Source organism: Alosa sapidissima, chromosome 8, assembly GCF_018492685.1.
Source record: "Alosa sapidissima isolate fAloSap1 chromosome 8, fAloSap1.pri, whole genome shotgun sequence".
NCBI lineage: Eukaryota > Metazoa > Chordata > Actinopteri > Clupeiformes > Clupeidae > Alosa > Alosa sapidissima.
The window spans coordinates 11668435-11809889 of record NC_055964.1 but is presented as its reverse complement, the minus strand read 5'-3'; the positions used below and the strand labels follow the sequence as shown (position 1 = coordinate 11809889).

Below are 141455 nucleotides of genomic sequence, written 5' to 3'. Positions count from 1 at the left end.
CTGTATTCTATCATAATAATTACCCTGGATTTGGGTCTGGAATCTCCAGGCTACATAATAATATCAATATAATGACTTATTTCTTACAGCCAGTAGCGTTTTTTGGCACGGGCGAAGCGGGCCCAGGGTGGCATCTTGCCGAGGACGCCATGAGCGCTCACAAAAAAAAAAATCCATTGGATCTTTTTCTGATTCTAGAGGTAGCTAATATTGAAAATACACTTTCTCTACCCAAGATGATACCATGGAAACTCCTGTTCTATAACATGGTGCTATCTCAGAGTACTTTTATGTTTATTTTTTTCATATTATATGTGGGATGTGTGTTCCTCTCCAATGCCTGTTTGGTGACATGTTGTTTAACATGTTTATTAAGATATCTATACTGAAAGTGGAGATCATTTATACCATGTTGAACTGATACATCTTAATTACTATTTTGTTGTAAATATAAAGAAGGAAATAAAACTTTAAAAAAAGATCCATAAATGTGTCTGTTATACTGACAGGGTATACTCAAGGTTTTAGCTTATCAGAAGTGACTTGGTTTTTTAATCCCCACACTACTAAATGTAAATATATCTGCTAATAATGATCTACAGTAAACCACAAGACCCCAAAACCAGAGACAAGCATGTTGCCCCACAGAGAGAAAATATATACAGTGAGAAAGAATAACACAAATACATCAGTATTTCTGTCATATATTTGTCCAAATTAGATTAGATTAGACTCAACTTCATTGCCATTGTGCAGAGTACAAGTACAAAGACAATGAAATGCAGTTTGTGTCAAACCAGAAGGGCAAAAAAGCAGAAAAGTGCAATGTGATATACAAAGTATAGACAGGAAAAGAAATATAGTGCAGTGTAGACATTAGTATACAGTTGGTTTACAGAAGGTGGTTTAGAGTAGCATAAATGAAATATAAATATGTGTAGTGTATTAGCAGTTACCTTATAAGAGCAGAATAAATATGGCTATGTAATATGAACAATGTATGAACAAAATGTACAGATATGTGCAATGTAGTGGCAGTACCATTATAGTAGTAGTAAGAACAATATAAATAGTTGGTTAGATGTCACCGGGATGCAGAGCTAGAGTTCAGTTGGGTGACAGCCGCAGGAAAGAAGCTTCCTCTGAACCTGCTGATACCTACCTGTAATGTGCGGGGTGAACAGTCTGTGGTTGGGATGAGAACAGTCTTTGATAATGCTGTGCACCTTACGCAAGTATTGCTTGCCCTGGATGGCCTTGATGGAGGGGAGTGAGGAACCGGTGATCCGTTGAGCAGTTTTCACCAGTGCTTTCCGGTCGTGGGCAAAGCAGTTGCCATACCAAACTGTGACACAGTTGGCGAGGATGCTCTTGAGTATAAGTATATATACTTTTTTGATCCCGTGAGGGAAATTTGGTCTCTGCATTTAACCCAATCGGTGAATTAGTGAAACACACTCAGCACACAGTGAACACAGTGAGGTGAAGCACACACTAATCCCGGCGCAGTGAGCTGCCTGCTTCAACGGCGGCGCTCGGGGAGCAGTGAGGGGTTAGGTGCCTTGCTCCACCTTAATCTCTGAATGAGGATGTGTGTGCTAGCTCTTGAATTTCCCCTTGGGGATCAATAAAGTATCAATCTATCTATCTATATATCTATCTATCTATCTATCTATCTTTCTTTCTTTAGACTTCCTGAAGTCCACAATGAGCTCTTTGGTCTTCTTGGTGTTGAGAGCCAGGTTGCTGTCAGTGCACCAGGATGTTAGGTGCTGCACCTCCTCCCGGTAGGCCGTCTCATTGTTGTTGCTGATGAGACCAATCACTGTAGTGTCATCTACAAACTTGACAATATACAGGTGTGCAGTCGTATAGGTGAAGAGGGAGTAGAGGAGAGGGCTCAGCACACATCCCTGTGGTACGCTGGTGTTCAGGTTGATGGTTGAGGCGGTGTGGTTATCTAACCTAACAGACTGAAGTCTGTTGGTTAGGAAGTTCAGAATCCAGTTATAGAGGGAGGTATTTATGCCCAGTTCACTGAGTTTGGATATCAGTTTGGAGGGGATGATGGTGTTGAATGCAGATCTGAAGTCAATGAACAGCATTCAAATGATAGTCTATATTGGATTCTGTGGAGATGTAGAGATTAAACTTCTAAAATGTTGTAGCTATAATGAGATATTAAGTGGTTACCGCTGAATGCTCTCTTTTGTAGTCTCGCTCAAAAAGCAGCAATATCATAAATTAAACTCATTAATATAATGGTAACACTTTACTTGACAGTATCGACAAAAGAGTGACATGACACTGTCGTGAACACATGACACTGTCATGACACATGAAACCTTTAGAACACCTAAACCTAACCTCTAACCCTAATCCTAACCCCAACCCTGACTCTAACCCTAGCCCTAATCCTAAACCTAACCTAACCTAATTTTGTATGTAATGACGCAAGCAATGAAATGAAGACTATTAGTTTTATTGGGAACGACTATTCAGCATTCATAAGTATAGTTTATTTTGACTGGCATGACATAAGCAAATGATAATGTTAAAAAACAGCAGAGAATTGTATGAAAGCAACTGATACATGTCCAAAAGTATTTGCAATTTGTTCAGAGGAAGGAGAAATTGTATGATGTGTACAAATGACTAAATGTTGTGGAGGTTGAACTAATAGTTATGAGAATTTTCATTCTGATCTGAAAAAAGCACCAAAGCGACTGAGAAAAACTGTATTACAAAATCCGAATGTCACTCAATAACATAAGCGTTATGTCATAAATGTTTATGACTTGTTTTTGACACGTTCATGACAGTGTCATGTCACTTTTATGTCGACACTGTCAAGTAAAGTGTAACCATAATTTCTTCTAATTTCTAAGAAAAGGCTTATCCCTCTTTATTTTTTTCTCACATTTGTAGAAATTTGTTTTAATGTTAGTCTTCTTTGCCAAGGTAATCCATCCATCTCATAGGTGTGACATGAAAAGATGATGATTATAAAACCTGATTATTGCACAGATGGGACTGGTCACAGTAAGAAAAAAGCCACCCTGAAATGTACTTTATCTTGAAGAAAGACCTTTGTAAGGCACTGAACTAGTTTCTCATATGGCAGTATGGGAACAGCCTCCTTTACCACATGAAATTTCCTCCGTCAACATCAGTCTTTAAAACTGCCCTTGTTGACTCACTGTTGTTGAGTTAATGTATTTTGTATTACTATATTTTGCAGTCACTCAAGTGCCATTGCAATCCTGCCAGTTTTGAAAAAGGAGACAGAATGTGGAGCGATCACTGGAGACATTAATAAGCAGCGGTATGTTTTGTTTTGTCAGTCAAGTCAGGGCAAGCCGCTTTTGAAAAAAAAAAAAAAAAGGTCAACTGTTTGATAGGTATGCAGGGTGAGGGCACAAACTGCATTCGTGGGATGCTGAAATATTCCCCAATGGAAGATGGAAGATAGATAGATAGATAGATCTATTTCGACCTCTCTCTGACCGTCACCACGGTCTTCCTGCGAATGATGCCATCCTGGCACCTGTCTCGAGACCTGAATATCAACAAAAAGTCACATGACTGACCGGAGGCAGGTCCACAGCATATAGTGCATCCGGTAACCTGCCTCATCCTCTTGCCTTTCTCGCCTCGTTCTTTGAGACCGCTGAAAGTATAACGTTACTTCTTTTTGGAAAACTTAATCCGACACGTTGACGTGCAGGTGCCTAGTGCCCCTGAGGATTGGTACGTGTTTTCCTAATTTATCAATGTTGCCGGCGGATACGCGTCTTTACGTGTATACCGACTGTGTTTTCTAACTGGGTCTGTTTGACTACAGGTAGGCTACGGTCTGAACTTTCCGTAGCCTGATCGCTGCATTATTTCCGTTCAAAATACCGAATAAGAGAACACCGCACATACGGTAAGATAAGTGTCTCTTTTTTTTTCTCTCGCCATCTGCAAGGGCAGGTTGGCTTTATTCCCCCACACGCTCGCGTGTGGGGATGGTAATTTCAGTTCTTTATTAAGTTTGATTTGGACTTTTGTGCAAGCAGCGAGGCTGCATTTCTGTTCTTATTCTGGTAATATGTTATTTATCATTAGGCTGCTTGTGTCTGTAATTTGCTAGCCTGAATACAAGTACACAGACGTTTATACCGACTAACACCTGTGCGCAGGACAGTTGCGGTTCATTGTGTTGCCGACAGAGAGTAACCTACCAACGCGGGTAACGTTACAAAGACCTGTTAATGTTTGTTTGGCGTGTGCTAGCTACATTGATTATTGTATTTAACCCAGACAGTTTTGTAGGATTGCCTGCACAGTGGTATTGGGTTAATAGTGTCTGCCTGTTCAGTGCATCTATAAGTTTGTTCAGCAGATAGTCCTGTTGTAGGCTATTGGTTGGGCTAGTTTGTTTTGCTAACGTTACCTATATAGGTAGGCTACAATAGCTTTTCTGCAATAGCTTCTCTGTGTGATACTTTCACAACCCCTGTTCGCAGGTGATGTTGTCATAAGTTCACTACATGTTCACAGCTTGTGTTTACAAGTTTGGTGCATTTCGTTTATTATTCTGAAAATAAATTGCTACATATTTCCTTTGTCTGTTGGACAGGTTGGCAGTTGCCTATTGAATTTGATCTGCCCATTTTACTGCCGTTCGCGGTAGCTGGGATTGTTGTGAACTATCCTCATAGCCCACTCCTGCAGGCCTCAGTACAGCAGGTTAGGGTCAAATTGATTCGGGTGTCACTTGGCGTTCGCGCTTGAAGTTGTTCTCACCCTTGTCATGGCTTCACACTCCCTATGTGTATTCTGTGGGAGTAGCATGGACCCTTGTGATGGTCATCGGGAGTGTCCAGCATGTTTGGGCATGGCTCATCTCCGGAATGATATTGATAATCCATGTCCGGCTGCAGTGGGTTTGCCTTTAGAAGAGAGGGCTCGGAGAGCAGGCAGGCCAGGAGCTACTCAACCAGCAAAGGGGGCCTCACGTGCTCACACTAGCAAGCATGCTAAGAGCCCTGATGAACACACTCTCAAGCGTAAGCATAAAAACCCGCATAAGTCTAGTAAGGAAAGGACTTCAGGGGACACTCGTTCTCAAAAACACGGGTCTGATGACGATCTTCAGTTGAAACTTTTGACTGCCATTCGTGGCCTGTCAGATACACTAATGGACTGGGATGCTCCTGTCGAGCCAGCCTCAGCCTCACATGCCACCCTTGGTGATGCAGGGTCTGCTACTTCCCCTATAACAGAGTGTTCGAAAGAGACCTCTCCTGAACATCTGCCGTCGTATCAGGGGACGGGGAGTCTGCTTGCTGATGTAATTTCGTTGCATGCGCAGGACTCTCTTCTAGGAGGGGACCAAGAGGGCTCACACAGTGTTCTTTCTTCTGGTCAGGCTGAGGGTTCAGCTTCAGTAGATGATGGTGAGGAAGTCGGTGGCAAGGACTTGGTGTCCACGGTGTTGTCTGCTGCTAAGATTGTGGGTCTCAGAATTCCCACTGATGCCCCAATCACCTCTGAGGGAGTTGGGGCTGGCATTTCTCAGCCAAGGCCAACAACCTCACTGCCCGCCACTGAGGATTATTGCCAGATGCTGAGGAGGGCTTGGAATGCTCCGAGCAGGACCCCTCAGTATAATGCAGGGTGTAGGAAGCTGGCCAAGGCAGCGTACCCACTGGAGACTGGATTGGGTGATGTGCCACCAGTTGAGAGGGACATGGCAGCCCTGACCTCTCTGTGCCCAACCACGGTAACTACTGACCCTCACTGCCCTAACAAGGAATGTGACCAGTCAGATCGCTTAGTGTGTAGAACCTATAATTCTGCTGCTCGTGCTGCGCGCTCGGGAAATGCGTTGGCCGTTCTTTTAGCGGCAATGAGGAAGACTTCCTTTGCGGAATGCCAAGATACCAGAGATCTGGTGGATGCTGCTCTTTCTGCTCATGCACAGCTCACCCGTGATATCGGTGCAACCATGTCTTCAGCTATCCTCACTCGGAGACAGATCTGGCTTGCCCAGACCAGTCTCCCGGATGGTATCAAAAGAGAGCTCACAAACATGCCGGTAGAACCGGGGAGAGTCTTTCATGGGGAGTCAGGCCTTCCTGGAGAGGGCTCAGCACTCAGTTCGGGCACGGGAGAATGTGAACAGGACATTGACGCCCTGTATCTAGACCAGGACGCCAACAGCAGGCATATCCTACTCTGCCAGGGCGTAGAGTTGTCTGGCAAGGAGGTGCAGACCAGAGGACCAACATTCAGACCTTTGACAGACCTGCCACAAGTTCATGGCGTGGGCAGCCTAGGTCATCGATGAGGCGCTATGGTCAAGGCCGCCCTCCCCCCAGGGGTCCAAGGACCCAGGGGGATCGGGCATAGGATTTCGGGGGAGACTGCCGAGGTCTACTCCCAGCTACGCCTGGACAGCTGCGAGCGGGAAACCTCAGACCCCTGGGTACTGGACACAGTTGCCAGGGGATACAGGCTCCAGTTGCGGCAGCGCCCTGCTCCCTTTACCCGCGTCCGAATGACGACGGTCAAAGATCCAGTCCAGGCAGACTGCCTTGCAGAGGAAATAAGTACTCTGCTAGAGAAGAGAGCCATTGCCAAGGTAAGTTTGAACGAACAGCAGGCTGGGTTTTATTCAACATATTTTCTTATCCTGAAGAAAGATGGCGGGTTGCGCCCCATCTTAGATCTCCGTCTTCTAAATACCTACATGAAGGTCCTGTCATTCAAGATGTTACATACAAAACACATTTTGGAGGTGATCGAACCAGGCGAGTGGTTCGCCACTCTCGATTTAAAAGATGCCTACTTCCACGTCCCAATTTGCAAGGACCACTGGAAGTCCTCCCCTTCGGTCTTTCCCTATCTCCCAGGGTCTTTACTCGGGTTGTGGCAGCCGCCCTGGCGCCGCTACAACGAAGGGGCCTGAAGATATTGCCCTACCTAGACGACTGGCTGATCGGTGGTTCATCCCGCCAGCAGATTGTGCGGGACACGCAAGTTGTCTTAGCCCATGTGCAGGCCCTGGGCTTCAGAGTGAATTTGAAGAAGAGCGACTTGAATCCACGACAGATAGCGGCTTTCTTAGGTATCCGCCTGAATTCTTGTACAATGAGGGCATGCCTCACAGTAGACAGGGTCTCCAAGATTCAGAGAACCCTTCGTTCCTTTCGCAGAGGCAAGCGCTTGACGCTGCTGTGCTATCAGAAGCTTCTGGGGTTGATTTCTGCTGCCAGCATGCTTGTTCCTTTGGGCCTCCTCAGAGCTCGCCCTCTCCAGCGGTGGCTGAATTCGTTCAGACTTCACCCAAGAAGAGACAGGTACAAAAACCTCAAGGTCACTCGATCATGTTTGAAGGAGTTCCGCTGGGCTGGATACCATCCAGACGGACACTAGTGTCAACAGATGCCTCCCAGACAGGCTGGGGAGCAGTCTGGGAGGGCAGAATGGTCAGAGGTCTGTGGCAGCCTCCATGGGACACAGAACACATAAATGTTCTAGTACTTCGAGCAGTGTATCTTGGCCTCAGGGCTCTGCGGCCCTTTATTCAGGGCAAGCATGTCCTTGTGTGAACCGACAGTACAGTCGCTGTCTGCTACATCAATCATCAAGGAGGGACGAGGTCTCTCCGCTGCCTCAAGATGGCCCAGAGGCTACTCTTTTGGGCACTTCCGCGCATCGCCTCACTCAAAGCCATTTACGTTCCCGGGGTTCTGAACCAGGCGGCAGATCTTCTCTCCAGGTCGGGCCCTCACCCAGGAGAGTGGAGGTTACACCCAGCAGTGGTAGCTGGCTTATGGGCACACTTCGGTGTAGCCCAGACAGATCTCTTTGCTTCGCGGGAGACCACCCATTGCATGAGGTGGTTTTCTCTGAATCATCCCAAGGGTCCACTGGGTCTGGATGCACTCTCTCATGAGTGGCCGGAGGGGCTACTGTATGCCTTTCCCCCGCTGCCCCTAATTCCCCATGTACTGGACAGAGTAGCACGGGGGTGCTACAAGGTCCTGTTGATTGCTCCTCGATGGCCAGGGAGACCCTGGTTTCCGGCTCTCCTGAGGCTTGTCCACGGCCAACCGTTGCCTCTACCTCTCAGAACAGATCTCCTCTCTCAGGTGGAGGGCCGAATCTGGCACCCCAATCCAGCTGTGCTGCAGCTGTGGGCTTGGCCACTGCTCAGTCCTTGCCTCATGCGCTAGATCAGGCTGTCCTAGACACCCTTGAGAATCCCAGGGCTCCTTCAACACGGTTGAACTACCAACAGAGATGGAAGGTGTTTACTGCATGGTGCCATGATCGGAAAGTAGAACCTGCAAAGTGTTGTGGAGGTTATCCTTTCTTTTCTCCAATCTCTTCTGGATACAGGGAGGGCTGCCAGCACCTTGAGAGGTTATGTCGCAGCCATCTCCTGTTTTCATGACATGGTAGGAGGCCTTTCGTTTGGGAAACAACCAGTGGTGTCCCAGTTTCTGAAGGGTGCAAAGCGCCTTCGCCCTGGTAGGTGTTTGAGAGCCCCGTCTTGGGATCTACCCTTGGTGCTGAGGTCTCTAACCAAGGCCCCATATGAGCCGCTGCAGCAGTCCAGCCTCAAGCTCCTCACACATAAGACTGTGTTCCTCATGGCCATGTGCTCTACTAAACGGGTAAGTGAATTGCAGGCGCTTTCTGTAAGCCCTGACTGCATGAGGTGGAAACCAGAGAATGCAGGGGTCGTACTATGGCCCAATCCATTTTTTCTTCCCAAAGTGTTAACCTCGGCTATTGACCTGCAGGTTTTTCAGCCAGAGCCTTCCTGTTCAACAGAAGTGGATCTTTGGGACTCTCTGTCCAGTAAGGGCATTAAAGGAATATGTAACCCGTACACAAGAACTGTGTCAAGCTCACACACAACTATTTGTGTGCTATGGGCCTCCCAGTGTCCAAACAAAGACTGTCTCACTGGTTGGTGGACTCCATCTCTCAGGCATATTCAGATCAGGGGTTTCCAATCCCAGATGGCCTGGTGGCTCATTCTACACGCAGCATGGCCACGTCGTGGGCTGCATTGAAAGGGGTTGCCCTTGGAGATATCTGTGCAGCAGCATCGTGGAGTACTCCATGTACATTTGCCAGGTTCTACAGAGTTAATGTGGCCTCTGACTCTGTCAGTTCTACGGTGCTTATGTCTGCTGCCTTGCGGGCTGGGGAAGGTTCCTCTGTTCCTCGCAACGCTTTTGGTACTGGTCATCCGCAGTAAGACCGTGGTGACGGTCAGAGAGAGGTCAAAATAGATCGTAAGTTATGTTAATAACTATGGATCTATGAGACCGAACGATGACCGTCACCATCTCTTGTCGCTCGGAACGGACCACGGCGTTCCAGGCAAGAGGATGAGGCAGGTTACCGGATGCACTATATGCTGTGGACCTGCCTCCGGTCAGTCATGTGACTTTTTGTTGATATTCAGGTCTCGAGACAGGTGCCAGGATGGCATCATTCGCAGTAAGACCGTGGTGACGGTCATCGTTCGGTCTTATAGATCCATAGTTATTAACATAACTTACGATAGATAGATAGATAGATAGATAGATAGAGAGATAGATAGATAGATAGATACTTTATTGATCCCCAAGGGGAAATTCAAGGTCTCAGTAGCATATACAGACATCACACACAACATGCACTTACAGCAGAAAGGGTAAATATAAGTATATACATATAACAAAACTCCACTGTACAATAGAGACAGTAGAAGATAAGAAAAACTAACAAAACTAAATACTAAATATACTATATAAATTAAATCAAAAAAGTCCAGTGTGCTTGAGGATGATCAAGCATGAGACGCTTGCAGTGACAGGGCCGGGACTGGCCTGTAATTCTGTGTGCATGGTAAGGTGCTCAAGAGAGTGAGTGTCATGGTGAAGGTGCAAAAAGTTGTCCAACAGTAGTCCAACAGTGCAAGAATAAGGTCTAGAGATCAGCATAAATAATATGGACAAATAAGATATTAATGTATAGACAAGGTCATGTAAAAACTATGTCAGTGCAAGAATAGGTTGAGGTAAGGGACTGTACGATATTTACCGGGGGGGGGGAGGGCCGGTCGTCAGGGGGGGGAGGGCCTAAGAGAATTTTTTAAGCCTTAGGGGAAGGCCCAGGATAATTTTTTTGGCCTGGGGGGAGGGCCGAGGAAAATTATTTTTTCCTGATCCATGATATTTTTTCCCCCTGATCAATGATCCGTTTTCGATATTTTAAAAGGTTTGTAGGCCAAAACATGATTCACGTCTCTTTGATAGAGTGGGCGAGTCCAAAAAGTCGCAACCCTACCTGAATCTCCCACAACTCCCCTCGTAAGCTTGCAGGTCACCCGCGGTTATGAGTCATAAACCAAATATTTTAATGATATTCGGGTCATTTGCGGGCGGGTCAGTTAAAATTAATTAAATATATATTTTCTACAAATAGGCCTACTTAAAATATCACGAGAAGGCTAGCATCAATACAGTAAAGCATCAATACAGTAAGTCAACAGTAAAGAAGCTGAAGACGCGAGTTAAAATAATAAAGACACCCCTTCAGGAAAAGCTATGGGAAATATTGGGAAAAGTTCTTAAAGAAGATGACAGTAGTACAAGTTATGGTCTATGTAGGCCTACTTCTTGCGAAGCCATTTAAAAGTATGACAGCCGAAACGGGCAGCCTGCAGGAATAAATCTTATGGCACAGACTACACAGCAATATCTACCGGGTTCGCGCATGCATAAAAATTACCTTAGTTCGTTGTGTTTGTTACTTTAAACAGTGGATGTGCTTTAGTAAAGCTTTGTGCTTCATTCAGCATTTTAAACCAGTTCTTATGCTAACGTTTTGACCAGCAATGTATCTCTCTTGCCTACTTTGCCTCCCCATTTCTATTTTCGAAAGAAGTATGTCATGGCCAAATCTTATCCTAGTGTTCTAATCCTTGGTGGTTGCGTGCGTGCTTGCGCTCTTATTCTCATTCTCTCTCCTGCGCAAACATTATGTCCTGCATGCCTGCGTGTAGTTCTACTGCATAAAGTTTCGCAAATAAATTAGTTTGTTTTACAGAAATGGACTACTGCATGCAGGCTATAACCAAAAGCACACATTTTGTAAATAAGCGGGTCGGATCGCGGGTCGGGTATAATTTTGTCCTATTTAATATTCGCGGTCCGAGTTGCGGTCGGGTTGATTAAAATATCGGGCGACCGCGGGCCGCTTGTGACCAAACCCGCGCAACACTGGTTTGTAGCCCCGTGTGTGTGTATGTGCTTATGACATTTGCTGGCCGTTTTAACCTTGTAAACGTCATTTTTCGACCAGTTTTATTTGATTCACGTAGGGGGGAGGGCCTAGGAGAATTTTTTTGAGCTGGGGGGAGGCCCCTGGAAAAAAAAATTTGACCGGGGGGAGGGCCAGGCAGAACATTTTTAACCCGATCGTCTGGCGACCGGCCCTCCCCCCGCTAAATACCGTACAGTCCCTAATAGGGTTACAGCCATTCAGTATTGTAGCAGAAGCCATTGGTCATGTGTGCTAATATAGCATGAAAAACAGTGTAGCAGTAAAACAGTAGTAAAAACATTAGGCTGTGGACAGTAGTAAAACAGTAGTAAAACAGTAGTGGGCAGTTAGTACTCAAACATGGAGAGGGTGGAGAGGCAGACAGACTATGCAGAGAAGTCTATCTCTCCTCTTCCCTTTAGTGAAGCATTGAACAGTTCAATGGCCCTGGGGAAAAATGACTTCCTCAGCCTTTCAGTTGTGCATGGCAGTGAGCGAAGTCTCCAGCTGATCAAGCTCTTTTGCTTTATAATAGTGCTGTGAAGTGGATGACATTCATTGTCCAAGATGTTGATCAGTTTGCTCAGGGTCCTTTTATCTGATATTGAAGTGATGCACTCCAGTTCGGCTCCCACGACAGAGCCAGCTCTGGAAAACATTCCTTCTCCAAGCACTTTGGTTCGACACGGAATGTTTACTGAAACTCGATGTAGATAGTGATGTAAAATAAAGATAATGGGGGACTGTCAGTGCTGACATGTGCTGAATATTTAAATTCCCTATTAATTCCCTGCACATTCTCAATGTTCAGTGTTTAAATTATATTATGATACAGGATCACATAATAAAAAATGATGCAAGTAAGTTTTATCAATATCGTTAGTTTTATAGTTTTACTCAGAGCCATATAAAGGTAGAGTTGCGACAATGGGTGTTCAAAATTCGTTAAGGTCACGTGGTTCATGTAAACTTCAAATAGTTCCCGGAAGTGATTGACAATGGATTAGAATGCATTAAATAGGCCATGTTCAATGATAGACAGAGCCACGATTTTGGTTAATTGACAGTCAATAAATGCATTGATATACAATATTTATAACACAGTGTAATTATTGTGTAAACTATGTAGTTATCCTACCATTACAACAATATTAAATTAAATTCCAGACCTTATATCTTAGCCTGCTATATAAGGTGACGTTTTTTTCCGCCCTTTTACGTATGTGTCACTTAATATTAATTTCTGTACAAAAGAAGAGATTCTTTAGAAAACGCTATTGCACCCACCCCATAAGTGTATCTAAATTATCGCTATATAAAATAAATGACCTCGTACAGTGACTCGAAAAGCTGTAAACAGTGTTTTTGAGACTGCGTGTAGCCTACAAAAGCGCATGGAGCTCCTGTGAAATTTTGATTGCAACGAGAAACTGTAACACAGCTAGTCTAACATTACTTGTTTGAGCTTTCTACCCTGCGTTTCCTCTGGTAGTCACTGATCTGAGCTAATGAGCGAATTACCTAGCCAAGCCTAGCCTATCGTCGCGGCAGAATAAAACAAGTTTAAAAGTTTTTTAACATCTCCAGTGTAATGGTGGGCATTCTAAGTTAACCGTAGCATTAGACCTACCTATTTAGTAACCCCATGGTAATGCGAGTGATCATAATAAAATATAAAACGTGACATGTAAGTCCTTCGATAAATAACCAGGATATGAACTCATAAACATGAACAGCATTTTGTCATCGTTTGTCATTCACCGTGCTGTGAACAGCAGATGCTAGGCTAAAGAGCTTGAGATTCAGACAGGTGAGCACCTGGAAATGGTGTGCATTGTGTCAGAAAATAGCAATTTGATCATCATGCATCATCAGCTGGTTTGAAACTTTCTGGGGATGGGTATTTTACACGATCCTTCATCACTGGGCTAGCCATCACTGGGCTAGTGTGCCCTGCTGTGTTAATATGACCTGCAGATGCTAACAGCTGCAGCTCCCTCAAATCTAGGTTCTCTCATGCATAGGCTAGCTTTTGCCACTGAAAATGAATGCAAAATAAAAAAAACAGTCCTGCTCCTAACTGAAGAAACGTGTACGTTACCAACAATGTTAACAACAAACTCAGTTTCACTGCTGCAAGTAGGCCTACAAAGTTGGCTGTAAATATGCTTCGCCATATTTAACAAACCAACTAGCTTTGTGATAACAAAATCTTACCTTTTATGTGTTTAGTCCACTGAAAGTTATCCACATAACGATTAAATCCACAGTTATGGAGGAATTGTTTTGGGGAAGCAGTTGCACTTTATCCCACTTTTGCTGCCCTTTTTAAAATTAAACCACTTAAATCCATAGCCTAGATGAGCATTGTGCATAACGTTACAACTATGTTGACATGATGGTAGCAGCTAAAGCTAAATTCCCAAGACACATCACGTCATAAAAGTTGTAGGCTACAAACGCAAAAACTTAATGACAGCTCGTTCGTGGTGTTGCCTAGTGCTGCCTAATTGAAATGGTATAGGCAAGGTTTATCTTATATTAGGTTATTATGTGTGGCACATTTATTGGGCTTTAGCCTCTTTTAATTTATTTGATAAGGAACTGATAAAAACTGAGCAGCAGAAAAGCTGTCAAAGTCGATACATAAATAGTTTATTATTATAATAAGGTTATTAATACTATTACTTTACTACTATTACTATTGTTATTGTTATTATTATTATTCGGATGAGCCAATAATGTAAATCTGAGTCTGAAATGTTGGCTAGAAACAGTCTGTAACTGCACTGCTGCTATTATAAATTGTTAACCTTCGGGAACTATTTGAGGCTTCCATTAGCCGCCATTGTTGAAAAAAAATGGAACATTAGCGTCAATGGAGTTGTCGCAACTCTACCTTTATATGGCTCTGGTTTTACTTATAGTATAGTATTTTCTTATTTTCTATAACAGACTATAACTTTGGTCCTTTGGCAGGCTTACTGATATGATCAACTGATACCACATACCTGTACCACTTGTCTGCCACAATTTCATCATGTGTGAACAGCTGAGTGAAACCTTTCTGTGACTGTGCATGAGCTCAGCGCGTGCACCATGACAACTTTCACTTTGACATGCTGAAGGGAGAATTATGTTTTTTGTTTGTTTTTTTGTGCAAATGCAACTGGAAGATCTAGGAGAATCTCAGGTTTCTGCACCCTGATATAGCCTACTCAAATAATGCCTTTGAAATACAAGACTTACCACAAAACATGACATCTTAAAATACCGTATTCTATCACTGCTGTATTACTGTCTTATTACCCTCTTTCCTTGATTTTTACCACTCAGTTGACTTGATCTTACTGGCACTAGGCCTACCTCAAATATCCTAGAGGGAAATGTATTCTTTAAATATCATAATATTGTAAGAAATTCTCCCATCTAGTGGTTAGGAGTTATATAGCAACCAACCTCTCAAGCGCTGCCTCGTTTAGAACTACGGGAGCCGTCACACATCAAAACTGACACTAGTTCTGGAGTCCTAGCACGTTGAAGCATAAACTTCTCTCTGAAAGCGTAACTCTCGCCAAAATGCACCCTAGGGTGTTTTGTGAATGTACACGAGTCAAACTTTCGTTTAAAAGCATAATTATGTCTGAAGCGCCACTTTCAAGCTTGTCCGTGTTGTGGAGTTTTGAATGGGAACTATTTTTTTGATACATGATCACGTCAAAATCGCTATTTTTAAAACACTAAGAAGGCTCGACACAGCATGAAACTTCGATCGAAGTATCATCAGTGTCTCTACACATGAACTCGAGCATTGAGAACATTGTTCGTGTACACAGTGTTCACTAAAAGAAAGGTTTTGAACAACTCACTTGGGTTTTGTGCTCGCTGCCATCAGTCAAGGAGTGACTTTTTTTTTTGTAAACTATGTGTACACTAACAATGTTCTCAATGCTCAAGTTCATGTGTAGAGACACTGATGATACTTCGATTAAAGTTTCACGTTGTGTTGAGCCTTGTTAGTGTTTTAAAATAGCGATTTTGACACATCAAAATAGTAGGCTATACGACTCCACGAAAGTTTGACTCGGGTACATTGACAAAAACACCCTAGGATGCATTTTGGCGAGAGTTACGCTTGAATAAGCAATAACAACATATTCATAACATTTTGTGTACTATTTTATTGCCATTGCTTGTGTGCAATGCCAATGCAACTCTTTCGGACCGAGCTAGCTAGCTATCGTTAGCACAGTAAACGGAAAGTGAATGGGAACGGCTAGGTAGTAGGCTACTGCAGCTAAGGACTTTGGTTAAACTTTATTGTTGCAAACTAAACTGAAATAACACGTTCAGCAACTTTGTGGTCTATTAGTCCTAGCATAACTATGTTAGGTTAGGTTGTCAACTGTCTCTGGGTCTAGAAACTAGAGATCAAGTGAGTTGGTGACAGATCATGAACAAAGTTATTTCTCTTTGTATTTTCCAACGAAATAAATCATGTCAATGTCGGACTGTTAGGAAGATATGACTTGTAGAAAATGGGCTTGTAACTTACATTGCTAAATGTAGGGAAATTCTGCAGATGAATCCAAGCTAATGTTTTTCTATGCATCCAGACGCCAAAGACTGAGCTGTATTCGCATGTTATGTCCCTTGCTGGCCACCGGTATTTTAACATGGCGCATGTACATGGCTAGTCGCCCCTGTGCTATGTAGATTTAAATGAGGATTTCTAAGCCAATAGGTATGCTTCGAATTGGTGGTGGTCATAATTAAACATGAATGAGGCCACATTTATGAATGGTAAATGTTGATTTAGTTAACAAACAACTGAAAACGTTACACAGGGAGAAATAAGGAGCAATACAAATACAAAACATTTTGGTGAAAAAACAGCATTTTCACATCTTCAGTTGCACTTATGCTTAACAAGGGAAGGACTTTTTTTCTAGAGATTAAAGGGGTGGTTCAGGATTTTGGACATACAGTAGGACCTCATTTCCAAGTTAGCAAGTGTGATATTTATCAGTGGTGACCGTTTTCAACACGTTTCATCCAGTCCTTCTAGTTGAAGAGTTCGCAGGTGCTAGGCTAGCCACTAAAAACAGTCTTACCCACTCAGTACACCCAAGGCAAATAAATTATAATGCCAGACTATCGATGTAAATGTTACCGTTAAAGAACCGTTGAAGAACTCTGCAATCTCACGGAGCAACAAACTGTTTCTGTCAAAAGTCTATCCAGTCGGGGGCGCTGTGGCGCAGCAGGCTACAGCACCCGTACCATATACGGGTCCGAGTGCCCAAGGGGACCCAGGTTCGAATCCGACCTGCGGTCATTTCCCAATCCCACCCCATCTCTCTCTCCCACTTGCTTCCTGTCACCCTCCACTGTCCTGTCCAAATAAAGGCAAAAAAGCTCAAAGATATACTTTAAAAAAAAGTCCACCGAGTTGCTGATCTGCAAGACCCCCCACGACTTCAGACTGTTATGCTTCCAGTGATCTCCAGATTGCAGCCTGCAAGGCCTAACATTAACGCTAAATCCTCTGGGTTGGTCTGAAGACTGCGCCATTATCATTGCCATTGGACTAAGTTAACACAGACCTTTCTTTTTTATTTCTTTTTTTTTTTTGTCTGTCTTGTATGTGTCTCGGGTACACTGGTGATTACGACGCTCCGTCCGGCATCGTTTGTCTTGTGTGTCATTTGTTATGTTGTAAATTTGTTTGTTTATGTCTCGGTGTCGCGGATGCGCTGGCGACTACGCTGCTCCGCCCAGCATCTCTTGTCTTACGGGTCAATGTCTTCTGTGTGGAGCGCTTTGGGTTGCACTGTGTGCATGTGCACAAATAAAACTGACTTGACTTGACTATCAAGCTCAATTATTTCTATGAGAAAAAGATGCTCCTTTCCCTTGGGGATATCGGATATCTATACAAGCACTGCTGACTAATGTGCTCACAAAACAAATAAAGGAGATTCTGCTTTCATGTTCGGAGAAGCAGGAAGCTAAGAAACAGAAATGTGATTCTTGGCAAATGTGTCTACATTCATGGTCATGGAAAAGCTAATCAAGCACAAAGGTCTGCATGTTGATTTCCTGTGTTGCAATCTTCAGTTCTGAATGTAGGCGGGAAATGGGGACAAAGGGCCGTTACTCTGCAAATGTCAGACTCAGGACACAGAGTAAAATCCACATACGTATGTGTTTCATGAAAGTTCTTATCAAGCAAACAAATGTCAAAACAGTATCAGAGTATCAGTAACAGTATCACAGGAGCTCACAAAAGAGAGTGGTAGCAAAGGCAGCTTAAAAAATACAGGAAGACGAGAACTCATGAGATTTCTATAAACAGTTCAATAAACTAAGGAATACAAAAGCCCAGAAGATAAACTTAACTGGAGAAAAACACTGGACAAATTGAAATGCAGGCGCAACAATACTGAGAGTATCCTATGCGTCTGCATGTTGTGTAAATGTTCTAAGGACTAGGGACTAGTGAAGAGGCCTTCGAAGGAGCGTTAACAAGATTGAAACTAGAACCAGGTGAGGAGAGCTAATAGGCTGGGGGATTGTGAGCAATGATGTTGAATGCATGGAGAATGAAGAGGGGGCGTGGTAAGGGAGAGCCCAGTGCCTCCGAAGGTACAGCAACAACAAACTTCAATCTCTACAGTGTTTTACAAACAAGATAACATTTTCCTCTCATTTCTTGGCACACAATGAAACTGTATTTACCTTATGAAATCTTACTGTTAAGGGGTTTGCAACCATCAGAGTGGAGGAGAAATTTCATAAATCAATTGTTAGGATACTTAAAGGAGAATTCCGGTGTGATATTGACCTAAAGTGTGTTGAAACATGATACCGAGTGTGAACGTATGTCTCATAGCCCATCTCGGCTTGTCCCCTGCACTCCAAAATCTGGCGCTAGTTAGCCGATGCTACCAACAGCTTTTTCAATGGTGGTGCTTCGGCATCGGGCTAGCCATGCAAATAAATCCTTGTTTTACACCATTTACGAGGCTCAATGTATCTCCACACTTCATTGGTAGACTTCCGAGGGCCCTGACATTTAAAACGAGACATTGAGAACTTTGAAAAAGCACTGGTAGTTTACTTACAAGACGATTTATACAGACAGTATCTTCATGAAGTTTAGCGTTTGCAGCCATCTTGAATTTGTGAATAGTGACTGCAACTGTACTGATGCTCTATTACTATACAATACATCAGATAACCTGTTGAGTCTGTCAGTTGCCTTTACAGACTGGTTATAAAAGTGTTCTTAAACATTGTTCCATTCACCCATTTTTATTAACACTTAACTATTGTTTCTGTGTGAGCTTTCCCCACCCAACGATGATTGTTTCCTTGAACACTTTGTGTAAAGCACCACCTGCTGGTCTTATTGTAACTGTGCATAATACATAGCATAATTTTTGCTATCATCAGAACATATTGTCAAGTAAACTAAACTGAAAATAATGATTAAATATTAAAGGTCTCATCTCATCGTTTTTTCATTAATTTTGCCATGGTCTCTAGTATTAATGAATGCCCTGTGAGCCGGTTTTGGTGAAAAAAATGCTCTCCTGCGTCTATTTCATGCTGTTCTAGTTTGGTGGGGAAGGTGGGAGGGGAGGAACAACAGGATTTGCCTCTTGCTCATGAATATTCATGACATGTTAATGACCTCGCCTCTGATTGGCTAACAGTACTGTGACGCTCCCTCCAGTGCGTCCTCATCCGATTCTGCCTGTGCTATGCTCCATATTCAACTTTACAGTGCTAAAACCTGCCTAAAACTCGAGTCAAAACTGTTGCACAAAATGTCTTCGGAGATACAACTTCATGTGTTTGATCATAGTATCCGAGTAGGAAGAAGAACCGCTTCCTGATCGTTTGTCGGTGAACGTTGGTTTAATAGAATGGTAACAATTGCATGTCAGCTTAAGATTTCTCCTAAAAGAGGTAAACGTTTGTGGCAATCGTCATCTTGCATTCAAGTAATAAACAGTTGGAAACGTTTTAAAATAAAGACCTATTTCTTTACACAGTCAAAAGTCTTTGCAATCTTCTGGTTATACAGTAAGCACCCTAAATGCAGTTCAGCCACTGACCTAGCCTGCTAATTGTATGCTATCGGAATAGATAGTTATGGTTTGAAATCCATGATACTATCATTGAAAGACCACTTGGTTATAGCTCAATATATATATAGATCTAAATGCAAACACACTTACCTACTCCGTCCTAGCTATATTTCGCTGGAATTGCACCAGAATGCCTACAGAAGCAGAGAACGTGTGCTGGAAGACTTCTGCAGTAATGAGTATAAACTATGGCTTTAATAGCCTACATTGGCAGAGGTTAGCCTACTCAAGTTGTTTTCTGTCACGTATGACCCTTAGGAAAAAGTACTATAGGAATCTTATAGTATAAGACTACTATAGAAAAACTATAGCAGTTATAGGATATTATAGAGTTATTAGTAGTACTTCTACAGTATGTCCCAAAATACGTATTCCTATAAGATTACTATAATATTTTGTCCCAAAATACTATAAGATTCCTATACTACTTTTTCATAAGGGTATTGCTCATGTGGTTAGAAAAATGGGCAACACCAGTACCCCTGTTGTCTGTATGACCCTGTACCCAGGATTAGAACCAGTCTGCCTTAACATAATGTACTCCCTTCAAAATGCACTAAACATTCGACTATGACTACTATGGCCCCCTGTGAGACAGAAGATATGAAAGGTAAGATAAACCTTTAGCCTAAAAGGGACAAAAACTGATGCAACTCCTAAAACTAATATACAAAACAGGTACATTTTCAATAAATAGCTTTATTATATTTACATACAGCAGTGGTACTCAAAGTGTGGTCTGCAAGCTCTCTCAAGTGTTCCACAAGTAGATGTGGTAAAATATAATAGAGGAGTTGTTTGCAATATTGAGCCAACTTGTATGTACAGTAAATCCAAACAGTTCTGCAACACTCATGTAACCTACAGTATGCCAGTTTAAATCATATGAATCCTCTGAAAGCATAAGCATGGTGCAAAGACAATAAGCAAGGTGGTTTAGTGAGAAGGCCTATTGTGTAATAGACTGTTGAAGTAGGTCTACTGTTTTTTTTTTTTTTTTTTTTTTTTGCTAGGTGGTCAGTGATCTTTTTTTTGTTTAAATTATTATTGTTTAAGTGGTCCTTGGTCTGAAAAAGTTTGAGAAACACTGACAAATAGTAATATTGCAGTCTATTAAAATAATGCAAACACAAAACAAGACCATCCAAACTATGCACAGAATTAACAATGTCCTCTTTTTGCCAGACGATGCAGACATCTGGCCTACAGATCCTTTGTAAGATGGTGCTGGGATTATTTAGGGAAAAAGGTCTGAGTTGTTGTTTCGGCTTGTGTTGTCCTGGGTATCCGAAGGGACAACACACAAAACACATTCGTTGGCTGTGATGATTCTATTACATTGCTCATTGATTGCGCTGGGCCATAGGTGGAGCCATCAGGTGTTATTGTGGAGATGTCACTTTCATCCTCCTCCTCCTCTTGATCAACCCGAGGTTTTCTAGCTGGCCTTGGATGAACAGACTTGATGGGAGTAGAGGTAGCAGGCCCCCATGTCCATGGTGTATCCGAAGTGCTTGTATAAATACTCAATACTGTAACAAGATACTAATAGTACACAGGACATTCACTCTCTCACACAAAACTGTACTGGCACAATGGAAACAAAAAATATTTTAGTGACTGTGGTAAGGTGTATGATTTACTAAGTAGCACACCCACAAGAAGACATTCAGTAATATCAATTATATCTGTTATGCAATTCATGGGTTTCATCAGGTCCATTTACACAGGTGTATTAATCAAGCACCATGCAGTCTGCATTCATAATCAAGGTGCTTGATTTTATACACCTGTGGAAAGTGACCTGAAGAAACCCATGAATTGACTTTCCAAAACATTGACGAGCACATAAGAACCTGTATTAGCCTACTAGAAAAAGACTTCTAGAAACTAACTAGCACAACAATAAAAGTTAGATCACAAACCTTTGCTTCTAACGTGATGACCTAATGTAGGCTAGAAAGCTGTGTAGCCCAACATGAGGATGTGCTCTGGAAGACATACAAAACACTAAGTAAACAGCAAGTAATCAAACAAAACATCATTGTAGGCCTACAAAGGCCAATGTAATAATGGCAAGAAGACATAAATTAGACTGAAGTGTAAATACCTGGGCTCTAGTGATAGCGACTTCGCCTAATAGTGCACGGGTATTGTGTTTTTGATTTTCCCTGTTTAGACTAGAACAATACCAGTCCTTAGTTGAGCATAAGATATTGTTGCCAATATTATTATTTGTGGTTTAACGCTTCGGTTAGAAGATTATAGGTTCAACAAGCTAAATCTCTGGGTAGTGTGGTCATACAGTTTCTTATGAGTGTAGCTACACCAGGCACGTAACTGAAGCATTCCGTTCGCGTTGAGTCTTCTGCAACAATTAGCTTCCAATAGGTCTAATCAATGGAAGTAGCTACACCTGGCGCGTGGCCTGTAGGCTACGTTCAAAAAAATAGACCATTCCTCTAATGGATTTTACCAGAGCCCTTCCTATTAGACATTCTCTGATTTTACACGTCGCGAACAGAACACTTCAGTTACGTACCTGGTGTAGCTTCCTGTAATATAGGCTAGCCTAAGCCTAAGCCTAGCTTGTGCCCTTTTCATGCATGCTAACGAAGAATATAAACATGCTATTTTGTAACAGTCGTTAGGTGGAAAAGTTTGTTTGTACTTACAGCCTGTGAGCTGGTGGTCGATCGTTGTGACATACAGGTCCAGGTTTTCAGAACATCGATGCAAAACCCCTTTCTAACTGTAGGCAGGCACAGTGAGTGTGGTCGAAATTATTGGAACACAGAACTAATGTTGCACTATACTTCGGTGGTGGTGTTCCAACGATAAATTCCAACCATTTCTTCCTCAACTCTTCTTTCTAAGGCAAGACATGCAACATTGATGTGTTATTGCCACAAATAACACAGGCACGAATTTGCTCCGCCATGTTAACAACTTGCTGTTAGCTCCTACTAGCTGCAGAGAGACAATCTCCTGGCCAAAATCTTCCTGTCTTCCTGTGGGCGGTCACAAGCCAAGGTGGGCGAGGCCATGAATAGTCAGTTTCCCTTCGGCGTCATTGGGAAGGGCTCTTTCTGATTCGCTTGTTTTTCAGTGTATTTTCTTTCATTGGCTAATGCGGGCAATGGGGGTAGAAGATCATTTTCACGTGCAGCATGCATATGCAACTTGGAGTGAGCTATAGTATTTCGAAAGTAACAAGTATTAAACGGTTTCTCAGTGAATGTGACCTTTAAGTAATGAAGCAATTTTTCAAGCTTTGGTGTCATTGTCCTCATATTGATGGTTTCATGCAACAGGCTATATATATCTGTTGTAGTCACACACTCTCTGACTGGTCCAGTCTTTGTGTGTGTGTGTGTGTGTGTGTCCATCTACTGTGTGGCTCCTCTTGCTCGATTGCAGACTTACTCCCCCACATTTATCCACTAGGTGGCGCCATTATATACAGTAACAAGTCAAGTAACAATTCCTGAAGATAAGGACTGACATGTCATCAGTAGGCCCTTTCACACTGGCGAAATTGCCGCAATTTTATGTACCAGAATCGCGGAACGACTGTCCCTTTCACATAGACCAAGGCGGAACGGCGGGACAAAGTGTCTCGCCAAATTTACTACCAAGCCCCCTAGACATTTTGCCGAGTTTTTTCGTTCCGGCACCAGTGTGAATGGGTCAAGGCGGAAAGGGGAATCTGGGCGGGCATTTCGATGCTATGTCCAGCCCACCACAGGAGATTGCAAATAAATCTAACTGATCAAAAGCAGCAATAGCATAGACAGCACATTATGTCAATCTATAAATTCACAAAGTCTGCAATCAGCTGCCATAATAGGCTATCCTAAAATCCAGCGAAAAAACAAAGCATGAACTCATGAGCGTCTGTCTGCCCTATATGTATATCCTCTGATTGTAATGCTTACAGATATCTAGGCGATATTTGTAACATTTGTTTTGTATTTGGCCTGTTATAAAATCATGTAGACCCATTGAACAATTTAAACACGTTAGGAACCGCAAAGTTGGAGACATGCATAAAGACATTGCTTCAAATTTAAAACCGGATTACTCTGGAATGGCTAAATGTACATCATTCATTATTGTAATATTGAATGATTTCATTAATAAATTGTACGCACAGTGCGTACAGGATTACGGCTGGCGGCGCCACTGACCAAGGCCACAGTAGCCTGTGAACCTCTGATTTTCAAAGGGGAATCACGGCGAACGCAAGGGCAACTCTTCTCTTCAATTTCCCTTCCAAATTACTTTTTATTGTCTGAAGACATCTATCGCAAGAATCTAACATTCTAACAGCAACAGCAAAGCAAATGCAAGCTAACCAAAGTGCAGTCGGTTCTCCCGCCATGGTTTTTGAAATCACACACCTGCTGTATCTGAAGCCCCACGCACGCATAATAAGGCCTACGACTATCACTCTACACGCCCCCTGTTGCACGTCACAATTTAATTTACTATAGCTGATCCTGCCTCCTGGCTCCCCAAAATGCCGCATCATGTGAACAGATCAGCAGGCCGGCAAATTTTCACCTCGCTTTCAGACACAAAAAGACGGCAAAAAGACGTCTCCTCTTCCCGCAAATTTAGCGGGATCTCTGTGTGAAAAGGCCTAGTAACTCTCAACAACAGCTTTAACTCTAACTACAGTGTAGCCCATGTAGAACAGCTGATTTCTTTACCTTTAAATGTCAGGCCTTATTGTATATCAGTTATTTGGTGAATGTACTACCTTTCATTTTGATTTGTGAAAATCAATTACATGTAGCTCCCTATATCTCATTGCTGCTTCTCTGTCATTTTCCTCCCAGATATTCCAACAATTTGACATGCTAATCCTGTGCCATTGCAATCCTGCAAGTTTTGATGATTTACTCTGCCTGAAGAAGGTCTGCCGACCGAAAGCTTGCGCAGATTTCAGTAAAAAAAACTTTTTTTGCACCGACTGGAGTGTGTGGATTTTTCTTACAGTATATCTTTTATTAAGTTACAGTACTTACCAATCCTGCAACTCGACAGATGAGCGGTGATCTTGGACTTTATAATCCTGCAAGTTTTGAAAAAGGAGACAGAATGTGAAGCGATCACAGGAGACATTAATAAGCACTAATAGTAATTGGATGTGCTGAGCTCTGTGGATTATTTTCTGCTGCCATCTCCATTCACTAATCCTGCTGGTGTCTTCATTCTTTAATCCAACACAAAAGGGTCATTGCAGGCCATGTTTCAGAACACACCCCATATCAGGCTCTCCTATTCATTGTTCCATTTCTTCTCTCTATAATCATTTCACCTCACCACATGAACCAAGCAACAGGCTGGTCTTCAAATCGCCCTGATAGGACCAGCAAGTCAGGGCAAGCTGGTTTTTAATTAAAAAAAGTGGGGTTAGGTCAACTGATTGAATGATATGCAGGCTGATGGCACAAACTGAATTCCTGGGAGGCTGTAATATTCACCAAAGGAACATGGAACATGGGGAACATGTTCCTTCTCCAGACACTTTGGTTGGTATAGTGAAGTAAAATAAATATAACGAGGGACTCTGTCAGTGCCAAATCTCTGTGTGAAAGGGTCATTGACATGTGCTGCATCTGAGTGAGAGAGAGAGAGAGTGAGAGAGAGAGAGAGAGAGAGAGTGAGAGACCTACACCAGTTACATGGATTTATTTGAAGGGGCGGCTATGTGTTTACTTTGGGTTTTCCCCTGTCTCTCCTAAATCCTGCTTTGTATTGGCACATGGTCCAAGTGTCCCATTGTCACTAAGCCATGTGATTTCTTGTAATCCAAGGGAAGTGAATACATGAAGTCTCTCACTGTCTGATATAATTCATTGTAGCAAATCTGCTGACTGCTTTCCATTAAAGATACAGACACAGTGACTGAGAAGGGAGTGCCAATATTTATTGAGGCGCACAAAATCATACCAAAACAAATTCATAATAAATAAAATGTTCAATTAAAAATATTTGGTCACATAAATGTAAACAATATATAATATATAAATACTCTGTTTGTAACCATCTTACCCCCTCCTCCCAAACCCCATGTTTTATTATATTAAATAAAAAGTTGTTCACAAAAAGATTAATAAAACATGTTGACCTAGTTAGATAGATGGCATCACATATACAGCCAGCGCAATGCCACAAATCACTACTCTACACACACATTAACATTACATCCGTACACACAGAAGTTGTCCGAGTGTTTCATTCAGTGATGCTACAGAGATGCACGACTGGATGAAGAATTCTCCTGCCGTATATCCGTGCTTGTTTCCAGACCAGCGAGCTGTGTCTGTGTGCTGGTAGGAGACGTGTCTTCAGTCTTGGGTTGAGGAAGTGCGTGGGGTCGTGTGCAATGATGTGTGATCTGCTTGAGTGATGTGATTCTAACATCAGCTTGCACATTGCACATTCTTCCACTGGTTGGGGGACGGGTTTGAAGACAGGACCTTCTTGCCCATTCTTGATGCAGGATTCAGGCATATAGGTCCGCCTCCCTTCTTCAGCTTCACACTGGTAGAAGAAAAAACAACAACAAAAAAAACAAAGTCAATATTTGGTTTTGTAGCCACATTTCAGAGTTTGTTCACTAATAACTTACGGCGCCATTTCTTGTTATTTTCTTCTGAGTAAAGGATGCATGTGTATTTCCACATGGGTAACTTACACAATCTCAAGGTTGTCACAGGATGCACTGGGTGGGAACAGACCCACGGCAGAAATGTTGCTACACCTCACAACATTCACAGGCTTCCCCCTGCAGGAACAACGCTGACTCCTGTTCATCGGGACTCCTGGAAAAACACAGAATTAGCAGAGTTCACTTGGTGGGTACGTCTGGTGCCCTTGATCTGTGTGTTATTTGCACCACTGTTTGGATAGGCTTACAGGTTACTGTAGCCGTGTGGCCTTACAGAACATACAGATAAACAATTACAACAAGTAAAATAGATACTATCGCAAAGGGAGAAGACAGAGACCCCACCCAGCTTTGAACCCGGGTCTAAAGGTGTTGGTTACATCAGAATCAGATTTTGTACTCTGGTGTGATGAATTGTAAACGTTCATCAAACTAACTTTAATACAGTACAGTAGGAAAAACTCCTCTAAGAAGGCATTATAATTCTAAGATCAAAACGCAAGGTATTGCACATTTCTGTATGTGTATCATGCTTTCATGAATCACACTTCCGGTTTGTATAAACACGTACCATTCCAATCCTTACAATGAAACTCCACAAAAGGTATCTGAAACTGAGGAGGCATGAATTAGCATTCAACAAGTCTTACCATTGATGATCACTGCGGAAATCAAAAGAAGAAGCAGTGTTACTGTAGTGGCCTTCATCTTGGGATGTCAGTAACTTTTGCACAAAACTTACTGAGCTGTCTTCAGTAGAATAATGCCTATAGTGCTGATGCCCTTCTTATAAGGGTATCAGCAAGGGGGCTGGAGTACTGCTGCATGAAGGCATAGGAAATCCCCAGCACTTAAAAGTCGATGTTCCACATTCTCATGCAGTGGACTCAGAGCTGTGATGTGTTGAAATGGATGTGCACCGTGAAAGTGGGTGTGGAAAGTGAAAGTGAAAGTGCACTTCCCTAGCCTGGGAATACCCATACGAATGTTGAGATTTGCTCTGCAGGTCTGTCTGGCCAAAAGGCCATTGAAGCCCATTTCCAATTCATATTTTTTTCTGAATTATTGCACAAAATACCACTCCACCCTAACTTAACATGCTTATATATAAGTATAAGTATATATATACTCTTTTGATCCCGTGAGGGAAATTTGGTCTCTGCATTTATCCCAATCTGTAAATTAGTGAAACACACACAGCACACAGTGAACACACAGTGAGGTGAAGCACACACTAACCCGGAGCAGTGAGCTGCCTGCTACAGCGGCACTTGGCGAGCAGTGAGGGGTTAGGTACCTTGCTCAAGGACACTTCAGCCGTGGATGTAGGCATGGGAGAGCAGTGCTCAACCACTTTCCCTGCCCACAATTTTTATACAGGTCAGCAATCGTACCAGCACCCCTTCGGTTACAAGCCCCAAAGCCCTAACCAGTAGGCCACGGCTGCCCCCAGTCAGATCCAAACTGAACAATGTGCTCTATATTAGAGTGCAATTTCCACTGCTATTTGTTTGATTGTAGACTTTGTCTGTGGGAAGGTGCATCTAAATACAACCATATTCATCCTGTAATCTCTGCTATCTGAGAGGAAGAATTTAAGCAGATTTGTTTGTATGACATACAGGCAGCTATATCTGAATTAGATGACAAATGTGGGTTTATTGATGAAAAAAAGGGCTGGTCAGTTAACAGGAGATGTTAAATACTGAACATCAAACAGACCAAAACAGACACTTAAGTGAATCATCAAACATCAAAGCTGAATCCAGTTCTTTGATATCACCAGGAAATCCGGAAGACGAAAAGGTAATTGCAGACGCTCAAGGCTTCTTAACCAGACATGGCTCAATCTCACACAGCAGAAAGAATATCACACAAAGACAACCGAAAAGTCCAGGGCTTAAATACAAACACAATGAGCACAATGGATGCAGGCGAGTGCTAGGCCTATGGTGGGAAACCCCATAAGGGGGAAATACTAAACGCTGAAGTCTACACTTTTATTACAAGCAAGCTTGATTATTGTAATGCTCTTTTTACTGTCCTGTCAAAGACAAATGTTAATAAGTTGCAGGTCATTCAGAATACAGCAGCGCGTGTTCTGACCAAGCACACAGTACCCCTATTTTAAAATCTCTTCACTGGCTGCCTGTTAATTTTAGAATTGATTTTGGTTTTTAAATCACTTAATGGACTTGCGCCTGTTTATCTAAAGACATACTCTCACCTTAACTACCATCACGACCACACAGATCCTAGGGTGAGGACCAAGACCCACAGGGAGGCAGCTTTCTGTCACTATAGTCCTTTCCTGTGGAACAGCTTGCCACATGAGCTGAGGATGGCCCAGTCAACTGGCCTGTTTAAGAAACATCTTAAGACATATCCCTTTAGCCTTGCCTTCTCTCAATCCCTGAATCTTTTTAATGTTTATGAACTTATATGATTGTTTTGTATATATAAACATTTATATTATGGAGAGTATGCTTCATCCTTTACTGTATAATGGACTTGCCACTTGGTACTTGTCCTTATTCTATGATTTTAGCACTTTGATATTGATTTTGTATTGATTTTTTTATTATTATTATTATTATTATTATTATTATATTTATTTATTGATTTTTTTCCCCAAGTGCTTTTGTTAAGCACCTTGTATTGCTGTTTGCATGAAAGGCACTATATAAATAAAACTTTCAAAGATGAAAACAGAAGACTGACAAGTTAGCGCTCATACCATATACGGGTTCAAGTGCCTACGGGGACCCAGGTTCGAATCCAATGGTCCCACCCCATCTCTCTCTCCCACTTACTTCCTGTCTCTCTCTTCACTGTCCTATACAATTAAAGGCAAAAAGCCCCAAAAAATATACTTAAAAAAAAAGATTTTGCACTTTTCCCATCATTCAAATCATAGTGCTAAACGTTTTGAGTTAAAATCAACACAAAGTCAACACTGGAATATGCAGATTAAACATGTTCTCTTTTATTTATATATTCACATTTACACACTGCACAATTTATATACTGTATAACATAATCTCACTTACAGATATGACACAAACACAACAATATGCAAAATACATAGGCTGTACAATGTCTAGCATTTTTGTATTTACAGTATATGAACAACTCTAGTGAAATTAACAACATAGAATTAACAACATAGATTTGACAAATAACATTAATTTAAATACGTGAATAAAATAATATGCTAAATGTTGTCGTTTATCTAATGTTAGCAACATGCTACATCTTGTCTTGTCTTGTTCTGAAGCAGTCTGAAACTGACTTTTATACTGACTTTTATAGCTCCCTTTTGCAGGTCATACTGCATTATAGAGCTGGTAGTCTGGTGAGGTCCTGACTCAGGATAGTGGAGTCCACCATCTCAGGCACGGATCTCTGCACTCCTAAAACAAACATGACGAAAAGAATGGTTATCACAACATACAAAATATCACTGTAGGCTATGGTTAGCTTATTCAACAATAACAACTTATAGGCATCTTACATGTGCTGTGAATGTAAAACTGTGCTGTAGCCTACCTCTTTTTGATGGCTCTCTTGACGTAATTCTTGGAAAAAGAGCTGTTTGGATTCAGACACTTTTGTCCTCCATTATCCTTGAGAGTGACACTGAGGACACAGATGTAAACATCAGATACAGACCACCACTAAACTCCATAAAGTATGCAGCTATAGCACATGACATTGTGACATGCTTACATGATTTCCAGATTGGGGCATGAAGGGGAAGGAGGTAACACCTCTAGCCTCTCAATGCGGTTTGGGCGGACGGCTCTGACCCCTGCATCCTGGCACTTGCATCTTCCCAGAGAAAGTTGCCCTGGAAATCAAAATGATCATCACTGTTTAAGGACTTGAGCAAAAATGAAATCTGTACTACTGATGCTTTAAGTGAATAAGGAAGATGGTCAATGTCCATAGAAAAGTCCACTCAAATAAAGTTATTTGTTTGAGATAAACAGAACAAGATCACAATCAATGGATGACAAATATAATCACTGGTGCCCTTACCTCTCACGTCTCCAAAGAGGAGGACGGCCAGAAGAGCGAGGAGAGCTGCTGACTTCATTATTGTAAATGGGTGATGATCTGCTTGCTGTACCAGCTGCCGAGAGGTGTCAAACGGGCCAGTATTTATTCTGCAGCCGCGGGGTTTCCCTTTGGCTTATTCCTACCCTCTGCTTCACCCCAGCGTCCAAGAGGAGAGTCGTCACTTCTTTCACTTGTACTTTTTGCTTTTTCTCATTAAGTAGCTTTCACATTTCTTGGAAACGTTCTCACGGACTGCCAGTGTTATGCAATGTAATGTTATGAGTTTGGTGAGTGTGGCTGTGTGTGTGTGTTTGTATTTTTATCCTCGTGGCAAAACGGGAAACGATCTGGTTTTAATTGCTGTATTATATATAGCTTATACTGTATGTTGTGGTATATTAATTAATCATCAGTAAATGTATTTCTATGGCACCTTAGCACTGGAGCAGGAGTATGCTGATTCCAAGGTACACAAAAAAGCATGTGAGATGCTAATGTGTAGATCCCGTTAATATTCGGATTAATGTTAATGGTCCAACATCCATGTGTGTTATTCGGTGCTTCACCAACATGAGAATGCAGTTCCAATGTGGGCCTATCTGCTTAGAAAATGCACTGCTTATACAAAATACATCAGTCACAACATGTACTGTAAATAAAAACTAAAATCTAAATGATCGCTTTTGGGAACTATAAGCTACTGGTGTAGCCCACTTACAGTGAATTATGCTAAGCTTGACTAATGATGGGGGTATCAGACTGGTTTAATGCACGCACAGAGTGGCAAGACATGTGGTCTTACTGCCCAGAAAGACTTACATATGTATTGCATATTGTGTGCTTTATCCCAACAAAGTGGAGCTAAATGAGAGGGATAACAGGATGTTTTTTTTCCACAAAGCGTGCATGCACACACACACACACACACACATGAACAGATGCATGCACACACACACACACACACACACACACACACACACATGAACAGATGCATGCACACACACACACACACACACACACACACACACACACAAATAAACACACACACACACACACACACACACAGATACACGCACACACACAATAGTACTTATGGAAAACACAGCCCTGGTGAATGAGGACCACATGTCTGGGTATGGGGGGCAATAATCTCAAACAACAAAAGTAAAATTATGATTTAAAGTCCATGTAAAAAGTGTTGCAAGCTATTTCACCAGAACCAGAAGTGTTAATGAAAGTAAAACTGTAGGGAGGAAGCTACTCAGGAAATCAGTTTCATATCCTACCTTTAAATCCCCAGCTGCTTATTCAACATACAGAACTTTATGGCACTTCTCTAAAACGTTCTCAAGAAATTAATCGAGATTGATTGGCATGCCATCCTTGAGGGGAAATCTTCCCGAAAATTGGTAAAGCAAGCGTGGTCTATTTGCCATGGTTTATAGTAGGCCTATCCGAAGAAAGAACAGGTACTGTAGAATCACAGGCAGATGTGACCACCATGAAGACTGCAATGATGAACCTCATGAATGCAAGTGCAGCACTCGAGGCAGAGCTGGCCAAGCTGAAGGCCAGAGGGGGAAGCAGAGAAAGAGGAGCATGGAGTGCGCTGAATTAAAATTGATCCTCAGCATAATTAAGCAATAAGCCCCGAGAGGCCGTAAGTTACACTGATGCTAAACCAGTTGTTAGGCACAACGCACTACCGGCGTGCCTAAAACCCCCCTTAGAGACCGTTCGTTATTTATAAACGGGGTCATCGGAGGGATTTAGAGTGCTCCAATCAAAAGTTGCATGAACCTCCCCTACCTGCAAGAAAATTTTCAACGACCTTCCAGTAATGTTTTCAAAAAAGACATGACCCTCCCCGGCCAATTGTCGAAACCTTCCGCCCACGCTATAAAGCACTATGAAAACACATCGACACAAGTTATTGTTTTAGCTCACCCTCTGCTTTCTGATCTTACACATCACACTTCACCAAGATGGTGGCCATTTCAGTAGATTTACTCACTAACATTGTTGTGGAAACACAATAGGCCTAAGCATGGAAACTAAATGCACACTTCCTGCAACTGCATTAGCCTAGTTGAAATAAGTTACTCCTCTAGTAAGTATTCACATGAAATAAAACAATAAAACATTGAGACCATTCAACAAAGCACACTGGGTAATAACAAATTCAACACATGAACTTGTTGCTATGGACTCGTCTCTAGGCTTCCTCAGTTATTGTAAAGCTGCCGAAGCTGAACATTATCCAAAACTCAATTTCTCAGACGAGCGTCATTTTGGGAGCTTGCTACACTCCTTCCTTCTCAAATGACTTGAAAAGGCCGTTTACACAATTTCACAAATAATCACAGGGACCGAAAAATACCTAACATGCCAACTTTTCCCCGCTGTCTGCCGTTTTAATATTTTCCCGTAGAATATCCCATATTACTGTAATACTCTCATAACATTAGTCCTGCATTCTGGCCTGTCTCTGTGTTGTCCTGTTGTTACCCCTTGCCCTTCCAGAGAAACAGATGTATTCAAATCATCGTTTTGCTTGCTTGAATGCAAACTCAGAGTGATGTTAACCTACAGTAGGCCTATTTAAGTTAAAGGGGTGGTTCAGGATTTTGGACATAGGACCTCATTTCCAAGTAAGCAAGTGTGATATTTATCAGTGGAGACCGTTTTCAACACGTTTCATCCAGTCCTTCTAATTGCAGAGTTCGCAGGTGCTAGGCTAGCGCAAGTCAACGGTATGTGCTAGCCTGCCACTAAAGACAGTCTTACCCACTCCAAAGTACACCCGAGGCAAATAAATTATAACGCCAGACTATCGATGTAAATGTCTGTATTGACAGTGTTATTTCTAACGTTATTCTATCCTTGCATTTCAACGATCGCATTACATTTTGAGGGACTACTGTAGTTTCTTAGCAGCGGCGGAATTATACTTGCTCCGGTTAGTAGTACTGCGCCGAAAAGTAAACAGTAAAGCGCACTCCAATGGGGATACCTAGTAGTAGCCTTGGTAATATCAGTCCGCCGCTGAGTTGCAAAATGACTACTAACAACTTTAGGGACCAAAGTATAACTATTGCAACGCGATGCAAGGGTAGTTGTATTTCTTACACTATTCTATCAACACAGACATTTACCTCGATTGTCTGGAATTTGCCTCAGGTGTACTTTGGAGTGGGTAAGACTGTCTTTAGTGGCAGGCTAGCACATACCGTTGACTTGCGCTAGCCTAGCACCTGCGAACTCTGCAATTAGAAGGACTGGATGAAACGTGCTGAAAACGGTCTCCACTGATAAATATCACACTTGCTTACTTGGAAATAAGGTCTTATGTCCAAAATCCTGAACCACCCCTTTAACGACGTGGTTGTCGTGAGAGCACGATTCATTGGCGCTTGCAGTGTTCGGCCGTAGGCTATGTCTACGTGCGCACCTGCCAGGCTAAGAGACAAAGAAATCCCCCTGTATATTCACTCCAAGTTGGCCTACCATAACTTACCAACTCTACACTGTAGACCATAAACTGGCTATTTATATGACCAATGTATTTGTTCAACTTCATGAAGCAGAATTACGCACTGCTACTTGGAATGTAACACATTTTTGTTGGAGAGAGAATGACAGCGATTAACAAATTGCACTTGTTGCTGGTTACCAATAAATAGGGCCTACTATATATTTTTTGCAAACAACAAAAACAGAAAGGATGGAGCTCAGCAAAGCTAGAGATGGGCAGGAACAAGGTCAATTGGTAGAAATGCTAGTCAAAACGTTAGGAGCTGGATGTGTGGATGAATGAAGCACAAGTTTGCTTTATAAGCATGCACACTGTTTAAAGTTAGGCTAGGCTACACGGTAAACTACAAGTAAACCAAAGTTAAATTTAGCTTTTTTAGGGCTGGATAAAGTTGACCAAATGGATAGGCTGTTCCCGACAAACACGGGACGTCCCCCGGACCTTATGCCGACATTCACGACGTCCCCGATTGGTCCCGAACGTCATGGAAATTAGGAGGAATTACCAAGAAATTAGTCAGGAATTACCTTTGGACCGGATCCGCATAAAAGCCTCTAGATCCGGGCGTAGCTTACACACGGTTTCTGGCTATGGACCAGATCTGTGCCAGTTAGACTTTTCAGCTTAGCATTCCAATCCAAGCAGTGCTGTTTTTCTAACAGTCAGCAGATTTGGCCCAGATCCACTTACCACATCAGAACCAAAGCTTCCACAAAGACAGTTCACTGATGTGGCCCACATCTGTAATACGGACCCAGACCACCTCTAAACTTGGACTTGTTGCTAACGTTCTAGAATATGCATATTTCCCACGCTGGTTTACTGAACAGAGCCGAACGTGCCAAGTGAGTGAGGTCCGTCCGTTTGAGAAACATGATGCTGATTTGGCCCCCATCAGTACCACGGATTACAGCCACAGGCACCAGAAACCATTGGAAAAGAGCAAATAAAACTTTTGTGGGGGTGCCCATTGCCAATTTCCTTATTAAATCCTGATTTGTTAAATCTTACAATTGAACACTCCCAAGTAGCCTACACAAAAATGGTTAATTCACTAACAAAGTATAGGCTTGTCTTAAAATGGAAGATTCACCACATAACTAAAAAAAATACATTAGCAACTGTCCACTATCCAGGAGCAATGGTATTGCCATCGTGGGAAAAAAACGTTGTGGGGGGTAAAAAAACGGCACTGGCACACATAAGAAGATGGATGCCAACATGGGTACGTATATTGCTTTTTAATACTATATTTCGTTGTCAATTGTGTGATTATGGTGAATAATATAGTGTGAAATATGGGACTATGAAAGTTTCTGCTTTAAGTTTTTGTTTGCCCCATGCCACTATTTGCTGCTAGCAGCTATTGTAAACGTGCTAATTACCAATCATTTCGTTTGAAAATTCTTAAAACAACGATGTTTTTTAATACTTCAAAATAACATTTGCTAAATGAATCTTACATTTTTCAGTAGGCTAGCCATAGGTGTGTAGATTTGAACAAAATCTATTTTGGTTCTTACCGGGACTTTTTACTGCCTGAAATATCCGATTTTGAAATCACGAAATCAGTTTTGTGGCCTGCTAAAATAGGGGAGACCGGGGACAGTTGCAACGCTTTTTGCATTTGGCTCTGTTACTCAGAGACGGTTTGGATTAGACAAACCAATTTCTTATACAATACACTTACCTATGTCTGTTAATAGTCTAAACCATTTAAAGATAATTACAGAATCTACATTTTTCACAATTTGCATTTGAATGTAAGGAGTCAGATGTTGCAACTGACCCCGGGCCCGGGGACAGTTGCAACATTGTTTGGGGATGGTTGCAACATGTTAAAAATACAATATATTACAATATATGTCAGTGCAGCAAAATGATTATTTTTGGACGTAAATACAAGTTATGTAAGTTTTAATAATATTACAGTGTTATTTATTCACCAGCTTTGATTAGATGACAATTATAGATTTGTCTAGATGAGTAGGCCTTATGTGCAGATGTCAAATATTGAAATTGATATAAAATACAGTAGGACTTTAGTGACATAGGAAGAATGGAACAATTTGGGAGGCAATTCACTTTTATTTAGACTATTGTAATGTAAAACATGTTTTTAAAAATATATATTTTATATGATCATATTTATGCATTGTACGGGACTGTATGGGGACAGTTGCAACAGTTGTTGCAACTGTCCCCTTTCCTGTCAGCCATGATAAAACCTCATGTGCTAGCTAAACAAGGGGACCTTGACACATGCTAACCATAGTAGCTTAAAGTTAACATATCACTCATTTAAATCATATAAGTTTGAGCTGAATCACAAAAACAGTGACAGCAGTTTAACAGAAACAAAGCTCAAGAAAATAAATACTTTCATACCTAAAAAACATTTTTTTTTTACAATAAATCCTGGAGCAGTTCAGGAATCTCCTTGCTTTTTCTCTGCTAAGGGGGGCATCCAACTGAGCATATGCAGTGTGAGTGTCATCACTCTACCTTGTTTCTGATTGGAGAAAATTGACATGTTTCAACCATCCCCTGTTGCAACTGTCCCCGGTCTCCCCTACATTTCGTGAGTCACCAGTTTGCGGAATGAATTAGCCAGTGGGTCCATTTAGAAGTGACACTTCATTCACAGAGTTGCGTGAAATATATTGCAATTTTTCGCCACGAGGTGGCAGCTTAAGTCCGCTGTAGCATTGCCGGTAAACAGGGCTGCTGACTGCATTCAGAGGCTTTGCAATGGCAGTGATTGGCAATGAGTGCGCATTCAAAGTCTATGCGCGTCTGTGCAAGTGAAACTGACAAACTCGTGTGTAGGCTAAGCAACGATATTTAAAACAATGAATGAAGTGGATTCCTGTTATGTTCATGAAAACAGTATAGCGATTGGATAGCCTAATAAATCGTGACTTGTTGTAGGCCTAGCTCATATCACTCGCCTCGCTGGAGTGCGCGCATAGGCCTATGCCTACTTGCCCGTCCAAATAGAGGGCTTTCCTTTGTTTCACGGATCTCTGTGATTAACGGGAGGCGTGAATGAAGTGGCCACTTCTAAATGCTACCCACTGGCCAGTTAATTCCGCAAACTGCTGACTCACGAAATATCAGGCAGGTCACAAAACTGATTTCGTGACACATAATTCATTAAGTAGCCTATAGCCTAGGCCTATGCTAGGTTACGAACAATCAATCAATGATGCAACTACAGTATATGATAACTGAGCTATAATTAAAACTAGTTTCCTAATCTATGTGTCGAGCGGGATCAATCAGTCAAAAGATTATCATTTAAACGTGATACTTTTCTATTCGGCTATAAAACGATCTCTGAATCTCGAGCAGGGAGTTTCTTGTAAATATCTCCTTTAATGTGCACTTGTGAATTAAGTATTACCATGGGAACCGCTCTATTAACACCAAAGATTCTAGAACAGAGCTGGGCTGTATACATTTAGCTGTATTGGCTGTGTTATTTATTTTTTTGTGGGATATCCAATTTATATGTAGAAAGGCACATTTGCAAAGTGCACATTTTTAAAAAATGACCGTATCGAATCTGTAGCTGTGAAGACCCATCCACCGTTAAAGACAGTTGCTGCCAATTTAAATGAACAGCTAAGCTAACTAGTAGCTGGCCATGCTTCTACTGCTGCGAAGACCGGGAAAACAGCTGATTGCAAATGGTTAAAGCGCTATCTCTTGGACAATAACATCAAATAAACGTCCATTTTAACAGCGACTTGGTGACAAATGAAAGAGGCATTTTAAAACCAGTCCATAAATCACTAGTCAGTCAGCGAGCCCTCGGTAATTTGGCAGTGAATCTGACCAGCTGGTGATAGCTAGCTCTCGCTTTAATTAAGAAATTAACATTTTGACCTATATTTCAACTCGCCTAGTACTAACATATAAAGTCGATTATGTACATATCAGTTTAAACATGTAAATATCGTTAAACAATATACAATATAACATTTAAATTAAACATACCTGGTCATAAGCCTCCACGACGAACTCATAGGACTGAACGTGGCCACCCCACCTCAGCTTACCAAAATGGCGCCCATAGAGTCATAGAACGTACTTCCACATATCCAACGTATTATCCGGCCTGTGATCTATCTTGCTCTGTTCTAGAATCTTTGATTAACACTTAGCCTATGTTGTAGCCTATGTTAGAATATTTCCAGCCGAATATTGCGCCAGAGCTGTTGGATGATTTTTTTTTTTACCGTTTAGGGCCTACCTGTGGTTTTTATACGATGTGACTATGCTTCACGATAGGGGTGTCATGTTTCATGGTCTAACAATACAATTAGCCTAGTTTAAGCCCATATTCGGTTATTTTTTACCGATCAACATTTCATCACTGATTGAAAATAAAGAAAGGGTGAATAATAAATTATATTTAGCATAATGTAAACCGATATTGCCTGCCCATAGGATGCCCTACTGTACAGTGCACACTAACGTATAATCTTGTTCCATAGGAGTGGTACGCAAGTGTCCAGTGACGGCCCAGGCAACAGACACAGACATCCAGACATCGGGACAGCAGCTGGAGCTACTCTGCGAAAGATCTGCCGAGGCCGCCGAGCTGTTTCTGACCAGTGAGCTGCCATGCCAACTGCCTGGAGTCTGGATTGAGCAGACTAACGTTAACGTTGAATGACTCTGCATTACGGACCAACTACGTCGTTGCTGTTAAAAGTCCACCGAGTTGCTGATCTACAATATCGCCCATGACTTCGGACTGTTATGCTTCCAGTGAGCTCCATACTAACAAGGCCTAACGTTCACGTTATCTCCAGACTACCAGTGAGATGAAGAACTTTGTTGGCGTTGCATGCATCGGTTGTGGAGACACAGCTGTGCGCAGTTTCACGCGAGTCATCATTGCCCTTGGACATTTTCAGCCGGTTGGAAATTGGACTAATTTTTATTTTTAATTTTTATTTATTTATTAATTTGTTTGTTGTCTGTCTTGTATGTTTTGGTGTCATGGGTACGCTGGCGACTACGCCGCTCCGTCCGGCATCTTTTGCGTTTGTTATTTCTTAAATGTAGTTCTGTCTTGGTGTCACGGGTACACTGGCGACCAAAGATTCTAGAACAGAGCTCTGTTCTAGAATCTTTGCTGGCGACTACGCCGCTCCGTCCGCTATTGTCTTTGTTAGTCTATATGTCATGACAATGTCTTATATGTGGAGCGCTTTGGGTTGCACTCTGTGCACGTTAAATGCGCTATACAAATAAAACTGACTTGACTTGACTTGACATCCACCAGTGCGCCATACGCTGGTTCGCACTGGCGCATGACCGGGAGGGGGGCCGTAGCAAGCGCCAGCGTGAAGAACATGAAGAAAGCCAGCTAAATTTTGGATTTTATGTTTTTTGTTCATGTTTTGAATAGAGGGGGGCGTAGCAAGCGCCAGCGCAATGAAAGAAGCCAGCTAAACGTTGGATTAATTGTTCTATGTTCATGTGATGTTTTAAATAAAGGTTTTTTTTTTAAATGTAAACATTTTCTTCGATTCTGATGGGGTATTGGGCTATGCAGCAAGCCTACAGCAAGCGACACGTGCTATGATTGTTACAGGGCAATTCCAAACCTTGGCATTTGTATGATGTGAATGATAACATTATTTTTTTGTGCATTTTTTTCTCATTTACATTCTTCAGCCAAAAATAGCAAATGCTCAAATTTCATGCAATCATTCACATCATAGGCCTACCATCACATTTTATTGGCGTTATAGATGTTACAAAAAAATAATTTTCCATTGCCCTATATTCTGAAATGTATACTTTGTGGATGGCCTATGATTATTGCTTCTGACTGTAGGGTAATTAAATATAAGGTAGCCTAAATGATAGGCTAACTATACATGCCGAAAATAAGGCATAGGCCTATAGCTGGCATCGATCTGGGCCCACTTCCCCGAAAGCATCTTAAGCCTAAGAGCGTCGTAAAGTCCCTCTTACGAACGTCTTAAGATTTGCCGACTGTTTCCCGAAACCATCGTAGCTTAAGAGCATCGTGAAAACACTTGTAGATCTACGAGTGCTCCAGAGTAGCCTACTCGTTACCGGCTAAGAGCGTCTTAACAGTACTTCTCACTGAGGTCACCAACAGGACATACAGAGGAATTACAACTTAGAATACATAATCCAATTTACGTTCCCATTCTTTATTGTGTTTACCTGTGATGAATCAGATTTTAGCGTGCAAAATAGCCTACATTTAATGGTCATAATAATGTGATGAAAAGCGGACAAAAATGCAATCAAGTTATGAAACGAGACGTTGCCAGAATAGTTTGACATTATCTTTGCTAAGTGAATATTTTATTAGGCCTATGAGGTAAAAAGCAGAGAAAGCAACATGTGGTTTAGTCTGTAGCCTACTGCATCAAAATCTAAGCCTACACATTTCCTCTCTTTCTTACTCGACTTCTTTCTTATCTTCAAACGTGTTCTTAAGTGGCACCGCAAAAAAATATTGCATGGTGCAACAATCTAATCTTAAAATAATTACAATTACAATAATTACAATGTCTCTGCGTGGTATATAACCTACTTGGGATGCTTACATGCAGATGTCAAAGTGTTTCTATTTTCGTATTGATGTGAATTAATGTATAGATCCGAAGTTTAAATGGTAGGCCTATAGCTGTGACGTGCAGTCACCTGACATCACCGTCAAATCAGAGGATATTTCAGAACTATTAACGTGGACAGCTCCCCTTAAGAGCATCTTAAGAGCAGTGCATGCGCGTTCACGCTACGAGCATGTTCGGGAAACAGTCGGAAAAAACAAACGAACGATCGTAAGATGAATCGTAGAAAACCCTCTTAAGAGCGTGTCTCCGTCGTTATAGGGAAGTGGGCCCTGGGGTCAGTTTCCCGATAACGACGGAGACAAGAGACACACAAGAGGGACTTTACGACGCTCTTAGGCTTAAGATGCTATCGGGGAACTGGGCCCAGACGCGGATGGAATGTTAGGTGTGGGCCAGCTCCACCCCAGTGTGGTTTTACTGTTTTGGGACGAGAGTGGGCCAGCGCTGACCCATCTCCGGTGCAGAGCCATGAAACGAATCCTGACCACTTTTGGCCCGTTGTGCGTTTGGACGCTGGACCATGTCCGTGAGATGGATCTGGGCCGAGTCGCATGGTAGGTGTGGGCCAGATCCACCCCAGTGTGGTTTTGCTATCTGGGAGGTCCAAGAAAACGAGTGGATATAACGTCAATGCATTCTAGTTATGTTTCATGAACTTTATTTCATGTTGAGTTTTGCTTCCCAGCATACATTGCGATTCATTTAGTATTTTTGGCTATTATTAGTTTTTAATATTTTGAAACAATATGGTTTGAACAATTTATCTTAGGCTAGCCTAGGCCTACTCATGATTTTGAACAATATGTTACGGGATATGCCCATTAAAATGTCGTATTAGTTTATTAAGAAAATGACACCATAGATGTGAAAGCAGCACATCCTTGCCCGGTATAAATATCCATGTCTACTCATCATTGGTGTAATGCATTCGGAGGACGTGATTTCATACATGCGTGAAAATATGAGGTGAGTGAAGTTGATTGTGTAGTTGTAGAACAAGTCGTTAATGCATGTTCATGTTCCTTCTCTCCTAGCAACGCTGAGACCAGTAGCGGAGATTTGGGGGGGGCTGCGGCGCGAACAACCCGGGGCCCCCCACTGGTAGGATTTTTTTTTTTTTTTTTTTTTTAAATACAGTTTATTGACCACATATCCATTCGGAATTGTTTACTACTTAAATGTTCAATAAAAATATATGTAGACTGGGTTAGGCATAGTTTTTGTCTGTTTAACACAGCCAGAGAGCTGGCTATACTGTGTGAGGGAACTACCGATTTTGATAGGGGAAGAGTTCGTAAGAAAAAGCGTTTGTGTTCAGATGAACACGCAGATGAGATTTTAGAAGACAGCAGGGACATATTCAGAGTCGATGTGTTTTACTATATACTTGACGTCTTTGTTTCTCAGTTTGAACATCGATTTGCAGATTTCAAGAGAATGGCTGGAAAATTTGCTGCTCTGAACCCGAAACATTTTACTCTACCTGATGCGCCTGAAAAAGAAAATCAAGAACGGGAACTATCGGTTTTAGAGTTCCTCACAAACATTGGACAGGCCTACAGCAGTGTTACACATTTCCTCACAGCTCCAGTGCAGTGGGTCTACTACTTTAGAATCAGAACTATGGACCACCAAATTACAGGCTTTGTAACCATAAGGATGAATGGGAATTTAATTAAATTTAATCATTTCAGATATACACAGGAGGGATTCCTTCCTAGGTAGGGGATTTCCCACAGCCGCCAATCAACAACCAAGCCTACCATCAAAGACAGCAGGCTATCTCTTCAGTGGTGTGACTCTGCAATTGGAGGTGTGAGATGTAGTTAATATGTGACTCCCTCTGTGAGATGTAGTTAATAGGTTATGTGACTCCCTCTAAACCTCTATGATAATGATAATAATCAACAACATACTGAAGACATAATTTGACCTAAAAAAGAATGTGTTCAATGTTGTGGAAAAACTCAGGAACTCTGGCGTCTGTCATGTTTATAACACAGGGTGCTTTCCCCCAGGTTTCTCTTCTAGCCTTGTGTAACAGGAAGGAAGCTACCGGACTTTCACATCTCCTGCTTTCACTTATCAGAGAAGGGAGTATACTACTTCAGATTCACAGCGCTTACCATACGACTGGCTTTGTAACCATAAGGGTGTGTGACAATGGGCACCAAGTCTTGACAATGGCAGCTGGACAATTTATCTCTCCAGTGGTGTGACTTTGCATTTGAGATGTAGTTATTATGTTATAATGCGACTCTCTAACATACTGTCCGAAAGACTAAATATCACCTGAGAAACCATGTAGAACCAAACTCTGGCCTATTTATAACACAGGGTGCTTTCCCCCTGGTTTCTCCCTTCTGACCTTCTGTAACAGGAAGAAAGCTACCGGACCTTCACATCTCCTGCTTTCGCTTATCAGCAGAGAATTTGATTTGTGAGGATGTGATACACATGTTATACAGTATGTGTGTGCATGTGCGTGTGTGTGGGTATACATATTTATCATTGTGCACAGCCATTTTGGGGGGCAGGGGCTCAAGTTGGTTAACTGACACTTCTTTAAAATAAAAAGCACATAGAATAGAATAGAATAGAATAGGTCTTTATTGTCATTGTCACAGGGACAACGAAATGTAAAGTGCTTTCCTGTCAGTACATCATTCATGAGTCTATAAAAATATAATTTAAAGCAACACCAAAGAACTTTTCCTCTGTCGCACGCACTATTTGTTTATCCAGCACCAGCTTTGCAAATAACAATGTCCACAGACAAGGTAGAATATGTTGCATGATTTTATGAAAGTACGATGTATTGCGACATCAGATGCAAGTCAAATTTGTAGTTTCTCATGTCTCATTCCATCGAACTACAGATCCGCTACCCGATCCGGCAAACTTACATAGTGCGGTTATAGCCGATAGAGGGCCGCGAAGCGAATGCAGAAAGTGCCGTTCACCCTGTTACGAGTTGATGAACCACTAAAACGATTTTGGAAACATTATTTTAAGGTACAAAAAACTCTTTGGTGTTGCTTTAAAAAAGAATAAATAGAAACATATAAAATAGCATTAGCAGCATACATAAACACACACAGTCATACACACCCAGTCATTGCATAAAAACAGTATGAACACATATACATACATGTTTTCTTTCATTGCACTGGTGCACATCCATTTCACAACAGATTCCATATTGCACCTTATTTCTTTGCAGCATTGTGGGTGGTTATTGCGGTTGGATAAAATGTGTTTGAGTCTATTTGTCCTTACTTCAATTGATCTGTATCGTCTGCCTGAAGGTAACAGTTCAAACAGGGAGTGACCGGGATGTTGGTGTCCTTTGTAATGTTTAGTTCTTCCAGTGTGGGGAGAGGGCAGCCGTCAATCTTTTGGGCGGGGTTGATGACCCTGTGGAGTGCTTTCCTCTGATCGACTGTGCACCATACGCAAATGCAGTATGGAGGCCATGCTTTAAAAGGACACCAGCACAGCAGTCTTTGTGTGATGTGGTGTGATGTTATTCTTCCTGAGTATTCTCAGGAAGTACAGTCTGTGCTGGGCTTTTTTCAGCAGCACAGAGGTGTTCTCCAGGATAGGCTCTCCTCGATGTGGACTACCAGGAAGCGGAAGTCTGCCACCCTTTCCACACAGGCCTACCAAATGATTAACATACCCTCACACTCTATATTTGTACATGTATACAAAGTTTATTATACACTTTGTATAATAAACAGCATACAAGGATATAAAACATGCCGCTGTACAAATAGCCGTTCCTGAGTAATCCGGTTTACAAATAGCAGCCAATTCCAATAAATTAAATATATTCTACTGAAATTCTAATGTAAACTATTTATGTCAGTACATACATTTTTGTAAATTGCTTAGCCATGCACAGGTTTGGTCTTATGTGTCGTGTTTGGTCAGTATATTCTTGTCCTCTAAAGTATCCAATGTTTTGTATTGAGAACAAGTGTGTAACTGATTCAAATATAATCATATCATATGATGGATCAACAAACTAGAGTTTTGATAAAAAGTTATATTGTTTGACTAAAGTGTTTAATTTTGCAAAAGAGTAAAGGGATTCTGCTCATTGGGTGTAGTTTTGTGTTAATTGTGTGTAGTGTTTTGAAAAAATTGGTCCCCGTTTTCAAAATTGTGCTTAAGCAATCGTAAAAAACTGTATTATGATGGCTTTGCTGCAGACAATCTATTGCAGAAAACTATTTCTAGAATCAGTCTAATAACGGCATGCTATGGCTGCTCCAATGCCATGCACAGTGATCATTTCCAATATCAGTCAGAGACACCAACAACATTATTGTGAGAACAAAGCATAAACTATAAAACAAAGCGAAGGCTATATGGAGATGTTGCAAGACCTTAACGCAAGGCAGCTAATTCACCAGAACTAGAAGAGATGGCCAGTCAATGAAAGTGAAACTGTGAGAAGAAAACTTCTCAGGAATACAGTTTCATGTCCTACATTTAATTCCCCAGTTTGTCCATTTTTAAAGTCGTGCAAAACCTTCATGGCACTTCTCTCAAAGAAATTCATTCAGATTACTGTAACTGGCATGCTATCCTTGAGGGGAAATATTCTCCAGGACGACTGGTCTTCTGAGGAGGAATGGTCAGTCCTGGCTCCAGTCCCAGCTCTGGCTCCAGTCCCCGCTGCTTCCCGACTCCCTGACGCTCTTCAGTGTAGTCCTGTTCCGAGTCCTCGCGCTGTGTAGCACCGGAGCCCACTCCCGACTCTCTGCCAGAGCCCACTCCCGGCACGCCGCCTGACGCCAACACCCGAGGCCTGTCCGGATCCCAGTCCTGAGTCCCCACCGGATCCCAACCCCTAAACAGCCCCGTCGGTCCACCCGGCATCACGCCCGCCCACCTGACCCTCCATCCCTGTCTGGCCATCCACCCGGCCACCTGCATGACCACCCGTCCTGGACCGGCCACCCGCCCGGGTCCAAACCGTGTCAAGAACAGACCTCTTATTTAATTAAATGAAAATGGGAGTGACAAAAGTGTTGTGTTTATATTTTTGTTATGGGTTATTTAATAACGCAAAGGCAGGTGTTATTGATGTGTGTCACATCTTTGTTAATTGGTTGTTGTGGTTCTACAGGATGGTATGTCATTCAGCGCACTTTTGATAGATTAATCTCTAAAGCTACACACAAAAGAATGATCAATTAGTCGCTTTGGTGCTTTTCTCACATCACTATTAACATTTGCACAGAAGTTAGTGCAATTCTCAAAACAATTAGTGCAAACTGCAAAACCTAGTGGATGACCTGCAAAAGCACGTCACTTGCTCAAAATGGATAGTCCATTCCTCAAAAGCAGGTATTCATGTCAATGAAACTGTCAGTGTCATCAAAATGAGAAGTCTTGACACCATCGTTTATGAACAAGATAGTCAAATGGCTTTGTCATGTTTTCATTATGACAGTTCTCTCAGTGTTTTCCAATGCAAAAAAAGGTCAGAACTCGGTGACACTACCTGAACATGCTCAAGACAGCACTATACAGTACTTTTACAGCCATTTGAAAACTACAGTAAAGTTACACATTGCTGTAGTTAGGTGAGTACAAGACACTGAATGCATACATTTTTACTGTATGCTCTTTGCAATTCTACAGCACTGTGACAGAATTTGATAACTAGTTCAACAATTTTGTATGTAATGACTCAAGCAATGAAATGAAGACTATTAGTTTTATTGGGAACGACTATTCAGCATTCATAAGTATAGTTCATTTTGACTGACATGACATAAGCAAATGATAATGTTAAAAAACAGCAGAGAATTGTATGAAAGCAACTGATACATGTCCAAAAGTATTTGCAATTTGTTCAGAGGAAGGAGAAATTGCTACTATGATGTGCACAAATGACTAAATGTTGTGGAGGTTGAACTAATAGTTATGAGAATTTTCATTCTGTGATGATTGATGATGCCACATTTATTTACCAGTGCTTCACTCTCTCTCCTTACTCCTCACGTGTAAACACTTATTACTTTACTAAACACCTTCCATGGGCGTAGATTTAGGGTGGGACGCTAAGGACTAGTCCTAATCAATATTTTAAGATGACAAAATTGTCCCCACCAATATTTTAGCGAACTTATTTGTGCTGCTGACCATTCCGACAGCCAGCACAACAGTACAAGGAACGTCGTCATATGATTTGCTGAAAAACAGAGGGGGGGAGGGGGAGGGTTATCTGACATACACGCTACAGTAGGCCTACACGCACGGAGAGTGTCAAAGGTACTTGTTTGCACCCGGCAGTCAAGCGAGCGGGTGTGTCAACGACAACGGTAAGTTAGGGCTGTCTGCTAATACATAGCCTATCCCAAAAAAGGCCAGAGTAAAACATTGTGATATTCCCTTTGCCCTTCAGCATGTACATGTTTGCCCCTTTTTGTGGTTTGTAGATCAGCTTTGCCACCCCAAGCTTTTTCATTGTAGTCTAGGCAAAATAATTAGCCATACAAACTGGCAACTGGTGACCAGGCTTTCAAATGCGTATTTTACTGTGTAAAATAGCATTAGCTGTTAGGATATTACCCAGGATATTGTCACAGCTAAGCTAGCTTCTGTAATCTTGTTAGGTTTTTTTTACATTTATTTTATCTAATGACATAACAAACATGCTGAATTGAATCCACATATCCTTGCACTTGCGAAACTATTTTTCAGCATTCACGTTCCTCTTAAAGTGACAGGCACTCAATTAGATTTACACACCAAATGTGATGATATAGACAAGTGTAGCCTAATAATTTAAATATCAATATGATGTAATCAAATTACTAAATTATGTTTAGCTATTAGTAATCATGTAGATCATAAAATACTATAAATAATTATCAATATAAATGTATAGTTTATATGAATTCCAAAATATGAAAAAGAAACCTATGACAACCATCACTTTCTATGTGTGTGTGTGTGTGTGTGTGGAGGGTCAATCAAATTCTGTGATTGCCACTGATGTGAATGATCTCACAAATCACACGAACCAAATCAAATTTTAAAAAATCGCAATAGTATCGAAATCGAGATTCTTCACTTGCTATTGGTATTGAAACAATAATGTTGGTATTGTGACAACAGGAGTTGTGGATGTGTCCCTACCAAAGCTGAGACCAAACCTACGCCCTTGACACCTTCCAATCATTGCCTTAGTATGAAAAGATACTGTATACACCAACTGCCCCCCTACACACACGCACACACATGCAGTAATTTCACATGCAAAAATCAAAACTTCATTTTCATTATTCATATACTTACATGTTTCACTGTGTATATTTCAACTTAATTCACTCTTGTATGGAAATATAATAGAAGCCCATGAAAGACAGAAGAGCTTTAGGTTTTGAGCAACAGTGTGCACAATGTGTCCAAAATGTCTGACAAAAATGTTGAATGTATATAAGTATATATAATCTTTTGATCCCATGAGGGAAATTTGGTGTCTGCATTTATCCCAATCTGTGAATTAGTGAAACACACTCAGCACACAGTGAGGTGAAGCACACACTAATCCCGGTGCAGTGAGCTGCCTGCAACAACAGTGGCGCTCGGAGAGCAGTGAGGGGTTAGGTGCCTTGCTCAAGGGCACTTCAGCCGTGCCTACTGGTCGGGGTTCGAGCCGGCAACCCTCCGGTTTTAAGTCCGAAATGCTAACCAGTAGGCCACGGCTGCCCCATCTGTGCCAAATGCATGTGTTTTCAATATTTTATTTTCAATGCTGTGTTTCATTTTGCTAGAGATTTGAGGCATTTTGCATTTTGTGTGAGCAATAGTGGGTTTTGTGAAGAGTTTTGAAAATGTGTGAAGACAGTTGTAAAAACAACTGTAAATAATCAGTTGTAGTCTCTGATTATAAATGAACCACAGAATAGGGAAGAGGACCAAAACTTGTTCACTATCCTAATGCGTTATTTATAATAATCCAAAATTATATCATATAATTGTATTGTGATTAAAAACAACTACATTATTATTATTATTATTATTATTATCTTGAATAAAGATGAATTAGTTTAGTTAATGAAATGAGCTGCAACATATTTCACTGGTTTATTTCAGGAGAATCATTGCAGTTTCCAGGAAGCAGCCTACTGGACAGTCAGTGAAACTGAAACTGTATGGAAGATATTACTCTGGAACTCAGGAACAGTTTTAGATCCGACCAATAATTCCTGCAGCATGGGAAGTGAAAGAGATGTGAACACAGTGAGAAAGGTAACCTCAGACTTTGTACAGGTTTGCCATCTTTGGACCTGAGTTGAACCATTGCTTAATCTGAGTCAGTAGCTGCATTTACAAGGACGCTTTTTTTTTTCCAACAAACTCCACATGAACACTAAATAAACCATTTGACATTTAATCTGCTTTTACATGGAACAAGCATTATCATTTAGAAGCTCCTTCCTAGTTGTATTGTCACCATGGAAACACATTTCTTTATGTCACTGTGCATTGTTACCACATAGGGAACACCTGTGCAGAAAGAATGTACTCCAACAATCGGAGTACCTGTTTACATGGGTGGATTTAGTTCGGATTGAGCCATTACTCCGATTGTAATCAGATTAAAAGTGTCTATGTATACAGGGCTATTGTTTTGCAAATAAAGTATATACTTTGAAGATCCTAATTTTCTGTGAAGACACAAGGGGGCTTAGGGCACTCAGGAGACTTTAAATAATTTCTTACTCAGGTGCCCTTCTGCGACGGGTGAAGTGAGAATCCAAAGAAAAAAATAATTTGCAGAGATACTCTGAGATTGAAAAAGTATAAAAAGCCTTTAATGTATCATGGCAAGAACTGGTTAAAAGCACATGGGCCTACGTGTTACGGCCATATTGGCCTTCATCAGGGCATCATTTTCTGTGCTTGAAGCCTTCTTGGTTTCTACCTGGAACAACATGCTCATCTGATGTAATAAAGGACAGCAAAGAGACTCAACAGGCTAAATAATGTCTCAAACTCTGCAGTGAGCGTGCACAGCCATCAGCTATACAAAGCTGTGGGACCAAATCACCAGCATCCTCCAGCTCCTGGTTCAATGCAAATGCAATACAAAATTCTTCCGCTTGTGCACTAATGCCTCCATAATCCGGTCACGCCCTACCTCTTCTCCTGAGTCCATACACACCTTCTTGTGTTTACACTTCCCTGATTCTCATTATCCATTGAGACACTTTGTGTCAATACAAAACACTATCCAAATAAAAATCTATCTGTCTAGAAGCCTCAAGGTGGGGAACTTTCTGATTAATTATGTTTTGAGTTTGAGTGTGCATCTGTTTTGTCTTTGATTTTTGATTACACTGTGTCCTTGGGTGTCTTCAAAGGAGCTTAGAAATAGAATACTTATTGTGATGGTGATGATTCTTCTTCTTCTTCTTCTTCTTCTTCTTAATACTATTGTTCTTGGTGAATATCAGTGAAAATACTATGGACACACACAAAAAACTGCTGTGCTGTTTTTCACTGCAAAGATTCCAGTATGTGTCAAGTTGCTTTTTGAGCATGACTACAAAAGAGAACATTCAGCAGTAACCACCTTATCATTCTTACAACTACAAAAACATAGAAGCTTAATCTCCACCTTATATATCATTCTTACAACCACAAAAACATAGAAGCTTAATCTCCACCTTATATCTCATTCTTACAACTACAAAAACATAGAAGCTTAATCTCCATATGTTTAAGATATCCAATTTAAATCCAAAATAGAATATCATTTGGACAAATATATCTCAGAAATACTGATACGTTTGTGTTGTTCTTTCTCACTGTCTGTCTTTTCTCTATAATGGGGCACTCTGCTTGTCTCTGGTTTTGGGGTCTTACACTGTAAGTTGTTTACTGAAGATCACTATTAACAGATATATTTACATTTAGTTAGTGTGGGGATTAAATAGCCAAGTCACTTGAGTGTACCTGCAGGTAAGCCTGCCATTATAACAAACACATTATTAATCTTTTTTGTAAAGTTTTATTTCCTTCTTTATATTTACAACATAATCAAGCAATCAAGAAACATCAGTTCAGCATGGTATACATTATTTCAACTTTCAGTATAGATATTTTCAGAAACAAATTTAAACAACATTTCACCAAATAGACACTGGACAGTAATACACATCCCAAATATAACATGCAAATAAATATAAAAGTATTCTGAGATAACATCCATGTTATAAAAACAAAAAATAGGAGTCTTTATTATGCTCTTGTGTAGAGAAAGAAAGTGCATTTTCATTATTAGCTGCCTCTAGAATCAGAGAGAGATCCGATGGAATTTACTGCGTACTCCTGTAAGAAATGCAAAATGTTTTCATTATATTGATATTTTATACAATATATTATATTAAATGCCACGTCAATTCATTTTTTGAATTTGGTTGATTGTACTCGTCAAGTCAAACTTCTAATGGGGAAAAGTATTTTACCTCTTTTTGATGGCTTTCTTGATGAAATTCTTGGCAAAACTGCTCTCTGGATTCAGGCACTTTTGTCCTTCGTTCTCCTTCAGAGTGACACTGAGGACCCAGATGTAAACATCAGATACAGACCACACTAAACTCCATAAGGTATGCAGTTATAGCACATGACATTGTGACATGCTTACATGATTTCCAGATTGGGGCATGTCGAGGAAGGGGGTAACACCTCTAGCCTCTCAATGCGGTTTGGGCGAACGGCATTCACCCCTGCACCCTGGCACTTGCATCTTCCCCGAGAATCCAGTTGCCCTGGAAATAAACATGACCACTAAATATCACAGGATGTTCAGTTGAGACAACAGTGCTTTAACATCACTCTCCCCTGTTACACAGTGACCACTATTTCACATAATTACAGTGCCCTCCACAATTATTAGCAGCCCTGGTAAAGTTGACTAAAAACAAGTATACAACTATTGTAATCTCACAATGAAAACAATGAGGAAAAATGCAAATATGTTCTGAGAAAAGGAATATTTGTTCCATAGACATGACTGGAGCCCTTACCTCTCACATCTACGAAGAGCAGGGCAGCCAGAAGTACGAGGAGAGCTGCTGACTTCATTGTTGAGATGGGTGATGGTCTGTCTGCTTTCTCAGCTGTTGTATCAGAGTGAGGAGGTGAATCTGTCAAACAGTAGCAAGCATACCTCTATTTATTCTGTCAAATCAGGGGTTTCCCCTTTACATTGCATCACATATCTCCTCCTTCAGCATGACAGACTTCAACTTTCACATCCTTATTTTTCAGTCTGTCTTATTTCTTGATTTTCACTCAGTTTGTTTTTGTATATGTTGTGGGTTTTTTGGTTTTCACGTTCACAAGTTGGCCATGGATGAAGGTGAAAGTGCACAAGGTTTTGTTTCAGAAATCAAATGAAGAGTGGTAATGAAATCAATCAGTGTGAGGAAAATAGAACTTTTGTTCAACCCCATACATACCTCACAACAAGAGTCTCTTTTAGTGTTTTGTTTTTTTCTCTCGATGTCTCAGTTTTCTTCATTTCAAAGAATCCTTTCAATTAGTAACAGCAGTATTAACTAATTAATATAATGAATTAATTTTACACCAGCCTTTTTCGTAATGTAGCCTACATAATTTGATCTACCCTACAGGTAACACTCCATAATAAGGTGCCATAATAAATAGCAAACTAGTAATTACCTAACCCTCTGTTAATATTTGTTAATTGTTACTAAAATATAGGCACAAGTTAATAGTTTGGCACAAGTTAATAGTTTTTTCATCATTAATTAAATATTAGTTGTTTGCATAAAATCTGTATGTTAATGTTTTAACAAATCTATTAACTAATATTGTATTAATATATGTTAATAGTTAACTAAATATATTTTTGGCACTAATTAACAGTTATTTCTTACATCATTTAAATGTTAAATGTTTATTTACAAACTATATGCCAATATAAAAGTTATTGACATATTATTATTTATCTAGCTTTTCTGATTAGTTGTGTGATTATAAATAAAACACAGAAGACGGAAGCAGACCAAAACTTTTCCACTATAATTACACATGATCTACAATAATCCAAAATGATATAATAGCATATGTGATCAAAAACAACTACATTAGTATTATCTTAAACAAAGATTAATTAGTTTAATCATTAAAATGAAATGAGTGAGCTGCAACATATTCCACTGGTTCTGGAGAATCATTGCAGTTTCCAGGAAGCAGCCTACTGGACAGTCAGTGAAACTGAAACTGTATGGAAGATATTACTCAGGAACTCAGGAACAGTTTCAGATCCGACCAATAATTCCTGCAGCATGAGAAGTGAAAGAGATGTGAACACAGTGAGAAGCTGTGGTGTCGGACTGAATGGAGTCGTGAAAAAGGAGATCTCTCTTTTTAACCAGATCAACACTTTCCCTTCACTAGAACTGTGTAATATTGCCTAATCACACACCAAAAGAACTGTGCACACACATAAACTGCACACATGCCCTGCCTGCTCTAGATGAGGGGTTAGTGGGTTCTTATGTTGTGTAAGTCACTAAGGACCTGACATGGTCTAAGTGCACAGCGGTGTAAGGGACGGCACAGACGCTCGTCAAGATGAGAATTGCGTTGGCCACCAAAGGTTTAAACGTGTATTAACCATGGATAGACTGGTGATGCAGTGGTAAATATTTTGAGAAACTGTGACTGACTCCAAATCTGACTCCATAAAATTAAGAAATTGACCTTGAATAATTACCAAGTCAGCTATAGCAGAGTATTGGCATGGGGTACGAGAGGAAATATATACAGGTATGGTCAAAAGTGTTGGCACCCATGCTAAAGTTGACTGAAAAGAGGAATATAAAATCATCTTTTGGAAATTGATCTTAATGCCTTAAATGAAAAATGAGGAAAAATAAGTTCTTCCTTAAAATACAGGGGTCATAAGTATTGCCACCCCTATGTTAAATTCCCATAGACACAGGCAGATTTTTATTTTTAAAGGCCAGTTATTTCATGGATCCAGAATACTGTGCATCCTGATAAAGTTACCTTGGCCATTGGAATTAAAATAGCCCCACATCATCACATACCCTTCACCATACCTAGAGATTGGCATGGTGTTATTTCATTTAGCCTATTAGCTGGTTTGATTTGCATTGAGCTCAATGAGCATCAAACCAGCTAAAAGGCTAACTGAAACTAGATGTACCGCATAGCGGTACAAAATATGACCGCCGCTCAGTCCTGGACATCTGTTCCGCGAAAATAAATCACACTTCAATTTGTCTCCATATTTTACTCCACCCCCCACTCTTGAAACTTTTGTGTATGCTTGTTTGACATGCCTGAGTGTGTGTGTGCTGCTGCACAGAAAGTAACCTACTGGTGCTGAAAAGGTGAATAGATTGTAGAATAGCCAAAGAAGATGTAGCATTGTTATAAAACCTTTAAAATCTCTAAACAATCACAAGTAGGGCAGTTCATCACAGTTCATCCATTGCAACTGGATTGATGAAAGGTCACTTACACCTGTAGGCTACATTGTATTTGGGAAAAGCAAAAGGTATCAGCATAATGTTATTTATTTATTTTTTATGTATTTATAAACAAAAACATCTCTGTCAGTTCCATGCCATTTTCAACAGCTATCAAAAACAAAGGTCATTTTTGGATGGATGGATTTTTTGTGAATGTTTCTTCTTCTACATAAGATTTTAGTCATCTTTAGTTCATGTAATACTTTATTGTCAATGCACAAATTAAGTAACAGTAGTCTGAAACGTTATTGTTAATGCACAAATTAAGTAACAGTAGCCTAGTCTGAAACGAAATGCTGTTTTACATCTAACCAGTGGTGCAAATAACTGACATGTCCAAATGGGCCTTGATGAAATGCGTCGCTAGACTGTTGATACACATTTTAACGGGCCAAAGTTGAAGAGCTTTTGTCCGTTATTGTTCGTGCAAATATAGGCTGATTCATGTTCCCTTGCATTGTGTAACTGAGGTCCATGGCTAGTCTGGCTTTCATCAGACCAAGCTCAATCTTTTAAGAAATCAAAAAATAAATAGCGGGCAGATCAGGCTGGGTTCACCCAGCCTAGTCCATAGGCACCCGATATTGTTTAATTTTCCGATTGAGATATACACGCTCTGGCTATTCTAAATGCAAAAATGCATCAGGGAGTTATGACAAAACGGTAACTAACAAACTAGATCCTAATAGAAAGCTGTTAGCTTCCCTAAGCTACAGGTAGGATTATAAGGTAGGCCTATTTACAACATAAATTGTCAATAGGCTATGCTGGCGACACAAATAAAATCTCCTTTGGAAACCAACGGCTTACGCCTTACAGTATCAAGCGGACTTAAACTGCCATATCGTGGTGGTCCCCGGGGACGAAATGACATTTTTCCATAAAAGTCTAGTGGGGCTACATACCCACCAAATTTCATGTACCCTGGTGGTTCGGTGTCCCGGGTATCAATGACCAAAAATTCAGGAAGTAGATGACGGGAAAAATTCTTGAATTGTGTGCATGTGTGCGTGTACAAGTTTATGTTTATGTGTGTGGGTGTGTGTGTGTGTGTGTATGTGCGTGCTTGTGTGTTTGCCTGCGTATGTGTGTTTGTGCATGTGCATGCATGCGTACATATGTCTACTGTGTGAGTATGTGTCATACGTATGATTACTGTAAATGTATGTGTGTGCGTGTGTATCTGTTTATGCACATGTGTGCACATGGAATGGGTTGACCCCTGGAGGCAAACATACGGAAAAAATTGGTCATCCTAGGCCCTACAGTTCTCAAGATATTCACAGAGAACTGTGTCTGCCCTACTCTCCTTTCGGGGGGTCCAGTCCAGCGGGGGGGCTACAGATCAAAACGAAAAATGACGGTTCCATGCTATCCATGTGGGGGTACATGCCCACCAAGTTTTGTGTACCCCGGTCTTTCAGTGTCCCGGGAATCCTTGTTGGTGTACGTCACTAAATGTACACATAAATTATTTTATTGTAAGGCCCCCCATGAACGAAAGTACACAAAACTTGGCATGCATTCGGAGGGTGTCATAATGATTCTACACATTTAATTTCGTGCAGTTTTGACCTTGTCAGCCAGAGATATTGTGATGAAAACACCTAATTTTTTGCTTTTTTATTTTTAACTAGGTGGCGCTATACATGAAATAAGTGGTAATGGGATGGGTTGACATGCCCCCTTAAGACCAACATACATAAAAAAGGTGGACCTCCTAGGCCCTACGGTTCTCGAGATATTCACAGAAAACTGTCTCCGGCCACCTACAGGCCAGTTGGTGTATAGTAACATAAATTAATTTATTGTGTGGTCCCCCATGAACGGAATTCCACAAAACTTGGCGTGCATACAGAGGGTGTCATAATGATCCTACACTTCCAATTTCGTGCAGTTTTGACTATGTTAGGTCACAGATACCTTCAATTACAACACCTCATTTTTACTTTTTTGTGTTTAACTAGGTGGCGCTATACATGAAATGAATGGTTATGGAATGGGTTGACATGGCCCCTTGAGATCAACATAAAAAAAAAATGGTCCTCCTAAACCCTACTGTTTTCGAGATATTCACAGAAAACTGTGTCTGCCCTACCCTCCTTTCGGGGGGTCCAGTCCAGCGGGGGGGCTACAGATCAAAACGAAAAACGATGGTTCCATGCTATCCATGTGGGGTTACATGCCCACCAAGTTTCGTGTACCCCGGTCTTTCAGTGTCCCGGGAATCATTGACGGAAATTTGGGCATGCGAAAAAGAAAAAAAAAAAAAAAAATCTGGCTAAACCTATATGACCGCTGCTTCGCTGCGCGGCGGTCATAATAACATCATGCCAATCTCTAGGTATGGTGAAGGGTATGTGATTATGTGGGGCTATTAATCTGGATGTTCTTTGATTGAGATGGGGGGGGGGGGGAGGGGGGTAGCCATTTGGCTGCTTTGGTCCAAAAATCCTGGCCTTACAGTGGCTCCCTGGTATAGACAGCACAGCAGCATCTTAATCAACTCAGTCACCTCTGGGATTTTAAGATACCTTGAGAATCAGGGGGAACGGCAGCCTGGTATGAGAACAGCTAAAAACAAGAGCGTGAAGCCCTAGAGAGGGTTGTGAGGCCAGCTGAACACAACACCACGAGTACACTTTTGAAACTTATCGACACGAGGTGTAAGTCTAGAGCCAACAAAATCATCAGAGATCAGTCATCCATATACTAGTTTACTTAAAGGCTACACACTTCAGGTGAGACTGAGCTAGAGGGTGACAGAGAGCCAGAGACAAAGGGATCCAAGGGAAGTGTGGCTCCAAAGCAGGGTTGCCTAGCCTGACGAGCCAGACCCACATTAAAATGTAGGGTCTGGAAACTCACTGTTCGCAGTGCTCAGTCCGAGGGGCGGGATAATCAGTTGTCTTTCAAATTCCCTCTGCATGCAATAGGACAGCGGCAGCGCTATGAGTCCCATGCGTTTCCCACCAAGCAGAGCTAGTTGGCTAGTTCAAACGTTTGCCAACTTAATAAAAGTTTAACTCGTGTCACACTGTTCGCTAGCAGCAACATCCATCTTATTATGACCGCCGCGCAGCGAAGCGGCGGTCATATAGGTTTAGTCAGATTTTTTTTTTTTTTTTTTTTTTTTTTTTTTTTTTTTTTTTTTTTCTTTTTCGCATGCCCAAATTTCTGTCAATGATTCCCGGGACACTGAAAGCCCGGGGTACACGAAACTTGGTGGACATGTAACCCCACATGGATAGCATGGAACCATCGTTTTTCGTTTTGATCTGTAGCCCCCCCGCTGAATTGGACCCCCTGAAAGGAGGGTAGGGCAGACACAGTTTTCTGTGAATATCTCGAAAACCGTAGGGTTTAGGAGGACCATTTTTTTTTTTGTATGTTGATCTCAAGGGGCCATGTCAACCCATTCCATAACCACTCATTTCATGTATAGCGCCACCTAGTTAAACACAAAAAAGTAAAAATGAGGTGGTGTAATTGAAGGTATCTGTGACCTAACATAGTCAAAACTGCACGAAATTGGAAGTGTAGGATCATTATGACACCCTCTGTATGCACGCCAAGTTTTGTGGAATTCCGTTCATGGGGGGCCACACAATAAATTAATTTATGTTACTATACACCAACTGGCCTGTAGGTGGCCGGAGACAGTTTTCTGTGAATATCTCGAGAACCGTAGGGCCTAGGAGGTCCACCTTTTTTTTGTATGTTGGTCTTAAGGGGGCATGTCAACCCATCCCATTACCACTTATTTCATGTATAGCGCCACCTAGTTAAAAATTAAAAAGCAAAAAATTTGGTGTTTTCATCTCAATATCTCTGGCTGACAAGGTCAAAACTGCACGAAATTAAAAGTGTAGGATCATTATGACACCCTCTGAATGCATGCCAAGTTTTGTGTACTTTCGTTCATGGGGGGCCTTACAATAAAATAATTTATGTGTACATTTAGTGACGTACACCAACAAGGATTCCCGGGACACTGAAAGACCGGGGTACACAAAACTTGGTGGGCATGTACCCCCACATGGATAGCATGGAACCGTCATTTTTCGTTTTCATCTGCAGCCCCCCCGCTGGACTGGACCCCCCGAAAGGAGGGTAGGGCAGACACAGTTCTCTGTGAATCTTTTATGGTATGTTGGTCTCAAGGGCCCACATCAACCTGGCTCATAATCACTCATTTGTGATTTGCCCCCCCGGTAAAAAATGAAAATCAGTAGGATTAAAAGAAAGCCAAAATAAATATTCATCATCATCATCATGGCTGCATTTTCAGTATTGGCGAGAAGTAGTCGTTTGTCCACTAGATGGCGCATCGTTGCAGTGAGACGTAATTTTGTTGGAAGTTAAAAGTGGATTGGAAAAAACAATGGACGCTTCATACAAGGACTGTAATTTACCGCAGCGAACATCTAATAAGGATAGGACGATGTTCACATGAAGTGTAATTCCCATTTCTTCTTGAAGCCGAAATAAATCTGAGGATGTTTATCGGACATGCTTGGTTTTTACTGCAGGTACGTTAATCTTGTAATATCAATAAGGACCTAGGTAATGTTACCGTTAGCGTTGGTTGAGTGATGGAGGCATTTGATTTATTGCATTTGTAGAAAACTATAAATGCGGTTATACCAAGCAAATGTATAGCAGCACTGTTTGTATCTTTCGACTGTCATTTATTGCACGTGCTACAAAATCATTCTGTGCAATGGAAGATTTACCAACGTTACACCGGTCTGATACAGTTTTGCCTATACATGCGTGAGACTGAGACGCCTGTTTATTTTGTTTTAAGTGCGTGCAGGGTGTGAGAGGGGAATCGATGTGCTTTGATTACAGCTTGGTAGTTGTAGTCTGTGAAATTAAAAAGCACGTGTGTGTGAAGTATCCAAACAATGACACCTTCATTTCATTATGGCTGCTTTAGCAAAACACCTTAAGCTACTGTGTAGTGGGTCCCATTTAGAAGTGGCTACTTCATTCGCGCTTTCCTTGACTCATGGAGCTGCGTGAATGTTATTACAACTTTTCGCCACGATATGACAGTTTAAGTCCGCTTGATACTGTAAGGCGTAAGCCATTGGTTTCCAAAGGAGATTTTATTTGTGTCGCCAGCATAGCCTATTGACAATTTATGTTGTAAATACTGTAGGCCTACCTTATAATCCTACCTGTAGCTTAGGGAAGCTAACAGCTTTCTATTAGGATCTAGTTTGTTAGTTACCGTTTTTTCATAACTCCCTGATGCATTTTTGCATTTAGAATAGCCAGAGCGTGTATATCTCAATCGGAAAATTAAACAATATCGGGTGCCTATGGACTAGGCTGGGTGAACCCAGCCTGATCTGCCCGCTATTTATTTTTTGATTTCTTAAAAGATTGAGCTTGGTCTGATGAAAGCCAGACTAGCCATGGACCTCAGTTAAACAATGCAAGGGAACATGAATCAGCCTATATTTGCACTAACAATAACGGACAAAAGCTCTTCAACTTTGGCCCGTTAAAATGTGTATGAACAGTCTAGCGACGCATTTCATCAAGGCCCATTTGGACATGTCAGTTATTTGCACCACTGGTTAGATGTAAAACAGCATTTCGTTTCAGACTAGGCTACTGTTACTTAATTTGTGCATTAACAATAACGTTTCAGACTACTGTTACTTAATTTGTGCATTGACAATAAAGTATTACATGAACTAAAGATGACTAAAATCTTATGTAGAAGAAGAAACATTCACAAAAAATCCATCCATCCAAAAATGACCTTTGTTTTTGATAGCTGTTGAAAACGGCATGGAACTGACAGAGATGTTTTTGTTTAAAAATACATAAAAAATAAATAAATAAATAAATAACATTATGCTGATACCTTTTGCTTTTCCCAAATACAATGTAGCCTACGGGTGTAAGTGACCTTTCATCAATCCAGTTGCAATGGATGAACTGTGATGAACTGCCCTACTTGTGATTGTTTAGAGATTTTAAAGGTTTTATAACAATTCTACATCTTCTTTGGCTATTCTACAATCTATTCACCTTTTCAGCACCAGTAGGGTACTTTCTGTGCAGCCGCACACACACACTCAGGCATGCCAAACAAGCATACACAAAAGTTTCAAGAGTGGGGGATGGAGTAAAATATGGAGACAAATTGAAGTGTGATTTATTTTCGCGGAACGGATGTACAGGACTGAGCGGCGGTCATATTTTGTACCGCTATGCGGTACATCTAGTTTGTTTTCAAGTAGCAGGGAATTCAAGCCAAACCGTTGCAACTCTGCCATCAATCATTATGTTAAGCCCACCTAACGACTCTATACACGATTTCATTGGCCTGATTAAATTTCGATTTCTGGAGCTCACAAGCCAACGGAGAGTTGGTAGACTAGCCCTGGCAGCAAATGTAATTTGCTTCCGCTAGGGGCGCGTCTAGATTTCTAGGCTAAGGGTTGCCATCTTTGGACCTGAATGCCTAGATTTGAACCATTGCTTAGTCTGAGTCAGTAGCCGCGTTTACATGGACACTTTTTTTTTCAATCAAATTGAAATTAATCTGAAGATTTCTACCAAACTTTACATTAACGCTAAATAAACTGTTTGATGTTTAATCTGCTTTTACATGAAACAAGCATTGAATCATTTAGAAGCTCCTATTGTATTGTCACCATGAAAACACATTTGTTTATGTCACTGGGCACTGTTACCACATAGGGAACACCTGTGCAGAAAGAAGATAATGTACTTCAACAATCGGAGTAGGCTACCTGTTTACATGGGTGGATTTAATCGGATCGAGCTGAGTCCGATCAGTTGAGGTGTTACATGGTGCATTTTTATTCGGATTGAGCCATTACTCCATTTGTAATCAGATTAAAAGTACAGTATGGTGCAGACTAGATGCTCTCTTCAGCTCTGGTGCTGGTCCTGGTCCTGGTGGAGATGCTAGATGCAGAATGCACACAAAAGACAATCATTCTACCCTATTTATATCCTCAGACTCTGTGCTTTCTTATTCTTTTTCTTCCATCTTCTGCTACGTCATTTTGTTTTGGTTGTGAAGCATCTTAGTTTCACATCTCCAATCGAGGACGTTTCTGTGAAAAGGTATCTGTGAGTGGAAACTGGGGCACACAAGTGAAAAGTCATTCAGAGGACTTAGAAGGCATTCTTTATGGGAGGTTTCTCATTGGTATGGTGTGGTCAGCATTTGCATGATATTGGCTTTTCACGTCACAAAGTAAAACACAAAAATTAAGTGTCCCAGGAATCTAAATCGCGTGCCATGGGAATAGTTTAACAAAGATTAAACAAATATTGCTGGGAAAATATGTCTTTTGGATTGAAATACTAATGCATGTAGGAATGTTGGAAACACTTTCTTTAAAAACAGTACCGGTAAAGCATTATAAACGCATTTCTAAAGGGTTCTAAAGTATTCATAAAGCGTAATAATTTTCGACGTAGCTACTTATACATAATTATGACTGCTGCACTCATAAAGCATTATGATGATGATGTTGTAAGCCCTTAGAGCTTTAAATATCACAAAGTATTAATAAAGTATTAATACTTTATATATCAATGTGTTTACAATATTATATTATAAACTACTTTATAATACTTTATATAGTATTATAAAGTATTAATAAAGCCTCATAATGTATGACATAAGTCTATATAACTATCTATACATAGTCATGACGGCACTCAGAAAGTGTTATGCTGTTATGGCATAAGCACTTGCTTGAAATATCACAATGAATTATAAAGCTTCTTTTACCTCTTGACATTTAGCTTTGACCTTAGACTTCCATACAAACTGTAATGGTGCCTTATAGCTTTTCATTATGTGCACATCTCACTTTACCTAGAGTGTACTGCTGGATTGTAACTCTTAATTAGGTTTTATGGGCATTTATAGTTGGACTTGGAAATTAAGATACATTTATTATGTAAGCTTGTATGGAAGTGGTCATTGCTATTATCAAGAGGTAAGTAGCTACAGTATATTGACTTATGTCGATAATTATGAGGCATTATGAATACTTAAGTATGAATGTGTTCATAATGCTTTTTGATACTGTGTTCATAGAAAGTGTTATCAGAATGTTTTGCATTACATCAAATATGCCATGGCCATGGGGTCTTAAGTGGTTTACTGAAGATCATTATTAGCAGATATTTTTACATTTATTTAGTGTGGGGATTAAATAACCAAGTCACTTGAGTATACCCGCAGGTAAGCCTGCTATTATAACAGACATATTATTCATATTTTTTGTAATGTTTTATTTCCTTCCTTATATTTACAACATAATTAAAACGCATCCGTTTAGCATGACATAAATTATTTCAACTTTCAGTGTAGATATTTTCATAAACATAACAAATTTAAACAACATCTCACCAAATAGACACCGGACTGTAACACACATCCCAAATATAGGCCTAACATTCAAATAAATATAAAAGTATTCTGAGATAACATCCATGTTATAAAAAATAAAAATAGGAGTCTCTATGTTGTGTAGAGAAAAAAAGTGCATTTTCAATATTAGCTGCCTCTCAGAAAGAGATCCAAAGGAATTTACTGTGTACTCCTGTAAGAAATGTAAAACAAGTTTTCATTATATTGATATTTTATAGAATATATGCATTTTAAATATCATGTCAATCATTTTTCTTTTGAATTTGGTTGGTTGTTCTCGTCAAGTCAAACTTCTAATGGGGAAAGTAGTTTACCTCTTTTTGATGGCTCTCTTGATGTAATTCTTGGAAAAACTGCTGTTTGGATCCAGACACTTTTGTCCTCCATTATCCTTCAGAGTGACACTGAGGACACAAGTAGATGTAAACATAAGATACAGACCACCACTAAACTCCATAAGGTATGCAGTTATAGCACATGACATTGTGACATGCTTACATGATTTCCAGATTGGGGCATGCCGAGGAAGGGGGTAACACCTCTAGCCTCTCAATGCGGTTTGGGCGGATGGCTTTGGCCCCTGCACCCTGGCACTTGCATCTTCCCCGAGAATCCAGTTGCCCTGGAAATGAACATGACCACAAAATATCACAGGATGTTCAGTTGAGACAACAGTGCTGTAGCATCACTCTCCCTTGTTACACAGTGACCACTATTTCAGAAATTACAGTGCCCTCCACAATATTAGCAGCCCTGGTAAAGTAGACTAAAACAAGTATACAAATCTTTTGCTGACCTATTGTAATCTTACAATGAAAACAATGAGGAAAAATGCAAATATATCCTGAAAAAAAGATATTTGTGCCATAATAGTGGAGGTCACTGTAGCACCTTGGTCAGCAGATGACTGGAGCCCTTACCTCTCACATCTACGAAGAGCAGGACAGCCAGAAGTACGAGGAGAGCTGCTGACTTCATTGTTGAGATGGGTGATGGTCTGTCTGCTTTCTCAGCTGTTGTATCAGAGTGAGGAGGTGAATCTGTCAAACAGTAGCAAGCATGCCTGTATTTATTCTATCAAATCAGGGGTTTCCCCTTTACATAGCGTCACATATCTCCTCCTTCAGCATGACAGACTTCAACTTTCACATCCTTATTTTTCTTCTGTCTTATTTCTTGATGATTTTCACTCAGTTTGTTTTTGTATGTGTTTTGTGTTTTTTTTTGGTGTTCACGTTCACAAGTTGGCCATGAATGAAGGTGAAAGTGCACAAGGTTTTGTTTCAGAAATCAAATGAAGAGTGGTAATGAAATCAATCAGTGTGAGGAAAATAGAACTTTTGTTCAACCCCATACATACCTCACAACAAGAGTCTCTTTTAATGTTTTGTTTTTTTCTCTCAATGTCTCAGTTTTCTTCATTTCAAAGAATCCTTTCAATTAGTAACAGCAGTATTAACTAATTAATATAATGAATTAATTTTACACCAGCCTTTTTCGTAATGTAGCCTACATAATTTGATCTACCCTACAGGTAACACTCCATAATAAGGTGCCATAATAAATAGCAAACTAGTAATTACCTAACCCTCTGTTAATATTTGTTAATTGTTACTAAAATATAGGCACAAGTTAATAGTTTGGCACAAGTTAATAGTTTTTTCATCATTAATTAAATATTAGTTGTTTGCATAAAATCTGTATGTTAATGTTTTAACAAATCTATTAACTAATATTGTATTAATATATGTTAATAGTTAACTAAATATATTTTTGGCACTAATTAACAGTTATTTCTTACATCATTTAAATGTTAAATGTTTATTTACAAACTATATGCCAATATAAAAGTTATTGACATATTATTATTTATCTAGCTTTTCTGATTAGTTGTGTGATTATAAATAAAACACAGAAGACGGAAGCAGACCAAAACTTTTCCACTATAATTACACATGATCTACAATAATCCAAAATGATATAATAGCATATGTGATCAAAAACAACTACATTAGTATTATCTTAAACAAAGATTAATTAGTTTAATCATTAAAATGAAATGAGTGAGCTGCAACATATTCCACTGGTTCTGGAGAATCATTGCAGTTTCCAGGAAGCAGCCTACTGGACAGTCAGTGAAACTGAAACTGTATGGAAGATATTACTCAGGAACTCAGGAACAGTTTCAGATCCGACCAATAATTCCTGCAGCATGAGAAGTGAAAGAGATGTGAACACAGTGAGAAGCTGTGGTGTCGGACTGAATGGAGTCGTGAAAAAGGAGATCTCTCTTTTTAACCAGATCAACACTTTCCCTTCACTAGAACTGTGTAATATTGCCTAATCACACACCAAAAGAACTGTGCACACACATAAACTGCACACATGCCCTGCCTGCTCTAGATGAGGGGTTAGTGGGTTCTTATGTTGTGTAAGTCACTAAGGACCTGACATGGTCTAAGTGCACAGCGGTGTAAGGGACGGCACAGACGCTCGTCAAGATGAGAATTGCGTTGGCCACCAAAGGTTTAAACGTGTATTAACCATGGATAGACTGGTGATGCAGTGGTGAATATTTTGAGAAACTGAGATTGACTCCAAATCTGTCAATTTTCTTCTTCTTCAAATCTGTCAATTTTCTTAAATAGGCCTAAATAAATGTTCTTCCTTAAAATACAGGGGTCATAAATATTGCCACCCCTATGTTAAATTCCCAGAGGCAGGCAGATTTAATTTTTAAATACCAGTTATTTCATGGATCCAGAATACTATGCATCCTGATAAAGTTACCTTTGATTTGCTTTGAGCTCAGCTAATAGGCTAACTGAAATAACACCATGCCGATCTCTAGGTATGGTGAAGTATATGATGATGTGGGGCTATTAATCTGGATGTTCTTTGATTAAGAGGGGGGGGGGGGGGGGGGTAGCCATTTGGATGCTTTGGTCCAAAAATCCTGGCCTTACAGTGGCTCCCTGGTATAGACAGCACAGCAGCATCTTTATCAACTCAGTCAACTCAGGGATTTTAAGATACCTTGGAGCGTGAAGCCCTACAGAGGGTTGTGAGGCCAGCTGAACACAACACCAGGAGTAGGCTACACTTTTGAAACTTATGGACACTACAAGGTGTCAGTCCAGAGCCAACAAAATCATCAAAGATCAGTCATCCATACTACTTTACTTAAAGGCTGCAAACTTCAGGTGAGACTAGCTACTGTAGAGGGTGACAGAGAGCCAGAGACATAGGGATCCTAGTTAAAGGTAACCTCAGAGCTTGTATAGGCTGGGATTGTTAAAGTGTGGCTCCAAAGCAGGGTTGCCATCCTCGGATCTGAATGGCTAGATTTGAACCGTTGCTTAATCTGAGTCAGTAGCCGCGTTTACATGGACACTTTTTTTCAATGAAATGAGGATTTCAACCAAACTTTACATTAACACTAAACAAACTGTTTGATGTTTAATCTGCTTTTACATGAAACAAGCATTTAATCATTTAGAAGCTCCCATTTGTTTATGTCACTGTGCATTGTTACCACATAGGGAACACCTGCGCAGAAAGAAGAAATGTAGGCTCCAACAATCGGAGTACCTGTTTACATGGGTGGATTTAGTCGGATCGAGCTGAATCCGATCAGTGTTACATGGCACATTTTTATTCGGATTGAGCCATTACTCAATTTGTAATCGGATTAAAAGTGTCCATGTAAAGGGGGGTATTGTTTTGCATATATACTTTTAAGACCCTAATTTTCTGTGCTTGAAGCCCTCTTGGTTTCTACTGATAACAACCTGATCATCTGATGTAATAAAGGACAGCAAAGAGACTCAACAGGCTAAATAATGTCTAAAACTCTGCAGTGAGCGTGCACAGCCATCAGCCATACAATGCTGTGGGACCAAATCACCCGCATCCTCCAGCATCCTCCAGCTCCTGGTTCAATGCATATGCAATACAAAATTCTTCCGCTAGTAGTACACTAATGCCTCCATAATCAGGCCTCTCCCTACCCCTTCTCCTGAGTCCATACACACCTTCTCGCTGTTTACACTTACCAGATGCCCATCTATTATCCTTTGTCCAACACTATCCTCCTTAGCAACCCAAATAAAAACACATCTGTTTAGAAGCCTAAAGGTGGGGCACTTCCTGATTCATTTCCGTACTACTTGCACTGATCATTTTATAATGGTTTGAGTTTGAGTGTGCATCTGTTTTGTCTTTCATTTTTGATTACACTGTGTCCCTGGGTGTCTTCAAAGGAGCTTAGAAATACAATAATTATTGTGATGGAGATGATTCTTCTTCTTCTTAATACTATTGTTATAATATTAATAGTAGTAGGCCTAGTAGTAGTAGAAGCAGTAGTAGTAGTAGTAGTAGTAGTAGTAGTAGTAGTAGTAGTAATAGCATTATTATATTAAAAAAGATGAATGACGATGGACACCCTCTTTTAAATAAACAAAGCATTTTAGTTTATTTATTTTACATATTTATACAGTATGATACAGTGCATTCCTTTGGGTAGACATGCATGAGATGAAATGCTGTCCTCTTTTTCTGATTAGAAAAGAGTGTTGTTTGATGTAATGTTGACAAACGTTGATGTAATGTTGGGAAGTTGTATGGTAGTCAACTCTGGAATAAGAGTAGGATCCGCCTTTTTTGCTCTCCTGTGAAAAATCGTAAATAACACATTTAAATTTCAATTCAAGCCATTTGTATAGCTGTTAATAATTAAAATCATTGATCTATCTTATTTTTTTCATTGTTAAGCTAAAGCTGAATTTTAAATACTATTGCCTTACATTTTTGCCAGAGCTTTTTCCATGAACTTCTTGGCAATATCAGACTCTGGATCGATGCACTTTTTCCCACCATTGCCCTTCAGAGTGACACTGCAGAAGCAAACACAGACACAGGTCATTACCCATCCACAATGTGGCCAGTGTAGCTGACCGATCGACTGATATCAGAATATTTTCAGTACTTACATGATCTCTATGTTTGAACACGACTGGTCTGGTGTGTACATGGTCAACGTCTGGATCTTTTGTTGGGGAACAAATCTCACTCCTTTACCCTGGCACCGACACCGGCCCTTAGACTCCCGCTGACCTGAAGAAGGAATAAGAGAAATTATGACAGGCATATGCCTCTTGAGAAGAATATAAAAGTATAAAAGAAAAGTATAAAACATATGAATATGGTAGTAGATGTGTTATTGTAACTGCAGTTTAACATTCGCATAGAAACCTTATGGGTACAGTAACCAAAACAAGCAGACTAAAAAAATCACTCTGTGCCTCACCTGTCACGACTACACAGAGCAGACATGCAAGAAAAACAAACACTGCGAACTTCATGGTGCAGACTAGATGTTCTCTTCAGCTCTGGTGCTGACAATCATTCTACCCTATTTATATCCTCAGACTCTGTGCTTTCTTATTCTTTTTCTTCCATTTTCTGCTACGTCATTTTGTTTTGGTTGTGAAGCATCTTAGTTTCACATCTCCAATCGAGGACGTTTCTGTGAAAAGCTACTTGTGAGTGGAAACCGGGGCACACAAGTGAAAAGTCATTTAGAGGACTTAGAAGGCATTCTTTATGGGAGGTTTCTCATTGGTATGGTGTGGTCAGCATTTGCATGATTACATGATATTGGCTTTTCACATCACAAACTAAAAAACATAAATAACGTGTCCCAGGAATCTAACTTGGGTGCCATTGGAATAGTTGAGGGAAGATTAAACAAATATTGTTGGGAGAATACGTCTTTGGATCGAAATACTGATGCATGGAGGAATATTGAAAACACTTTCTTTGAACACAGTTTCCATAAAGCATTATAAACACATTTACAAGGATACAAGGATACAAGGAAGTTTATTGTCACATGCATATACAGTAGTTACTGGAAGTAAGAAATGCAGTGAAATTATGTCTGGTGTCAGCCTATTTGTGGAAAGTGGGGGGGTAAAAAGTGCAGTAGAAGAGGGATTTAGTAGATTTAGTGGCAAGGGCTGCATAAGAAAGGTGGGGGAGGATTGGAATGGGGGTGGGGGCACCAACAAGGAGCACCCAAGAGCAACAGGGGCAAGGAAAAACTCCCTTACCAAGGAAGAAACCTTGGGCAGATCCACGGCTCAAGGGGCTAACCCAACTGCCAGGGGTCTTGGTGTGTGTGTTGGGGGGATGACAGGGGAGATGGGATAGTGTGCTGTGTATGTGGGGCAGAAAGGCTAGGCAATCAAGGACATGGGTAGATGGAGGAGAAATCAAAAATAATAAATAAAAAGTTCTATGGAGATGTGCAAAAGTTGGAGAAAGTCAGATATGTGTGTGTGTGTGTGTGTGTGTGTGTGTGTGTGTGTGTGTGTGTGTGTGTGTGTGTGTGTGTGTGTTTTGACGTCGTGTGATGAAATAAGAAAATAAATAAAAGGTCTGTAGCATAGGGTGAGGGATGTAAAAGTGCTAAAAGTCTTGTAGGTGTGTGTGTGTGTGTGTGTGGGGGGGGGGGGGGGGGGGGGGGGGGTCATGAGTGCTGAGGAGTGAATGAGTGCAAAGTCAGTATAGTGTGAGTTCAGAGTTCGGATGGCCTGGGGATAAAAACTTCTCCTGAGTCTCTCAGTTCTGGCTTTGTGACTACATAGGCGTCTTCTTGATTTCAGCGGTAGGAATAATCCATTGTTAGGATGAGAAGAGTCCTTCAGAATCTTTTGGGCTCTTAGGAGTACTCTTCTGGAATAGATATCTTGTAGAGCAGGGAGTTGAGTTCTTATAGTACGTTCAGCTGAGTACTACAATCTCTAACTGTGGAGTTCCCATACCAGGTGATGATGCTACCAGTTAGAACACTCTCAACCGCTGAAGTGTAGAAGGCCTTCATGATGGATGTAGAAACTTTGAATTTCCTTAGCTGACGAAGGAAGTAGAGTCGTTGTCTGGACTTCTTCAGAACATATTGAGTGTTAACAGTCCATGTTAGGTCTTCAGTAATGTGGACACCAAGATATTTAAAACTTGTGACTCTCTCTGCAGGTTGCCCGCTGATCATTAGTGGGGTGTAACTGTAGTTCTGCTGCTGCCTTCTGTAATCCACTACCATTTCCTTGGTTTTATTGATATTCAGTGTCAAGCTGTTAGATTGACACCACTGTGCCACCTCATCAACCTGATCCAAGTAGAGCTGTTCATTGTTGTTACTAATCAGGCCCAAGATCACTGTGTCATCTGCAAACTTGATGATGGAGGTATGACTACTGTTGGCTTTGCAGTCATGTGTGTAGATGTTGTACAGCAGTGGACTCAAAACACAGCCTTGGGGAGCACCAGTGCTGATGGTTAATGGGTCAGATGTCAGACCCCCCACTCTAACCACTTGTGAACAGTTGGTGAGGAAGTCAAATATCCAGTGACACAGGGTGGTGTTCAGTCCTAAGGCCTTCATCTTCGTGACCAAGGTGAGAGGTACTATCGTGTTGAATGCTGAACTAAAGTCAATGAACAGCATCCTCACATAATTCCCATTCCCCTCCTCCAGGTGAGTTAAGGTGGTGTGCATGAGGTTTGAGATGGCATCCTCTGTAGACCTGTTGGCTCTGTAAGCAAATTGGAGGGGGTCGAAGGAGGCAGGGAGGGATAAGCAGATAATGTTTTTCACAAGCTTCTCAAAACACTTCCATCACTGTAGACGTCAGGGCTACTGGGCGGTAGTCATTCAGACATTATGGACTTTTGTTTTTCGGTACTGGAACAATAACAGACTGCTTGAGGCAAGTAGGAACTGTCTCTTGAGCCAATGATGTGTTAAAGATATAAGTGAACACAGGAGCTAACTGAGCAGCGCAGGATTTCAAAACCCTGTTAGAAATTCCATCCGGTCCAGCAGCTTTTCTACAATTAACCCTCCTAAAGGCATTGCTCACATCGACCTCAGAGACACAGAAAGGTGCATCCTCATTTGCTTCACATGCTGCAGCTAGTGCAAGATAGTCTGTGTTTTTCATGTGTGTTTCATGTTTCATCATGTGTGTTCTCACTTCTCTATCCACCCATGGCTTCTGGTTAGGGAAGCTTCGGATCTTTACAGTTGGGATGATGGAATCAGTTAGCATATTGATGTAACTCAATGATACTTCCGTAAACTCATTGATGTCAGCAGAGTTCGTCTTGAACATCTCCCAGTCAACGTTGCTAAGGGCGTCCTGTAGCCTGGCTTCCGATTGGTCAGTCCAGCGCTTGACCTCCTTCGTCACTGGGGGGTCCGTCCGACTTCTCTGTTTGTACATAGGCAGTAGGAAAACAGCGGCATGATCTGATTTTCCGAAAGCTGGTAGAGACTTCACTTCAGGGACGGATCATGGCTTGTGCCAAGTGTGCACGTGCACAGGGGCCCTCAGCCAATGGGGGCCCTCGGATTTAAAAAAAAATTGCCATGAATTTAGGCTAGATTATGCCCGGTGCTTCTGTCTGTTAATTTGCGGCACAACTGATTGGTGTTATGCAACCGTGGACCGAAAGAAAAATAAACTAAATGTTTTCCTGATCAATAAATACTTCTTAATTCATAAAATATAGAGGCATAACATTAGGTGGAAGTGGTAGGCTATGAGTACTCATTCAATGTGTATGCGTGTTTGCGAAAGTGAAACTGACCCACTCGTGGGTAGGTGAATGAAGTGGATTCCTGCAATGTTCATGAAAACAGCATAGCGATTGGATAGCCTAATAAATCGTGACTTGTTGTAGGCCTAACAGTAGCTTATATCGTAGCAAATAGCCTATGGCGATGCCGATGACAGATAGGCCTACACTTATTTCACTCGTCTCGCTGGAGTGAGCGCATAATGTGGGCTGTTGCGCAAAGAAATTAATTAGGGAGATGATCTGCATCTCCATTTACCAAACGCTATAGTTTTGCTAACATCTCCACTGTTAACGTGAAATATGTCTCCATGCAAGGTAGTGTCAAGCAGCAGTGAAGTGAAAACCTTATCGTGCAGGTAGCCAATGTTCACGATCACCTGAGTCAGACAGAAAACGGGCCCTGCTTGCTCTGTTAAAGTTTGTATGCTCCTTCGAAACTGCGTTAAAAGGGTATATTTAACAGCCAGAATTTCGAAATGTTCCCGGGGGAAACACCCCCGAACCCCCCGTAATATGATCAGCACCACCTCTGACAAAATACTATCAACGTCCCTGCTACCGGTCCGTCAGAAATATGACAACTGTTTAACGGTCCGTTAAGTGAAAAATTTTGCTGTAGACTGTTTGGACAGCAAAGGGAGATTACAGCCTAATAATAAAAACAGCTGCTGGAATTCATTTCTGTGTGGGCCTGAGTTATAATATATGACATAATGTACTACATTTTCATTGTGTGCAATTGTGCACCAGTCTTCACAGCGACAGCAAAGAGAGAAGCGCTGGCTGCACGCGCACGTCACTTGCACGCGCATGCGCAAACGCGCCCGTCGCGGTCAGGGGGAGGGGGGGCCTTTTTGATATTGTGCACAGGGGCCCATATTTGTTTAATCCGTCCCTGCTTCGCTTTGTAACTGTTCTTGAACTGTGTGTAGCAGTGATTCAGTGTGTTGTCACCACGTGTAGGGAAGTGAATGTGTTGAATAAATTCAGGCATGGACCGGTTCAGATGTACTTGATTGAAATCACCGGCCACAATAAGCGTAGCTTCAGGGTGCGTGTGTTGTTGTCTATTTAACACTTCTTGCAATTCTGAAACCGCAGCATCTGTGTTGGCTTGTGGAGGAATGTAGACAGCGTTGAATATTACCGAAGTAAACTCACGGGGCAGGTAGAAGGGTCGACAGACGATCACTAGATGTTCTAGATGAGGCGAGCAGGACTTTGAGAGAACGGTGACATTTCTAGGATCACACCACTTGCTGTTCGCCATGACGCAAACACCGCCACCTTTCGATTTTCCAGATTCCTCAGTCCTGTCAGAGCGAGCAGCAGAGAAAAACTCCACCGGAGTGATGGCAGAGTCCGGTACAAGTTCAGTTAGCCATGTCTCAGTAAAGCATAGAATGTTACAGTCCCTGATGTCTCTATTAAACTGTATCCTCGCTCTTAGTTCATCCATCTTGTTCACAAGAGACTGGACATTGGCTAGGAGAACGCTAGGCAGTGGAGGCCTATGAGCTCTATTCCTCAATCTGTTACGGGCCCCGGCTCGTTTTCCTCTGTGTTTTTTCCTTCTGCGCCGAGATGCGTCTCCATGGTTCCCTGATGCATCTCGGAGAATCTCAGTCGGCCAGGTAGAAACTTCGTTTCATTAAGTTTTATGTGCACATCTCACTTTACCTAGAGTATGTACTGCTGGATTGTAACTCTTAATTAGGTCTTATGGCATTTATAATTGGACTTGAGGAAATTATAGGCAAGGAACTTGACACAGTGTTCGTAGAAAGTGTTATCGGAATGTTTCACATTACATCAAAGATCATGGCCATGACCATTTTCCTTGGCTGGAGGCTCACCACGTTTGAAACCAGCATGTTTCTCCAGTTGGTATCCTCCCTCTTGTGCCAGAGCCAACCGGAGTTTGTGTACTTAGTTACACAAAGGCAGATGTTACTGATGTGTGTCACGTCTTTGTTAATTTGTTGTGGTTCTGTGGGATAGTATATTACTCAGTGTACTTTTGAGAGATTAATCTCAAAAGCTACACACAAAAGAATGATCAATTAATCTTATGTTCCTCTGGTGAATATCAGTGAAACATAAGGGACACTAAAAAACTGCTTTTGCTGTTTTTCATTATACAAAGATTCCAGCACACATCACGCTGCTTTTTGAGCAAGACCACAAAAGAGAGCACTCAGCAGTAACCACCTTATCTCTTATTCTTACTACTAAAAAACATAGAAGATTAATCTACACATGTTTAAAATATCCAATTTAAATCCAAAATAGAATATAATTTGGACAAATATATGTCAGAAATACGTATACGTTTGTGTTGTTCTTTTCTCACTGTCTGTCTTTTCTCTATACTATAAGGGGCACTCTGCTTGTCTCTGGTTTTGGGGTCTTAAGTGGTTTACTGAAGGCCATTATTAGCAGATATATTTACATTTAGTTAGTGTGGGGATTAAATAGCCAAGTCACTTGAGTATACATGCAGGTAGGCCTGCTATTATAACAGATATATTATTCATATTTTTTGTAAAGTTTTATTTCCTTCTTTATATTTACAACATATCAAGCAATCAAGACACATCAGTTCAGCACTGTATACATTATTTCAACTTTCAGTATAGATATTTTCAGAAACAAATTTAAACAACATTTCACCAAATAGACACCGGGCAGTAACACATATCCCAAATATAACATGCAAATAAATATAAAAGTATTCTTAGATAACATATAAAAAATAGGAGTCTTTATGGTATGCTCTTGTGTAGAGAAAGAAAGTGCATTTCCAATATTAGCTGCCTCCAGAATCAGAGAGATATCCAATGGAATTTACTGTGCACTCCTGTAAGAAATGCAAAATGTTTTCATTATATTGATATTTTATACAATATATTATATTAAATGTCATGTCAATTCATTTTTCTTTTGAATTTGGTTGATTGTACTCGTCAAGTCAAACTTATTTTAGTATTATATTCAAGTATTTTACCTCTTTTTGATGGCTTTCTTGATGAAATTCTTGGCAAAACTGCTCTCTGGATTCAGGCACATTTGTCCTCCATTATCCTTGAGAGTGACACTGAGGACACAGGTAGATGTAAACATCAGATACAGACCACCACTAAACTCCATAAGGTATGCAGTTATAGCACATGACATTGTGACATGCTTACATGATTTCCAGATTGGGGCATGAGGGTGAAGGCGGGTAACACCTCTAGCCTCTCAATGCGGTTTGGGCGGACGGCATTTGCCCCTGCATCCAGGCACATGCATCTTCCCAAAGGATCTCGATGCCCTGGAAATAAACATGACCACTAAATATCACAGGATGTTCAGCTTAGACAACAGTGTTGTAGCATCACTCTCCCCTGTTACACAGTGGCCACTATTTCACAAATTACAGTGCCCTCCACAATTATTAGCACCCCTGGTAATGTTGACAAAATTTGTATACTAAAAAAGTATACAAATCTTTTGCTGACCTATTGTAATCTCACAATGAAAACAATGAGGGAAAATGCAAATATATCCTGAAAAAAAAGGAATATTTGTGCCATAATTGTGGAGGCCACTGTAGCACCTTGGTCAGCAGATGACTGGAGCCCTTACCTCTCACATCTCCAAAGAGCAGGACAGCCAGAAGTGCGAGGAGAGCTGCTGACTTCATTGTTGAGATGGGTGATGGTCTGTCTGCTTTCTCAGCTGTTGTATCAGAGTGAGGAGGTGAATCTGTCAAACAGTAGCAAGCATGCCTGTATTTATTCTGTCAAATCAGGGGTTTCCCCTTTACATTGCGTCACCGATCTCCTCCTTCAGCATGACAGACTTCAACTTTCACGTCCTTATTTTTCTTCTGTCTTATTTCTTGATGATTTTCACTCAGTTTATTGCTGTATGTGTTGTGTGTTTGAGTTTTTGTTTTTACTTTCACACGTTTGCCATGAATGAAGAAGGTGAAAAGTGCCAAAGGTTTTGTTTCAGAAATCAAATGAAGAATGGTAATGAAATAAATAAGGAGAGATCATTTGATCTACATAATTTTTCAGTTCAGTTAAATCAGTTCCTGCTTTTGTTCAACCCCATACATACCTTACTGTATATACTACAAGAGTCTCTCAATGTTTTTTTTCTCTCTCGATGTGTCAGTTTTGCAAAGAAAAGAATCCTTTCAATTTGTAACTTATTAATGCAATGAATTAATTTTACACCAGCGTTTTTCATAATGTAGCATACCAAGTCAAAGCTAAGTTGTTTGCATCCTCTGTATAAATATTGGTATCTTTTGAAGGACCTGTGATTGTGTGAAAGTTACCTGACCACCAGATTCAGGTAAGAGCTGTTAATGTTTAATAAACATGGTCAAGTGCTTTGAGAGGTCAATGTCTTATTTTAGAACTGATACAGGATGGTATCCTTCACTGCACTTTGAAAAGATAAATCCACACAACAGAATTAATTATTACAGTAGGCTCATAGTAATCGGTTGTAGTGTGTTATTATAAATGAAACACAGAAGACGGAAGCAGACCAAAACTGTTCCTTATCTATATGCATTATTTACAATAATCAAAAAATATATAATATCATATGTGATTAAAAACAACTACACTATTATTATCTTAAACAAAGATTAATTAGTTTAATTGTTTAAATGAAATGAGTGAGCTGCATCATATTCTGGAGAATCATTGCAGTTTCCAGGAAGCAGCCTACTGGACAGACAGTGAAACTGAAACTGTATGGAAGATATTACTCAGGAACTCAGGAACAGTTTCAGATCCGACCAATAATCCCTGCAGCAAGTGAAAGAGATGTGAACACAGTGAGAAGTTGTGGTGTCAGACTGAATGGAATTGTGAAAAAGGAGATCTCTCTTTTTAAAATCAGGTCAACACTTTCCCTTCACTAGAAATGTGTAATATTGCCACACCAAAAGAACTGTGCACACACATAAGCTGCACACATGTCTTACCTTCTCTACATGTTTGTGGGTTCTTATGTTGTGTAGTCACTGTGTTCTGTCAGACCACATGATATGGTCTAAGTGCACAGTGGCTCCCTGGTAAACAGCAGAGCAGCATCTTTATCAACTCAGTCACCTCAGGGATTTTAAGGTACCTTGGAGAATCAGGGTGAACGGCAGCCTGGTATGAGAACAGCTAAAAACAAGAGTGTGAAGCCCTACAGAGGGTTGTGAGGCCAGCTGCACAACAGTAGGAATCCAGTTGCAGAAAACGTCCGACATTTAAAGGAGAATTCCGGTGTGATATTGACCTAAAGTGCGTTGAAACATGATACCGAGTGTGAACGTATGTCTCATAGCCCATCTCGGCCTGTCCCCTGCACTCAGAAATCTGGCGCTAGTTAGCCGATGCTATCAACAGTTTTTCGATGGGGGTGCCTCGGGCATCGGCCTAGCCATGCAAATAAATCACTGTAGCAGTGGGTGCGTCAGACCGAGTAACTACACGCACGGAAATGAGAAGGGTATGTATCTCTGGGCAATATGGTGAATTTATGGTGAATATATGGTGAAGTGTGATCTTTTAAGGGCTGACACACTTCAGGTGTGACTGAGCTAGATGGTGACAAAGAGCCAGAAACAAAGGGATCTCAGTTAACCTCAAATGAACCTCAGAGTTTGTAGGCTACAGGTTGGGATTGTTAAAGTGTTGCTCCAAAGCAGATTTGCCTAGCCTGACGTCGTCACACTCAAATTCTAGTCAGAATATGAGTCTAGTACTGCTCCATTGGGATGTGATTATGAGGCGGGTTTCGACCAATACAGGAGGTGAATCCTGTAGGAAGAACACCCGAACCATCCTTCTTCTCCACTATTGCCTTAACATTGTTTTCTGGTTGTTTTTAATGTTATTGCACTGTCAATATCTTTTACAACAGATCCGATGGCGAAATCTAAATGTCTTCTAGCAACAGCATTTGTTGCTTTTTGTTAATGTAAGGAGAACCGGGATGAATGAAACACTTTGTAATTAAACTACAAAGACATTGTAGCCTACCATACTGAAAGCTAATATTTTGTCACTAGCAAGTAGCAACCTACATCTGTCAAACACTGCTGCATTTTCAGCTCTGAACAAAACCGTTCAGGAGTTCTTCTGGTCCGAACCGTTTAGTAAATATACTCCAACAATCGGAGTACCTGTTTACATGGGTGGATTTAGTCGGATCGAGCTTAATCCGATCAGTTGTGGTGTTACATGTCACATTTTTATTCGGATTGAGCCATTACTCAATTTGTAATCAGATTAAAAGTGTTACCTGCTCATCTGATGTAATAAAGGACAGCAAATCAAATCAAATCAAATCAAATCAACTGACAAGCACAGACCCAAAGTGCTCCAAAAGACACAACAAACAAGACATGACCAAACAATAAAGATTAGATTGCCATCAAAAGATGGAGATTAAAATACATAATACATAGAAATACATAGCAAAGAGACTCAACATAAATAATTAATGTGAATAATGTCTAAAACTCTGCAGTGAGCATGCACAGCCATCAGCCATACAATGCTGTGGGATCACATCACCCCCATCCTCCAGCATCCTCCAGCTCCTGGTTCAATGCAAATGCAATACAAAATTCTTCTGCTTGCTGCGCTAATGCCTCCAATCAGGCCTCTCCCTACCCCTTCTCCTGAGTCCATACACCCCTTCTCACTGTTTACACTTCCCAGATTCCCATCTATTATCAATTTTTTACACGTTGTGTCAATAAACAACACTATCCTCCTTGGCAAACCAAATGAAAACATCTGTTTAGAATGGTCCGCCCCCATGTCTCAAGGTGGGGCACTTCCAGATTTATTTTCATACCACTTGCACTGATCATTTTATCATGTTTGGAGTTTGTGTGTGCATCTGTTTTGCCTTTGAGTTTTCATTACACTCCTTGGGTGTCTTCAAAGGAGCTTATAGTAGTAGTAGTAGTAGTAGTAGTAGTAGTAGTAGTAGTAGTAGTAGTAATAGCAGTAGTATTATTATATTTAAAAAGAACAACAATGATGGAAACCCTCTTTTTTTTTAAAAAAAAGAAAGCATTTTGGTTTATTTATTTAACATATTTAATACAGTATGATACAGTGCATTCCTTTGGGTAGACATTCTCTGTGCATTTTCTATTGCAAGTACCAAATTATGTGATTTGTGGTAAAGATTTAAATTAGAAGGAATTGTATAGCAGCTGAACAAAATCCATGTCCTGAACTGACTAGTTTCTACTGGTATTTACACCTTAAGCATATGCATGAGATGAAATGCTGTCCTCTTATTCTGATTAAAAAAGTGTGTTGTTTGATGTAACATTGACAAACGTTGATGTAATGTTATATGGTAGTCAACTCTGGAATGACAGTAGGATCCGCCTTTTTTGCTCTCCTGTGAAAAACAGTAAACATATTTAAATTTCAATTCAAGCCATTTGTATAGCGTTGAATAATTCCAATGTCTATTACAAATCATTTATTTATTTATTTATTTTCCATTGTAAAGCTAAAGCTGAATTTCAAATACTATTGCCTTACATTTTTTCCTGAGCTTTTTCCATGAACTTCTTGGCAATATCAGACTCTGGATCGATGCACTTTTTCCCACCATTGCCCTTCAGAGTGACACTGCAGAAGCAAACACAGACACAGGTCATTACCCATCCACAATGTGGCCAGTGTAGCTGACCGATCGACTGATATCAGAATATTTTCAGTACTTACATGATCTCTATGTTTGAACACGACTGGTCTGGTGTGTACATGGTCAACGTCTGGATCTTTTGTTGGGGAACAAATCTCACTCCTTTACCCTGGCACCGACACCGGCCCTTAGACTCCCGCTGACCTGAAGAAGGAATAAGAGAAATTATGACAAAGGCATATGCCACTTGAGAAGAATATAAAAGTATAAAAGAAAAGTATAAAACATATGAATATGGTAGTAGATGTGTTATTGTAACTGCAGTTTAACATTCGCATAGAAACCTTATGGGTACAGTAACCAAAACAAGCAGACTAAAAGAAATCACTCTGTGCCTCACCTGTCACGACTACACAGAGCAGACATGCAAGAAAAACAAACACTGCGAACTTCATGGTGCAGACTAGATGTTCTCTTCAACTCTGGTGCTGGTCCTGGTCCTGGTGGAGATGCTATCAGAATGCACACAAAAGACAATCATTCTACCCTATTTATATCCTCAGACTCTGTGCTTTCTTATTCTTTTTCTTCCATCTTCTGCTACGTCATTGTATTTGTTTTGGCCGAGAGTGAGGCATCTCAGTTTCACATCTCTAATCAAGGACGTTTCTGTGAAAAGCTATCTGTGAGTGGAAACCGGGGCACACAAGTGAAAAGTAATTTAGAGGACTTACAAACACAAATGATGCACATTGGTTACCCATTGAAAACTTTATAATAACTATACACAATTAAGCATTTATTTGTAAACTACTAAATGCTTTGTTCCTCATTTGTAAAACATTGTTCCTACATTAATTCTCATTAGTAAAGCATTTGTACACACAGTTATAAATGGTTTGTTTATAGTGAATAAGCCTAAAATATGTTTTTAAATATGGTTTTAACACTTGAAATGATAAATGATGCAATAATAATTTGTTAATGAAGTACTATTGCAAGGCAAAAAACTTCCTCACTTTAAATGAGCTCACAAAATATCATTAACTAACCACTTGTAACTCCTGAGTTAATTATGAATTATAGTATCAGGAAGTGGTTTATAAAATATGTATCCTCACCCTAACTAATCATCAGTGCATGTGTATGTAACAACTGTTAAATAATGGAAATATTACTTAAACAAAAACATATTATTGCATCATTTATTAAGTATTAACAATAATGTATAAACATATTTTAGATATAGGCTTATTTACTATGAACAAACTATTTATAACTGTGTGAACAAATGTTTTACTGATGATAAATTAGAAATTACTAATGATGAACAAACCATTAACTAATAAGTAACAAAGGCTTAATAAATGATGAATTGTGTGTAGTTATTATAAAGTGTTACCCTGTTCCCTGCCTTGGTTAAAGCCAGAGTTTTGGTTGACTTCCGGTTTTATGAGTTAATGCAAAATCTGGAAACCTTTAAGGATATGTGGTGTACCAAACAAGCACTTTGCATTGTGATTGAAAATGAATTGCATTTTAGCCATCTTTTATAAAATATAGTTTTATTATCTATTCTTATCTGTACTTTTTTGATGGCACAGATTGATTGATTGACCTGCTTTGGTTGTGTAAAACTGGAATAAAGTATGGTTTTAAAATCAAAAATCTTTGCCACATCTCAACAGCCCTCCTCCCATAGAAGTTTGAGTAACTCCTCTGGAAGCTGGAGGCTTCTGCACAGGTTGATACTTGTCTCCCACCCCTGGGTTGACTGTAACAGAAAATATGTTGTAGTATATAAATATAAAAGTATACATAAAAGTACATTTATATTTACTTTTATTATACGGCTCTTCACAATGCAAGTATACACTCCATTCATTTGAATGGGATTTCCCAAAGGTCTACCGGTGTTCTACCGGTCATTATTTTCGTCTAAAGACCTCTGAAATAATGACTGTCATGTGAATGAATGAATAATGAATGGCAACGAATTTTCATTCAAAAGTGAAGGCAGATGGTCGATCAGCTGTGTTCTAAAGAACGTTTGATTCAAGTTCAGCAAAGCCACAACGAAACGGTAACAAATAAATGTAAAGAGACATATCGTGGAGTTTATTTTTTAGTTTTGGCAAGTAGTATAATAAGCGGGATAATGTATAGAACACTGGTCATTATTGGGAAAATAAGTCCCTTCAGGGTGAAGCAAGACCCCTCTGCTGGTGCATCGGTTCGCCCTGTCGGAACTTATTTTCCCAATAATGACCGCCGTTCTATACATTATCCCATATATATTTATATAATTTACTCCGATGCAGTCCCTCACTAAAATGTTTCAGTGATTATTTGTGCCTCTACAGAGGCAATGCAAAGGCACACACCAGTAACCAGTCGTTGCTCTCACTTCAATTTGAACCATGGCAGATAAACCTGATAATGCACTCTATGTGTGATAATGTCTTGAGGAAAATTTCATTTTCTGATAATATGGGATCATCTATCTGTATGTATCTGCTTATAAATGTATCTGTCTTGCAATCTAAGTTGCATTGCAATACCTTTCTCAATTCATTCCAACCTAAAAATCTATCCGTTTACAGGAACTGGTGGGATTTTAGATCACTGACAGTGTTTATTATCAGTGAGGAGATGTGAAAATAAAAACTGAAGAAGAAATTCCCCTATACCAAGATTCAACTTCTGACCACATCCTTGAGAATCTGGCCACATGTGAAATAGCCTATGAAAACAGGCACACTGACTAACTTATAAGCAACCGTGTTTGCTTTTGAGGTGTTTCACATAAAACAAACATGCCCGGGAATCTAACCAATCTGATATCAGTGCTGCATTCTCAGAGACTTGTTTCAATAGCTGTTGTTATACACCTTTATTTGATAATGCATGCCTGTTAACAATAACTAGTGTTACAGTCACTTTTCAACCAGCTCTTTGTATTGGACTACACTGCAATTGACCCTCACTGCAGTAATTTGGGCTGCTGGTGCCATCGACTCCTTTCAAACAAATCCGTTATTTATCAGAAAAGAGAAGCATATGAGATTGGCTTTGTGGATTGACAGTGTTGTTGTTGTGTGAGCAACCCACATAATTATGTGATGCTTCTACTTAGAGTTTAAGGTCAGAGTGGGTGGGTGGGGGTGTGGGGGGAAGGGGGGGGGGGGGGTCCCTGACCTCTGGTTCATTACAACATGATACCATGATACACAATACTGGAGTGGACAATGGGCAGTGGTGTTCAGTACAAGACTTGGAAGGCATTTGGAGGACCAACAATCAATGACAGGCCCTTGACAGAAACTTATATCGTCATAGTCAGCCTACAATACATCCCACTAATTGTAGCATTCAGAACTCACCCTCTTTGACCTGCTCTCTCCTACATCACCAGGACTTCTCTGACATGTTTGTCACAGTTGAAGCCAAGCCAGAGACTAGAAGAAAGCATAACACATTAATGAATTTGAAAGACCAATTCATCTTATTTGAGGCATACAGAATGAAAATATCACTGGTAAAAGTCACTCTTCATTGATGTGAATCAGCAACCATTCTATCAATCTCCTGTGTGTTCTCACATTCCCATATTCATTAAATGGATGTTTTCATTTCCACGGACTCCATGTTGTTCAGATTGACATGTCCATCAGAGTTATGTGCTCCGTGGGTAGCCTATACTGCATCCTGACCTGTTTTCGTCTTGATCAGTCGACCCGAAGGTGCACAAGAGAACAGGAGCGTTCTTATGAGATCTGTCTTATTGAGAGCATAGCAGACATGTTGCAATTATATTTCCACTTCTGCAAATACATATACTTACAACATGTATGTCTGAGGCATACAAAATAACCATATTCCTGCAAACATACCATATTTCGCACAGTAAAACACATAGATTATATAAACAATTTCACCTCTCCTCCTTGATCAATTCAGCAGTCTCCAACGTATACAGAGATGAAATAAAAAAAAAAAAAAACAGTTTAGTTCCCAGTTTCAAACAAAGAATAAATTCTTTACTGAGTGGGCTATAACTTAAACAATTTCGTCTCTGAGAATGTAAGCATACTTACAACAGCCATATAAGAGATTTGCACATAATATAGCCCACATCTGCATAATCATTCCCATGTATGATGGTGGGTATGGTGGTGGCTGACCCCTGGTCAGGTTGTGTGGTCTGTTTCTGGTCTGTAGTGTATAGAGTGCGGTGTTTCCCCTCTTCTTTAATCCTGCATTTTGCAGCTTGACGAGTTACTTTCACTTTCAGAGCCTTTCTGGGAAATGCGATGGTTGGAGGAAACAGCTGCAGGCATTTTAGTATTAGCAGTAGACCATTTTTATTTTTAAGATGTAAATGTACATTACAGTAAGCTGTGTAATGGGAAAGAGAGGCACATAATTTAAATCCCACAAAATGGTGTTTCTTTGTTCTTAAATTTGGATTGTTGGTATTTGTAACCAGAGCGGTACACACATACATGTACCACCCTTGGAGCATGTAAAATATTGTCTTATTCAAATCAACTTCAGCGACATGATATTGTAGTACTTGAAGCAACTTTTTTAGGAAATGGATTCATCAACACATTTGTACCCATAGCAAAACACACTGATTCATTGTGCAAACCCTTTTATCCTAATCTAGCCTGGTCTTGTAGGAGCGTGCCTATTCAGAGTGCAGACAAAACAAACGACAAAGCTATTTCTAGCTGTTTCCAGGGAAAAGCGAAGTGCCACTGAAGGGACTGCCACAACACGTGACTACACTTTACACTTCCTCAAGTCTGTGAACTTATTGTCCATATTGCAGCTGAGTTTTGGCAAATGATGTCTGCAAGATTTTCAGGGACCAAAAGAAAACAGAATCTGTTTGTCATGACCTCTTTTTTCCAAGGTAGATCACAGGCATTATCAGATGACTCAGAAATAGTTTGTAACTAGAAGCAGGTCAGTATGCCATAAAGGACACATGTGTGTTTCTACTAACAAATGCCACCAAACCTGAAAGTGTGGTTCACTCATCCCAAGGTGTAATTACAAAGGTGTGTACATGTGTGTAGGTGTCACACCACTGGTTTCACAGAGAAATGCAACATAAGGCATGTGCTTGTTCCCAAGGGAATTTGGATGCTTGCCCAGCCAATCCATAGACATGAAAGAGGTACAAAACTGTTTGAAATGAGACGGAGCAGATGAAAAGAGTAGGATACTCCCACTTTCACTTATTTTGCTTTCAGATCCACAAGAAACTGCCCAACTGCCCTTTCTATTTTTCAGGCCGATTTTGATACGTGTGTAGTTGTGTGTGACCCCCTTTATTGTCCTCCTCCTCTGCCAACATTCTGTATGATTTGTATGTGCACATTCTTCTCTGTACTGTTTCTCATTCATCCTCTCCTTTCCTAGACTGGCCTAAGCCCTATTGTTTATGTTCGGATATGCTGCCATGGCTATATAACTTTATTTTCTTTCTTTGTGATATGTCTGTCATAATACAATCCGATATACAGTATGTTTATGTTGCGCTTTGGTCACATGTGTTTATATTCATCATCACGGTTATGCCCTGATGATGGTCGGATGACCAAAAGCTTGGCCTTTTATTAAATAATCTAGCGTGGATTAAAGTGTGCAGACAAGTTCTTTTTACATTTCAGTTTTTATTTGTTTCTAGCACCTTTATCGTGAGTGCATGCTATTTTTTTTTGAAGTCACACGTATTTATGAAAAGCATGTGTGCTCACTATGTCATAGAGCCCTAGGAGTTCATAGAGCCCTATTAGAGTGCTTTGAAGCATCCCTGATTAAGCCACAAGGTCAGAACAGTTTGCCTACATACTGTTTGTCCAAAAAGATAACGAAACACATTCAAAACAGAAACAGCTTTTTTTATTTCAAAAAACAAAACAAGACTGTACAAAAATGGCATATAGGCATATGTAGAGTGTGCAAAAAAACATAAATATTTACATATTTACATGTTCAGTATGTACATAGTTCAGCATTTACATAGTTACAGTAAACAAATAAAAAAACATCCAGGAAGTCAGTATAACCTGAAACAGAATAGCAGAGAAGACCGAATCTGCTCCTCATCTACTGGACATGCCTGCAACAGAATCAAACACACACCATTCTTGTCAGCAGAATGCAACAATATTACATGACCGAATTCACTCTTGTCTACAGCATTTGACTCTTTTTCTATAGGGCTATAAAAGGTCAAGTCCAAGTCTAGCAGCTTACCTCCTCTGTATTGTAGCCTTGATGACTTTTTCAGTATACTCTGCTTTTGGATTTAGACATTTCTTCCCTTTCTTGGCCTTCAGAGTAACACTAAAGGAGGAGACAAATGGACATATGAACAGTTAGTTGTGAGCATATACGTCAAATAAACAACAAAGTCACTTATTTATGCTCTTTCGTGATGCTTACACAATCTCCAAGTTGGTACACGAGGAACTAACTGGGTGTATTTCTAATTTAGCAATGTTGTGTCGAGGAATTAAGTCCACTAGTCCATTTAAACACTGGCATCTTCCTTGTGGCGTCCGAAACGCTGTAAATGCAGCCTGACCTAATAACAAGTTTGATCTGAAATTACATGCTCAGTACAAGGGTGCAAGTAAGTAGGATAAATACCTCACCTTTCACATCTACCAAGAGTAGAAATGCCATAATGACAAGAGCCGCAGATTTCATGGTTTCTGATTGTCGTAATTGTCTCGATGCCGTGTTGAGTTGTGAATGAATGGTGAGAGGCTCATGTAGCCTATTTGTACTGTCAATTGGGCCTTTCCCTTTTTTACTCTTGCCTCATCTGTCTCTCTCTCTCTCTCTCTTACACACACACACACACACACACACACACACGTGCAAGCACCACATAAACCACTAAGCCACACACACTGGGCTGTGAGCCAACACTTCAGCCAACACACATCCCTCTGGCAGGTTCCCATTTCTTGGAAACAGACTGTCTATGAGAAAACGAGGACAGACACTGACTTTCCCATGGCTTTCACTGTCTGTGGCTGTGGCCACCAAAGGTTAAGTGCCCATTGCCAAATATCACCCACGGATACATTTGATCTGTATTAACAATAAATCACAGATGAGTACATATTTTGGGGCACAATAAAAAAAAATCCATGAACAAAACCTCATATTGTGTGTGATGCTGAGATTTTGTTGAGTCAGAGTGCATTGCATGACATTACATTTTGCCAGATCAACAGTAATAACATATGACACCTTAGGAAATGATCTTTTGGAAGACAATCATTATAAGTAAGTATAAGTATATATACTTTTTTGATCCTGTGAGGGAAATTTGGTCTCTGCATTTATCCTAATAGTAGCTAACTGGACCTAGCAGTTGATGGGAGGAGAAACACACTGACTTTATAGGGACTTGGGAAATCTTGTATCCTGTTTGTGTGTGTGTGTGTGTGTGTGCGTGCTGATAACCCACTGGGAACTGAAATATTACTGTGATATAAAAAAGAAGAACAAAGACATTTAAGTTTAATATTAAAACATGTTTTTATTTCAATTAAAATATATATCACAGAAAAGAGGTAGTAGAACTTCGTTACAGAGAACTATGTACATTATGAAAACAAATTATGAGCAAACAGTAACCACAAAATGCCTTAAGCAATCACAGTGCTACCACGCCTATGTTTAGAGCTCCACTACTGACAGGTTGGACAGACCTCTCCTTTGTACAAATGTACAGGAGTGCACCCTTGTAACATGATTTCAGGCCTGCCCCGTCCATGTAGGCCTATCAGCTTTGCTTCTTCCGGTTTTGTCTCTTTTTAGGTCCGGGGTTTCGTCTTTTGCCTTGTTTGCCATCACTGAGGAGAAAAAACAAACAAAACAAAGGTGATTAAATAAGTACTTATTTCAGGGACATTTTATATTGTAGGAGTCTGGGTATACTTGATTAAAACAGATTAGAGTGCTATTGTGCTCTTAGTAGTGTTATCACACCCAAAGCATCATATTGCTGAAAATGTCCAGATAAATTTCCAAAAAGTATCAGGGGAAAATAATGAGAAAAAAGAAAAGAATAGATTGGTTACACTTCCCCCCCATATATCTCATACAGTTCATATTTCCCTCATTAACCCCCACCCCCCACCTCCACTCCCATTTCCACAACCGTTACCCATTACCCCCCCACCCCCCAACACGAACACCCACGCATGTGTTTGTAACTACTAACCTTTGAAGTTTGAGGAAACGTTTCCCTTGTTTCCCTTCTGGGTTCACGCAGGCCTTCTTGTTGTTTTTCAAGGTAACCCTAACACATTTAAAAACTTGTGATTATTTGTGTGCTCAAATACAGCATACAAAACAACAAGCCAGAGAGACTTAAACCAAAATCATACTCACAAAATTTCCAACTTTGAACAGGACACACTTGGTGGCAGAACTTGGACTTTTTCGATCAGTTGTCGTCTGACTCTTTGTCTTTGTCCATGGCATGTACATCTCTCTAGACTTCCTCCAATGTGTCCTGAAAACAAACAAGCTCATTTACTAACAAACAAATGCAAAGCAGGTATGAAAGTAACACAGATTAACTGTGATTTTAATACGAACTTTAATCATAATTTTGTTTTAAACTCGCTCATTCAGTGGTATAACTGAGCCTACCATCATGCAGCTGATTTGATATGATAATGTTTCTATGCCGGCTGTACTGTAGAATTGCAATGTTGAAAAAAACAACAACAATGTAAAATCACTGGCACATTTACTTACCTTTGCTCGATGTAACACTAACTCCAAAAAGTATACAAGAAACTAATGTAAGAGTTATTTTCATCTTGGAGCTGAGGTATGCAATTATTTATCCTCTTAACTGCCTGGAGCAGAATGCGCTCAGACCTTTTGCCTGTGAAGCTTTATACTAAGCTTGGGGGCAATTCAGTTTCACTTTCGAAAACATTAGGAGGTCGGGCTGTGCACATGTCAGAGGAGTGGCTTTTTGCTTTGCGGTATTTCCCAGATAATAATGTACTCTAAAGGAATGAGCTGATCCAGAATGAGCTCATTATAAGGCCAACCCAACAGAGATACAGCTCACCCCTATTTGCACATACATTAATGAACTTTTATTTGGTTATGAATGTCCAGCACATCCACTTCCTTTGCCAGATACAGGAGTAGAATGCGCTGTAAAGTCACATTCCATCAAACCATGTCAACAAAGGTGCCTATAGACCAACCACAGGGTCCCTCTAACATAGCGGACCACCCAACTCACAACACATGGCACTGTTCTATCTCTTATCTGAGCGTGATGTCATCAAACAAACAGCAATAAAAGCAAGAGTCAGATAGCCAACACAAATGTTATTTTAAAACAACTTCTCTCGTCTGGCAAGACACAACACAAATAGAGTATATAGGGCAGGTTCCCATTTCTCGGAAACAGGCTGAAAACGTGGGCAGACACTGACTTTCCCATGTCTTTCACTGTCATTTGATCTATATTACAAACAAATCCATGAACAAAACCTCAAATTGTGTGTGATGCTGATATATGAGATTTAGTTAAAAGTCATGAGTGTATGGCATGACATTAGATTTTGCCAGTTCAACAGTAGTAACATATTACACCTTAGGAAATCATCAAACGCACATGATTATTTTACCATCAACAAAGGTGCCTATATGAGTCCAACCACAGGGTCCCTCTAACACAGCAGACCACCCAACTTACAACACAAGCACATCGCATCCTGGCTCCATCTCTGATCTGAGCGTGATGTCATCAAACAAACAAACAACACTAAAAGCAAGATAGTCAGATGGCCAACACAATGTTATTTTAAAACAGAGCTCCCCCAGTCTGACAAAAGCACTCTCAGCACACAGTGAACAGAAGCACACACTAATCCAGGCACAGTGAGCTGCCGGCGCTCGGGGAGCAGTGAGGGGTTAGGTGCCTTGCTCAAGGGCACTTCAGCCGCTTTCTACTGGTCGGGGTTCGAACCGGCAACCCTCCGGTCACAAGTCCAAAGCGCTAACCAATAGGCCACGGCTGCCCGTAAAATAAACATCCTGGTGCGTTTAGTCTGAAGCTGCCTATTTGGACAGAGGACTGGACGAGACCAACAAGACAAGCACAGCCCTCGGCAGCCAGTGTCAGCAGGAGAAGTAAGCCATGTCTGAACTGACTACTGACACCATTCCACCATTCACGTCTACCTGTGTGATAGACCATCACAAAACAGTCACCACATCAAGAGTGAATTCCCCTCCATCAGTGGCTATTTAAAATAAGCGATTCACGTATACACAATAAAGGCAGGCATGCCATTTAAAGCGAAATGTTGAAAAAACACTGTGACTGTTGTGGTCAGAACAGCAAGGTTTCAACAGGTTTCAAGCAAAGCATCTCTTGTTTTTGCCTGAAGTGCATAGGTCAGTTGGCTGTACAGTATATGTCCACTAATAAACATCCACATTCCTGGCAGGAACACTTTTATGTAAAAGTTAAATCAAAGTTTTAATGGCAGGACTCAGAGTATCTTAAATTGTTTCTCCCTTGTCAATGATATATGAGTGACAGAGTAAATATCTAAAATCACAAATGAGATGGGATGACTTGATTGCAGGTCTTTGTTGTTTATCTGATTACTGTAATTCCACATGCTCTGAATTCCACTATCCTCTCTCCTGACAAAGTTAAACTTCACTCCTTTTGTGCCATCTAGTGTATACTTTAACACACTACAGAATAATAGTTTTGATAGCTGCACTTGCTCCTATGATAACCCTAACTTGTAGATAAAAATGGTTGGTCAGATCATTTAGGCTCAGCTTTATTATTAAATGTTTACAGATAGTAACATCCTTACCAGCAATCACTTTCTTTGCTTTGCTTAAAACCTTCTTTCTTTAGCTTCTTAGCAAATATTGCTCTGTAGAAATTGAACTACTAATTGACAAAGTGAGGCTGTAATTGTAATTTAAATATAATCTAAATATATTTGTTAATTTGTCTGTTTTAACACTTTTGATACAAATATAATGCCTTTTGATGGTTTGGATCAAAGTAAGATGTTGACTTATTAGAGATTGTTATGTGTAAAAGACGACAGTGTCACAGTCTTGCAACAGAACTAGTCGGATAAGGGGGTGGGCAAAAGGAGAACAGTGTTATAGTTAAAATAGTAAGACATGGCATGATCTCAATTAATCCATATAGAGAGGAAGGGTAGGAGGGAGGAAGTGCTTCCAATATTTGCATGACAAATAGAGATGTAATGGAGGCTAGATGCAAGTTAACACAGTTTATCCATGCACCTCTGAAATTTCAGAAATAGAGTTAATCCACCTCTTATTAGAGTTTATCCACCTCTCAAAAGAGTTTATTCACTAATTGCAAGTTGCAACTATTAACATTAAAAAGCCACACGTATCCACATTCACTCATAAACACTCTAGGGATCGTTTAGTACCATTGGTATTGTTTCTTAACATTGGACAATAACCTCCACCATAATCAAACATGTTCTGAATGCCCTTTTAAAAATATGTTACAGCATGGCGCATTCCACCATACCATGATCACAGAATTCATAGTTTACCATTATTTTACCACTACACTTCTGATGACACATGATCACTGATCAAGTGGTCGATCTGTCAAAAATAGAAAAGAAACCAAACATCGTTTGGTAGAAGTAATTACAACATACATTTTGAAGCCAATTGCAGTCTTGTGCCTGTTAGACATCATGGAAGGGCCTAAGCTTATCCAGTGTTTACTCAGCTAGAAATGGAAATCACAATATCTCTGGCTGATTCATGGTGGGCCATACAATTAATTTATGTGTACATTTAGTGACTGTACACCAACAGAGTTTTCTGTGAATATCTTGAGAACCGTATGCCTAGGTGTCAGGGAATGCCGGATTGGACCCAAGTGCAAGACTCCTCCAGGCAGAATTTAGAAAAACACACTTTATTGGATCACAAACTTACTAACGGACAGGACTTCAACAGGGCGAAAAGCATGACAATCCAACAAAGAACAGAGAAACAGGGTGGCATAAATACACAGACTAATTAACAGAAAGACAGAAGACTGGACGAGACCAACAAGACAATAACGGGGAACAGGTGTGAGCAGAAATGGAGGGAAACTGACGAGACAGGAAGTGCAGACCATATAAGGGAAAAGGGGTGGAGACAGTCACAAGACAGCAGACAGGTAAACAGAGCACATGGGGAACAGGCAAAAGCAAACACAGGACAATACACAAAATGGCCACCAGGGTGGCACAAAGTCATCAGTCCAGGCCAGATCCTGACACTAGGATGACCAATTTTTTGTGTATATTTGGCTCCAGGGGCTATGTTAACCCATTCCATATGCACACATGTGCATAAACAGACACACACACACACACACAGTAATCATACGCATGACACAGTAGACATATGTACGCATGCACATGCACACACACAGGCGTATACAGGCATACACACAAGCACATGCACGCACGCACACACACACACACAAACATAAACACGTACACATGCACACAATTCAAGAATTTCTCAGAATTATGAACAGGCAAAATGGGGGTGGGGTTGTATAAAATGTATTTTACCCCAGGTAAAAAAAAAACTATTAAAAGTATACTTTTTGAAAGTGTACTAAGTACCGTTTGTACTTTTTTCGTAAAATCCAAGTGTAATTAAGTGTATTGAATTATGTATTAAGTTCAACTTAATACCAACTTGACTATACTTTGAGTGTAATTAGTGTGCTAAAATGGAACTTTTTTCAAACTTTAAGTGTTCTTAAGTACATTATACAAAAAGAGATTTTATGAGCATTCGAAACACAGTCGCAGTACAATTTTGTAACATCCCAAGTGTATTGGAAATGTACTTAAAAGGCAATACAGTATAATTAATAATAGTGTAGTAGTGTATTTTGAATACACTCTTATCATCCTCATTTCTATTCATTTGGCATGCTTCTGTAATATTTTCAATTAACTTCAAATGTGCTTCCTGACTACAATAAGTGCCTTGAAAGTTTGCAGTTATGTTAATAAAAGTATAGTCTTAAGATACTTTAAGCACTATAAAGGCATACAATTTAAGTATAATATTAGTGTGATTTTTACTATTAGTACTCTCCTACCTATTCTGTTACATGACAAATTACACTTTGATTATGAGAAAAACATTTTATTGACATGAATGAAAACAAAACATAATATTCATCCATAACAAAAGTAAAACATTTTCCTGAAAGTTATGGATCTCTTGAGCATATCTTTTCAAGTTGGATGTGGTAACGCGATAAAACATGCATTTGGGCGTATTATGTTATTTCACATGCATAGATTTTTCGAGTTGCTGTTTGGAGCGCTGGTCAGATTCCTCCTCGCTCGCAGCATTTTCTTCCATGCTTGGGGAGCAGTTTCCTCTGAGTGCGTACGCGCAGAGAGAATTTGTGCACACACATTTAATATCTACGTGTGTGAAATAATATATAATATAATACACCCAAATGCATGTTTCATCGTGCAAGTGCTTTTTGCCACTATTGTGTCGCGATACTCTACAGCCTCATTGGTAGGACCATCAATTCAAAATGCAGATTTCATGAAAAACAAAAGTTGTTTACCCTCCTAGGTGAGAGAATTTGCCCTCTAAGCTTGAAATTGTTTACTGGACACCCAGCCTACAAGCCAACAACTTAACAGTCTAACATGGCTAAATTTGTAATGCATGATCATTTATTGCTTATTTGTTTGCAAAGTCTTCTGGCCCAGAAAGAAAACCATGGTGGTTACGGATCATGGCTGAGGAGGAAAGGTACAGCTGGTAGAGTTGTGCAGTGAGTGAACTTCTCTCCCAACACTGAGATGTGGTGGCAAAGGCTGTGGTAGCTAGCTTCCTTACTAGCAAACCATCTTCCAGTCCAAGATGCATAAAGTTTTCGGTGGCAACCCGGGGCTGGACAGCAGTCAAATGCATTGACCTTGGTATTAGAGAATTTGTCTCTGTTGTCTGTGAACAGAAAGAAGATGGACAACATTTTACAAGATAAACAATATTTTACACAGAAATCCATTGGCAATGATGAGATTAATACAGATTATCTGTACCTATTTGCCATTTACTTTTTATGGGTCAAATTGGTATTGACACCATCTGTTTGCCATCCTGGTATGGGTAGACCTGGCCAGGTAGTCTTTTCTTAAAGCGTTGTGCACCTTGGCACCGATATGAGTGCAACCACCCTGTTTTCTGCATTTGATTACCTTAGATTCCTTTGTTTCCAAAACAACTGTATTATCGTTTTCGGGTCAAATGGCATTTTAAATGGGAGTCGTAGGGGCACTAGCCTATTATTTTGATGCATGAATCAAAATCATCATGTATCAAAATAGTTCTGCCCCTACGATTCCCATTCAAAATGGCATTTGACCCAGAAACGACAATACAGTCAAGCTTAATGGTGGCGCTTCTGACTTAATTATGCTTTCAAACGAAAGTTTGACTCAGGTACATTCACAAAAAGACCCTAGGTTGCATTTTGGCTTGAGTTATGCGACAAGGTCCTGGATGAAGAATATTTACCTTTACTGCTGATTATTTGAGGCGTTCAGACATCTCGGTTTCAAAACTGTCCAGGAACACCTGTAAAAACATAGTTAGGCTACAGATTAAAACTAGGTAAATTACAAACACTACTATGAAATGAACTTGAATGCTCTGTCAAACACAAATAATTAAAAAAAATCTAAATCTATCGCATAAACCAAGGCATAATATCAATCATGTAGCCTAAGCTTCATAGCACTAACTTAGTAGAACACCAGGTTTAATTCCCCCTCTAATATCAATGGTGGAAAAAAATGTTCTACTTCATAAAATGCATGTAATTTCTCCTGTAGACTCATTTTAAAAGATGTCTCCACGATTAAAGGAAAAAAACAGCTACAATGTCATTAGCATGCCTAATGAGTGTGAAGTGTGACTAGCCTAGCACCATCCTCCTTTCTGTGAGTTAACTTAGCCTACACTATAATATTAAAGAACATTGGTGAACTTTAGGCAAACGTTGCTTAATAAAGAACACACTTTCTTCCATCATAGTTTGTCTAACGTTTGTGCTAGCCAACGCTTGTCAATAATAATGTAACGTTAGTTTTCTTCTTGATAGGGATCTGGTCGACGTTTATGACGTTAACATTAGCTAAATTAGCTAACGTGATCTGGCATTGCTAGCTTGTACTAGCAAGGATAAAAACAAACTATTGAAAGATTGCTAAGCCATCAATTTAACTTCTCCAAAGACTACCGAAGGTCATAAAGAGTAAGCTACATCAGAATCATTTAACAATATGCTTTGGGACTCACCTGATAACGAATAACTTGGCACTTTAGATCCAACTGGCTTCAGCCCTTGTTATCTCATATGACGAGTCCTTCTGTAGGACAAACGTCTCTGGCATGACTAGAATTTATGGTATCTTTAATTTGGACAAACCTGTAACAATACGGACCGTAAACGTATGCATTTTCTGGTCTCTACAGTCCATCTGTCTTGCAAATAAAGTTACAAGCATAGACTGTATAAAATTACGTTAATGTTTGCTCACACCACGTTTTGCTCGAAAGCTGCACAGATCCGCCCACTCCATTTCAAATTCAAACAACCATGTTATTGGTCAACTGGACTGCCTATGGACCCTTTCAAGAGAGTTCCATTATCAGCATCATAGTTGGCCCCACAAGGCTTCCTTTTTAACATTCCATATGTTATCTTAATGCAGAGGAAGTAGATTGGGGCCCAAATAGAACGTCCAAGCATTGTTTTTGTTTTTATTGTTGAAAGGGTCTATACATTTAACTGTGTTGCCTATAAATTTAACAAAATGCCACATTCATCCCCTCACAACCTCTACTACATCACAAACGTATAGGCTACTACCTTGCTAAGACACAAAATCAACAAAAGAAAAAATATTATTTGATGACCAAAACTGATAGATCAGTGTGTCTAGGCTAGGTTATTAGCCTAGAAATCTAGACACACCCTAGCGGCGGCAAATTAATTTTCAAATTAATTTTCAGCCTGTACGTCTAGTATGGAACCATAGGAATTTCTATTGGCTTAACACAGTGGATGTTCTCCAATCACAGCGCTCTATTTCGTTAGAGAGTCTTAAGGCGGGCTTAACAGGATAACGACATCCTGCGACGGTGAACAACAAGGAAGGTGGCTATGGCGAACGAAGAGCGGTTGTTTGAATCGGCGTTGGCGTCAACTTTGGAGGAGTTGGACTTGTGCTTTTCTTTGAAAGTAGAGCAACACAATGCACTTAAGTCATTCCTTTCGAAGAAGGATGTATTTGCCGTTTTGCCGACCGGATACGGATATGGTCGTAGCGCTGGCCTATTGCATGCCTAGGCAGTTTGAAAGACAATTCTCTGCCCGCCCCTTGGATTAAGCAGGTGAATGATTCGATTCCAGACTATACATTTCAATGATATAGGATGGCCCGCCAGGCTACTAGGTTATTGCACATTGCCATCCATGCGGCTGACATATCAGGCCTAAAAGCTACACACATTAGTATTTTATTAAAGGTGAGATGACTATGAAACTATACAAACAATGTATTAGGCCTACCAAAAAAATAAACTTTCCATAAGTACACTATATTACAACTCTAAGTATTAGCAATTTAATACACTTAAACTAAATAAACTTCTTTACCATTTAAAATACACTAACAACAAAGTACACTTTTAAGAAGTACATTACAAAAACCCTTTGAATATTGCACAATAAGTATATTTAATTTTAATACACTGAAGTTGAACTTAATACTATGACTATGAAACTATACAAACAATGTATTAGGCCTACCAAAACAAATATACTTTCCATAAGTACACTATATTACAACTCTAAGTATTAGCAATTTAATACACTAAAACTAAATAAACTTCTTTACTATTTAAAATACACTAACAAAGTACACTTTTAAAAAGTACATTACAAAAACACTTATTGCACAATAAGTATATTTAATTTTAGTACACTGAAGTTGAACTTAATAACATCTACTTTGAAGTATACTTTCTAAAAGTACACATTAAACATACTTTACATAAAGTACAAAAAGCGTAAGCATACTTGCTTTATACTTCATGTACTTTAATCATATTTCTAACACACTAAAGTATACTACTTTTTTACCTGGGACATGTCAAATCTATGAACTAATCATGTTTTTGTACTTGTTGTAGCAGATACCAGTGAGAATTGAGTGTGCATAATGCAATTCAGTGAGACAGTTAGAATCATATAGCTATGCCTTTCACCTTTTGCTTTTAGCCAGCAGCCAGACCAGCAGATACCCCGACTTACTGAAAGCAGGCTTAGTTAGTACTTGGATAAGATACCTCCTTGGAAGAGTAGGTTCCTGCTGGAAGTGGTGTTGGTGGCTGGCCAGTAGGTGGCACTCTTCTCTTTGGCCGAAAGCCACCAAACAAATATCAATCCCAATGCCCTATTGCAGTTACAGGGACACTATATGCAGGAGATGTTTTCCTTTGCATGAATGTTAAATTCAGGTCCTGACTCACCATATATTACTAGGGTGGTCCTTATCAAGTCCATTTTTTGTGTGCAAAATGTTAGTGTCTTAACCTCTTAAACTGTTCCTTTTAACTTCAAAATTAGAAATATGCTAAATGTTTGACAAAATAATGATATTTAGAGGTAGCTCAATCATGTGGAAGATTGCCTATGTTAAGCTGTGCGGCATTATTGTAATATGCAAGTAATATTAAAAGTTGCTGCAAATGAACTACATTTTATTGAAATCAGAGCAACACTGACATGACAAAAATGACAACAATCTAAAAAAAAAGGTCAAAGTTTTCAACAATGCCTCATTTCTGATGCTCAGCAGCCAGTGTTGACTTTTTGCAGGATAGATCCATCGGTGATCTTCCACCATATGAAGGAGAAACTGCAATTGTTGCAACTACTATTGATCATTGATCATTGTCCCAGTATTTGGAAATCTCCAAAATTGTAGCAGAAGAGGTGCCTTTTCCTAATGCAGTTTTGTAGCACATATTTGGGGTTCCGTGGATACAATTGTTTGAATGTTTTCATGAAGACCAAAAAATGTGCTAAACCCAAACAATAACCAAAGTGATCATTAATAGAAATATGTATTGATTCCACCAGGAAAGGTAAATCTGCTAAACCGGGTCATGGATGGATTAATTTGTATTTAGTTTCTACAATAAGTAAACTGAGACATGTATCTAAAATATGTATCTAAAATACATATTTAGGAATATATGGTGCATTAGATGCTTTTATGGAGATTTTTTTGGAATTTTACTAGCCAGTTACAATACCAATTCAAATTATCTGTTTTTACGAAAATCATCAAAATCTCAGAAAGTTTAAAGCTATTGAGCTATCAGTAATTATTATGTTACTGCCATAAAAATTGGCATGCTGTATTTTCTTTCTTATATAAAGGAACAATTTGAAGGGTTAAGAGCATGACAATTGGAGACTTTAAAAATAAGGACTACCCTAATACTGTATATATATATATATATATATAGATGTAAAGTGTATATATATATATATATATATATATATATATATATATATATATATATATATATATGTATATACTTTACATCTGATGTTTGTTAACATTGTTAAATGATGGTGATTCACTAGTCCCCTACAGTATTTTGAAGGAACCATTATTATAACAGATGGGCTAGGGCTAGGTTATTGGTAAAGTGGTTGAATAGCACACTACACATGCATGCACACACACACAAACACATAAACACACATACACACACCCTCACACACATGCACCCACACAAACACACCTACATACACAAACACACACACTCTGTACACTCTGTACAAACACACACAAAAAAGGAACAAAGTAGGAAATTAACACAATTTGACAAACTTTTTCACATTTTGTACCGCTCTGCGGTACATCTAGTTTGATTAGACGTTGGCTATGTAAACTTCTCAGAGACCTAGATAAAATGTTAAGCCCAGACAGAAGTTAAATCAGATGCCTGATTCAGACGAAGATAGGCTATGCTATTAATGATTAAGTAAGCTAAATAACAAAAATAATGTCGTAAACAAATGCCATTGATTAATGAGTGACATGCATTGCATACCGTAAAAAAATGAATTGGCAGATATCTGTCAACAAAATATTCGGTACTGCGCCTTTAATTGTAGTGGTAAAGGTAAACACTCGTCTGCGCACGTCACGCCCTATCACGGGCCACAGCTTGGAAGCAGCTTTTCTGTGAGAGAATGGATAGATTGCTTCTACCTCTGGTCAGTAGGAGTGGAGAGAAATGCGTTTTCTGAAACATGTAGAGATCAGCTTTTTTTTGACAGTTAATGAGGGAGAATGTCCGTGATTTTGTTGTTGACGTGCTTCTGAGACGCAAAAGTCACATGAATTTGAATTGAAGATGGCGGACCATGCCACTGAACCGTCGGGGAATGATGATTCAGAAGTTTCCCAAACTTTGGGGGATTTAGGAAGTGGACATTCAGAGGAAAATAACGGACATTGCACCAGTAGTCCTGAAGAATCATTCTCGCCGACATCGGTGATATATTTTAAAGAGGCTTTAAGCGCTGCCAACATTCAGTTCAAAAAAGGGTCGCCTAATCCTAACGTTACACCAGTCCAATATGATTTTCACATCGAACGAACAAAGAAGACCAAAAGTAAGTGTGGTAGGCCTATTTGCATAATAGTGTCTATAAATTACGTTGTTGTGGGGTTAGCTATGTTTAGCTGTTTTGCAAGAGAGGCTAAGATGTTGTTTACACTGCATAACCTCGGTACGCGAGTCCTCTCAATGACACCAACTTCCACTCATCCTGTAAATGATCATAACAACATGACGGAATACAGCTTTCACTGGTATAGTGATTTTATCCCAATTATCTTTGGGGTGTCAGATTGCTGGGAATGCTACAGATGTCCAACGGCGTTTGGACGTCACCTCGGATGAAGTAGGCTACTTAGCTACATAATGTTTGATAAGCATTGAAGAGAATGATTCATGATAAAGAAATGGAAAATTCGTTGGCTCTTTATCGTTTTGATGCCCAATGCTTTAGCACTGATGGGATTACTCAGCAGGCTAGGAGATAAGTAGGGCACGCTCACACAACAATAATCAAGACAGTTCGCTATAAATACACATCTAGGACAGTCTCCGTGTGTATTAGTAGTGCTGTAGACCCAACGTCAACCCTGCTTTGCTATACATCAGTTGTTTTCAACTGATGGAATTATGGAGTCGAGTTTTCGTCATTGGATGATGGGTCACTAATAGTGGTGTCAGGGACGTTGTAAAGGACTTGCCGTGCACATTCGTCCTGCTGTTGGCTCTGCTTGCAGTTATGTAATATGTGCTTGCTGCTTGGGTGCGTAATTACATTCATCTTGGTCAAGGGATCTTGTTTCATCAGTGCATTGATGATTAGTCTACTGTACCTTGAGAAGGAGCAGTGCATCTAGAGAGACATGACACAAACCTGTAGAATATGTAGGTGAAGAGAGTGGGTTCAGAAGAAAAAGGTGCAGTTACTGTCATTATTTGGAATGTGCATTTGAGCTAGTCAGGTGCTGTGACCTTAACATACCAGTAGCCCAGAGTAGGCCTACTTATGACATTTCTATGTTCATAGGAAATGAACAAGTTGATTCTAAGGCTGGATGTGTTTATGGGTTTCGGACATTCTCTGCCATATGGTAGGGTGCTGCTAAAAGTGAAAGGTGAGTAAGGGTTGGGAAAAAAGAGAACTGCTATGAGCAAGCAAATTACTAGGCTTAGGGTCATGGCCCTTGACATATGTTCTATGTCTGCATAGATGGTGCACATTCATGATCTTCAAAACAGCATCATTAGGCCTATGTGAAGTGCAACTGTGCAAAATATAGGCTATCCATGCACTGCATAGATCGGTATTAATTTTTTCGAAATGTTCAACCTCCACATCATCTAGTCGTTTGAGCACATGATGGGGGGCAGCCACGGCCGTGGCAGCACATCATGGGGGGGCAGCCATGGCCTACTGGTTAGCGCTTCGGACTTGTAACCGGAGGGTTGCTGGTTTGAACCCCGACCAGTAGGTATGGCTGAAGTGCCCTTGAGCAAGGCACCTAACCCCTCACTGCGCCGGGATTAGTGTGTGCTTCACCTCACTGTGTGCTGAGTGTGTTTCACTAATTCACAGATTGGGATAAAAATGCAGAGACCAAATTTCCCTCATGGGATCAAAAGAGTATATATACTTATACTTACTTATCAAAACTGCAATTTCTCATTCTTTTGAACATTTTGCTATACTTTTGCACAGTCATCTGCTGTTTAGTATTAGGCTACACCCCAATACATCTGCTAGGCCCAGTTGTCTACAAGCTGATATGCAAATGGATTAAACTCGTAATTTTCATCAATATCTGTGTTGTGGTATGGAATGTTTGCTAAATTACTTGTCATTCAAACCTTTATTGTTTACATGCGGTTAAGTGAGGTAAACAGACAATGGGTTCAGTCATGGTTTTAACTTTTTGACTTTGCAGAACACACTTTTACCTTCTTTTAAAATCATCCATAAGGATCTCATTCATAGGAATGGAAGGGGTTTCGTAAGAAGCAGCATTCCAAATTCAGTAGTAAATTTACTGAGTAAATACAGTAGTAATTAATACAATACAATTTGTGTCAATGTAAACTAAAAAAATTAGGGAATGATTTGTGGGAAAGCACTAAAATATTGTTGATTTCTACTTTGTCCTGTAGGCTATGTGGAAAAGATATTTTCTGAATGAAGTGAAATGTCTATGTTCATCTGCTTGTTTCTCAATCCATGAATCAGCCTAAATGACAGATACAGTAGCAAAATTGGGCATAGGCCTAGCCAAAGTCTCTGGTATAGGTCTAGTGTAATTTTATAAAACATGACTAGGCTAACTAAGTATTTTGTCAGTCTCAGTTACTAACTATATCAAGCATTCATTTTGGTGGTCAGGACATATTCTTTGACACAGTTATTTTGGTTACTAATTGAGACGACAAAATAAACATTTTGAGACAGTTACAAGCTTTGGTAGTCACTTTTGTGGTGCTGTTTGAAGAAATGGTCGAGAAATGCACTTATTGTATTTAAAGTGTTGAGTGTAATTTGTGATTAGCTTATAGATAAGGTGTACTTGACACACAGATTTCAGCACACCTCCCAGAATGTATTCCCTTTTTAGTTTTGAGCTTCTTTGTTGATTCTTCTCTTTTATCGTGTTATTGTAGGATTTGAAAGGAAGCAGTGTGAGTTTGAGACAGCTAAGCTAGTGTCCAAAATAGGTAATAAATAAACAAAATAGCAACTCAGTGTCACTCATATGGGCCACATTTTTATTCTAAATCTCATGATAATATAGTGGCTTAGCTTCATCTTCGTCATTCTGGCCAAGCATTTACACAGACTGCAGTCTCTCCCCTCCAGAGGACCTGAATCGGCCACTGATTAGCCCTCCTGGATACGCAGGCAGTTCTGCCGAAGCTCGATGCAGAGGGATATAGCCTGGTCTGTGCATCTTGAGGGCCTTTTAACTCCCTCCCCTCTACACCCCATCCCCCCCCACACACGTTTGTTTCGCTGCGCTTGCACCATCTGCTCACGTGACCCTCTACCATCCTGCTCATTAAGGCAGCCATCTTGGTCAACACCCACCCTGCGTGCATCGCTAGCCAATCCAATTAACCGTAGCGGAGGGAGCCATACATGTGTGTGCATACTCAGTGTGTGTGTCAGTGTGCTGAGCAGAGACAGGGCTGTGTGATTCCAGTAGCGCCGCTGAGGAGCCCAGCGAACAGCGCCCAAATCCGTGTTGGCCCATTCTGTGCTGAGACACGACAGAGCAAGAGAGGGAGAGAGGCAGGGCAAGCCCTTTATTTCACACGCGGGGGTTTCTACTTGCTCATTCACCAGAGGAGAACAGCCACAGCAGCAGCAGCACCACCATCACCCGTGAGCACACCAGTAGGCGCAGCAGTGGAAGACAAGGAGAAGAGGGGGGAGGTGCAGACAGCACAAGCCGAATCCGAAGAAGAATAGCATCCCTATCTGAGTCCTGCTGTTTGCCTGTTTTTTTTCTCCTCCTCCTCCTCCATCCATTCCCCGTGTTGCTCTTTGTTTTCCTCTCGTGTTTTTTTCCCTCCGCTCTGCTGATTCACTGGTGCTGTTGGAGACGACAGGCAGAGCGTAAAGAATTCTCCTCTCCTTCCTCCTTCCCCCCTCCTCCTCCTCCTCCTCGTCTTACTCTTCTTTATTTTCTGCTATTCTCTCTGGATTTTTTTCCCACTTGTTTTTTTGGAGAGGTGCCTGGCTTGGTTTGGGTGAGCAAGCGAGGAGGGGACCTTTTCCTGGAATCCGTGGCGGCGGTGGCGTTGTTGTTGTTATAGTAGCATCAGCTGAGTCATCATCATGTCCGACCTGACGCCTCAGAGCGACGCCCCAACCCCCACCACCGACAAGATCACGCAGGCCGCCCGCGAGACCATTTACCTCTGCAACTTCCGCGTGTCCGTGGACGGAGAATGGCTGTGTCTGCGCGAACTCAACGACATCTCCCTCACGCCCGACCCCGAGCCGGCCCACGAAGGTATGTCCAGGCAGGGCCAGGCTCCAGCCTCCCCCGGCATCGGTGGGACTGGGTTAGCCGTAGCATGAGGCGCCAGACGCAAGGCCCTCACTGAGGTTGGGCAGTGCTCTTGTGGCAGCCTCCTTATGAGCTCTGCGCATGCATTTTGCATCCAGACACACACACACTCACACACACACACACACACACACACACACACACGTTTGTGTCTGGAAGTCTGAGAGTATCATTTCTTTATTCCATTGTAGAATTTCCAGTAGCTGTGCATCTATTGCCATGCCGACCATCCTCCATCCCTTAGGGTGTTGCCTGTGAAAGCAGGAAAATTATTTGTGTAGAGGACACATTTTTGTCAGTGAGGTGTGTCAACAATGGAGCTGTTAGCCCTGTATGTTCATTTCTCTTTTGCAAATGCAAATGCATGGAAACAATGCATCTGTATTTAGTTCATGTAAATGTGCCTTATTTATCATTTAACAAGACTGTGAAGTTAAACTGTCACCTTCCCTTTATGCTATCTAGTAATTGGTCCATAGCCTTTCCCCCATAAGCTATTTTGAAGAATGTCACCATTCCAAGCAAACACTCATCTGCAGTGTTTTTGTTTAACATGTTGTGGTGATTCAGTGCTTAGCCAGTCTACAGCAATGGCAGCAGTACAGATAAAGGCCTTTGCTTGTTTGTTGCACTGGTCCCCTTCATTTTGAAATGTGATTACGCCTAAATTAGAGGACATTTTTTCACCAAGATTAGATTTCAGGATCCTCTGGTCCCCTGGTCTGGTACGTGGACAAATAGCTCTGTCTTTCCAGATGAGAAATACTGAGAATCTTATCCTGACTTCTGAGTGTCCTCCTCTGCTCTGCATTTGGCAAATTCTGCATTTGGCAAATTCTGTCTTTCATGCCATTCTGATCATCCTGTATATTACATGTTTAGGCCACTAACCTCTATCTTGTAAATTATGTTTCTCTCCATGTGAAATTGATCTTGCTTTATAAAATTCCACTGAATTCTGTATCCTAATCCAAATATTTCTCATCATAACAGTAATGGTAGTTTAACTAGTTATTTTCTTTTCATTAATTATTAATCTGACACAAGCTGTATGTTTCAGACCCTCCCCCAACCTCCATCAATCCATAAACCAACCCTCCTCTCTCAGGACACCAACTGCTGTACATGAGTGATCATGTCATCACTTCAGCACTATATGTTGAGGGTGAGGGGTTAATGCAGTCCCTGCAATCAGAATTGCACACACCTAGCTTGGGTAAGCCCATCCCACATAGCACCTGACACTGGCACGGCTGTGGGCCCGATCTGGCACAGATGTGGCCGTTTCCCTAACAAAGGCAGCCGTACAACACTCCAGGGAGCCTGTGGCTGTGATTGACTGCTTAAGGGTCAGCTTGAGGTGGCCAATAAGAAGGGGAGATGGAGATGTGACCACTTATCCAGAGGGCACTGTTCTGAGGGCTGTCCTTCAGCTTGCCATGGGAGGAAATGGTGGGGAAGAGAGTTGCGAATAGATCCAGTGTCCATCTGAGGTCAGAGCTTAGCACAGCACCGCAAGCAGAAGCTCGATAGGATTAAATGTGGTGTAGCCTCATTTTTACTTCCAGAACATAGCATTCATATGGATGTAGTAGAAGGCATCATTCATATCTTTTTTGTCGTTGGATAGTGTCTGTGATCAATCCAAGACTGAGCTGTATATCTTTTGGGCATTAAAAAAAAAAATCACGTCCTACCTACATGTCAAAGGCTGTGGTGGTTGATAAGCAGCTTCATAATGAATTTTGGTACATTAACTGTGCTTGGATAAATGCTGTTGAATCTGCGTTGGAGTGAATGCCTGTCCTGTTGGTGCTGGCCAGTGCCACCGTGTCCAGAGTAAATGCATGACTCAGCCATTTGAGGTGAGTCCACCTCTCAGCCAGAGCCATGCTGATGAGGCCCTTTGGCTCTTCCCTGGTAGACGGGTGAAGTGTTAGACAGGCCAGCATGGGACTGGAGTGTCAGCAGTTGTCTGTGTGCTTTTATTTGTAGGGGAGGGGTTGGGGAGTTGCTATAGACTTGACTAATGTCTCGTATGGCTAGATGTGACTTTGTCAGCGGGATATGTCTGGGAAAAACTGATTTTAAATCAGTGCTAGCAAGGTAGTTTTTTTCCCCCTAAAAGTGCCGCATTCCCAAAGCTTTGCAACACTAAGTATACCTATCTTGGGTGCATAGATGAAAGGCCTTACTAGCCTTAACAGAATCTGAACACTAAATTCAGTTGAAGAAATTTAAATTGCATTTAAAATCCTGCGTAAAAGCGTAATTTTTGTTCCTGGAACTGGTCATTAAACATCAGGACAGGTCACAAACAATTTTCCTGTTAAAACCTGACCCTTTACAGACCCTTGCTTTAACTGTTTGTAAACGATGGTGATCTCATGAGTTCTTGCTCTTGATAAGCCCTGCACAGAAAACATAGGCCCTACCTTTTTAGCGAAAAAAAGCTGTCATTATCCTGCTCTGCCTTGTGGTTTAATCCCCCATCAAAGCCCACTGCAATAGAAAGGTGCTTTGATGAGTCAGGGGAGATGTTGAGTGGTCGGGGAGGGGAGTGGCTGAGGGACCTCACATGAAAGCAACCAGTGAGCAAACTACTAATGATAGCACCCATCTCTGAAGATTAAGGGCCTGTCCACACGGAGACGCTTTTTAGGTTAAACGCAGAGGTTTTGGTTCTTCTTGGCCGAGCTAAGGGAGTGGATGACTACCTTGCACATCATGGTGGCCTACCAGTAATCCAGTGACGAAAGCTATTTGATTACCACACACATTTTTATTAAGCCTTCTTTTGGGCTCCTGGGCACCTCAGCTCCTTTTGCATGCCTTTGTCAGTCCCAGTCAATGTCATATTGCCATCGGAGAACTTTTACAGTAAATTGATTTTGTTGTAATGAAATATGCTGGGTTTAGACAGGAAATAGGCTAGTCTTCTATAGCACAGCTCGGGATGCTGTAAACAAGCATTTCTTGTGAACTGCTTTCACAGGAACCATCCCTTTCATTCAGTGGACATGTAAAATAATCGGAAGATTAGGCCCTAAGGTTTCATCTCTTTGGCAGTTTCCAGGTTATTTTATGGTGGTTTATGGTGTTTTATAGAGACAGCTTTGAACTAGAGTCTGCAATTCAGTCTTGTTGGTAGTGTAATAAAATAATGATCCACTCCACCCCAGCCTTGTCTACCATTGGTTAAGGTATGGAGTGGTGTACAATGACACATGTGTTTTTATCCTTGATTTTTTTCCCCTTTCAATGTTTGGTCAGAGAAAGAGGGATAGACAGTCTAGACACATCTGTTCTTAACATCCCACTGAGGAAGTGAGGTAAGATGGGCACGTCTGCACTGAGACACAGGATTGAGTGTTTGTAGTGCCACTACCTATCCTTTGTTCTTAGGGATTGGAGCAAGTGGCAGGGAAGAATAGCACTGCTAAAATGGAGAATGGGCCTCATAAATGTAAACCCATTTAGAATTGGGTTGGAAGTTGAGAATCTGAAATGGCAAATAAGTCATCCAATGGAATGGACTATAAAAGACATCGTTGTGAGCACAATTGTCATTCAGATGTTAAGAACATTTCATCTGGGCTTGGCTTCAAGGCCTGCATAACCAAGTTGAATAGAATTGCATGAGATTATGAGAAGTATCTGGTCTTGCACTAAATAAAATGCCATTGGATTACATCTTTCTTTTCTTATCGAGGTTTCTTTTTAATTTCCACTCATAATATGCATGACACGTTCTTGTTTTGTCCTGTCTTCCCTTTTCCTTTTCTTTTCTCTCATTGCCCGTTGCAAAGACTCATGGGAGGATTTCACAGATTTGGTGGAACAAATGCGCTTGCTTGATGAGTTTAAAGGTGCGTATGGCCAGCATCCGCCCCGCCCTGTTCCGGCCCCCGACAGAGCTCCGCCCCATTTCAACCCACCTGCTGAAGGAGGACTCGGATCGTGTCCCTGCATGGCCGTGCTACACACACACACACACACACACACACACACAGACTCCCATGCACACTCTCTCTAGGCGACCTTGCTGCTGTCACAGCCTCCATATGCCACATTCTGAGTCTCCCATTTACCCCTCTCCATTTTCACAGTCCTCTTTTTGTATTCATTTTCATTCGTTTTTCTTTTCCCCTGTTCATCCCAGCATTCTGTCCTTTTGGCTTCAGTGGCTGGGAGTGGCATGTGGTCGTGTCTTGGCACTGCGGTCATCCTCCATGCTCATGTCTGATCTGCCCACGCCCTGCCTCCTCCGTTGCACTTGACTTTCTTTAGGGGACAGTTTAATTTATCTGTTAGTGTTAGCCTAGATAGATAGATAGACAAGTATATTCCATGTTTTTAAATGAATGGATTCACCACTGTGGATTATGCTGAGTTGGCCATTAACACTACAAATTCTAGCCTATGTATTGTTGTGTAGAAATAAACTTAACATTTACAGGACCATGTATTCTGCCATGTTGGTTCCTCGGAAACCCTTTTTGTTTGCACTGGTGTCGCCTATGTCTCAGCGCTTTGGCCTTCCCCTTCTCCAAACCAGCTCCTATCCTCTCCCTGATGATCAGACGGGAGCTGGTTCTCTCTCACACCTCGGCCTCTGGTAGAGGAGGAGCGCTGGGATTTGATGGGAGCTGCATCCCTGCTGTTCTGCCACCTCCTCGCTTCCAGGGGAAGTAATGAGGGTGTTTTATGCAGCTTGTAAACACACAGTGGAGGGTTCATTAGAGACCCAGACAGGCTTGGGTTTTACTCCCCTGGTGCTTTTACATAAATCCACAGAATTCCACTTTCATGAAAGTTGTGGCGTAGGTTAATTTCATATTTATTTGTTTAAAAGCCACCTTCATGTAAAGCAACTAGCTGTACAGGCGAAACAAGCTTATAGGTTATCTTATGGAATTGGTTTGAACTAGTATCCTCCAGTCGGATTTGAACCAACATTGGTGTTTTAGCATCTTGCTCTACCAACTGATCTCTAGGAATATACCAACAGTGTTGTCTCTCCCTCCTCACTCCTCACACTGGCTACAATGTTTGCTGTAGGACCCAGTCCGCACTTGTCTCAACGGAAATCATCCCTCATTCATCAGTCATTGTGATCATTTACTAGCCTATGTAGTAATCGGCTGTGCCTTGCTGTTAGGTGTGAGTGCAATATGTGTGTATGGGAGTCCTGTGCAGCTAAAACAACACTTGAGGGAATGTGTAACTGTGTTCATTATGAGTAGCTGTACACTTGTGCCTTTATCTAGAATGCTTAGTAGATTTAATTTAACAGTAAAACTGAGTCTATCCAGTCACAGTTAATTAATATGATTGGTTAGACATCTGCCAACACCAGATACTTGCAGAGCTGATTTTGTTAGCCTACTTTATTTGTCAAGGGCTTAGACTTTTATTTATTTTTTAAACTGAAATATCTCTGAGGGAAAGCAGCTTGCTTTTAATACGTCTTTGTGAAGCCTGTTGGTAATACATCCCTCCACATTGGTATTAGAGCTTTCATATCATTTTAATGAGCTGCAATACTCTCATGTTATTTGGCTCAGCTTTCTAGGCTGGAGTAGTGCTGTGCGAATGAATCACCATGCTAGCCAGTTGTCATGAATTTCTTTCTGCTGCAGGCTCTCCAAATAGGCCTGCCTGATTTAAATCTGCATGTGTGCGTTGTCCCCCCTCCCAGAGTAAGCATCAAGATTGTTAACAACTCCGTTTCCATGGGGACGAATGCATTGTTGAACTGTCTCGCCTGTGGTCCACAGATCCCAAGGACCCTATCGCCATCGAGAGGCTCAACCTGATGAACATGGCTAAGCTGAGCATCAAGGGCCTGATTGAGTCGGCGTTAAACCTGGGTCGGACGTTGGACTCCGACTACGCCCCGCTCCAGCAGTTCTTTGTGGTGATGGAGCACTGCCTCAAACATGGACTTAAAAGTATGTGGAACAGGAGATTTGTTTGGTTTTATTAATTTGTGCCTATCGTAATGTCTTACTTGATTTCAGTTGTCATGGAAGTACCAGTATCTTGGCTTTGGTGACATTGGTCAAAATTATTTTCAAAAGATCTTAAAATGCCTAACTATAATAAAGATTGGGGCTAGGTGTATGTTTATGTTTACCTAACATATGCTTTTATCCAAAGCAACATACATGTCAAGTATACATATTCAAAGAAGTACTGAGAAGTTCTCTCCTGTCCTCCCTTAGGTAAGAAGACCTTCCTGGGACAGAACAAGTCATTTTGGGGTCCGCTGGAGCTGGTGGAGAAGCTGACACCTGAAGCTGGAGAAATCACAGCCAGCGTGAAAGACCTGCCTGGACTCAAGTAAGCCACACTGTCACATCTCAGCTCTGCTGCAGTACAAAATGAGTCCTAGTGCGGGAGCGGGGGGGCACATCGTCCCCCTCTCCTGTCTAATTACTGCTTAGTGTGGGGGAACTGAGATGTCCATGCCTGCCTGCAGGACCCCGCTGGGCAGAGGGCGCGCTTGGCTAAGGCTGGCCCTCATGCAGAAGAAGCTGTCCGACTACATGAAGACCATCATCAACAGGAAGGACCTGCTAAGGTGAGAGATGCCACGGCACTGGAACAGTTTTCTTTTCTTTTCTTTTCTTTCTTTCTTTCTTTCTTTCTTTCTTTCTTTCTTTCTTTCTTTCTTTCTTTATCACCATGTGAGGTGAGTCCCATTGAGCTAAAGCTGCTCAGCTATATGCAGGGTTATATCAAAGTCTGTTTACCTTTGTACTTGGAGTTAATTACAGAAAATGTTAGCAATATCACATAGTTGCGTGCTATATTTAACTATTCCCTGGTTGTGAAGAAGGTCAAGAATGGTTGTGCAAGAGTGAAGTCTCTGTAATGAGTGACAGACTGTGTAACTTGTTGGACTTTGACTTCTCCCCACTCCAGTGAGTTCTATGAGGCCAATGCTCTGATGATGGAGGAGGAAGGAGCAGTGATCGCTGGGCTGCTGGTGGGCTTGAACGTGATCGACGCCAACCTCTGCATGAAGGGAGAAGATCTGGACTCACAGGTAAGGAATATGACCAAAGGTCTTCAACACCCCCCCCACCACCCACACCCCCAAGATTTCAAAGTCAAAGTCAAAGTCAAAGTCTGCTATTTTGTCAATTTCTTCACATGTATACAAAGAGATCGAAATTACGTTTCCCACTATCCCACGGTGGAGACAAGACATATTTTACCAATTAAGTCCACAGACAAACATAACATTCAGTAAACAATAAAAAGTAAATAAGAAGGCACATACAATGAAGAAATAAGACCAGCAAAATTGGGTTGAAATTGTGCATAGACAGTCAATATAATAGTGCAAAAGTCCAATAAATGGCTGAGGTAGTTCTGTTTGACCTAAGTAAGCAAGTGGCATAGTGGTGCAAGTTATGTAAGAGCAGCAGAAGTGTGTTGTGTTTTCAGGACAACAGGACAACAACAACAAGTTGCAAAGTGTACAAGTGGAGTAGTGCAAGTTATCCAAGATGGCAAGATAGGTCTTCAACACCCCCCCCCCCCCATGTTATTTTATTAGCATCCTTTCCAGCAGGGAATGGGAATAGTACAACATTGCAGTGATTGTTAAGTGTCTCAGTGGTCTGTTATTTCTGAATACAAAATTGCTAAACCATAAACAGATCTTTTCAAATAAATGCCAGATTAAGTTATCTATTTATTTGGTAGGTAGCAGTTTTTGGGGCAACATGCAGTACGCCAACCTGTTGTTTTTGCAAAGCCAATCACTTCATATACTAATGGTTCATGAAGAATGCAGCTTGTTGACTACAAACAAAACTTATCTGTGTACTCTCACAAGAATACAGGAAAAATGCACATTTGTAGTGTCCTAGGTGGCATAAGTATTAGCTAGAAATCATTGAGGCAGGTATAGATTCAAATGTCTCGATGGTTGGTTTTATAGGTCCATCCATCTCCTTGTCTTGCTTACTCCTTAGGTGGGGGTTATAGATTTCTCAATGTATCTGAAGGATGGCGGCCACAGTAGCAAGAGCACAGAAGGGTGAGTGTGTCTCAGACTACGGAAACTTCTGATCTGTAATTAAACGATGACCTTGGGCGCCAAGTAAGTGATTTCACATTTGAGTTCTTGTTTTTGTTTGTGATTTGTGACCGTCACAGTGATGGACAAATAACAGCCATTCTAGACCAGAAGAATTATGTGGAGGAGCTGAACAGACATCTAAGGTAGGAGATCAGTTCTCCTGTGAAACTCACTTACAGTATTCTCACATCAGTTTTGTGTGTGTGTGTGTGTGTGTGTGTGTGTGTGTGTGTGTGTGTGTGTGTGTGTTTAAGAGCGATGATTAAACATTTATCAGTCAAGTAACTTGTTTTCTCTTAATGTGCAGTGCGTCAGTCAACAACCTCCAGGCCAAAGTAGACGCCTTGGAGAAGTCCAACTCCAAACTCACAGAAGAGGTTGGTCAGGCTTCAAACAAATTTCTCTTCTTACATTGCTTGTGGTCTTTGTTGTGAGGTTAGTTGTGACATTTTTGTTATTTGTTTTTATTGCAATATTTTTAGTTGGCGGTAGCAAATAATCGTGTGATCACCTTACAAGAGGAAGTGGAGCGGATCAAGATCGAGGGCTTCTATCCTGCAGACAAGGTTCTCATGAAGTCTTATACACCACTACCATTGCACCATAAAAAATACTCAGCTAACAACATGCTCAGCTAACTCAGATAACATGTTATCCCTTGAATGCAAAATCTAGAAACGCTGAAGGCTATTTAGCCAAAAGATATGCACTAAAACACTTGATCTTCTTCTAGTTTTCCTTGCAAAATAGAAACTGCCTTATGGACTTTTATAACCAGTTATGCTGGTTTATGTGTTTATGGGGCGTGTGATCATGAGTGAGTTGTGTTCCCAGGTCCCCAGAGCGGATGGCAGTGCAGAGGGCCAGGTGCTGGGGGAAGCTCGCAAGCAGCTCAAGGAGGAAACCCAACTAAGACTGGTAATTTGTTATTTTTCCTTGAACATAGTTGGCACTTTGGTTCTCTTCATTTTGCTTTGGGTATGTGATTGCTATTGATTGTCTTGGCTCAGTGTCTGAATGACTGAAAACAAGTTCCTCATTCCCAAACTGGTTTGAGGTCATATTCTAAGAGGCCACCCCCCCCCCCCCACCCCCTCCAAACGAACAAAAACAAAACAGTACCAGTAATGTGGTATAACCGGGGATGGCTGTGTGTTTGCCTTGTCCACCTGTGCAGGATGTGGAGCGGGAGCTAGAGGTGCAGATCGGCATGAAGCAGGAGATGGAGCTGTCCATGAAGATGCTGGAGAAGGACATCTGCGAGAAGCACGACGCCCTGGTGGAGCTGCGCCAGCAGCTGGATGACCTGCGGACGCTCAACCACGAGCTGCAGCACAAGTCGCAGGTGGGGGCCGGACACCAACCACAAACCGTGCTGAAACCATGATAACGTTCACTGTTCGTTGTTACATATGACATGCCTTCCATCATACAAGAGCCTATTCATGTGAACAAGTCAACAAACAATATGTATCACTGGAAAACACATCAAATTGAAGCAAATTCAGGTCTGATTTACCACCAATGTTAGGAGAGACATTACTGTAAACATCAAAAATGTACCATGCAAATAACAACTATAGGCAGATCAACTCCTGTACTGCCAGCTTCCATGGAACTGGGGACTCTTGTCCTAAATCAGATGCAGATGAGCCATAAAGGGCATGCCTGTTCCATGCTAATTGGCAGACTGCTGCTCTGTGTCCACAGAGTGCAGAGTCCGGCTCCAAACAGAAGACCGAGATCATCAGTCGCCTGGAGGAGAAGACCAACCAGATGGCCGGCACCATCAAACAGCTGGAGACCAGGTAGGAGCCCCACCTTTTCCCTGACCCAGTCCTGCTCCCCAAAACATGCTAGCTAGCTCACATTTCATTAATTGCTTTGGTGTGAGAGACCGGTCTGGTAGCCTTGGGAACATGCTGTTTAAATCCCAGCACTCCTCATTAAGAGTACAAATTCTGATCAGATATCAGCGCTTGCACTCAAAAGGTGTGATTTGAATCATGAACATTAGAGTTGGTTAGCTGACTCAGACTCACTCATACTTGAGTGATAACGCACCTCTGTATGCCGTCTGCGTGTATTGACAAAGAAATTTTTTTTTGCTTTTTGCTTGCAATACAAAAGCAAGGAAAACTTTTGTTAGTGTTGTGATACGTGTAGGTCTGCGAATGCATTACACTGTAAAATCTCGTTAGAATATCCATGAATAACATTTACACACCCATGAATGCATTCAGTAGGAATTTCAGTACAAATGAAAAGCGTATTCCCAAGGACATTAGGAGGGGAGATCTCCGTGGGGCATTAGCTCCGCCGGGCCCCATACATATCCCCTGTACCACAGCTGTCATGCTCTTTTCATGTGACTACATGGACTCAGAAATCTGATTGACATTTTTTTCTCTCCTCGTGTTTCAAATCTCCCTAAGCTTCCTTATCCCCTCTTCAAAACAGGGGTCTGAGTTACTTGCAATAACGGTCTCTTCTTTTCTCTGTCTTTCATTATTTTATCCTTTCTTTCTCTTCATTTCCATTTCTGTCATCACTTATTTTTCTGCCTTTTTTCCCTCCCTCTCGCTCATTTGTTTTCGTGACCAGTGAGAAAGACATGGCGAAGCAGGCCAGGAGTCTTAGCTCCAACGCAGGGAAACTGCTCCAAAAGCCCCAATAGGCCTCCCCCGAGTCGCCCGTTGCATATACGAAACAAGATCTGACCTTCCGTTTTGATATTTTCATTTCCAGTCTTGCACAATATACCGTAGAACCAACTAGGTAGTTTTTTCTTTCATTTTCAAGATATAACAAACAAGAAAACAATCTGTCGCGGTTCCTTTTTCTTTTACAAATGGACTCCAATGTACATTCTCCTCTGCGGACTAGTCTGTCCAGCTGCATCTGCTTTTATTATTGTAATCTGAACGGGCTCCTGTAGTCTCTGCACTGCTGTTTCTCTGAGATTGAGCAGAGCACTTAGCGTAGCGGTGATTGCGCTTCATCCGTGCAACAGCATGGCTGCAGACCAGGCGTCTAGGCCCGGTTTCTGTTGGTCCAGGGGCGAGCGAGGCTACAGTGAACAGTTGGAGGTTCATGTATTTGAAATAATGGCATTGAATACCAAATGTGTAATCCCCTGCTCTCTCTCTCCCCATTCATACAAAGCGCCCGCTAACAAAAGGTGTTGTGAGATAAGCTTTGAGTTTTTTTTTTTATATATTTTTTTTTCCATATATATCCTGTTCAGCATTGGGCTTGTTTTTGTTTTACCTAATCCTGTTTCAGCTGGCGAATGAACGATTTTGAATTGGCTCTGCAGAGATTCAACCTTAATTGGTCGATCGGTGTCGTCGGAATTTCAGATCATATTTCTCCATAGGCTCCAATACACAGTTTGTGCTGCTGCTGGACATCATGTTAGCGCTTGCCTTTATGATTTCAGACTACAGTACCCATCATTCCAAGTGAAGTGAAGTGAACCTGAAGAAGGTGCTATTGAGCCGCTAGTTGGAGCGCTGCCGTGTTTGGTTTAGGTGTGGAGTGCGGCAGACCTAGCGCGTCCCAGAGCTAAGCGTGTTACTTGATTGACGATAATGAAATTACATACTCAGGAGGAAATTGAGGTTGTGGCGACCTATTTTGGTTGAGAATCATGTGCCTGAAATCACCTCATCTGTACATGAAGTGTTAAGACCTGCAGACAGATGTTGATGGAGAGAGAGAAAGATGGAATTTGAGAGAGAAAAGTGAAAGAGTCAGAGAGAAAGCGAGAGATGGGGAGAACAGAAGAGAGGGGAAGGAGAGAAGAGAGGGAAGCAGAAACCGAGGATGACTCACGAGCCACAGAGCTGCAGGACGTGTCCAGAACTGTCCAATTAAAAAAAGAAAAGGCTTTATGGTTTCTATGAAAGTCAAAGAGTTTGGATGGAGTTGCTTGCAACATATAGGAACCATTAAACTTTTATGTGGACTAAACATAGATGTAAAACTGTAGTTTCAAAAAACAAAAGAATAGCATAATAAAACAAATAAATCAAAACACTCTGGCGTACTTGTCTTATTCCCAAAGTCTGTCAATTTCTTCCTTTCTTTCAAGCTATCTCCTGCCATGACTTCTTCATACCTTACGCATTCATTCAGTTATGTTGTGTAGTATTCTCCCTACCATGCATTTTTCTTTTGTTTTTGTTTTTTTTTTTGTTTTTATTTCACTTTTTACTTTACCACCCGTCATCTGGCTCAACCCCAGATCCAAGCAGGCGGAGCGGCAGAGGGACCTGGCGGAGGAGGCCAACCGCCTCTTCAAGCAGGAGTTCGGGGACAAGATTGAGAGCTTGCAGGAGGAGCTAGAACAGCTGAGGAAGCAGAAGTAGGTTTCCTGTCTCTGTTTTAAACACACACACACACACACACACACACACACACACACATACAGGAAACCTTGCAGTCGGTGTTTTCCCAGAAGGAAGGGCCAGAGCTTGATTTGGCAGATCTGTTGCTGTCAGGCAGTCACATGTTTGAATGAGTGGTCACTAATAGCATAAATAGTAATGACTTATGTATGCATGTACTCAACACCACCTGGCACAGACATGATCGGTCATGGGTTTGTGTTGTCACATGGCCACTAGAGGGAGGTCTCTGTTAGGGTAATTTCTCTGCTCTACTGCGCCCTCTGGTGTATTAGCTGGTTTGTCTCTGTAAAAAAACATTTCTCTGGAAAGAGTTGATGAAGACCCACTCCCCCCCCCCCCCCCCCCCCCCCCCCCCCATCTATGTGCCTTAAATTTACATATTTAACACCTTTGAAGGCGGCAAAGACCTCTCTTGGAGGGGAGGCTGGGCAGACTGGGTGAGGGAGGAGGGGATGGTATGGGCTTGGGTTAATGGGATCTGTCTGTCGTATTTCATTTTCATTTAGACTCTTGTACATTATTACACTCTTACTTTCAATAATTAAAAAAAGGGATATTTAACAAAAGGTGTGTAACCAAAATTCTCTCATAGTATCTTTATAAAAATAAAATATTGGCATGAAAATTACACACATGGACATTATTGTGAAAAAAGATATTAAATATGTTCTAGGCATTTACTGACAGTTTAGTGAATTGCTGCAAAGGGAACGTGCTCGCTGTTTTGCAGTATACTCAGTGTGTGCGCTGTTTTGCAGTATACTCAGTGTGTGCACTGTTTTGCAGTATACTCAGTGTGTGCGTGCTCTCTAGATCCAGCTTGGAGGGAGAGCTGAAGAGGCAGAGGGAGCCTCGTGGAGGCCAGCACCATGACAACGGCTCGGGGGACAAAAGGAGCTCCGTGGCCTCTAACAAAGACAGCAGGCAGCAGGTGGAGGACATAAGAAAGGTAAAGATCCACTCCGGAGGACTCTTTACCTTTCAAATCCATGTCAACCCCCTCCCTCCTCTTCTTTCATTTTCCTTTCTTCTAGTAATCAGAAGTTGTTATACACTCTGTCTTTTAATTATTCTATTTTATGTATTTATGTATTTACTTAAACTATTTTTTTAAACTATTCCCCCTTTTATATACTATTACTCTTTGCTTTTGTTTATGTTAAGCACATTGAATTACCCCTGTGAATGTGCTATATAAATAAAGTGGCCTTGCCTTCAGTCCCCTTACAGCAGGGGTCTCAAACTCAAATGAGCTGGGGGCCAATTCTGCCAACGTCATCTGATTGGAGGGCCGGCTATTTCTGAAAATGCAATGTTCTTTTTTTCAAATACCACACAAAACTGCAAACAGAAAGTGCAAGTGTTTTTATCTAGTTTTAGATACCTGTGCTAGCAACCTTAGCTTATAAATAAAATAATGATAAAATAAATATTAATATAAATTATAAAATAAATGAAAAACATAAAAACAGGTGTGTGTGTTTCACACCAAATAAAAATATTTCCTCTCATAACTTTTTTAAACCTGGCAAACTAGGCATCAGGGTTAAGAAAGCAACACCATTGGATTTTTATATCAAAATTTCAAAAGGTCATGGCTTGAAAGTGGTCAGAGATGAAGTCCTACTGTAAATGTAAAAATCTTTGAGTAAAACAAAAGTTTATGAAGGGGGTAAATTTACCCATGTAATTTGTCACTGGATGGCAAGCACCTCAAATTATGCACCTTTCAGTAAATACTGGATGAACATATTTAAGCAGGTTTACTTTCCTTTTTTCATATTACCCACATAACAAATTAACAGGAAAACACCTAAGATGTATACCAACACCTAATATGTTGTGGTTTAGTAATAGATTACTACAATATAGGCCTACAATGAAGTATTCTGGTCAAACAGTTCCTATCGCGGGTAATCTGCAGTACCCAGAAGTTCGCATCATATTGCGGTTGACTTTGTAGTTCTTTAGAGCCCTATTTCTACTAGCCCTGCTGTCTGTACCACATCCATTACGGACACTATCATCACGATTACCACTGCAACCTCCAAGCTATGTTGGGCAGAGGGTCGAAACAAGCATGGTATGCTTAGTGGACACCGTTGTATACACGCACCTCCATTCACAGACGCACCGTGACTATCACGGTCATAGACGATCGATCATAATCTCCAAAAGGATATTCTCCTTCAGAATTAGAATAGGTGAATAACATAGCTTACCTAAGACTTCATCGCACGTGAACGTTTTTCAACATTTGGTGTAGGCCTATTTCTGCTTAATTTCTGCTTCAATTTCTGCAACACTATGGCCTGCATCGCTTCCGCGTCATTTCATATGCACGTCTTTGTGTTTCTCGCGTGTAATACAAGTATTTCCTGAAAACTTTGCGCAGCGATTTTGGGTTTGAATCAAGCTATGGATGTCTTGCACATAGTGGAGCAGAGTAGGCCTATAAATGAGATTTGTCACCGTACCTGGATCTATCTATTTTAATCAGTATCGTTGTTTGTCGCAATTAATAGCCTCAAGGGCCGGATTACATTATTATTTTGTCATACGTCGCGGGCCGGAATTGGGCAGGACGCGGGCCGGATTTGGCCCGCGGGCCGGGTGTTTGAGACCCCTGCCTTACAGTGTATTCCCACTTGATGTCCATCCTGCACTATCTATTGTGCGTATGCCTTGCCTTCTACAGGAGCTGGAGTCGGTCAGAAAAGAGAATGACACTCTACGCACTGTGCTGGAGGAGAAATCGAGTCTCAGTTCCAGCTTGTATGTATGAAGTGCAGTTTAGCATCTTTTTCAGCCCCTCTTTATTTGTTGGCTTCTTTGATTTGAATTTGTTGAGGGATTCCTCACACTTTCTTGACATCTAAGCTGTGTGTCCTTTCTTGTGTTTGAGGTCCCTATCACAAAATGAGGAAGAGGATGTGCAGGTAGTTAAGGTTTATACTAATATACTCCCACACTCTACTAACAGTGTCAATCATTACTAATGCATTGCTCAGATAATCACATCTATCTCAGTCACTGTTCCACTAACAGTGTCAATCATTACTAATGCATTGCTCAGATAATCACATCTATCTCAGTCACTGTTACTGCGTAGGTTCTTTTCTTAGTCTTCCTCCATTGTCTCTGTTCTAGGAACAGTCCTTATTCGAGGACCTTGAGCCCTTCATCTGCACAATGTGTGAAAAAGAAGACTCCTTGACCAGGACCAAGGTATAGAAGTGACCTGGCTGCCGAGGTGAAATAGTTCCCTGCCATCTTTTCACTGGTGTTAATGTTAATATATTGACTAATCACTAATGGTTGTTGGTTTATTGCCTTGTTTTGAAAGACATTTACAGTCCGACGGGCTTGAAGCTGCAGAGGGCAACAATTGTAAAAATATATGATCAAAATAAATAGACAGTAAATAAATGCTGCAAACGAGACTATAATCCTAGCAAACACTGAAGTGCTGCTTAGGTTAGGTAACCCAACACTACTTCCACAAACTCTAAAACTTACTTAGCTGTATTGTAAGGGTCAGACAAAGAAATTTGGATGGTTTTTGATCCCTAGTCTTTTTCACCTTCTGCAGCTTTTGACCTACGCTAACTGATTCTAATCTCAAGTGTGATGTTGAAGTGTATTTGGTCACTGCTGACCCACACCCTCTTGGGTCTCCTTTGCAGAAGCAGTGCAAGAACTGCAGAGGGCTCTTCTGCGAGAGCTGCCTGGCCAACGAGTTACCCCTGCCCTCCTCCATCAACCCTGAACAGGTCTGCGACTCCTGCTACTCCCAGCTTTTGCAACAGTATGCATCGAGCCCACCCTGAGGCATTCACACACACACACACACGGTGCATATCACAGATTTCATCATTCTGAATATCAGAGCGATGCACTTTTGACTCTTCAAATGGGACTTTTGAAATAAGGCATTTTTTTTTCCCGTATCAATCTTTAAACCAAAAAAAATATATATATATATATATATAAATTATCATTACTTTGGTCTAATGTGTAATGATTTACAGTCACATTTGCTTCTTGAAAGGGATGCTTAGGGATACTTTTGTTGTTTTTAAGTGCTCTGTGTGTGAGAAGCCTTTGGGAAGTAGTACTCCACTGCACACATTCATATCTGCATTGCATCTTAATCGTATCATGTCGCAAGTGATGAGTGATGTTGTCCACCAAGTGGATTTATACAGTTCTTGTATTACTTGAATTGTGTATGAAAGTTTCTTTGAACTCCCTTATCCTTTCTGCTCTTGTATGTTCTTAATAGTTTGGCAGTATATTTCATGCTTGACTAACAGAATGGCAATTATTGTAACTAGATGATGGCTGAATTGATTTAGAAATCTTTTTACTTTTTTCTGGAAAGAGTAGCACTGTTGTAAACTGTGATGGCCTAAGCCTGTAACAGAATCACTACATCTCAAACTGTGCAGGGCTGCTTTTATTATGGAATGCTGACATCATGGAGGAACACTGTTTCTTTCGCCTTCAAAACGGACTGATACTTTGTTGATCTGAAGCTGATTGACAAGTTGCATTTTACTTGATGTTTTAATAAAATTTTTAAATCTTGAGTTGTCTTGTGTGTTGTTATTGTACTCGTATGAAAGGAGATTGAACAATGAATATTATTTATGTGTCAAAATTATTACAAACTATTTATACCAAAACTAGTTTTCTTTGCAACACATACTGTACCTAAAGTGTTCAGTTCCTGCATACTTTTGCTTTAAGAGTTTTATAGAGCCGTTGAAAGCAAGTTGGATGAACATACATTTTGCAATAAATTCTTTAATGGACAACTAATCAAATTGTATAGCAGTTCCTCCAGCAAGTAGCTTCAGCTTCAGAGATGTGAACTTAATCCTAATGCTGATGATTCCAACTGGTAACATTCCACAAGTACCTCAGTAATAATTTATTATGAACACATGATGGTTATACATTCCAAGACACCAACTGTAACACAGGGAAGGGATGTGGTTTATTGTGTTATGCTAGTCATGCTAAGCACATTGTCCAATAATTATGGCAGCTGGGTTGTATCGATATTCTAGGAGATGGTGACTTCTACCTGTGGAAGGCAAAACACACATGTGTAAAAGTTCACAACAAATCCATAAAGCACTGACATCATAAATTGTTCAAAAAACATAATTAATATCATCTATTACTGTGTTTCAAAAATGCACAGACCTCATGACTGTCCCCCTTTTGAGTTCAGGAATAACTCAATATATCGGTTCTCTGTGCAGAAAGAAAACAAGGTTCCAGTCATGCTTCGTAACACACATGTTCAGCAGATGTCGCTAAATGTATAGCGGTACATATTATGACTGCTGTTTAGTCCTGCATGTTCTTAGCCTGGCTAGCGCCACCACTTCTCAATGAGACGTGGTCTGGGAACCAAACGTTCATTTTCTCGTATTTGAAAAAAATGCCCAGATCCGTTTATTGGGTGCCACGGATGTCTATCAAATGTGTCTGTGCATAGCTCATCATCGTCTTGCTTTCCCCCCCTGTTCTGTGATTGGTTCCCTATCTCAGGCGAAAATTTGCTCCATGGTCTCCAGGCTGCCTTAGCAGCGTGAATCAAATCGCGCGCAAGGCAGCATGGGAACACCCAGGCTAGCATGTTCTATTAACAAAAAAATAAATAATGCTTCAACACGCTCAATTTCTCTCCATCCCTTACTCCTGCAACTCCTTGTTGCTATTCCTTATCAGTCTAGTGGGGCTACATGCCCATTAAACTGCATATGCCCCGTTGTTTTTCGGGAATAGTCGACCACAAATGATTTGAAAAAAAAAAAAACAACAACTTTGACAAAGCCTATAATGGTCATAATAACTTACGTATATACTCCTTGTCTTTGGACATGGCAGCCACTGCATCCTCGTGGCTTCTGAAGTGCACCTCTGCCTCTCCGCTTGCCTGGCCGTCTGAGTGATACTCCATCATGATCCTAGCCACCCTCAGTGGAGCGAAGAACTACGAGACACAATACAACAAAGACCGTTTGAACCTAACCACTGCACATGAATGCCGTGTCTGTAAAGAAATGCTACTGCTCTATGCAGATTTGGGCTGTGTCAGTAAATGCTAATGTTATTAAGGTTTTGATATCTACTGTACACCCAAGGTGTAGTTAGATTCCACAAATATGGAATTCTTCCCAATGTACAATAGTCATATTTAGCAAATAAAAAAAAAAAACAAGTACTTTTACTTTTTGAGCCTGTATTCCCTACATAGGTAAATTGTTACATTCACTGTACAGCAAGTCTTTCAGCATAAGAGTATTTGCTTGAAGTCAATGTTATGAATATAACAAAAATTACTTCGACAATGTCCTCTGCCGTAGCTCCAAATGGCAGCCCTCTCAGGTGCACAAAGTGAATGGAAGCTGCAAAGACTTGGCTTGCAGCAGATCTTCCTGTGGAAAAGAAAAACATTTTACACGAGAAAATGTTATAGCATGTTATGATGATTACAAATCTCCATTATGCTGATCTCCAAATGAGTTGTCATGGTCAATGAAAAAAAATAAAGAAAAGAAAAAGAAAGAGACATTAGGCAGGTAAGTGTGCCACATGATCACCTCACCTGCTCTGAGCCGCTGGCCTCCAGCTGTCTCCGAGGCTGAAGGTGTGAGTGTGCCTCTGTTTGGAATGGGGATTCTGCTCAGGGGGACAGCGGGTGCCTCCTGGGTTTTCCGGCGATACTGCGATACAATCTCGCTTTTACAGCTGGGGAATATCTCAACATACCTAAACACAAGGTGAGAGAACAAGTTTACCTATGATGAAACATAAGTGAACTCAACTTTAAGGATGCCTTCTATTTAATAGAGTAAAGCAGAGAGAGTTTGAAAAGATATCATTTGTTGTTTATTTAACAACATTCTAAAATGGCTCAGACAGCTTTATTGGTACGATGATAAATTATTTGCTTAAGGTGAAGTTAATAATTATAATAATAATTAAGTGAACTGTTTCACTTAATTATTATCATATATATATTTGATCTTGTATTCAGTCATTCAGCCTATTTAAAGGGAAACTTGCCAGGATTATCTATATTTCCCCCTCTGCTGGAGAAATTGTGCATTATGCTATTTCAAACTGTGGAAAAAGGTAACGATAAAGCACATGGATTTGCTTACAAGCTAGCGAAACGGTTAGCATAAGTTCAGAAGAACAATGTGGATGTTACAAGGTAAGAAACACGATTTAAAACGAGTTTCTTGTTTCTCATTTCTCTTTCCGGGACGGTAGTCTCAATGTTGCAAGGTTGGTTTTCCGCCTGGGGACGCTAGGGGCAGCGGGGAAAGTCACCATTTTCACCGGATCAGGTCATTTAACCATCCAAATGATTTCTAAACGGGTTTATTATTTCCTTTATTTAAATAAAGGAAAATAGTCATTGGTATCATTGTGTGCACCAAAATCAACATGGAGCAGAGATCTCAAAGAAAAGAGTTGCCTGAGGACATCAGAAAGCATGATTAAACACAAGCATGTTGAAGGTAAAGGCCATCAGAACAAGCAGTATGATGTTCCAGTGACTACAGTTGCACATATTGTTAACGTCCAAGGTGCATGGAACTGTAGTCAACCAGGCTGGATGTGTTCACAAGAGGAAATTGAACCCAGACTGAACAGAAGGATAGTGCAAATTGTAAGACACAGAGCCAAAGAAAACTTCCAAGGTCACTGTACATCAACGTCTGATCACACCATCAGTCACTTTTTCAGAAAACAGTGAGCCCCTTGAAGGATTCCACTCCTTGAAGGATTCCACTTTGGTGTGATGACAAATCTGGAGCTTTTTGGCAAATCAGCTCTTCACAGATGAGAAAATGAAGGTGTCCAAGAAAGGATCACAATACCTATTTTGAAAAATGGAGGCGGCTTGGTTATGTTTTGGCGCTGCTTTGCAAAGTCTGGCCCAGGGTGCTTTGAATCTGTGCAAGGCACAATATAAACTGCATCCTTGAGCGAAACATGCAGCCCACTGTCAGAAAGCTCAGTCTCAGTCACAGGCCATGGATCCTCCAACAGCATAATGACCCAAAACACACAGCTAAAAGCACCCACGAATGACTAAGGAACAAACCGTTAACTATTCTGAAGTGACCTTCTATGAGTCCAAACCTGATTCCCATTGAACATCTATGGAAAAAGCTGAAACATGCAATCTACGGAAGGCATTCTCAGACCTGAGAAAGCTGGAGCAATTTGCCCAGGAACAGTGGGCAAAACTACATGTCGACAGATTCAGAAGTCTCATTCAGAGCCACAGACAACATTTGTTGGCAGTGACTGCCTCTAGGTTGTGTGACACACAATTAGATAAAGGTACAATTAGATAATTTTTGTCCAAGCCATTTTCATTTGTTTTATTATTCAAAATATAAATACAAATAAAAAAAAACAAAGTCTGATTTAATTAGAAATGGAATAAACAATGATGAATATCGGTTATTTTTGTCAGTTTCAAATTATTTCAGAGAAAAATTAAGTTTTTTTTTTGTGGAAGAGTATCAACATACTTGGTGCAACTGTATTTCTTTCTGGTCAAGTGACAAATCATTAGCCTAACGTAGCCATACTCAATTCTAGTCAGAATATGAGTCTGATACTGCTCCATTGGGACGTAATTATGCAGTGTTTCAACCGATACGGGGGGGGGGGATGCCTCTGCACTCAATTGGATAGACCTAACCAATCAGAGCAACGAAATAGCTTACCGTGAGGTGTAGGAAGAACACACGAACCATCCTTCTTCTCAAAAAAATGCCTTAACATTGTTTTCTGGTCTTTTGTAAAAGTTATTGTGCCGTCAATATCTCCTACAACACTCATTAGCGAAATCTAAGAGATACGTAGTAGGGTAGGCTATTAGGAAAAAGCTGATAGCCTATGTCCCCTCCGTTTTTAAAAATAATTCTGTTGAACACTGATATGCTACAAACATCTTATAAACAGCTGGGAAAGGCTGTCGCAAATCCCTCGAACAGGTGGTCAATCAGAGAGTTCAAACGAACGAGGGAACAACATGTCACAATGCAACATGCTGTTTTCCCTTGATGAAAGTGAAACCATGAGTTTTCCCACATCTCAACTTTGGCCAAAGTTTTCAGAAATAATCGTTTTCAGTGATAAAACCTCATTAAATAATATGCATTTTCCATATGGGGTCTTAAAAGCCATGTCTCCTTCTAGCCACAGCGTTTTGTTGCAAACATAGGCCTAATCTAAGCGTGCTCAGATGACGTGATAGACGAGGCGCTGTTGCTCACCTGTCCATCATCGTAAAGCCTGATTTGATTAGTCCGCCAGATCTAGGGCGAGCATAGTAGCTCCACAATGGAGCAATGCCAGACCGAACTTCCCGACCTTAAATGTTGTGGGCGGGACTAAGTTCGGCTGGCACCCAGGCTAACAAATCATAGTATTTTGTCATAGTGGGACTGTTTTTTAATGGAATAACAAAACATAATACATAATGACCCACCTGTGTCCTATCACTTCCTTGTCTCTTTCCAGTGCCTTCGCAGCCATCTCCTGGGAGGCAAACTGAACGTAGGCCTGCCCGTTGCTCTGCCCTCTAGCGTTTGATACTAGGGTCACCCCATTCTCTACAATGTCCAATCCTGAGGACAAGACAAAAAGATAGATGGTTACAATTAAGTGAGGTACATACATAATGTACAAAATTACACTTTGTAACAGTAAGGTATGATGATTCAAGTAAAGTACATGATGAAATTTAATGGACCTGAAAAGAACTGGATGATGTCCTTCTCTGTACAGCTGAAAGGTAGGCCTCTAAGCCGGACCACTCCGTCATCCGACAGCGGACTGTCCCCCTGCAGTATGGCCTCTGCGTCTTGTTCTGTCACTTCAAACACTGCAAAACACACAGAGGGTGCTCAGAATACCAGTCATGTTACCACGTTAGCAAGCTAGACGTAATGACACCACAAGATTCCTTAATACAGTTGTCCATCTTCAGTTAACATTGAATGAAAGTCTCTGGAAAACGAGAACACTTGTAATAAAAAAAATCCATGGCTTGAGAGAGAGAGAGAGAGAGAGAGAGAGAGAGAGAGAGCTTGATTGATGAGTTTGGACTTTCCATCTAGCATTAGCACGATCAATAATACAAACCTTCGATGTAGCGAGGTCCTAGGTACTGCCTGTGTCTCTCCAAAGCCTTGCTGACATCCTCCTCAGTCTCCATCTCCATGAAAGCTTGTCCATTCGGTCTCCCATCTTTGAGATGCATGAAATGAATTCCTTTTGCTCCTTCACGAATCCTGCACTCTGTGGCAAGACAAGACAAAACAACAAACACATATGCTTGTTAATAAGATGGCAGGCAAACCATAAACATTAGTGTATGGATGGTTGATGGGGGACATTAAGCTTAACTAGATACTGGGTGAGCTTCACCTACCAGAGAAAAATTCCAATAAATCCTCTTTTTTGCAAGACCAGGGCAAGCCCTTGATACGGACTATGAAAACATCCTTTGTCCCGGGCTGTGCGTTTGCATTATACTCTGGTAGAGGTGGGTACTCTTCCTCCTTGAATGGAACACCTGCCTAAATAGTATTAGACAGTTCAACAGGACAATGCAGGTTAGCTGACCAAATAAACAGAACATGTTGCATGAGAAACCTCAATGAGAATACAGAGAACAATCTACAAACACACCGCACACACTGGAGGGCTGAAGTCGATGATGAATATGCAGCAGGTATTACTTAAACTGTGCGCCGTTTATGATTTACATTTGGTTTCTAAGCTAGGTTAGGTTACGTCAACTCTATCGATTCATTACCTCGGATGACTGGATACTCCGACATGACGCCCACGTTGACTTGACGTTCAGAAGAAATGTATGCGATTGACTGGTAGACCAGTGATGATACCGTGGACGATCGTGTCGGTCAAATAAAAACCACAGAGCTTGAGTTTGAGAAGGTTTGTTTTGATGAAATATCTTGGTGCATGGTTGCCGAATTCCACCGAGAGAACGACACAGAGCTGATATCAACACAGTCCTGCAGTACCCAGACATGACAGACAGCTTTAATGTAAATTTTCCTGTAGTCCTTCCTTGAAATTATTTCATATCGTTAGCTTCCGAATATACTTTAAACTTGTGGTGTCTGGTGAACCGTGTGCTGCGTGTTATTAATCCTTGTGTTGACCTGTTTCTCGTTCATAAGCCGGCATGTTGGTTCTTGTAAGTCAGAGGTCATTCTGCTGACAAAGTGAAGAACAAGGGAAAAGTCAAAACTATGTTTGCAACGTTTTGTCAAATATCGCCATCTAGTGCTTAGGCGGACTAACTGACAGTAGTTAGAGAAGAGTGCACTATGCTGTCACTGTCAACATTGTTTTGGCAACACTGTTCACATAGGCTACAGTCATGCTAATAAAGCAACTTTGAATTTGAATTAGTCGTCTCAACGTTTACCATAATAAACATGGCTATTTGACAAGTTAGAATGTATTTGTGTGTTTACTCTAAAAATAGATAGTGAAAATGTATAATGAATATGGCCTATAATTTAGCACTGTAAGTGGACGATTTACTGTAAAAGTAACCTTATTATCAAATGGCTCTTCATAATTAAACATAATAGTAAACTGTAACTTTTTTCCATGCAGCTGTACTTAGTCTCGCGACAGTTGCAGCGCATCGAGACTTTGGAAGGGGAAGGAGAAGTTTGTCTGCACAGCGACGCGAAGGGACTAGAGGAGAGGAGTAGTCACAGACCTGCTCTGAGGACTAACATTTGACGGGGAAACCCCTGTTTTGACTGGTCTAGTCTTGGAGAGAACTGACAGGTGTCTGGTACTGAGGAAGAACTACAGTCTCAAGGAAAAATGAGTTTTTTATTGTAAGTACATTTTCTGTATTTCTAATGCCCATGGTGAAGCACAGTCTTTGTGTCTGATCCAGTTAGCTTAGCAGCTGGTGTAAGGTTAGCCCCTAGTTGCCAAGTAAAGCAGTAAGCTAACATTAACCTAGCTAGGAATTGGAGCAGCTGGTTAGCCTTGTGTTGACCCTCGGACGAACTGTGTTTTTGATCTGATTGGGGAGTGATTTAGATAATTGAGCGATTATTGAATTATTATTGAATGATAATTTGATAATTGTATTCGTCTCACGAGTGTGGTATTGAAATGGTCACATTCGAACTAGAATAGAGTTCGTCATCCTCTTGTCTGTCAACACATTGAACCTTTGCTTCAGTGAGTTTTTTACATGACAGAAAAAAATGACCAACAAACTGTTTTACCCTACAGCATTGTTGTGACTGGGTAATAGTCTAAAGTTATTTCGTCGTTATCGATTATTCTTCTTAGCCTTCATTCACAGACAACTTCATGGAAAAGCGTCGGGGATTTGTCTAGCGAGGTCACTCGCTTCGTAGCCTATACTTGCACTAAAGACTCTCATCTGATCTAGAATACAGTATTTATAACAAATTGCCGTTGTTGCATACGCAGATTAATATTAGACGCGTTTATGTGGTCATTCGTTTTAAAAACCCTTAGGATCATGGTCCTCCATTGTGGATATGACTTATCAAGTAGATGACGTTACGCTCCTTTCAGTTCTTATCACTAATCTCGGCACACGCCCGAATTTTGTCAACATAGTCTTCTACATCTCATGTGGTTGAAGATCCGATCCATTTCTGCTTGCATCAGGTCACTCTTGCTTTTAATGTTAAGAAGAGAGAAAAAAACTTTCATTACATTTGCTTAAATTACAATCCTTATACTTTTGTATGTTACCTCTATAGGCTATCTCACTTATTATAGTCACATTTTCTCTGGAAAATACTGATGACCACAGCAGTCTCTGTTCACAACAAACAATTGCTAACAGCAATAGATGGCTGATTTACTTAAGTAGGGGAAGTTGCCTTGAAATTTAGCCAAGACACTGGGACAACTGAGGAAGGAAAATATGAGAAGTACCAGCGTGCAAATTGCACTCATCACTCGTTGAGTGATTATCAGGGCTAGCAGGTAATAGCATGTCTCTGCATAGTGTTCATTCCTTCTCGCTTCTTCATTTCAGTGAAAAGGGAAGCATGTGCAGATCAAGTCCCTGACTCAACGCCCCCAAACCATCTCTTCTTAATATGTCGGTTGCTTGTAATCATGTTCAAAAGTACTCCTTCGCAGTCTTTTTGTTCCAGTAGAGGAGGCATCACTTGCTGTTGGATTAAATCGCTAAGCTGTGAACACCTTTGCACAGATAGAGGTTGTTGTGTTGGTTGGTAATGAAGTTACATTAATCTTTCCATTTCCCTGAATGAAAGTCTTTCAGTTGATTCTGTTATAGAAACACTGTGGTACTTTTCCCCCCAGCAACTCGTGACTTTTTTTTTATGGGTTTGCTGTTTGGGTGTGTGTGTGTATGTGTTTGTAACATAGCTTTTTTTCTGTGTACTGAACATGCTTTTGTTTGGCATGGGTCTTGTACATTGTGAAGGAGGCTCGTTTTAGATTCACCTGACATGCACATCACAGTGAAGGGCCTCTTGAGAAAAGCATGGCCATTGGCAATATGATCACATGGGACATGAGACCACAGAGTCCTGAGGTTAGGTGAGGTGAAGTCTGGCTCATGCTTATGTGTCATGGTATACAAGGTTGAGTGTTGTTCAGCAGCTCAAACACTGATTTGATCTCGATGCACACAGCAGAGTTATATGCAAAGGAGTTAGGGGGACGTAGTTGGTGTAGGAGTCATTTAGGATGCTTCAGATTTAATGAGATCCCTTTAGACAGTTTCACAGGTTGAATTGATGCGTTTCTGCCCTTAGTGCATTTGAGTGTAATGGTGAAGCAATTCGTCCTGTTATATATCGCCTGAATTGGAGCAGTTGGGTCGTCCTGATGTTGTCTCTCTGTCATCTGTTAATAATCTGAGGTGCTTTCTGATGCTTTCATGTATGCTCAGATAAGCCAGTGTGAGAGAGGCATGTTGAAATATTTGCTGAAGATCATGATGGTAGCAGGAGGAGAGGTCAAGCATAACTGACGGTCAAACAATAAGCCTGGTCTCTGGATGACTGATCCAGTGGTGGAGGGAGCAACCACTACAGGCTAGTGTGCTTTGAGAACATGACCATGAAAAGGGGAAAAATATTTATATATGATATACATTTGATTGGGGTTGTCAAGGCCTCTTCATCCCTTCATGTCATGGGAATGGGGAAGAAGTCATTGCTTCATAGACCTGACCTTTATGCTGACAGATTTATCTCACTTTCTTCCTTCTTTTGGTTTCTTCTGCTTTTATGGCCTCTGTTGTGAATTGTGTATGTCTGCCTTTTTGGTTCCAGTGGTTGCTTGAGGTTGATTTGTCAGCACTTTGGCTTTGAATCAAGTTCTTGTCACAAGATATTGGCTATGTAGTTCACAGATACATATCACTGAGATTATTTTGCTCCCTGCGAAGGAGTGTCCTGTGTACACCGTCTTTTTGCCATCAGACAAGTGGTTTTATTTACTAGCCCTGAGCACTGTAATCATGCATTTTATTTATTTTACTGCTAGTGCTACCATTCAGTTACAGCTTTGGTCCTAGTGGTCAAATGCATGGACCATAATCCGGAGGCACACATAGGATGCCTCACAATTTACCCTCCTGCATTACTCATGATCAGTGCTGAAAAGCCAAAGAGCGCTGACCTACTGTCACAGCATGGCCTCAGTACCATGTGTGTGTGTGTGTGTGTGTATGTGAGTGAGAGTGAGACACAGAAAATGTGTGTGGTGGGTGCATCGTCCCATGGTGTCCGCCTCACGCCTGATTGCATATTTGTGCCATGCGTACACTGCCGCGTTATTTGTTGGACCCCTTTGGTCTGCTGACAGACCTAGCTTGTGTCTGGCGCCCCGTGGTTTGTGTGCACACACACCACACACACACACACACACACACACACACACACAAAGTGTTGCGCAAAAGGAGTCACGATATGTCAGAAACTAGGCCTACACATTTCCTCTTTGACCACGTAGGCCTACATGCAGCCCCATGCACAGCATCACGTTTACCATGCGCTCTCCTATATGAACAGGCAACTTCAACTTCAAAAGCTCCTTTGAAGCACCAGTCTGAGTCTTGGTGCTGCTCGAGCAAACCTCTCTGTAGGTCTTAACCTTCCACAGATGAGTAACAATGATGGTTGTCAGGAAACACATAAGCCCTATACTTCATCCAGTCCAATCCCGTTTTTCAAATGAGAGACTTGGAAATTTGAATCTCCAGTCTTGTTAGGACTTGTGAATGGTTGATGCCGAGTTGATTAAATGCTGCTGCAGGGCACGCCTTTACTCTGTACTCAATCATTCATCTTAGATCTACCTTCATGTCTTCTACGGCATCGTTCTTCTGCTGTCATTAAGTATCTGAGTCATGTTAACAACACCAGGCTGAAAAAGATGCAGCCCACTCCCCTTTGATGTCACTGTTAATTCAGTTAGAATGTCTTTTGCAGTCATTACATTTGGCAGATGTCTGTCATGCAGTAGTGATAAGCATAAATGCCAAGCAGACACTGTGTGATTTTGACGAGATTGTAGCCCCGAGTCAGTCGGCTCGCACAGACTTTTGACTTGGAGCAAATTCCTGTCCAGTTTGTCAGCAGGCTCCCAATGCCTGATTAGAAGACATGACAATCAACTTTCCAGCTCCAGTCCGATCCGACTGGATTTCAGCCACACCAGAAATTTGTATTATGTCTTGCAGTGTGAGCAGTCGAACGTGCTGTGAGCACAGCAATCAGGTTCGATTGAAACAGGTAGTGTGAGTTGCCATGTCGCAAGCGACTGAAAGAAAATGACGTTCAGTATCTGCCCAGCTTAAGCCATATGTCATCAGGTGTAGTCATGCTCTTGGAAATGAAGGAGCATGATTCTGGTGATGTTTACGTCTATATCCCACGAGGTACAGGAGCATCAGGCTTTTCGGGTTTCAAGCCACATGTATTGCATCCATTCACAGGTATTTCTCTTTCTGGTTCAGTCATAGAACACTGGTGCCTTTACTGGACAGCTGACTATGTTTGACCAGCAGCTGATTGTGTTTTTATCAGCGGTATACGCCTGCTGTGGCTGGCTAGGCAGATACAGTAGAGTTTGCCTGTGTGTGCTCCTGGACAGGGTATGTCTGTTCAATGTGTGTGTGTGTGTGTGTGTGTGTGTGTGTGTGTGTGTAAATGTGAATGAATGTGTGTGTGTGCGTGCGTGCGTGCGTGCGTGCGTGCGTGCGTACATACATGCGTGCACAAGTGTGCACAGTTCATTTTTAGAAGGTGTGTTGTGTTGGTACAGAAAACCCTAAGGTGTGTGTGAGTGTGAGGCAGCCAAGAGAAATTAAAGTCTAGGTTAGGTTACGCCCAAGTTGCGTATAAACAACAGTCAAGTCAGTTTCTCACAAGTCAGTTTCACACTGTGGTCCTCCTGTGGTAAGGCCAAATCAGAGTCACGACAGCATGTAATCGAGTTAGCCGCCCCTCCAGTGACATTTGATTGCATTACTCCTCATGTGGCTGTGTGTGACTGTCTATTGTATCTCACAGACAGGACTAGCCTGGCCTCTGTGTTTGAAGGGCACCTTTGAGGGGCAACTCTTTCTTTTCAGAATTATGTCTTCCAATGAGAAGTCTCTCTCTCTCTCTCTCTCCCCCCCTCTCTCCCTCCCTCCCTCCCCCACTCTCCTTTGATATGTCTTTCTGTATGCCTTGCGCCCTCGATTTGTGTTTATGCCATTGTATTTATTCATGTAGCCCATGGCGCAGGCCTATATAGTCTAGTGTCCTACTTCCACTCTGCCTTACTTCATATCCCCGTGTCTGTCTGTTCTTTGCCCTGCAGCGGAAGCCGGTCGTCAAAGACCTTCAAGCCGAAGAAGAACATTCCGGAGGGCTCGCACCAGTATGAGCTGCTGAAGCACGCCGAGGCCACGCTGGGCAGCGGAAACCTGCGCATGGCGGTCATGCTGCCCGACGGGGAGGACCTGAACGAGTGGGTGGCTGTCAACAGTAAGTAACCCACGGCCAGTCTTAGCCATAAGCCATTAGCTCTTTACTACTTCATAAAGGGGCTCTCTGACGGACAGTTGTCTGGTCTGCCACTGAGTCTTTTGGCCTTCGTGTCCATCGCTACACATCATGTGGTCTCTTACTTCTCTGGCTATCTGTCACTCAATTTCTTTCTTTCTTTTTCTCCGCCTTTGTCTCTCTCTTTCTCTCACTATAAGAAGCATGTGTCTCATCTGCTCAATGAATGACTTCAGCAGCATCCACTCAGCCATTGTGGAAGCATGGATCTGTATTTTTTTTTTTTTATGTTTCATCGATGAAACAGTCTAGACCCCTCTGGCTGCTATTTCCCAGACACAAGGGATATCTAGGAACGGATCAGCACTGGGCTCCCAGACTGCTCTGTCACCACCACTTCCTACCCCCCCCCCCCCCCCCCCCATATGTATGGAATGACATACTGCGTTCTGACAAGCATTCAGGCTGCAGCCACAACCTTTTGTGTATCTCCACTTTCCTCCAGGCATCAGTATGGCCACTCTGCTATTTATACAGTAGAAGAGATATGGCTCTGTGTGTGTGTGAGATATGGCTCTGTGTGTGTTTGTGTGCGTATGTGTGAGATCTGGCTCTGTGTGTGCGTGTGTCTGTGTACACACTGCATTCTCCGCAGGACAAGTGGCCCAGCCCCTGCAGTAGACAGCCGCGGTGGTGGTGGTGCATTTGCTGAGGTGTTGAGTTGCGTCTAATTACTCCGGGTCATTAAAGAAGAAAAATACTGTGCTGCTTCGGCTCTGAGCCAGAGAAATAAAGAACCAGGAGTGCTGATGAAGTAGTGTGTGGGTTGACTAGGGATTTAGCTTAATACAGTAGATGTTCCTATCTACAGACACACACGTTGTTGTAACAGTTGTTGTAATAGTAGTAGTAATAGTAGTAGTAGCAGCTGTAGGATCAGTAACAGGATTAGAGTTAGCATTAGCAGTAAGTAAGAGTAGTAGCAGAGTAGCATGGTGCGTGCGTGCGTGTGTCAATGACCCTCTTTAGAACTGCACTATTGTAACAAGATGCCACTGCTTATTTGTTTATTTAGCCACTCCGCAGTTAACACTTACTGTGGGCTTCTGTTGCGTAAACGGCAAAAAAAAAAAAAAAGAAATCTCCACGTAGACACTCTTCCTGCCCTGGTTTTTCTTTTTTCCAAGTGCTACATTTGTTAACCCCATCCTTCATCTGTCTGCTGTGTGGGACTTGGCTCTCGATTGCGCTCCTCAGTGTGGTGCTGACGGCCGCGCTTTTCCTCCGCTTGCTTTATTTACTTGAACTCAGTCAAGCCTGAACACACATCACCACCATCAGTGTTCTCGCTAGGTGCTGCATGCTGAACAACCAGGTCTTAATTCTTCACTACAAATGTTCCTGGTGCAAAACTGCTGTGCCTGCAGGGCATGTTCCCCATGACTAGACGAGTGTACACACACACACACACACACACACACACACACACACACACACACAATAAACAAAGAAAATGTAAACAAGCATTACAAATACACTATAACAAATTTTAATGGGTGCAGATTTTTAATACGTGTATACATTCATATGTGAGAAACACGTTTTTGACATTAGATCATTTTTAGAAGTTTTATTGTTGCATCTGGTGAGAAATGACCCTTTACTGAAATTGTGCCATATTTTTGCCTCTCCAAACTTTTCATGGTTGTACAAGTGCCACATGTGTATCTGCTAGCATTCAGACAAGCATATTGTGACATTCCAGAGGAAATGCTTCTCCTGCTGAGCTCACAGGAGATGAGGAGGTATTTCTGTCCATTACAAATGACAAGCAGACTGAACCGTGGGGCTCACCATCACTAGCTTGTTCCAGTTTTCCAACAGTATTTAGCCCCTCAGGTCTGTGATGGAGAGGTATTCCAGGCATGAAGCACAAGGTCAGGTGCAGTGTAGTCAGTCAAACGATGAGACATACCGTAAGCTAGTTAGTCAGGTATATTGATATTAAAGGAACCATATGTAAGATTGTGGCCAAAACTGGTACTGCAATAACTTTCAAATTACTGTAGAGCGGTGTATCCCCTCCCCCTCCCCCCTGACTCGAGGTTGCCAACCTGGATGCTGAAACACTACTGACTTCGTGATTAGTAGATAGGGAGAGGGTGGCGCATTAGGCCAATACACAACATGACATGACAAAACACAACATCAACATCAGTTGAGGGCTGCAACTTCACTTTTTAAATGACAATATCCTGGCCGGACTACTGTTGTCGGTGATATAAGTATTTGAAATGAACATGATTTCTTAATGTCTAGTGACATATCAGGACCATTTTATGATCAATTCAAATACATTTCTTACAAATGGTTCCTTTAATATTTAGAATTTTAGATTACACATTGAAGAGCCTTGGTTTTGTTATATGTTTCTATTCTAATCTGTAGACCAGGTAATTTCACACACCAAGCCCAAGAGTTTTGTCTCATTGACCTTGATCTCTTTCTCCTCTCTCTCTCTGTGTTTTTTTTTCTGCCTGTTTAGCTGTGGACTTCTTCAATCAGATCAACATGCTGTATGGGACCATCACTGACTTTTGCACTGAGGACAGCTGTCCTCTCATGTCTGCAGGCCCCAAGTAAGTCTCTACTGGACCCCCAATGTCTTCATTCCCCACCTCAACCTCTACTGTCTGTCTCGCTACCTGTCTCACTAATAGCCTCTGCCGGACATGGACATCAAAGTAGAAATGCAGCCAGCGGCAGCTCTTGGAATAAACTCAGGCACGGACGTGTCTCAGCCATGTATAGACCCTCTCAACTGCATAAAAAAAACATGTGCGTTCCTAAGCCATTTCTGGTAACTGGGGGACAAACAAACAAAATTTTATTTCACATTATCTGCGTTGGTTTTGAACATTTCAATTTCAATTAACTTCAATCGGAAACCCTCTGGCAACAGATTGAAAGGGTCTATGGACATCTTTAAGATATTTCTTCTGTCATTGTCCATCAGGTATGAGTACCATTGGGCCGATGGAACCAACATTAAGAAGCCTATCAAGTGTTCCGCACCCAAGTACATTGACTACCTGATGACCTGGGTCCAGGACCAGCTCGACGATGAGACTCTGTTCCCCTCCAAGATAGGTATGCATATCTTCTCATGCTACATGTGTCTTGTGTCCTTAAGGCATGTGTAGATAATGCTCTCTTGCTTCCCCTGTGTTCAGCTCTTGGCTCCTAGAAGAAGTTACCAGACAAACAGATCACATACAGCCCCTTTGGAGTTTTAATTAGTTGTAATAAAGGTTACTTACTTTTCCACAGACATGTTGCAGTCATGTCTGTGCTGTAATCCTCTTTGGTGTGTACAGTGGCAGTCCGTCATAGATCACTTTACTGTTACAAGTAGTGTAGTCTAGACTAGTTTAGTGTAATATAGGAGAGGCTTCCCACTCTTTCTGTGTGTACAACACTTTGTGCATGGAAAAAGTGCTATTAAAATAAACATTTACTTATTTACTTATTTGCGTAGCTAACTAGATGTACCGCAGAGCGGTACAAAATATGACCACCGCCCAGTCCAGCACATTTTTTCCACAAAAATAAATCGCGCTGAAAGGCCTATATGATTCTAACTGTCTCACTAAATTGCATTATCCACACTCAATTCTCACTGGTATCTGCTAGACAACAAGTACCAAAACATGATTAGTTCATAGATTTCACATGTAAAATTCATTTTATACAACCCCACACAGGGCTCTACACTAACATTTTTTTCCAGGAGCACTTGTGCGCCCAAGTTAAAAAATGTAGGAGCACAGTCAGTTCTGTACTTAACTTACACATAATCTAACATTACACTCCAGCTAACAGTTAAACATGCCAGTGCACCAATTGCGAATATTAAGAATGACTGACAACATTTAGGCTATAGGAAACAGGATTTTAAAGATCAGTGCCTACTTTATTTTCAGTCTGTTCTATTTTCCTACATTTTGTTAATGTAAAATAATATAATACATTGCCATATTTGCATTTAGCCTGTATATCAAGTATCCTGCCAAATGTAGGCTAATTTATTTATTTGTGAATCCATCTGTAGCTAATATGCCCATGGTGACCTATCTGACTGCATACTGCCTAATACTACTACTAAAACAGTCCATTTTCTCTTCCACAAAACCCAACATAGGCTATCAAATATGTATATTTTTTTATCCTTTTATTTTTTATTTGAAATATCTGCATTGATGGAGGCAGTAGGCAAACGCACCAGTGCGCCTAAATATTTTTTTGCACTCGCACGCCATCATTTTTACTCGCATGTGCGAGTGAAATGGGCGCACTGTAGAGCCCTGCCACCCCCATCTTGCCTGTTCATAATTCTGAGAAATTCTTGAATTGTGTGCATGTGTGCGTGTACACGTTTATATTTGTGTGTGTGTGTGTGTGTGTGTGTGTGTGTGCGTGCGTGCTTGTGTGTTTGCCTGCGTATGTGTGTTTGTGCATGTGCATGCATGCGTACATATGTCTACTGTGTGAGTATGTGTCATACGTATGATTACTGTGAATGTATGTGTGTGTGTGTATCTGTTTATGCACATGTGTGCACATGGAATGGGTTAACATGACCCCTGGAGGCAAACATACGGAAAAAAATGGTCATCCTAGGCCCTACGGTTCTCAAGATATTCACAGAAAACTGTGTCTGCCCTACCCTCCTTTCGGGGGGTCCAGTACAGTGGCGGGGGCTACAGATCAAAACGATGGTTCCATGCTATCCATGTGGGGTTACATGCCCACCGAGTTTCGTGTACCCCGGTCTTTCAGTGTCCCGGGAATCCTTGTTGGTGTACGGTCACTAAATGTACAAATAAATTATTTTATTGTAAGGCCCCCCTATGAACGAAAGTTCACAAAACTTGGCATGCATTTGGAGGGTGTCATAATGATCCTACACTTTCAATTTCGTGCAGTTTTGACCATGTCAGCCAGAGATATTGTGATGAAAACACCTAATTTTTTGCTTTTTAATTTTTAACTAGGTGGCACTATACATGAAATAAGTGGTAATGGGATGGGTTGACATGCCCCCTTAAGACCAACATACAAAAAAAAGGTGGACCTCCTAGGCCCTACGGTTCTCGAGATATTCACAGAAAACTGTCTCCGGCCACCTACAGGGCAGTTGGCGTTGCATTCAGAGGGTGTCATAATGATCCTACACTTCCAATTTCATGCAGTTTTGACTATGTTAGGTTACAACACCTCATTTTTACTTTTTTGTGTTTAACTAGGTGGCTCTATACATGAAATGAGTGGTTATGGAATGGGTTGACATGGCCCCTTAAGATCAATATACAAAAAATGGTCCTCCTAAACCTTACGGTTCTCGAGATATTCACAGAAAACTGTGTCTGCCCTACCCTCCTTTCGGGGGGTGCAGTCCAGCGGGGGGGGCTACAGATCAAAATGAAAAATGATGGTTTAATGCTATCCATATGGGGTTACATGCCCACCAAGTTTCGTCTACCCCGGTCTTTCAGTGTCCCGGGAATCCTTGACCGAAATTTGGACATGCGAAAAAGAAAAAAAAAAAAAAAAAAATTCTGACTAAACCTATATAGCCGCTGCTTTGCTGCGCGGCGGTCATAATAAATGGTACTGGCAATGGTAATGGTGCCACCCTCCCACCCCAGTGCTCTTATGTGTATGTTGGCCCATCTGTGCATTGCCCTGTGCTCTCTGCAGGAGTGCCCTTCCCCAAGAACTTCATGTCGGTGGCCAAGACCATCCTGAAGCGCCTGTTCCGGGTCTACGCCCACATCTACCACCAGCACTTTGACTCGGTCATCCAGCTCCAGGAGGAGGCCCACCTCAACACTTCGTTCAAGCACTTTATTTTCTTCGTCCAGGTGAGGCCACACCGCCATGTGTTGTCTACTTTGACACACACACGCACCTTTAACATTAAAGGTGCAGTCAGCAATTGTACAGGAAGTCAGAATGTTTGTTTATGTTTATGTTTATATTTAAAATTATTAGCAGACACTTTTGTCCAAAACAAAGTACATTATATTTTAACTAAGGACCAAACGAAACACACCAGAGCTCACCCCTCCCTTCAGTATTCCCAGAGAAACTCCACACAGGGTGTGGCGACAATTTCATATAAAAGACAAAAACATTTTTTTGACAAAAAATGTTATGGGTTTGAAATCCCGAACAATCACTGACTGCACTTTTAACATAATTTTGCATAACCCTATGCATAACCATAACCCTACGTTTTTCGTAACATTCATTTTTTTATATATATATTTACTGTGGTAATGTATGTATCTGTTTTTGTCTTCCAGGAGTTCAACCTGATTGACAGAAAGGAACTGGCTCCCCTTCAAGAACTGATCGAAAAGCTCACATCCAAGGACCGATAAAATGACTTCACACTGCTACGCGTCGACACGCTGTCCACATGCTCTCATCCTTTTGTCATCGCTCATTATTTCTACCCTTTGATGACAAACTGTCCAACATGGTTTCACACCATCCATATGACCTTCCCATCACCATCATGTAGTAAGATGTCTCCCAGAATGACAGAGGGAGGGCAAACCATTTTAACACGGAACTCTTGTCTGCTTCACTTGTTTGTGTTGTCTGTCTAATTTCCTGTCCTTTGCTCTACGGGACCCGACATAGGAAAAGGGTACTTCTATTTTGTGCTCCCCTTCAAAAATGTGCTTTCAAACATACAACAAAGTTGTAAGTGCCTAATAGTATCTGTTGGAAAATTGTAATAGTTTTGCTTGAAGTCATCACAAGATGATGGTGAACACAACCAGAATTCCTTTCCAGTACTATCAGTACTGGTCTCATTTAATACATGTTGATAACTACTGCACACAAACTGCAAACATGATACATACATCCATACATACATACAGTATGTACATACGTACATACAGTACATCATGCAAAGTTCACAAAATGTCAGAAACAAGAACAGTCTTGAAAGCCTTATTGCATCTTATTAGAATTGCAGTAAAGGTCAAAGGCCACTACATAAGAAGAGCACAGCTGACAACCAATCCGTTTCACCACCATCATTACTAATCTCATCATCAGCTGCTGGGTGGCAGTACTCGATTTCTGCTACCTGTATTTGCCTACATCTGTCTAACATCACCTTTTTAAGTAAAATTAATGGATATATACTTATGAATGTAGTGAGGGAAATGTTTGTTACGAACTCGCTTGATAAAGTTTTTGGTTGGTGGGGTAGGACGTCGTAAGCTTACTATGCAATATGTTTTTTTTTTTTGTACTTCTTTTGCTGGCATTTTTGATAGCCCATTGTCTTTCGATTTTAGACGGTGGTGCAGCTAACTCCAAAATAGGCCACTTGGATTTCTCTAATGTCGACAGACATGGCAAGAGGAGGCTATTTTTTAGTCTTTGGCTGCTCTGCTCACACGTACAGTCCAATTCAGAGAAATATAATTTTATATGGTCTGATTGATCAGAGACTTTGATCTGTATACACAGCGGTTTTGTAACCACCAGACAGATGTACTTCATTGGGTTTGAAAAAAGTAAAAAAGACATACTATTTTTAATCACATTTCTGTATATACTTTATATATATATATAATGTGCATAAAGAAGGCATATTTGATGAAGTTTAGAGGATATTAAAACAAAGTCTAAAAATTTGTTATATTTGCTTGGTATTGTCAATGTTTTATTTTGTTGTCGTTTGCACTTTGAATTAGTATTTTAAGAGGTGAAGTGTCCCTGTACAGCTACCTCTTCCATCAACAAAATATCTATGAATCCTTCTTCTGTTTGGTGTTTTGGATATTTTCCCCCGTACCATGTTTAAGAGGCTTATAGGTTTCATTAGTTTCTTCCATTTGGTTTCAATCGCCAATCATTGAATGTTATCGCTTTAATGAATGTGATACAGTGATAAGAGTAAAAGAAATATGGGGGGGGGGGACTTTAAAAAACCTGTCAGAGTGTCCTGAAAATTCTTTGGAAACCTCTTGATGCATTTTTATAAAGTTGTAAACAATGTACACAAATTGTATGCAGTGGAAATCTAAGATACGGGACTTTGTGGTACCTTATTGAATGCTGTTTATAAGATAATAAAATTATTTGTTTGGAGATTTCACTAAAACTATTTTGCATTTTGTCTTTTATATGAAATTGTATCCTCAAAAATTCACTTCAGCTAGAGTGCAATTGAATTCATGCAGTTCATTCATCTTTGCCTTTTTACATGTTAGCTTTTATGGATGTTAGTCCATTATATTTACCTGAGGTATGGCAGTCATCAGTACACCTACCTCATCCTACATTTAGGGAAGTACTTACTTACTAGAAGTAGGCTACTCATTCTCTCTCTCACACACACACACACACACAAACACACATCACAGACAACTGCTTCAGATGGGAGCCTCAGTGACTGGTCCAGCCCTGTGGAAGGGCATAGCCCCTGCAGTGGCATCAGTGCGATACACACACTCACACAGGCTGCCATCTGTTGGAGGCTCCACTGAGATCAACTACTAGTTCAGACACCCACAAGCCAAACGCATCCAGCGGCCCAGGCAGATGACCACAGCGCTGGTGACCTCTGAGCCCTTAACCTCCTATCACGTTCACCCCTGGCTTCCCAACCATTCGCCCCAGCCATGTCAGCTATATTACAAGGGATTACATTGTCCCCGGAGCACCTTGGGGTTAAGTGTGTTGCTCAAGGGCACAACGGTGGAAGCCGGGAATTGAACCCACAATTTTCAGGTTACTGCACGCTAACCCAGCTCCTTAACCACTACACTACCACCACCACATCGTGCCAATCATGTGTTGTGATCTGGCCGCTGGAGCAAGGTTGGTGTCGTGAAGCCTTGCACACACGCATTTTTGCCTAAATAGATGCCTGATAAGTGCCCAAAAAGCATTGCAATATGGCCGCCGAGTGGAGGGACTTGCCTAAAAGGACTTTGTTTGCTATTCTTGACTGCTAGTTGGTTAGAAACCCCTATAAGTCATTGTATTAAAAAAGAGTGGAGTGCTGGCCTATATAATTGTCTGTTGTAGTTTTGATTAGGACTAAGAGTTTACAGTCAAGGCAAAAACTCAAAAAGAGTTAACTTTTGTAGACATTGGTTGCAGTGCATCTAATGGGAGAGGCTGTTATCTTGGTTTCAGATTT

At 41.0% G+C, this 141455-nt stretch overlaps 10 protein-coding genes, 1 long non-coding RNA gene and 1 pseudogene across 24 annotated transcripts; 2 read left to right on the top strand and 10 right to left on the bottom strand.

Moving 5' to 3' along the window:
- Window positions 1–25401: 25401 nt before the first annotated feature.
- On the bottom strand, window positions 25402–26998 carry LOC121715408 (C-X-C motif chemokine 11-1-like). 2 transcript variants are annotated; one of them, XM_042101101.1, is made up of 3 exons: window positions 26732–26998; window positions 26188–26314; window positions 25402–26033 (listed from the first exon to the last, which is right to left on the bottom strand). In XM_042101101.1, exons 1-3 carry the CDS (start codon window positions 26784–26786, stop codon window positions 25913–25915), a joined length of 303 nt encoding a protein of 100 aa, XP_041957035.1. In that variant the 5' UTR covers window positions 26787–26998; the 3' UTR covers window positions 25402–25912. The 2 variants fall into 2 exon arrangements, with proteins under 2 accessions (XP_041957035.1, XP_041957034.1); XM_042101100.1 differs by having other exon boundaries at window positions 26811–26988.
- Window positions 26999–29281: 2283 nt separating this feature from the next.
- On the bottom strand, window positions 29282–37784 carry LOC121715409 (C-X-C motif chemokine 11-6-like). The gene is made up of 5 exons (XM_042101102.1): window positions 37760–37784; window positions 30202–30295; window positions 29890–30010; window positions 29710–29799; window positions 29282–29573 (listed from the first exon to the last, which is right to left on the bottom strand). Exons 2-5 carry the CDS (start codon window positions 30257–30259, stop codon window positions 29552–29554), a joined length of 291 nt encoding a protein of 96 aa, XP_041957036.1. The 5' UTR covers window positions 30260–30295; window positions 37760–37784; the 3' UTR covers window positions 29282–29551.
- Window positions 37785–50417: 12633 nt separating this feature from the next.
- LOC121715410 (C-X-C motif chemokine 11-6-like) lies at window positions 50418–51582 on the bottom strand. The gene is made up of 4 exons (XM_042101103.1): window positions 51453–51582; window positions 51071–51194; window positions 50892–50981; window positions 50418–50754 (listed from the first exon to the last, which is right to left on the bottom strand). The coding sequence occupies exons 1-4, from the start codon at window positions 51508–51510 to the stop codon at window positions 50742–50744; spliced, it is 285 nt and encodes a 94-aa protein (XP_041957037.1). The 5' UTR covers window positions 51511–51582; the 3' UTR covers window positions 50418–50741.
- A 10680-nt stretch (window positions 51583–62262) lies between these two features.
- Window positions 62263–63459, bottom strand: LOC121715411 (C-X-C motif chemokine 11-6-like). Its single transcript, XM_042101104.1, has 4 exons — window positions 63318–63459; window positions 62896–63019; window positions 62712–62801; window positions 62263–62569 (listed from the first exon to the last, which is right to left on the bottom strand). Exons 1-4 carry the CDS (start codon window positions 63373–63375, stop codon window positions 62557–62559), a joined length of 285 nt encoding a protein of 94 aa, XP_041957038.1. The 5' UTR covers window positions 63376–63459; the 3' UTR covers window positions 62263–62556.
- A 3473-nt stretch (window positions 63460–66932) lies between these two features.
- On the bottom strand, window positions 66933–67809 carry LOC121715405 (C-X-C motif chemokine 11-like). Its single transcript, XM_042101095.1, has 4 exons — window positions 67709–67809; window positions 67392–67515; window positions 67206–67295; window positions 66933–67070 (listed from the first exon to the last, which is right to left on the bottom strand). The coding sequence occupies exons 1-4, from the start codon at window positions 67761–67763 to the stop codon at window positions 66962–66964; spliced, it is 378 nt and encodes a 125-aa protein (XP_041957029.1). The 5' UTR covers window positions 67764–67809; the 3' UTR covers window positions 66933–66961.
- Window positions 66990–82585, bottom strand: LOC121715407 (C-X-C motif chemokine 11-6-like). 2 transcript variants are annotated; one of them, XM_042101098.1, is made up of 5 exons: window positions 79124–79251; window positions 78804–78927; window positions 78618–78707; window positions 78393–78471; window positions 66990–67004 (listed from the first exon to the last, which is right to left on the bottom strand). In XM_042101098.1, the coding sequence occupies exons 1-4, from the start codon at window positions 79176–79178 to the stop codon at window positions 78420–78422; spliced, it is 321 nt and encodes a 106-aa protein (XP_041957032.1). In that variant the 5' UTR covers window positions 79179–79251; the 3' UTR covers window positions 66990–67004; window positions 78393–78419. The 2 variants fall into 2 exon arrangements, with proteins under 2 accessions (XP_041957032.1, XP_041957031.1); XM_042101097.1 differs by lacking the exon at window positions 66990–67004 and adding an exon at window positions 82107–82585 and having other exon boundaries at window positions 78151–78471; window positions 79124–79406.
- Window positions 74050–87659, bottom strand: LOC121715673 (annotated as a pseudogene).
- On the bottom strand, window positions 84618–85510 carry LOC121715412 (C-X-C motif chemokine 11-1-like). The gene is made up of 4 exons (XM_042101105.1): window positions 85398–85510; window positions 85186–85309; window positions 84997–85086; window positions 84618–84859 (listed from the first exon to the last, which is right to left on the bottom strand). Exons 1-4 carry the CDS (start codon window positions 85450–85452, stop codon window positions 84847–84849), a joined length of 282 nt encoding a protein of 93 aa, XP_041957039.1. The 5' UTR covers window positions 85453–85510; the 3' UTR covers window positions 84618–84846.
- A 4861-nt stretch (window positions 87660–92520) lies between the features above and the next one.
- On the bottom strand, window positions 92521–94485 carry LOC121716086. 2 transcript variants are annotated; one of them, XR_006033759.1, is made up of 3 exons: window positions 94165–94485; window positions 93382–93441; window positions 92521–92808 (listed from the first exon to the last, which is right to left on the bottom strand). It is a non-coding gene; the product is annotated as an uncharacterized LOC121716086 (long non-coding RNA). The 2 variants fall into 2 exon arrangements; XR_006033758.1 differs by having other exon boundaries at window positions 93382–94485.
- A 3601-nt stretch (window positions 94486–98086) lies between these two features.
- On the top strand, window positions 98087–119680 carry rufy3 (RUN and FYVE domain containing 3). Of its 11 annotated transcripts, none has more exons than XM_042100736.1 (19): window positions 98087–98569; window positions 106385–106444; window positions 108356–108529; window positions 108803–108920; window positions 109060–109161; window positions 109506–109629; window positions 110567–110631; window positions 110751–110816; window positions 110981–111050; window positions 111156–111239; window positions 111508–111591; window positions 111851–112018; window positions 112384–112481; window positions 114923–115042; window positions 115902–116037; window positions 117787–117863; window positions 117994–118027; window positions 118239–118316; window positions 118775–119680. In XM_042100736.1, exons 1-19 carry the CDS (start codon window positions 98308–98310, stop codon window positions 118916–118918), a joined length of 2064 nt encoding a protein of 687 aa, XP_041956670.1. In that variant the 5' UTR covers window positions 98087–98307; the 3' UTR covers window positions 118919–119680. The 11 variants fall into 11 exon arrangements, with proteins under 11 accessions (XP_041956670.1, XP_041956673.1, XP_041956677.1 ...); XM_042100739.1 differs by having other exon boundaries at window positions 118239–118341; window positions 118775–118912; XM_042100738.1 differs by lacking the exon at window positions 98087–98569 and adding an exon at window positions 101565–102518.
- A 197-nt stretch (window positions 119681–119877) lies between these two features.
- grsf1 (G-rich RNA sequence binding factor 1) lies at window positions 119878–126378 on the bottom strand. Its single transcript, XM_042100748.1, has 10 exons — window positions 125959–126378; window positions 125572–125719; window positions 125283–125438; window positions 124891–125022; window positions 124627–124765; window positions 121714–121877; window positions 121449–121543; window positions 120963–121098; window positions 120303–120353; window positions 119878–120180 (listed from the first exon to the last, which is right to left on the bottom strand). Exons 1-9 carry the CDS (start codon window positions 126196–126198, stop codon window positions 120304–120306), a joined length of 1260 nt encoding a protein of 419 aa, XP_041956682.1. The 5' UTR covers window positions 126199–126378; the 3' UTR covers window positions 119878–120180; window position 120303.
- A 483-nt stretch (window positions 126379–126861) lies between these two features.
- Window positions 126862–140411, top strand: mob1ba (MOB kinase activator 1Ba). The gene is made up of 6 exons (XM_042101648.1): window positions 126862–127027; window positions 132033–132199; window positions 134763–134856; window positions 135234–135367; window positions 137978–138141; window positions 138586–140411. The coding sequence occupies exons 1-6, from the start codon at window positions 127014–127016 to the stop codon at window positions 138661–138663; spliced, it is 651 nt and encodes a 216-aa protein (XP_041957582.1). The 5' UTR covers window positions 126862–127013; the 3' UTR covers window positions 138664–140411.
- The last annotated feature ends 1044 nt before the right edge of the window (window positions 140412–141455 follow it).

What these genes read in the sequence shown, in the direction of transcription:
- LOC121715408 (XM_042101100.1), bottom strand. Translation starts at nt 26,868, where the DNA reads ATGAAGGCCACTACAGTAACACTGCTTCTTCTTTTGATTTCCGCAGTG. An exon ending in TTCCGCAGTGATCATCAATG is followed by an intron (nt 26,315 to 26,810) that starts GTAAGACTTGTT and finishes GTGTTTTTCCAG; the next exon opens with GAGTCCCGATGAACAGGAGT. An exon ending in TGTGACAACCTTGAGATTGT is followed by an intron (nt 26,034 to 26,187) that starts GTAAGTTACCCA and finishes TTCTTCTACCAG; the next exon opens with TGTGAAGCTGAAGAAGGGAG.
- LOC121715409 (XM_042101102.1), bottom strand. Translation starts at nt 30,259, where the DNA reads ATGAAGTCAGCAGCTCTCCTCGCTCTTCTGGCCGTCCTCCTCTTTGGA. An exon ending in CCTCTTTGGAGACGTGAGAG is followed by an intron (nt 30,011 to 30,201) that starts GTAAGGGCACCA and finishes TTTGATTTCCAG; the next exon opens with GGCAACTTTCTCTGGGAAGA. An exon ending in TGCCCCAATCTGGAAATCAT is followed by an intron (nt 29,800 to 29,889) that starts GTAAGCATGTCA and finishes CTGTGTCCTCAG; the next exon opens with TGTCACTCTCAAGGATAATG.
- LOC121715410 (XM_042101103.1), bottom strand. Translation starts at nt 51,510, where the DNA reads ATGAAGTCAGCAGCTCTCCTCGTACTTCTGGCTGCCCTGCTCTTCGTA. An exon ending in GCTCTTCGTAGATGTGAGAG is followed by an intron (nt 51,195 to 51,452) that starts GTAAGGGCTCCA and finishes GTTTATTTCCAG; the next exon opens with GGCAACTGGATTCTCGGGGA. An exon ending in TGCCCCAATCTGGAAATCAT is followed by an intron (nt 50,982 to 51,070) that starts GTAAGCATGTCA and finishes CTGGGTCCTCAG; the next exon opens with TGTCACTCTGAAGGAGAACG.
- LOC121715411 (XM_042101104.1), bottom strand. Translation starts at nt 63,375, where the DNA reads ATGAAGTCAGCAGCTCTCCTCGTACTTCTGGCTGTCCTGCTCTTCGTA. An exon ending in GCTCTTCGTAGATGTGAGAG is followed by an intron (nt 63,020 to 63,317) that starts GTAAGGGCTCCA and finishes GTTCATTTCCAG; the next exon opens with GGCAACTGGATTCTCGGGGA. An exon ending in TGCCCCAATCTGGAAATCAT is followed by an intron (nt 62,802 to 62,895) that starts GTAAGCATGTCA and finishes TTGTGTCCTCAG; the next exon opens with TGTCACTCTGAAGGATAATG.
- LOC121715405 (XM_042101095.1), bottom strand. Translation starts at nt 67,763, where the DNA reads ATGAAGTTCGCAGTGTTTGTTTTTCTTGCATGTCTGCTCTGTGTAGTC. An exon ending in GCTCTGTGTAGTCGTGACAG is followed by an intron (nt 67,516 to 67,708) that starts GTGAGGCACAGA and finishes TTCCTTCTTCAG; the next exon opens with GTCAGCGGGAGTCTAAGGGC. An exon ending in GAAAAAGCTCTGGCAAAAAT is followed by an intron (nt 67,071 to 67,205) that starts GTAAGGCAATAG and finishes GATTTTTCACAG; the next exon opens with GAGAGCAAAAAAGGCGGATC.
- LOC121715407 (XM_042101097.1), bottom strand. Translation starts at nt 79,178, where the DNA reads ATGAAGTTCGCAGTGTTTGTTTTTCTTGCATGTCTGCTCTGTGTAGTC. An exon ending in GCTCTGTGTAGTCGTGACAG is followed by an intron (nt 78,928 to 79,123) that starts GTGAGGCACAGA and finishes TTCCTTCTTCAG; the next exon opens with GTCAGCGGGAGTCTAAGGGC. An exon ending in GAAAAAGCTCAGGAAAAAAT is followed by an intron (nt 78,472 to 78,617) that starts GTAAGGCAATAG and finishes TGTTTTTCACAG; the next exon opens with GAGAGCAAAAAAGGCGGATC.
- LOC121715412 (XM_042101105.1), bottom strand. Translation starts at nt 85,452, where the DNA reads ATGAAATCTGCGGCTCTTGTCATTATGGCATTTCTACTCTTGGTAGAT. An exon ending in ACTCTTGGTAGATGTGAAAG is followed by an intron (nt 85,310 to 85,397) that starts GTGAGGTATTTA and finishes CTGCATTTACAG; the next exon opens with CGTTTCGGACGCCACAAGGA. An exon ending in TGTACCAACTTGGAGATTGT is followed by an intron (nt 85,087 to 85,185) that starts GTAAGCATCACG and finishes CTCCTCCTTTAG; the next exon opens with TGTTACTCTGAAGGCCAAGA.
- rufy3 (XM_042100736.1), top strand. Translation starts at nt 98,308, where the DNA reads ATGGCGGACCATGCCACTGAACCGTCGGGGAATGATGATTCAGAAGTT. An exon ending in GCTTCTATCCTGCAGACAAG is followed by an intron (nt 111,240 to 111,507) that starts GTTCTCATGAAG and finishes TTGTGTTCCCAG; the next exon opens with GTCCCCAGAGCGGATGGCAG. An exon ending in ATCAAACAGCTGGAGACCAG is followed by an intron (nt 112,482 to 114,922) that starts GTAGGAGCCCCA and finishes GCTCAACCCCAG; the next exon opens with ATCCAAGCAGGCGGAGCGGC.
- grsf1 (XM_042100748.1), bottom strand. Translation starts at nt 126,198, where the DNA reads ATGTCTGGGTACTGCAGGACTGTGTTGATATCAGCTCTGTGTCGTTCT. An exon ending in CATCATCCAGTTCTTTTCAG is followed by an intron (nt 124,766 to 124,890) that starts GTCCATTAAATT and finishes TCTTGTCCTCAG; the next exon opens with GATTGGACATTGTAGAGAAT. An exon ending in AAGGAAGTGATAGGACACAG is followed by an intron (nt 121,878 to 124,626) that starts GTGGGTCATTAT and finishes CCTTGTGTTTAG; the next exon opens with GTATGTTGAGATATTCCCCA.
- mob1ba (XM_042101648.1), top strand. An exon ending in CGAGTGGGTGGCTGTCAACA is followed by an intron (nt 132,200 to 134,762) that starts GTAAGTAACCCA and finishes CTGCCTGTTTAG; the next exon opens with CTGTGGACTTCTTCAATCAG. An exon ending in CTCATGTCTGCAGGCCCCAA is followed by an intron (nt 134,857 to 135,233) that starts GTAAGTCTCTAC and finishes ATTGTCCATCAG; the next exon opens with GTATGAGTACCATTGGGCCG.